Raw genomic sequence first — 136,056 nt, forward strand, 5'->3', positions numbered from 1 at the left:
ACTCAGTTCAGTGTAGGGATAGAGGGAACATACCTTAAAACCATAAAAAAAAAAAAACATACAAAAAAAAACCCCACAGCTAATATCGTCCTCAGTGGGCAACAACTAAGAGCTTTTCCTCTGTGGTCTGGAATGAAACAAGGAAGTCCACTCTCAGCACTGTTATTTAACACAGTACTGTAAGTCCTATCCCCAGCAGAAAACACAAAGAAATAAAAGGCATCCAAATCAGCAAAGAAGAAGGCAAGTTTTCACTATTACAGAAGACATGATACTCTATACAGAAAAGCCAAAAAAACTCTGCCAAAAAAAAAAATTGCTAGAGCTGATAAACAAATTCAGTAAAGTCACAAGACATAAAATCAACACAGAAATCAGTTGCATTTCTACACACCAAGCGAAGCTGCAGAAAGAGAGATCAAGGAATCAATCCCCTTTTCAATTGCACCAAAGATGATAAGATACCTGAGAATAAGCCTTACCAAGGAGGTAGAGGTATACTCTGAAAACTATAGAACACTTGTGAAAGACACTAAGGAAGGCACAAAGAAACATTCCATGCTCATGGATTAGAAGAGCAAATATTGTTAAAATGTCTATGTTACCCAAAGCAATCTACACATTCAATGCAATCCCTATGAAAATACCATCAGCATTTTTCATAGAGCTGTATCAAATGGTACTAAAAATTGTTTGGAGCCACAGAAGACCCTGAACATCCAAGGTAACATTGGAAAAGAAAACCAAAGCTGGAGACATCACGTTTCTGGACTCCCAGCTGCATTACAAAGCTGTAGTTGTTGAGACAGTATGGTACTGCCACAAAAACAGACACATAGATCAGTGGAACAGAATAGAAAACTCCAAAATGGACCCAGAACTATATAGTCAAATAATCTTCAAAAAACAAGGAAAGAATATCCAATGTGGGGGTTGGGGGGAGGCAGAGACAGTCTTTTCAATAAATGGTGTTGGGAAAACTGAACAGCTACACGCAAAAGAACGAAACTGCACTCCTTTCTTATACCATACACAAAAATAAATCCAAAATGGTTGAGAGGCCTATATGTGAGACAGGAAACCATCCAAATCCTAGAGGATAACACAAACAGCAATCTCCTTGACATTGGCTACAGCAACTTCTTGCTAGACACATCTCCAAAGGCAAGGGAAACAAAAGCAAAAAGCAAGTTAAAAAGCTTTTGCACAGCAAAAGAAATAGTCAACAAAACTAAAAGACAACCTATGGAATGGGAGAAGAAACTTGCAAATATCTTATCAGATGAAAGCTAGTTTCCAAAATCTAGAAAGAATTAATCAAAGTTAACTCCCTGAAACCAAAAATGCAGTCAAGAAATGAACAGAAGAGAGTCAATTATCATAAGGTTTCACTTATTTGTGGAGTATAACAAATAGCATGGAGGACATGGGGAATTAGAGAGGAGAAGGGAGTTGGGGGAAATTGGAAGGGGAGGTGAACCATGAGAGACTATGGACTCTGAAAAATAATCTGAGGGGTTTGAAGTGGTGGGGGGGGTGGGAGGTTGGGGTATTATAGAGAGCACGGATTGCATGGAGCACTGGGTGTGGTGAAAAAATAATGAATACTGTTATGCTGAAAATAAGTAAAATATAAATTTAAAAAAGAGAAATGGACAGAGACATGAAAAGACATTTCTCCAAAAAAGACACATAAATTGCTAACAGACAGATGAAAAAAATTATCAAAATCACTGGGCATCAAGGAAATAGAAATCAAAATCACAGTGAGATAGCTCCCCACACTGGTCAGAATGCCTAAAATTTACAACTCAGAAAGCAACAGATATTGGTGAGGATAAGGAGGAAGGGAAACCCTCTTACAATGTTGGTGGAAATACAAATTGGCACAGCCACTCTGGAAAACAGTATGGAAGATCCTCAAAAGATTAAAAAAAAAAAAAATAGGGCTACCCTGAACCAGCAATGACACTACTAGGTGTTTACCCAAAGGATAGAAACATAGTTACTTGAAGGGGTATATGCACCCTAATGTGTATAACAACCATGTCTACAAAAGCCAAACTATGGAAAGAGCACTGATGTTCTTTGATAGAAGGATGGATAAAGAGATGTGGTTTTATATAATTATAAATAAATAATGAATAAATTATATATATACATATATACATATTTCTCACCCATCAAAAAAATGAAATCTTGCCATTTGCAGCAACGTTGGTGGATCTAGAGGGTATTATGCTAAGTGAAATAAGTTAGTCAGAGAATGACAAATACCGTGAGTTCACTCAGGTGTGGAATTTCAGAAACAAAAGAGATGAACATAGGGAAAGGGAAGGAAAATAAAATAACATGAACATTGAGAGGGAGTCAAACCATAATAGATGCTGAACTTTAGGAAACAAAGTGATGGTTGCTGGAGGGGACATCATTAGGGGAAGGGATAATTGGGTGATAGGCATTAAGTATGGAACTTGATGCAATGAGCATCGGGTGTTCTATGCAACTGATGAATCACTAAATTCTACCTATGAAACTAATTTTTTTAAAGTATATGGCTGACAAGATGGTGGAGAAGTAGGAGGAGGCACCGTTTCAACCTGTCTCCTAAAGTGAACTGACTACCTACCAAAGAGATCTGATCACCCATGAAATCAGCCTGAGATTAGAATTATACACTTCTGGATCTCTATGGGGCAGAAGATTCCAGTGGGCAGGTAAAGCGGAGTGGGATCATCGGACTGATATTGGAAGATACACAAAAGGGGGAGGGAGCCACTAGAAGCAACCCATTGGAAAGTAATACCCCAATACAAGAGTGCCCTGTGACTGGGGACCAGCATTAGCTTGGAGTCTGGTTGAAAGCACTCAAAAAGAGCAAAGGATCTTAGGGGAAAATTGAGGGAATCGGGCGGTTAGGGACAGGGACTTAATTAAGCCCGCTGACCCAGGACAGCCACCGTCAGCACTGAGCCAGAGACAGTGCAGTCAAGAACTCAGGTCTTGGTCCCTGAGCTGCTGGGACCCATGAGAGTGCCTGGGTACTGGTGCCAGTGAGGGTGAGGGATCCTCTCCAGGTGGCAGAACCACAGCCTTTTGCACTCTCCATGCATGGGCAGCACAGAGTCTGAGTCGTGCCCTACACCCTTCCCTGAGAGAGGTGCATGCAGGCACCAGCCTGTGCTCTCTTGGAACTGGAGAGCCTGACCACTCCCAGCCCAGGCCAGTGTGAAAATCTCAGTGCACTATCTCTGCTTGGGACCTCCCTGGCAGTGTGGAACTGCCCAGATAGCTGAGGCTAGTATTTCTCATGGTTTTGGGTACAAGTGGGAGTTCCTCTGACCCCAGAGACTATGACTAGGAACATGCTCTGCCAGCAGCAGAGGGGGAATTTATGTGCTCTGGAACACCCAGAGGAGAAGAAACTGAGGCTTCTCTCTGAGAGGGAGGTCTGGGTGCAGTTTGCTTTCTTCTAAACTTCCAAAAATTGTCAAATGCCACCAAGGGAAGAGAAAAGAAACGAACAAACAAAAACCCTGCAGAGAACAAAAGACTAAATAACTGGTTTCCTCAGAGCCCACCCCCTTGATGAGGCAAGGAGGACTTAACTCAGGGAACACTGCCTGAAAAACCATGGGGCAGGCCCCTCCCCCAGAAAGCCTGCCCCTTCATCCCCCAAAAAAGACAAGAGGACAACCACCACTACTTCATAGATGCAACTTTTAGTTTTAATTCATTCCTACTATTCTGGTTAGTTTCATTTTTTCCTTTATATATAACTTTTTAACCTATTTACCATCACAATGAGATGTTCAGTACATCAAATTCTATTATAACCTTTTAACCTGAACTTTTTGATATATATACCTGTGTTTTTCTTTTGATTTTCTATTTTTAATTTGATTTAATTTAATTTAATTTTTTAATATTCATATGGAGATAAGCTTCATGGTAATCCCCTTTCCCCAATCAATGCTACCCCTATAGCATAAACCAGTTTTAGTCCCCCTTTATCTCAGGAAAGTTGAGTCCTTTAACAAAGATATCAAGATATATCCAGGAAGAATCAAAATAAACTTCCTCACCCACACTGAGAATTTATAACCACTCTCCCAACTTTTTCTTCTGTCAGTGTTTCTGGGTATTTGTTTTCGTCCTAGTAGTATATAAATCTTATACTTGGGCTTCTTTTTGACAAGGTTGTATTTTTCTAATTTTGTTGGTCTTTTTGTTTGTCTGTTTTTATTTCTGTACTTCATAAATGTTACCTTGGGGCCCATTTGGGCTAGGCCTTCTGTTTTATTTTATCTTTCTTTTCTTTTTTTTTTTTTTCCTGTCTCTGTATCTCTCTCTCTTTTTCTTTACTTTCTTTTTAGTGGGGACTCTTGATTGCTCAGAAGCATTCCAGGGTGCACCTGTCTACACCACAGTTGACACATTCAGCTACACATCTGTTCAGCCATCTCTCACCAAAATGACTAGAAGGAGGTAAGCCCAAAAGAAGAAAAATTCAGAGATGAGCCTCCTGCATCAGAGCTATTGGATATGGACATAGACAGTATGCCAGAAATGGAATTCAGGCTAACAATTATCCAGGCAATAGCTAGATTGGAAAAAAACCTTGGATAACAATATGGAATTGATTAGGGTGGAAGTGAAAGCCACCAGGGATGATGTTCACAATGTTCTCAGTGAGTTCCAATCTAATCTAAAATCTCGAAAAGCTAGCATAACTGAGGCAGAAGATAGAATCAGTGATCTAGAGGACAAACTGATAGAGAAAAAGGATCAGGAGGAAGCCTGGAACAAGCAGCTTAGAATCCATGAAAACAGAATTAGGGAAAAAAATGACGCCATGAAACATTCCAACATCAGAATTATTGAAATCCCTGAGGGGGAGGAGAAAGAAAAAAGACTAGAAGATATAGTGGAACAAATTCTCCATGAAAATTTTCCCAGTCTGGCTTCATGTACTAGAAGCAGAAAGATCTTCCCCCAAGATCATAGAATCTAGAAAGACCTCGAGACACCTGATAGTGAAAATGATGAATCATAATTGTAGACAGGAGCTCTCAAAAGCAGCTAGGGCAAAGAAATTCCTTACATACAGAGGAAAGCCCTGCTTATCATTATCAGAATAATGTCAGACCTGTCCACAGAAACCTGGCAAGCCAGAAATGGCTGGCAAGACATATTCAGGGCACTAAATGAGAAAAACATGCAGCCAAGAATACTTTATCCAGCAAGACTGACATTCAAAATGGATGGAGAGATAAAGAGCTTCCAAGACCAGCAAGGTTTAAAAGACTATGTGGAAAAAAGACAGACTCTTAAATAAATGTTGCTGGGGAAATTGGACAGCTATATGTAGAAGAATGAAACTTGATCATTCTCTTAATCCATACACAAAGATAAACTTCAAATGGATAGAAGAGCTCAACGTGAGGCAGGAATCCATCAGAATCCTGGAGGAGAACAAAGGCAGTAACCTCTTTGATATCAGCCACATCAACTTCTTTCAAGATATGTCTCCAAAGGCAAAGGAAACAAAGTGAAAATGAACTTTTGGGACTTCATCAAAATCAAAAGCTTCTGCACAGCAAAGGAAACAGTCAACAAACCAAAGATGCAACCCACGCAATGGGAGAAGATATTTGCAAATGACAGTACAGACAAAAGGCTGATATTCAAGATCTATAAAGATCTTCTCAAACTCAACACACACAAAACAGATAATCATGTCAAAAAATGGACAGAAGACATGAACAGACACTTCTGCAATGAAGACATACAGATGGCTATCAGACACATGAGAAAATGTTCATCATCACTAGCCATCAGGGAGATTCAAATTAAAACCACATTGAGATGCCACCTTATACCAGTTAGAATGGCCAAAATTAGCAAGACAGGAAACAACGTGTGTTGGAGAGCATGTGGAGAAAGGGGAACCCTCTTGCACTGTTGGTGGGAATGCAAGTTCGTGCAGCCACTTTAGAGAAAAGTGTGGAGATTCCTCAAGAAATTAAAAATAGAACTTCCCTGTGACCCTGCCATTGCACTACTGGGTATTTACCCCAAAGTACAGATGCAGTGAAAAGAAGGGCCATTGTACCCCAGTGTTCATAGCAGCAATGGCCATGGTTGCCAAACTGTGGAAAGAACCAAGATGCCCTTCAACAGACGAATGGATAAGGAAGATGTGGTCCATATACACTATGGAGTATTATGCCTCCATCAGAAAGGATGAATACCCAACTTCTGTGTCAGCATGGATGGGACTGGAAGAGATGATGCTGAGTGAAATAAGTCAAGCAGAGAGAGTCAATTATCATATGGTTTCCCTTATTTGTGGAGCATAAGAAATAACATGGAGGAAATGGGGAGATGGAGAGGAGAAGGGAGTTGAGGGAAATTGGAAGGGGAGGTGAACCATGAAAGACTATGGACTCTGAAAAACAACCTGAGGGTTTTGAAGGGGAGGAGGATGGGAATTTGGCTGAGCTTGGTGGTGGGTATTATGGAGGGCACGTATTGCATGGAACCCTGGGTATGGTGCATAAACAATGAATTCTGGTACACTGAAAAGAAATTTAAAAAGTTAAAAATTTTAAAAAGTGGAATTTAAGGTACAAAACATGATAAAGATAGGTCAATTAATAATATTGACAATTTATAAAAATTATCAGCTATAAACAACATAAAAGCTAAGCATATTAAAAAATTCTAGCTATATGGGCAGAACGTGCTTACAGATATTTATATAGAATCAATTAAATATAGATGACAATATAATTATTTGACAGATTTGAATAACATATTAAATACATTTGATTATATGTAAAAAAAAAAAAAAAAAAAAAAAGGATATGGCCTAATGCTAAACCTATCAATACCATTAATCCATAATCCCTAACCCCTAAACCTAACTCTAACCCTTACCCCAAACCTAACCTTTTGGAGAGGTCTCTGAATGGTGGGATGTCAGGCACACACCATCACCCTAACCTGTAGCCTAAACCTAACCTAGATCTGAGAAAGTGGGTTCATGAACACATGATTAAAAATAAATAAATAAAGCCAAGAAGCAGCTTATTTATTCTGGAGATGACCACAAATATTTAAGTGTAGGTAATATTTCTAAAAGGTGCAAATAGAGATAGAAACAAAAGGGAACAATTGGAGTATTTATTTAAAGCATATTTAGAGCTCCAAGTCCCATCCTCGCCTCAGCTCAATAGATGGCTGCCATATCTATTGTCATCCCAGGAGATGTCTGGTGTTTTATTCTCTGGAGATGTCTATGAATTATAGAATGGCAGGCACATACTCTCTCCCCACCCCTTACCCTAATCCTAAAATTAGCACTAACCTTAACCCTAACCTGATATTTGAGAAAAAATATAAAGTTGTGGTATACATATATAATGGGCTATTACTCAACTATAATAAAAAATGAAATCTTGACATTTGCAATGACATGGATTGAGCCAGATAATAATATTGTAAGTGAAATAAGTCCATTCGAGAAAAACAAATACCATGTGATTTACTCATATGTGGAATTTAAGAAACAAAATAAATGAGTGAAGGGGGAATAAAAAACGACAAAGAGAGAGGCAAACTAAGAAACAGACTGTTAACTATACAGAACAAACTGATGGCTTGCAGCAGGGAGGTTGATGGAGGACGGGTTGTATAGATGAGCACCAGGTATTGTATGGAATTGTTGAATCACTATATTGTACACATGAAACTAATTTACACTGAATGTTAACTACGTGGAATTTAAGAAAATGAAATTAAAACTTTTCTAAAAAACAGTATTCAGGGGTGCCTGGGTGGCTCAGAGGCTCTGCCTTTAGGCTCAGGTCATGATCTCAGGGTCTTGGGATCGAGCCCCACATCAGACTCTCTGCTCAGTGGGGAGCCTGATTCCCTCCCTCTCTCTGCCTGACTCTCTACCTACTTGTGATCTCTCTCTCTGTCACATAAATAAATAAAATCTTTTTTTTAAAAAAAGCAGTATTCATTGTAGATGGTCAGTGCATCTTGTATGAGTCACTGTATTCAGAACCCATAGAAATGTGTTAAGCAGGTCAGAGAGTGACCTTTGTATATTCACATTAAATGCCATCTTGCACTTACAACAATCAGTTTGTAATACAAATGATTTCTAGTTCTCAAAATTGTATAAATCACTTTTTTAAAAATCAAAATCATAGGTCTAAATGGCCCAACATGCCTTTCTAAAAAATACTCATATTTCTAGGGTCTCAGATCAAGTAAATATTTCTACACTATTCCATAAATCTTGTCAACTATTAAACACTTTGAATTGTAAAAAATAAATAGAGCAACACAAGGTGTAAAGTGAAAATAGAACTAGACTTGAAACGAGAAGCCTTAGTGAGTTCTGGCTCTACTAAGTACTAGGTCCAAGTCATTAAGCTGCAATTTCTTCATCTGCAAAATTGAGATAATACTTTTATTATGAATTTTTAATGAACATTATAATGATATGTGCAATTGTATATATTGTTAAATAAAAAACTGTTTAATGACACTCTGTAGCAGATGTTTGTAAAATGAGGGAATGATTTCTTTATTCACTATAAAAATTAGAGTAGATTTGAAAATAGTTAATCATCTTTTCAAGTTTAAGGTGATGTTATGGTTTACTTTGCATACTATTCTCACTGCCATAATAGAGAGACAACATTCAAGAATAGCTTATGCCAAAACACATGTATTTGTGGAGTTTAGATTGTATTTTACATTCTATTTTATTCTATTAATATAAAAATATGCCATTTATTTCTTGTAATTCATGATACAAAAGCTAGACAAAACTATTAGAAGAAAAGAGGACATCTAATAGTACATTGCTGGTTGCAGGGTAGTTCAATATTTAACATTTTTTTATTGTTTTGGATCATTTTGGCTTAGTTTGCATATCTGCAGTAGCTTCTGACCACTTCAGATTTTTTTCTAGGTTTCATTTTGCCTGGGTCATAATTGATATTTTGTACTCTCTTGGTTTGCTAAACAGTTGCTTGACAGCATGAGGAGGAGAAACTCTCAACAAAGAAAAGTACCAGAGACAATGTACTCTGCCACAAAACTAATGGATATAGATATAAGCAGGATGTCAGAGATAGAATTCAGATTTTTTTTTTGAATTCAGGGTATTTTTAACTTTTTGAGGAACCTCCATACTGTTCAAGAGTGGCTGCACCAGTTTGCATTCCCACCAACAGTGTAAGAGTGTTCCCCTTTATCCACATCCTAGCCAACATCTGTTGTTTCCTGTGTTGTTCCTTTTAGCCATTCTGACAGGTGTGAGGAGATATTGCATTGTGTTTTTTTAAATTATTTTCTTTAATTATTTGACAGAGAGACAGAGTGAGTGCACAAGCAGGGGGAACAGCAGAGGGAGAGGAAGAAGCAGGCTCTCCAGTGAGCAGGGAGCCCTTTGTGGGGCTCGATCCAAGGGCCCTGTGATACTGACTTGAGCCAAATACAGATGTTTAACTGACTGAGCCACCCAGGTGCCCCTCACATTCTAGTTTTCATTTGTATTTCCCTGATAATGAGTGATACTGAGTATCTTTTCATGTGTCTCTTAGCCAATCGGATGTCTTCCTTCGAAAAATGTCTATTCAAGTCTTCTGCACATTTCTTAACTGGATCATTTGTTTTTTTGTTGTTGCTATTGTTGAGTTTGATAAGTTATTTTTTAAGTATTTATTTATTTGTTACTTTGTTTATTTGTTCCTTTATTTATTTATGTGGGAGAGAGTGCATCCAAAGGTATGGGCAGGGGGAGATGGGGAGAGAGAATCTCAAGCAGACTCCGCACTGATCTCCACACCCTGTGTGGGCTCAATGTCACAATCCTGAGACTGTGAACTGACCCAAAATCAAGAGTTGGATGCTTGACTGACTGAGCCACCCAAGTTTGATTAGTTCATCCTAGATTTTGGAAATGAGCCTTTATCTGATAAGATATTTGCAAGTATCTCCTCCCATTCCATAGGTTGTCTTTTAGTTTTGTTGACTATTTCTTTTGCTGTGCAAAAGCTTTTTAACTTGCTTTTTGCTTTTGTTTCCCTTGCCTTTGGAGATGTGTCTAGCAAGAAGTTGCTGTAGCCAATGTCAAGGAGATTGCTGTTTGTGTTATCCTCTAGGATTTGGATGGTTTCCTGTCTCACATATAGGCCTCTCAACCATTTTGGATTTATTTTTGTGTATGGTATAAGAAAGGAGTGCAGTTTCGTTCTTTTGCGTGTAGCTGTTCAGTTTTCCCAACACCATTTATTGAAAAGACTGTCTCTGCCTCCCCCCAACCCCCACATTGGATATTCTTTCCTTGTTTTTTGAAGATTATTTGACTATATAGTTCTGGGTCCATTTTGGAGTTTTCTATTCTGTTCCACTGATCTATGTGTCTGTTTTTGTGGCAGTACCATACTGTCTCAACAACTACAGCTTTGTAATGCAGCTGGGAGTCCAGAAATGTGATGTCTCCAGCTTCGGTTTTCTTTTCCAATGTTACCTTGGATGTTCAGGGTCTTCTGTGGCTCCAAACAATTTTTAGTACCATTTGATACAGCTCTATGAAAAATGCTGATGGTATTTTCATAGGGATTGCATTGAATGTGTAGATTGCTTTGGGTAACATAGACATTTTAACAATATTTGCTCTTCTAATCCATGAGCATGGAATGTTTCTTTGTGCCTTCCTTAGTGTCTTTCACAAGTGTTCTATAGTTTTCAGAGTATACCTCTACCTCCTTGGTAAGGCTTATTCTCAGGTATCTTATCATCTTTGGTGCAATTGAAAAGGGGATTGATTCCTTGATCTCTCTTTCTGCAGCTTCGCTTGGTGTGTAGAAATGCAACTGATTTCTGTGTTGATTTTATGTCTTGTGACTTTACTGAATTTGTTTATCAGCTCTAGCAATTTTTTTTTGGCAGAGTTTTTTTGGCTTTTCTGTATAGAGTATCATGTCTTCTGTAATAGTGAAAACTTGCCTTCTTCTTTGCTGATTTGGATGCCTTTTATTTCTTTGTGTTTTCTGCTGGGGATAGGACTTACAGTACTGTGTTAAATAACAGTGCTGAGAGTGGACTTCCTTGTTTCATTCCAGACCACAGAGGAAAAGCTCTTAGTTGTTGTCCACTGAGGACGATATTAGCTGTGGGGTTTTCATATATGGTCTTTATTATGTTGAGGTTTGTTTCCTCCATCTTACTTTGTTGAGAACAGATCAACATTCCTCATGAATGGAGATTTAAAAATTCTAAACAAGTATTTAACAAGCAAATATAATATATAAAAAGTTCCATCTATTTCCTCAGAAAGTTAAAAATAAAGTTACTCTACAACCTGCAATGGCACTATTAGTATTTATCCAAAGGATACAAAAATACTGATTCAAAGGGTCGTATGCACCCCAATGTTTATCAACAGTATTCATGTTTATCAGTAATATCAACAATAGGCAAAATATGGAAAGAGCCCAAATATCCACCAACTGGTGAATGGATAAAGAAGATGTTATATATACACATATCCATATGTGATATGGATAACTGAATGTTATCCATATATATATGGATATATATGCAATAATGTACATATACTGTATGCATACACACTTATACACACACACACACACACACACACACACACACATACACACACACTCAGCCATCAAAAAGGACAGAATCTTGTAATTTGCAATGACATGGATGGAACAAAAGGCTATTATGCTAGGCAGAATAAGTCAGTCAGAGAAAGACAAGTGCCATATGAGTTAATTCATATGTGGAATTAAATAAACAAAACAGATGAACATAGAGGAAGGAAGGAAAAATAAGATTAAAAACAAGAAAGAGGCAAACCATAAGAAAGTTTTAACTGCAGAAAACAAACTGAGGATTGCTGGAGGAGAAGTAGATGGGGCAATGTGAAATGGATGATGGGCATTAAGGAGAGCACTTTGGAGGAGCACTGGGTTTTATATATAAGTGATGAATCACTAAATTCTACTCCAGAAAGCAACATTACTGTATATGTTAACTAACTAGAATTTAAACAAAATATGATGGAAAAAAATAGTTATATCATGGCTAAGTAGGTTTATCCCAGGAATACAAGATTAGTTTAATATTAAACAATTAATGTAATTCACTGTGTTAACACACTAAAAAAGAAAAACCATATGATAATTTCAAAAGGTACACAAAGATTATTTGATAAAAGCCCACTTCTACTTCCAATACACTTCTCAGTAAACTAGAATGGAAGGGTACTTCCTCAACCTGATAAGGAGAATCTATTGCAGCTAGCATCATACTTAATGATAAAAAACTGAATGTTTTCCCTCTTAAAATCAGGAAACCACCAAGGACCCCCACTCTTATCACTTCAATTAAAAAATCAATTGTATTTATAAACACTAAAAATGTACAACACAAAATAAAAATTAGGCTTAATTATAATATATTCTTCAAAATTGTTTTCCCATAGTGTACATGATTTGTATAATATCCTCTCCTTGAATGTGGGTGTGATTGTCAAAATGATAGTGATGGATTTCACCTCTCATGATTAGTTACATTTATGGCAAAAGGAAATGTACAGATGTAATTAAGATACCAAATCAGATTATCTTGAATTAATCAAAATGAGGATTATCTGGGTGGATGTGACTTAACTGGGCAGAAGGTCTTAAAAATGTTATCAGAGTAAATTTCTCCTGCTGACCTGAAAGATGAAAATTTCCATGAGCTCAAAAGTTTCAAGGGACTGAAGTCTGCCCCAACCTGCATGAACCTGGAAGAGCACAGAAGCTTTAGATGGGAATACAGTCCTGGCTGATCCACATATTGTAGTCATAAGAGCCCTAAGCAGTAGATAAAATCAAGTTATGCCTATTCTCCAGACCCATGGAGACTGAGATAATAACCGGATATTGTTTAAGACACTAAGTTTGGCTGATTTATTTGTAAGCAATAAAAAAGTACAGATACTATTCATAATAGCATCAAAATATGAAATAATTGCAGATAAGACTGACAAAAGATGTGAAAGATCTATACAATGAAAGTTTCAAAACATCACTGAGAGAAATTAGGCCTAAAGAGAGAAAAAAAAAAAAAAAGAGAGAGAGAAAGATGGAAGACTTAATGTTGTGAGACCTCAATCGCTCTCCAAGCTGATCTATTTCAATTCAATCCCAATTATTATCTTAACAGTCCTGTTTGAAGAAATAAACTGGTTATAAATTTTATTCCTTTTTTAAAAATTGTGTTTCAGTTAGCAAACATATAGTACATCATTAGTTTTTGATGTAGTATTCAATGATTCATTAGTTGTGTATAACACCCAGTGTTCATCACCATATGTGCCCTCCATAGTACCTATCATCACCTGCTTACCCTGTTCCCCATCCCGTCCCTTCTGTAGCCTTCATATGGAAATGCAAAAGACCTAGAATAACCAAAACAATTTTGAAAAATAATAATAAAGTTGAAGCAATAACACTTCAAGTATACAAGACCTACTATACAGCTACAACAATCAATATATTATAATGTTGACTTAAAGATTGTCAAATAGCTCAGTAAAACAAAACAGAGAGTCCAGAAATAGACTCCCATATATATATAACATTTTCAACAATGGTGCAATGGAGGTTTAGAAAGAATATTCCTTTCTGCAATTCATGCTGAAACAACTCTATATCCTTATGCAAAACAAACAAAAAGAAAATCTTTGATCTACACTTCATACTATATTAAAAAGTAACTTAAAATGATTCACAGATATAAATGTGAAGCCAAAAGCTATAAAAACAGAAGAAAACACAATAGTGAACTTTTGTGACCTTGGGTTTGGCAAGATTTTTTTCAATTTTTTGTTGTTTTGTTTTGCTTAAATTCAAGTTAATTCACACATAGTGTATTGTTAATTTCAGTGTAGAATTTAGTGATTCATTAGTTACATATAGCACCCAGAGCCCATCACATCAAAGGTCTTCCTTAATGCCCATCAACCAATTATCCTATAGCCCCATCTCCCCTCCAGCAACAAGCAAGATTTTTAAATTATGACACTGAAAATACAATTCATAAAAGTATAAATTGATTAATTAGACTTTACCAATTTTAAAAAACATCTGCTCTTCAAGGGACAATGAAGAGAACTTAAAGATAAAGCACAGACTAGGAGGAACTTTTTAAAATAATATATATGACAATGAACTTGCATCAGAATTAAAAAAATATATCAAAATTCAACAATAAGGAAATAATGCAATTCTTAAAATCAAAGCATTCAAACAGACACACCAAAGAAGATAGAGAAATGGCAAATAAGCACATGAAAAGATCATCAATATCATTAGTCATTAGGGAAATGCAATAAATCCACAATGAGATACCATTACATATCTGTTAAAATTATTAAATTGCTAAAATTAAGCATATTGACCATGCCAATTTTTTTCTAGGTTATGGAAGAATTAGGACTGTAATATATTGCTGGTGGAATGAGAAATGATACAACTACTTTGGAAAACTATTTAGTATTTAAATGTATAAGTACCCATTTAACTAGCTACTTAATATCTTTTTAAAAATTTTTAAAATTTCTTTTCAGTGTTCCAGAATTCATTGTTAATGCACCACACCCAGTGCTCCATTCAATACATACCCTCCATAATAACCACCATCAGGCTCATCCAACCTCCCACCAACCCCCCCTCCAAAACCCTCAGTTTGTTTCTCAGAGTGCACAGTCTCTCACGGTTCATCTCCCCCTCCAATTTCCCCCAACTCACCTCTCCTCTCCGTCTCCCAATATCCTCCATGTTATACTCTTTATGCTCCACAAGTAAGTGAAACCATATGATAATTGATTCTCTCTGTTTGACTTATTTCACTCAGCATAATTTCTTCCAGTCCCATCCACGTTGATACAAAAGTTGGGTATCATCCTTTCTGATGGAGGCATAATACTCTATAGTGTATATGGACCATATCTTCTTTATCATTCATCCATTGAAGGGCATCTTGGCTCTTTCCACAGTTTCACAACTGTGTCCATTGCTGCTATGAACATTGGGGTACAGATGGCCCTTCTTTTCACTGCATCTGTACTTTGGGGTAAATACCCAGTAGTGCAATTGTAGGGTTATAGGGAAGCTCTATTTTTAATTTCTTAAGGGATCTTGACACTGTTTTCCATAGTGGCTGCCCTAACTTGCATTCCCACTAACAGTGTAAGAGGGTTCCCCTTTTTCTGCATCTTCTCCAACACATGTTGTTTCCTGTCTTATTAATTTTGGCCATTCTAATTGGTGTAAGGTGGTATCTTACTGTGCTTTTTTTTTTAAATTTTTAATTTTTTAATTTATTTTCAGGGTACCAGAATTCATTGTTTATGCACTACACCCAGTGCTCCATGCAAAACATGCCCTCTCTAATACCCACCACCAGGCTCACCCAACCTCCCACCCCCAGCCCCTTCAGAACCCTCAGATTGTTTTTCAGAGTCCATAGTCTCTTATAGTTCGTCTCCCTCTCCAATTTATCCCAACTCAATGTGGTTTTGATTTGAATCTCCCTGATGACTAATGATAATGAACATTTTTTCATGTGTCTGTTAGCCATTTATATATCCTCTTTGGAGAAGTGTCTGTTCATGTCTTCTGCCCATTTTTTGACATGATTATCTGTTTTGTCTGTGTTTAGTTTGAGGAGTTCTTTCTAGATCTTGGATATCATCCCTTTGTCTTTACTATCATTTGCAAGTATCTTCTCCCATTTCGTGGGTTGCCTCTTTGTTTTGTTGACTGTTTCCTTTGCGGTACAGAAGCTTTTGATCTTGATGCCATTTAATTTCTATGTATTTACTCAAGAGAAAGTAAACATATGTCCATACAACATTTGTACATATTTTGTAATATTTTATACATCTTCATTGTACATATTCATAATATTTTCATAATTATGTTTTATAATATCAAAACACTCCAAATGTTCAGCAACAGGTAAATGGATAAACAAACTATAATATATCTACACAATGGACTACTAGTCATTAGTAAAAAGAATAAATTAATGTAACATACTGTAATATAGATGAAACTTAAAATAATTATGCTGGATGAAAGATGCTAGATGAATAAAAGTATACAATGCATTATATAAAGTTCTAAGAAATAAAAAATGAAGAACACATTTAGCACGCAGATCTTCAATTATAATATCACTTTCAAATAAATTACTGGTCCTAGGACTAGGGCAAGAAATAGACAAGATGAGTCTGGAACATCTTGAAATGGTAGAAAATAAAAAAAAACTAACACACACACACACACACACACACACACACACACACAAACTCCTGATGCCAAAAGCTGCAACTTATGCAACAAAATAAAGCAATATTGAATTATAATCCAAAGTATAAAATAAATGCCCATAAGCCCATACTGATATAAGTAAAATGCCAAGAAATTTTTCTATGCAGAAAAATTCCAAATAAATAATGTATATATTCCACCCTAAAGGAGGAAAAGCATAATACCCTACTCCCTGACTTCCCTTTGAAGAGCTCAGTATGGAAATAGAAGGAAAAAAAAATGAGTGCTCAGTGGAGAAACCTGAAAAGTACTGCTTCAGCAGGGTGATTAGGGTTAATGTCAATAATATTAAGTCTGGTTGACAGTATGTACCATTTAACCAATGTGGGTTTTACTGTTGTGATTTTCCCCCTCAAACCCATAAGCCTAGTCTAATCATGAGGAAAACATAAAATTCTAATAAAAGGACATCCTGCAATAATGCCTACCAGACTCCTTAGGACTGTTCACATTATTAAAAAAAAAAAAAAACAAAAAAAGATAATCTGAGAAACTGTAGCAGCCAAGAGGCACCTAAGGAGACATGGCAACAGTGTCCTGGATAAAATAATGGAAAGAAAATAACATTAGACAGAAACTAAGGAAATCAGAATAAACTATGTATGTATGTATGTTAATATTAATGTATCAATATTAGTTCATTAATTGTAAAAAATATACCATATTAATGTAAGATGTTAATAGGAAAAACTATACAGAAGATATAGAGGAACTTTCTAAATTATCTGCTTAATTTTGCTATAAATCTTACACTGTTCTAAAAAGAAAAGGCTATCAGTTAAAAAAAAAAATAGAGGAGACAGTCCTAAATAATATATGTAGTATAATTTAACTTGTTTAATAAATCAGATATGAATTTTTTTAAAAACCTAATGTATGGTGACAGAAAACAGATTAATGGTTGTCTGGGGACAGATGGTGAATGACAGAGATGGAAGAAGATAGGAAAGAGCAGCAGGAAGGGATTAAAAAGTGGTGTGAAGAAACTTCTGGTGTAAAAGGGTATTTCTGTCATTTTGTTTGTGGTGAAAATGTTTCAAAAGTACATAAATATGTCAAAACTTCACAAAATGTACATTTTAAGTACATGCAGCGTATTGCATGACAACTATACTTTAATAAAGCTTTTCCTCCCAAAGTATAAACAAACAAACTTCCAAATTTGGATTCTCTTCTCCAAAAATAATCTTCAAGAATATTTGGAGACAGCCCTCTTACATCTGAATTTAACCAATAAATTTTGTTCAACTCAAAAATTCATATATTTGAGAATTCCTGTACCAACAATGCAAATCACCCAACATTAAATTTCATGACATAATGATGATTTAGGAAGCACTGGCATCTTTATCATTATTTTCCTACCTCAAGGTTTTAAATCTTATGGAAACAACCTAGTCAAGTTAGCTTGAGGGAATTTTTATAATCAATCAAAACAGAGCCAAATACAGTTTGCCATTTAAAATGAAGCCTAGCGCCAATTTTATGGCTATAGCAATCTGAAAACCAAATTACAAGCCATCAGCAATTTAAAAATCATACCCCTAAGGAGACTGATATTTGGTCACTTGGGTTCAATTCTGACTATGCTACTGTCTAATTTTTGGCTACTCTATGCCTCAATTTTCTCAACTATGAAATGGAAATAATGTATCTACTTTATAGGACTGTTGAAGGATTAAGTAAATTAACACAGGTAAAGGTCTCAGAAGACTATCTGGTAGTGTTCTCCAGATTACGCAAATTCTACGGATTCTATGGCACTAACCATCATGGAAATATATATTAAAACCACAATGAGATATCACTACACACACACCATGAAGGCTATAATAAAAAAGACAAAAAAGTGTTGCCAAGAATGTGGAGAAACTGGAACCGTCATACACTCCTGGTGGGCATATAAAATGTGCAGTCTCTTTGGAAAACAGCCTGGCAGTTCTTCAGAGGGTGAAACCTAGAGTTACCATATAACTCAGAAATTCTACTCCTAGGTATGTCTAAGAGAAATGAAAATATATGTTTGTATGAAAAATTATACATGAATGCTCATTAGAGCAGTATTCATAATAACCTAAAATAATAACAGCCCAAATGTCCAACAACCAGTAAATGGATAAATAAAATGCAATATGGCCACACAATGAAATATTATTTAGAAAGGAATGAAGTACTGATACATGCTACAACATGGCTGAATCTTGAAAGCCCTATGCTAAGTGAAAGAAGCCATCAAAAAAAGAGCAAATACAGTATAAGTCCATTTATATGATATGAAATGCCCAGAATAGGTAAATTCACAGAGAAGGAAAGTGACTGTGGCTAGCTGCTGGTAGATTTAGGGTGGGAGGATTGAGGAGTGACTGTTAAGAGGTATGCAGTGTATTTTGGACGTGGGTCTTGGGGTCAGCAGAGACTGTTAGTTTATGATCCTGTATCTCAAATATATTTCAATACTCTCCCCCTCTCTCTACAATATATTATAAAATAAGAGGTCATCTACTTAAAAAATAAACCTCAAAGGTAATTATTTTTAAGAATAAATATGCTGAAGGGAGAAAATACTTTTCATCATCTCTATTGAGGGACTTACGATGTAGCACAGAATATAAACTGGAGCTAAGGGAAACTTTCCTTAAAGTTCTATTTAATAAAAGTTGGAATAAATTCCTTAGACAAATCAAAGGAGGACACACATTATCTAAACTTCCACTCCCAAATGTCTCTGCCACATTGAAGACTGTTCCAGAGGAGTAGAGCACCTTGGTTGGATTAAAGAAATCTGAAAGCGCTCATTTTCATGGAAGTTATAACAGAGAGTCTCTTTTATATTATTTAGGATCATTCTTGATATATTCATTCAATAACATAGTCAAGTATCTTTCTCGATGTTAAAATCTTTACAAAACTGAAATCCTGAAAGAATCCCTTCGTTTTTCCAGTTAGATTGAGCATGATTCTTAATTCGTAGTACAATATCTTAATATTAATATTTACGAAGTTCCATCCCTCAGCACCTGCCATTCAGGGTGGAATTCAGACTAGCGGGTGGGGATACCAACTCCAGAATTTCAGTTCGGGTGCGTCATCCGTGTAGGGAGGGGCTTTGGGCGGGGCATCCCGAGAGGGAGGAGGCGTCACTAGAAAGCTGTGGGGCCAGTCTACAGCTGTCATTACTCGAGTTAAGCTTTGTATTATTTGTATTCGATGATACGGTGTGTAAGCCGTACACATTCTCAATGCGAACTAGTTTCACTCGGCACTTAAGTGAAATATGTAAGTACAGTTTCCTTCTGAGCTACCAAGAAACGTGAGAGCTCCAGGGATGATTGTCGCCCGCTATTTATTGGGAGCAGGCAGAAACCCGACTATTATTGAGAATGGGCTGTAGCGAGAAGTCCAAGTAGTTCCAGGGTTTTAATGAGAAGGAAAGTGGAACGCTGTCAGGGATTGGGAGCTACGAGACAAGCTCCGCGTGGAAGCCGGAGAAAAAATCCGGAGAGAGAGCCGCGTATATAATTGCTTTCGAAGCCTCCGCCACTCGAGTGCTGGAATTGTGAGTATTCTGCGCCTCGGGTCCTGGGACTGAAGTCGGAGAACTCTCCCAGCTAGGAGGGACAACCTTCTTCTGCTCTCCCCACCTGACTCAGGGACTAAACTGCCGCCCTTCCCCTGACCACCAGATGGAGGGCAAAGGCAGTAGCTGACCAGCGCCGCCCCATTCCGACCCGAGAGGTGGAGATCCCCCACCCCGCCCCAACCGAGAACAGCCAAATTCAATTACAATTTTCTCCTCCCGCTTCTCCTACATTTCCCATACCCCCTCCTCCTTCCCCTAACCCTCCTCCTTCGAGACAGGGGAGGAGAAAAGGGGAGTTCAGGTCATCATGACAGAGCCTAAGGCAAAGGATTCCCAGGCTCCTCACTTGGCGGGCGGCGCGCCCTCCCCAACACGGGTCGGATTGGCTCTGTCGGGACGCCGGGACGCTGGCTCCTTCCAGGCGAGTCAGACCTCGGACGCCTCGCCTGTAGTTTCGGCCATACCTATCTCCTTGGACGGGCTGCTCTTCCCTCCGCCCAGTCAGGGACAGGACCCGGACCGGAAGACTCAGGATCAGCAGCCGCTGTCAGACGTGAAGGCGGCGCATACCAGAGTTGAAGCCGCAAGCGGTGCAGAAGTTGGCAACTCTAGAACCCCAGAAAAAGACAGAGGGCTGCTGGACAGTGTCTTGGACACGCTACTGGAGCCCTCAGGCCCGGGGCAGAGCCACGCCAGCCCTCCTGCCTGTGAGTCCACTAGCCCTTGGTGCCTGTTTAGCTCCGAGCTTTCCGAAGACCCCCGGGTTGCCTCCACCACCCAGGGTGTGTTATCCCCGCTCATGAGCCGGCCAGAGAGCAAGGCTGGCGACAGCTCCGGGACGGCAACTGCCCATAAAGTGCTGCCCAGGGGACTGTCACCGTCCCGGCAGCTGTTGACTCTGACCTCTGGGAGTCATCCTTGGCGGGGGGCCGCAGTGAAACCAGCACCGCAGCCGGCTGTGGTGGACGTAGAGGAGGAGGATGGCTTTGAATCCGAGGGTTCCGTGGGTCCACCTCTGAAAGGCAAATCCCGGCCTGTGGGAGGCACGGCAGCTGCAGGAGGAGCTGCGGCCACCTCTCCTGGGGTGGCCTCAGGAGGAGTCACCCTGATCCCTAAGGAAGATTCCCGCTTCTTGGCGCCTAAGGTCTCGCTGACCGAGCAGGAGGCGCTAGCGGCGCCCGGGGGCTCCCCGCTGGCCACCACGATGATGGATTTTATACACGTGCCCATTCTGCCCCTCAACTCGGCTTTCCTGGCCGCCCGCACCCGGCAGCTGCTGGAAGGAGAGAGCTATGACGGCGGGGCTGCGGCTGTCAGCACCTTTGCCCCGCCGCGGGGCTCGCCCTCGGGTTCGTCCACACAGGTAGCTGCCGGCGACTTCTCCGACTGTGCATACCCACCCGACGCGGAGCCCAAGGATGATGGGTTCCCGCTTTACGGCGACTTCCAGCCGCCTGCCCTGAAGATCAAGGAGGAAGAGGAAGGCACCGAGGCAGCTGCGCGCTCTCAGCGGCAGTACCTAATGACCGGTCCTAATCCCGCCGTCTTCCCGGATTTGCCGCTGGCTCTGCAGCAGCTACCTCCCCGAGCTCCATCCTCCAGACCCGGGGAAGCGGCGGTGACGGCGGCCGCACCCGCCAGTGTCTCTGTCTCCTCGGTGTCCTCGTCGGGGTCGACCCTGGAGTGCATCTTGTATAAAGCCGAGGACACGCCGCCGCAGCAGGGCCCGTTTGCTCCGCCGCCCTGCAAGGCGCCAAGCGCAGGCGCGTGCCTGCTGCCCCGGGACAGTGCCTCCACCTCGGCTTCGGCTATCGCTGCAGGGGTGGCCCCTGCGCTCTACCCGCAGCTCAGCCTCAACGGGCTCCCGCAGCTCGGTTACCAGGCCGCCGTGCTCAAAGAAGGCTTGCCGCAGGTCTACCAGCCTTATCTCAACTACCTGAGGTGAGGGCCCCGGGCGGGGTGTGGGGAGCCCTATGCGTCTCGCGAATAGCGGTCCAGCCAGTTCGTCGCCATCAGCTCCTGGCCCTCAGGGTCCTGCTCACTCGAATGGCCTCAAGAGGATGCGTGGTCGGGGCGGGGCACAGGGTAGTTTGGTTTCCTTTATCTTCTCTCAGCTCCATACTATTTTAGGGACACAATGGGGGCGCATAATATGCCGTTTTTGGAGCGTGCCTCCTCAAAAATATTTTCTAAACTTTTCAAATCTGCGAGATTTCGAGACAAAACTAGCCCTGATTTAAAATGTGCAGCGTCACTCTAGGTGAGCGGTAGCCCAGTGGAGCGGAAAAAGCGCGGCGAGTTGGGGGCTTTATAAAATGGTTATTTTCTTAGGACATTTACTGGGAATGTCTTTCTTGGAGAAGAGACTTTAAGGCACGGATCCTCCGGGAGGGGTGGTACTTGTTACATGGTCGCTTATCCAGAACTGAAAACATAACTTCACGGGTTGGGATATTTAATGGCTCAATTTTCATACGTATCTCAAGGCTAAAGTTATGTGTAATATGTTTACATTATGAATTTAAACACCAATATTGTTTCGGATTCGCTACAACTTTTTTCACATAGGTTTTCAAAAATATTTTGATTTACATACTGGAGTAGTGGAATTTCTAAGAATGTTCGCTTTAGAATCTTATTGCTGTGAATGAGCAAAATAGTGTCAATATCCTGAACAATTCTTTAACTCGTCAAACACATAAACTTGTGTGAGTAAATAATCATTAAGGGTTGTGTTAAAAACTCAAAACAAAAGCATTGCTAAGTACCATTCAACCTTAAAACAAAACCATGTTTATAGTTACCCAGGCTACAGGAAGGAAATAACATTTCATTTGTCAAAGTAAATTTATTATTCTATATAAGAAGTTTTGTAGAAATATTTTTTAAAACAAAACCAATGGACCTTTGCTTTCTTAAACATAAAACTATATATTATTCTTTTATGTTGGTGCTGCTGATGACTGATTAATAATTTGCAAATGTGGTGAATCCAGGAACAGTACAGGAAACTTAATTTGCATGTCTTTCAAGGGTGCATATACACAGTTCTATTTGAAAATTCCCTTTCACTGTGTCAATTCGGTTAAGAAAACTTAAGTAGCTAGTGGTGCACCTAAAAATAAATGGAGTACTTTGTTTTGCATTTCAAGGCCGGATTCAGATGCCAGCCAGAGCCCACAGTACAGCTTCGAGTCATTACCTCAGAAGATTTGTTTAATCTGTGGGGATGAAGCATCAGGCTGTCATTATGGTGTCCTCACCTGTGGGAGCTGTAAGGTCTTCTTTAAAAGGGCAATGGAAGGTAGGCTCCTTTCTCCTGATCCTTTATTATTGGTTTAACTGTAAGCTGAGATTATTATTTTTTAGATTTTATTTACCTCTTACTTCTAAGAAATGGTGATATTTCTATATAACTTAAAATATATAACTATGGTTTTTTTTAAGATTTTATTTATTTATTTGACAGACAGAGATTGCAAGTAGGCAGAGAGGCAGGCAGAGAGAGGGGGGAAGCAGGCTCCCTGCTGAGCAGAGAGCCTGATATGGGGCTGGATCCAAGGACCCTGGGATCATGACCTGAGATGAAGGCAGAGGCTTTAACCCACTGAACCACACAGGCGCCCCTATACGACTATGTTTTAACAATATGCTTTCATTTAATACTCAAAATTGAATGTGATTAGATATTATAATTGCATACTCTTTGGCTAGCACTTTTAATATTAGACTCAAATTGTACTAATCTTGGGGCAATGCTGCTATTGTTCATTACCTATTTAGCTTTAAAGAAACAACTTCACTGTAATTGTATTTTTATATTTCTATTATATGTGATATGTACTACATTTAAAATTTTGATCAAAAGAAAAATTGTAAAAGTCATTGAAATTATGTATATGTACTTATATGTGTGTGCATATATATATGTGATGCAGATACAAATTTTCTACACAATTTTGCCTTTTCTCTACATTCATATGTATGTAATATTTAAATAATGGTAATTCTAAACAAATTTTTAAAATTCTCTTTTTTGTTTGGTATATTTTTATAAGGGGATAGGAATAAACAGTTCAAAGCAAATGAAAAATTTGAGCACAATAACAATCTCTGAAGAAGTATTTTACTATAAGACCTTTATATTTTTAAAATGATCTAAATGACTTATTTATCTAATGATAATTATCTAATGATTTTGAATTGACTTACATAATGTATTTTGGACTTGAACTAAGCTGAAATGAGCTTAGGGTTCCCTCTGGAGTGCAGAGATCACACCTAGATAAGAACCAAAAATCTGATTACCTGCTTTTTTGTTCCGTGTTTGTGAGTTTTGTTCTTGTTTTTGTTTTTTAATTTCAAGAACCTTCTATTTAAAAGTAGGAAAGGAACGCATGAGCAACTTTTACCTTAAGGGAACTTTCAAAGGAGTTTGATGTGTATATTTAATATATACCAAAAGAATATGACCGAAAAGACATTCTAAATTCACTATTCTTGTAGCTGCCTAACAGGTGATTCTTTACAACTATTATACCTTTTTGGTAAAAATGATTCCCAACCAGTTATTAGTAATATTTGTAAACTACTTAAACTAATCATTCTTAAAGAATATCTGTTTTGTATTTATCCAGAACATGATTTTTCCACAAAGGAATATATATATTAAATATGCACATATATATTAAAATATGCATACAAATATATTATATATAATATATTATAACTAATATATTATATAATATATAAATTATATATTATAATATATTATGTATGTGTATAATATAATTTATTACAAATACATATTTGTATTTTGTATTATATTACAAATATATATTTGTATATATAAAAGGGGCTACATGAGAAAATGGGACACAACTGGTAATGGCCCTAACTTTCCTATTGACATTATTTAGTCATAGTTACAAGTAGGCATTCTTTGTGTGGAAGAGTAGATTCTCCAGCACATAATTGGAGTTACTATTTCCATGTAACTTTATGTCTGGATTTTTGAACATTCCTTTTGACATTAATTTGATTCCCTTCATTTTTACAGCCTCCTTAGGGTAGTCTAATTTTTATAAGTGGATGATTCCTGTAGAATCCCCTGCTTGAAATCCAGTCTTTTTTTTTCTAGCCCAGCTCCATCGCTTTATAGGTAAGCATGTCCCAAAGACATAAATTTGAATTTCCAAAGAGCACACAACTAGTCAGTAACTAATTCTTAATCACCATAGGTTAGATACTCTTTCATTGCAATGTTCATAAATCAGAGAGGGTGGGCACACATAAATATTTGATGAATGCTACTTAATTTTCGGAAGTTACTTTAAACTGTGCATATAGAACCAAGAGCACCCTAACTAAAATACAAATGTTTTTATAGTATTAAAATAGTATCCAGAACCACATAAAATGTCTTCCCAAATGTACTCTTGGAAAGCATTTGTAAGACCACTACTGTTGGCATGATTCTGTTTTAGTCTTGAGTAGTAGATATGAAGTACCTTTACTTGGCAATATTTATAAAGGAAGTCAAGGTAGAGGTTTATAAGTCATTCGTGAAATTAAAGCAAGATTACAAAAACTGCGTGAGGAATTCCATTCATTCAGCATTTTTTTTTAATTTAAAAATTTTTAAAGATTTTATTTGACACAGAAAGAGAGAGAGAGAGAGCAAGCACACAGGAGGAGCAGCAGGCAAGGGAGAAGCAGGCTCCTCACTGAGCAAGGAGACTGATGAAGGGCTCCAATGCAGAGCTTGATCCCAGGACCCTGGGGTCATGACCTGAGCCAAAGGCAGCCATTTAACCAACTGTGCCACCCAGGTGTCCCTATTTAGCACTTATTTTATACCTCTTATATTTAGATCTGTGACAAAGATATTCTTCCCTTGATTTCACCTCTCTTTGCCTTAGAAATAAATTGAGGATAACAATAGCTACCCCTCAGGGTGGTTATAAAGATTAAGTGAGTTAATACATGCAAAGTTTTGAAACAAATGCCTAGCATATTGTCAATTTCAATGGTGTCACTTCGGTCAAGGAACTTTTGATAGTGCTGAGCAGGTAATATATATGTAAGGCCTTTTTGCATATAAAATAAAGATTCTCAGTGAATGCTCAGATAGGTAAGCAAATCTGTAAAGTAGTTAGGATTTGTGTGGTTTGTGAATTAGTGTGTTTAGGAAGGGGGAAGTTAATGGAATGTGCGTATTCTATAATGATAGGAGAAGACTTCATGGAAAATATGAATTTCATTTTGTTCCTAAAGGAGAAGTAAGGTTATTGATCTCTGGGTATTGAGGAGGGCCTTTAAGTGTATATGTCCAAGGAGGAGTGAAAAGATTAAGATTTGACTAGGACTTGAAGAATTATATTTGGAAATCATTAAAATTAAAGGTTAGGAAGTTTAATTGCCAGTGTTTGAATGAGTTTGGATAAAAATCAGTGATTTAAGATAATAGAAGTTTCTGGGAATTTTCATGACTAAGAAAGATGAGTAGAAGGACTTTAAGAGTTGGAGAGAAATAAGTGTGAAATCTAAAGTAGGGGTAGTTTAAGGTAGAACTATGTATGGATGCCAATATGTTCAGAAGTTGAAAGTCAATGGTCAAAAATATAGATATTTTGGGAGCACCTGGGTGGCTCAGTGGGTTAAAGCCTCTGTCTTTGGCTCAGGTCATGATCCCAGGGTCCTGTGATGGAGGCCCACATCAGGTTCTCTGCTTGGCAGGAAGCCTGCTTCCCTTCCTCTCTCTCTGCCTGTCTCTCTGCCTACTTGTAATTTCTGTCTGTCAAATAAATAAATAAAATCTTTAAAAATAAAAAATATATATTTATATATAAATACTTTTACCAGGCATAGTAATGGTCATAGCAGGGTGTCTGGGTGACTCAGTCAATTAAGTGTCTGCCTTCAGGATCCTGGGATCAAGCCCCATGCCTAGGTCCCTGCTCAGTGGGAAACCTGTTTCTCCCTCTTTCTCTACCATTCCTTCTGCTTATGCTTGGCCTCTCTCTCTCTCTCTTTCTCAAATAAATAAATATAATCTTTTAAAAAATGATAATCGCATTTTTGAGTACTTTCTACATACCAGTAACTAAGTGTTTTATGGATGTTTTAATTTCTTTAATCCTTATAATCTTTATAATCATTGTATTTTCAATTTACCAATAAGGAAACTAAGATCCAGAGACGTTAAATTGCCTTAATCACAGTTAGGAAGTGGTAGAATGAGGATTCAAACCCAAGTAGTGTGATTCCAGAACCTGTGCAACATTTCTCTCAATTATACTACATTTCTCTTAAGAGGAAATTCTGTTTAAATTTCAAAGAAAAACAATAGTAGGTCGAAAGAAAAAAATGTGAGCCAAAACATCTAGGAGGTAAAAGTGAATCCTAAAGGAAATTGCAAGATGAAGATTGAATAAAGGTGTGTGATATAAATTAATGGATGATACTAACTTCACCTTTAGGACAGCTATGAGAAAAAACAGTCAAGGACCAAGAGCCAGTTTCTTTACTTCTCCTCCAAGTTGAGAGTGAGAGACCATAAAGCCTGTAAATGAGTCACCCAGGAAAACTGGATCTCTTGGTATGAGAGAAGAGAGAAGAGGCAGGAAAGAAAAGGATAGGTGAGGAGAGGGGAAGAGAGGGGAGGGGAGAGGTCAGAAACCACTCAAAAAGTGAGTGTTTAGGGTAGGAAGAGAAGGCCTCTCTTAACCTAAGAAAATGAATTAGCCAAAAGCAATTGGTTGACTAGCCCTGTGTATTACTTTACTAAGACTTGGAATGAACCAGGAAGTGGTCAGGAATTGCCTTAATACCTTTCAAGGAGATGAAGACATAACGACACAACCAGTTCTATAAATGCAGGCCATGACTTTGTAGTAAGAAGCAAAAATTATTTCTCATTGGCTTTTCTGTGCATGTACTGTGACTAGCTTGGTGCTATGAATATATACTAGATATTCAGTAATTTTTTTCTAAATCATCATAACTGATGATGCCAAGCTCTTATTCTTTGGATGCTTTTTACTGTAACACCATTTGTAGTGAATAAATCTGATGGAATATGGGTAGGGAAATATTATAATATAATGGAACATTATTTAGAAGACACTTGTTTAAGTCAGTATTGATGGATTTGTGATTATACTACATTATTAGTTTCATTTTTATTCTAGGTATGTGGAGGTATAATTGACAAATAAAACTGTGAGATATTTAACATGAGGATTTGTTACATACGGTAAAAGGATTCCCCTATCAAGTTAATTAACACGTTCATAGCCTCACTTACTTTTTTTTTTCTTTTTGGCAAGAATATTTAAATTTTACTCTCTTACCAAATTTTAGTCATATAATACACTGTTTTCAACTAGTCACCATGTTATATATTATATCTTCAGACCTATTCATCTTAAAAATTTGTACCCTTTTAGCAACCTCTCACTATTTCCCAGCCCCTGGTGACCATTTTCTACACCAAAGTATTTATTGAAAGCTTTCTGTATGCTAAGCATTATGCTTGGTACTAGTTGAAAAAGCAGTGAAATGGAACTGCAGCCCTAGTGGAGTTTATAATGTAGTGTAGGCAAGGAGCACTCTATCGATTGCATTTAAACAATGAATTATAGATGTGCTAAGTGAATAGTTTAAGCAATGCCTGGAAAACTAGAGAATTGACCCCTTTATCAGAAGCTGGAGATGATAGGAAATACCTTTTAGATTTAGAAAGACACCATCATAAGTAGACCACAGAAGAAACTGGATAGAAATGAAATATTTTATGCATAAAATATTTCTTTCAAAAGTTGAATAGAGTTGGTGTCAGAGACTAAAAATAAACTGATCTGGTAGCATATTCTCCCTGCCATGCCTTCCAGAAGAGAAATAATGAACATTCAAATTCATTTAAATATTATATAATTTTAAGAACAATTTTAGAGTTACAGCAAAATCAAGAGGGATGTATAGAGTTTTCCCATATACTTCTTGCCCAGACGTAGCCTTCCCTATTATTAACATCCTCTATTAGGGTGGTACATTTTTTGTTACAGTTGATGAATGTACTTCAATTATGAACACTAAATAATCACCCCAAATCCATAGTTTTCATTAAGGTTTGCTCTTGGTATTATACATTCTATGGGTTTGAATAAATATACAATAAAATGTATCCATAGTTATGGTATCATACAGAGTAGTTTCACTACCCTAAAAATCCTATGTTCCATTTATTCATTCTTATCTGCCCCCAAAGCCCTGGCAATCAGTAATCTATTTACTCTTTCTGGTGTTTTGCCTTTTCCAGAATGCCATATAGTTTCACTTAGTTATATGCATTTAATTTTCCTCTATGTCTTTTCATGGCTTGATATCTCATTTCCTTTGAGTTCTGAATAATATAGCACTGTCTGTATGTAGCACAGTTTATCCATTCACCTGCTGAAATATATTTTAGTCGCTTCCAAGTTTTTACAGTTATGAAGAAAGCTGCTATAATGATCCATGAGCAGGTTTTTGCAGGGACATACTTTTTTTTTTCCTTTGGGTAAATATCAAGGAGTTTGATTGCTACATTTTATAGATGTTTAATTTTGTAAGAGATCTTCAAACTGTCTTCCAAAGTGACTATGCTATGTTGCATTCCCACCAGCAATGAATGAAAATTCTTGACACTCTGTGTCTTTGCTATCATTTGGTATTGTCTGTGTTCTGGATTTGACCATTCTAATAGGTGTATAGTAACATCTCATTGTTTTAATTTGCATTTCCCTGATGAGATATGATGTGGAGCATATTTCCATATACTTATTTGCCATCCATGTATCTTTGGTGAGAAGCCCATTAAGGTCCTTTACCTGTTTTTTAATATAATGGAACATTATTTGGAAGACACTTGTTTAAATCAGTATTGATGGACTTGTGATTATACTACATTATTAGTTTCATTTTTATCCTAGGTATGTGGAGGACTAGGTTCTTATTCTTGTGTTCTTATATATTCTTTATATATTTATTTATTAGAAATGTCTTTTGCAAATATTTCCTCCCACTCTGTGTCTTTTTAGACAATGTCTTTTGCATAGCAAAAAATTTTACTTTTAATGAAATGCAGTTTCTCAGTTCTTTCATGAATCATGAATTTTTTTTTCTTCTTTATATTTTTAAATATTTTATTTATTTATTTATTTATTTATTTTTATTTTTTATAGACATATATTTTTATCCCCAGGGGTACAGGTCTGTGAATCACCAGGTTTACACACTTCACAGCACTCACCAAAGCACATACCCTCCCCAATGTCCATAATACCACCCCCTTCTCCCAAACCCCCTCCCCCCAACAACCCTCAGTTTGTTTTGTGAGATTAAGAGTCACTTATGGTTTGTCTCCCTCCCAATCCCATCTTGTTTCATTGATTCTTCTCCTACCCACTTAAGCCCCCATGTTGCATCACCACTTCCTCATATCAGGGAGATCATATGATAGTTGTCTTTCTCTGCTTGACTTATTTCACTAAGCATGATACGCTCCAGTTCCATCCATGTTGTCGCAAATGGCAAGATTTCATTTCTTTTGATGGCTACATAGTATTCCATTGTGTATATATACCACATCTTCTTGATCCATTCATCTGTTGATGGACATCTAGGTTCTTTCCATAGTTTGGCTATTGTGGACATTGCTGCTATAAACATTCGGGTGCATGTGCCCCTTTGGATCACTACGTTTGTATCTTTAGGGTAAATACCCAATAGTGCAATTGCTGGGTCATAGGGCAGTTCTATTTTCAACATTTTGAGGAACCTCCATGCTGTTTTCCAGAGTGGCTGCACCAGCTTGCATTCCCACCAACAGTGGAGGAGGGTTCCCCTTTCTCCGCATCCTCGCCAGCATCTGTCATTTCCTGACTTGTTGATTTTAGCCATTCTGACTGGTGTGACGTGATATCGCATTGTGGTTTTGATTTGTATTTCCCTGATGCCGAGTGATATGGAGCACTTTTTCATGTGTCTGTTGGCCATCTGGATGTCTTCTTTGCAGAAATGTCTGTTCATGTCCTCTGCCCATTTCTTGATTGGATTATTTGTTCTTTGGGTGTTGAGTTTGCTAAGTTCTTTATAGATTCTGGACACTAGTCCTTTATCTGATATGTCATTTGCAAATATCTTCTCACATTCTGTCAGTTGTCTTTTGATTTTGTTAACTGTTTCCTTTGCTGTGCAAAAGCTTTTGATCTTGATGAAATCCCAATAGTTCATTTTTGCCCTTGCTTCCCTTGCCTTTGGCGTTGTTCCTAGGAAGATGTTGCTGCGGCTGAGGTTGAAGAGGTTGCTGCCTGTGTTCTCCTCAAGGATTTTGATGGATTCCTTTCGCACATTGAGGTCCTTCATCCATTTTGAGTCTATTTTTGTGTGTGGTGTAAGGAAATGGTCCAATTTCATTTTTCTGCATGTGGCTGTCCAATTTTCCCAGCACCATTTATTGAAGAGGCTGTCTTTTTTCCATTGGACATTCCTTCCTGCTTTGTCGAAGATTAGTTGGCCATAGAGTTGAGGGTCTATTTCTGGGCTCTCTATTCTGTTCCATTGATCTATGTGTCTGTTTTTGTGCCAGTACCATGCTGTCTTGATGATGACAGCTTTGTAATAGAGCTTGAAGTCCGGAATTGTGATGCCACCAACGTTGGCTTTCTTTTTCAATATCCCTTTGGCTATTCGAGGTCTTTTCTGGTTCCATATAAATTTTAGAATTATTTGTTCCATTTCTTTGAAAAAGATGGATGGTACTTTGATAGGAATTGCATTAAATGTGTAGATTGCTTTAGGTAGCATAGACATTTTCACAATATTTATTCTTCCAATCCAGGAGCATGGAACATTTTTCCATTTCTTTGTGTCTTCCTCAATTTCTTTCATGAGTACTTTATAGTTTTCTGAGTATAGATTCTGTGTCTCTTTGGTTAGGTTTATTCCTAGGTATCTTATGGTTTTGGATGCAATTGTAAATGGGATTGACTCCTTAATTTCTCTTTCTTCTGTCTTGCTGTTGGTGTAGAGAAATGCAACTGATTTCTGTGCATTTATTTTATATCCTGACACTTTACTGAATTCCTGTACAAGTTCTAGCAGTTTTGGAGTGGAGTCTTTTGGGTTTTCCACATATAGTATCATATCATCTGCGAAGAGTGATAATTTGACTTCTTGTTTGCCAATTTGGATGCCTTTAATTTCCTTTTGTTGTCTGATTGCTGAGGCTAGGACCTCTAGTACTATGTTGAATAGCAGTGGTGATAATGGACATCCCTGCCGTGTTCCTGACCTTAGCGGAAAAGCTTTCAGTTTTTCTCCATTGAGAATGATATTTGCGGTGGGTTTTTCATAGATGGCTTTGATGATATTGAGGTATGTGCCCTCTATCCCTACACTTTGAAGAGTTTTGATCAGGAAGCGATGTTGTACTTTGTCAAATGCTTTTTCAGCATCTATTGAGAGTATCATATGGTTCTTGTTCTTTCTTTTATTGATGTGTTGTATCACATTGACTGATTTGCGGATGTTGAACCAACCTTGCAGCCCTGGAATAAATCCTACTTGGTCGTGGTGAATAATCCTTTTAATGTACTGTTGAATCCTATTGGCTAGTATTTTGTTGAGTATTTTCGCATCTGTGTTCATCAAGGATATTGGTCTATAGCTCTCTTTTTTGATGGGATCCTTGTCTGGTTTTGGGATCAAGGTGATGCTGGCCTCATAAAATGAGTTTGGAAGTTTTCCTTCCATTTCTATTTTTTTGGAACAGTTTTAGGAGAATAGGAATTAGTTCTTCTTTAAATGTTTGGTAGAATTCCCCCGGGAAGCCGTCTGGCCCTGGGCTTTTGTTTGTTTGGAGTTTTTTAATGACTGTTTCAATCTCCTTACTGGTTATGGGTCTGTTCAGGCTTTCTATTTCTTCATGAATCATGACTTTAATTTTGTATCTAAAGAATCATTAACGAACTCAAGGTAATCTAGATTTGCTCCTATGTTATCTCTTTGGACCTTTATAATTTTGCATCTTATATTTAAGTCTGTGATCCATTTTGAGTTAATGTTTATGAAGAGTGTAAAGTCTGGATTTATCTTTTTTTTTTTTTTTTTAAGATTTTATTTATTTATTTAACAGATAGAGATCACATGTAAGCAGAGAGGAGAAAGCAGACTCCCTGCTAAGCAGAAAGCCTGATATGGGGCTTGATCCCAGGACCCTGAGATCATGACCTGAGATGAAGGCAGAGGCTTTAACCAACTGAGCCACCCAGGCACCCCTGTCTGTGTTTAGATTCACTTTGTTGCATGTGGATGTCCAGTTGTTTCAAGACTATTTGTTGAAGAGATAGTTTTTACTCCATTGTATTCGCTTTGCTACTTTGACTATATTTACATGAGTCTATTTCTAGGGCTTTCTATTCTGTTACATTGATCTATTTGTCTGTTCTTTCACCAAGATTGCACTGTTTTGATTGCTATAAATTTATAGTAAGTCTTGAAGTCAGGTATATCAGTCCTCCAACTCCAATATTGTGTTGAATATTCTGGGGCTTTTATGTCTACATATGAACTTTAAATTGTTTGTCAATAACCAGGAAATAATTTCCTGGGGTTTTAATTGGCATTGTATTGAATCTGTAGATCATATTGGGAAAAACTCGTGTCTTGGCAATATTGAATCTTCCCATCCACAAGCATGGAATATTGCTCCATTTATTTAGTTATTTTATTTCATTAATCAGAGGTTTTTTTAAAGATTTTATTTATTTATTTGACACAGAGAGAGAGAGCACAAGCAGGGGGAGGGGCACGCAGGAGGAGAGGGAGACGCAGGTTCTCTGCAGAGCAGAGAATCTGAAGAGGGACTCATTCCCAGGACTCTGAGATCATAACCTGAGCCAAAGGTGGTTGCTTAACCAACTGAGCCACCCAGGCACACCTCATTAATTACAATTTTGTGATTTTCCTCCTATTGTACATATCTGGTTATATTTATACTTAAGTACTTCATTTTTAGAGTGCTAATATAAATGATAGTGTTTTAAATTTCAAATGCCACTTGTTCATTTTCTTTATTAAATTGATTTATTTATTTTCAGAAAAACAGTATTCATTATTTTTTCACCACAACCAGTGCTCCATGCAGTCCATGCCCTCTATAATACCCACCACCTGGTACCCCGACCTCCAACCCCCCCAACCACTTCAAACCCCTCAGATTGTTTTTCAGAGCCCATAGTCTCTCATGATTCACTTCCCCTTCCAATTTACCCCAACTCCCTTCTCCTCTCTAACACCCCTTGTCCTCCATTATATTTGTTATGCTCCACAAATAAGTGAAACCATATGATAATTGACTCTCTAATGGATGCATTCCTGGAAAACTATAAACTACCAAAACTGAACCAGGAAGAAATCGACAACCTGAATAGACCGATATCTAGAAACGAGATTGAAGCAGTGATCAAAAACCTCCCAAAAAACAAGAGCCCAAGACCTGACGGATTCCCTCGGGAATTCTATCAAACTTTCAAAGAAGAAATAGCACCTATTCTCCTGAAGCTGTTTCAAAAAAAATGAAGCAGAAGGAAAACTTCCTCTTTCTATGAAGCCAGCATTACCCTGATCCCCAAACCAGGCAAAGACCCTACCAAAAAGGAGAATTTCAGACCAATATCACTGATGAATATGGATGCTAAGATTCTCAACAAGATCCTAGCCAACAGGATCCAACATCACATTAAAAAGATTATCCACCATGACCAGGTGGGATTCATCCCTGGGCTCCAGGGATGGTTCAACATTTGCAAATCAATCAATGTGATACAACAAATTAATATGAGAAGAGAGAAGAACCACATGGTCCTCTCAGTTGATGCAGAAAAAGCATTTGACAAAATCCACTTTTTCATTTTTAATATATAAGAAAATGACTGACATTTATATATTAGCTTCATATCCTGCAGCTTTGCTATAATTGCATATTAGCTCCAGGAGTTGTTTTGTTTGGGTTTTCTACATAGAAGATCATGTTACCTACAAAGATAGGTTTATTTCTTCCTTCCCAATGAGAATACCTTTTACTTCTTCTTTTTGTTCTATTGCATTAGTAGGACTTCCACAACAGTGTTGAAAATGAATGGTAAAGGGAGATACTCTTGTCTTGTTCCTGGTCTAATGGAAAAGCTTCTAGTTTCTCACCATTGGGTATGACATCACTTTTAGTTTTTTTGTAGATTATTTTTGTCAAGTCGAGTAAGTTCACTTCTATTTCTAGTTCATGAGTGAGTACTGGATTTTGTCAAATGCTTTTTCTGCAACTACTGATAAGATCATGTGATGTTGCTTTTTTAGCTTGTCAATGTGATACAACACATTAATTTTCAAACATTGAACCAATCTTATGAGCCTAAGATAAATCTCAATTGATCATGTTGTACACTTCTTTTCGACTTTTTTGGATTTGATTTGCAAGATTTTGTTGAGGATTTTTGCATCTATGTTCATGAGAAATCTCAGTAAGTAGTTTTCTGGTACTGTCTTTGGTTTTATATGAGGATAATGCTGGCCTCATAGAATGAATTAGGAAGCATTCCATCTGTTTCTGTTTAAAAGATTGTGGTGAATTGGTATAATTTCTTCCATAAATGATTGGCAGAATTCACCAGTGAACTCATCTGGCCATGGTGCTTAGAATGGCCAGCTGTGTTGGAAAGTTATTAATTGTTGATTCAATTTCATTAACAGATATAGGCCTATTCAGATTGTTTATGTCTTCTTTTTTTTAATTTATTTTTTAATTTATTTTCAGCATAACAGTATTAATATTTTTTTCACCACACCCAGTGCTCCATGCAATCCGTGCCCTCTATAATACCCACCACCTGAAACCCCAAAGTCCCACCCCCCCGCCACTTCAAACCCCTCAGATTGTTTTTCAGAGTCCATAGTCTCTCATGGTTCACCTCCCCTTCCCATTTCCCCAACTCCCTTCTCCTCTCTGACTCCCTATGTCCTCCATGCTATTTGTTATGCTCCACAAATAAGTGAAACCATATGATAATTGACTCTCTCTGCTTGACTTATTGCAGCATAATCTCTTCCAGTCCCGTCCATGTTGCTACAAAAGTTGGGTATTCATCCTTTCTGATGGAGGCATAATACTCCATAGTGTATATGGACCACACCTTCCTTATCCATTTGTCCGTTGAAGGGCTGCTTGGTTCTTTCCAGTTTGGCGATCGTGGCCATTGCTGCTCTAAACATTGGAGTACAGATGGCTCTTCTTTTCACTACATCTCTGTCTTGTGTGAGTTTTGGCGGATTGTTTATCTCAAGGCATTGGTCCATTTCATTTCAGTAATCAGATTTGTGGGCATAGAGTTGTTCATAGTATTCTTTTATTATTTTTAATGTCTATAGGGTCTGCAGTGATATCCCTCTTTCATTTTTGATGTTAGTAATTTGTATTCTCTCTCTTCTTAATTAGCCTGGCTGGAGGCTTATATTGATTTCATCGATCTTTTCAAAGAACCAGCTTTTTTTTTTCTTTATTGACTTCTGCTTTCAATGCCATTGATTTCTGACCTATTTTTTGTTATTTTTCTGTACTTTCAGTACCTTAATTTGCTCTTCTTTTTCTCATTTGCTAAGGTGAAAGCTTTGATGATTATAAATTTTAGATCTTCTTTTAAAAATATACAGTTAATGCTATATTTATAAGTGCCATAAATTTCCCTGTAAGCATTGCTTACACATAACTATATACCACAGACTTTGCTAACTTGTATTCTCATTTTATTTAGTTCAATTTTTTTAATTTTTCAAGATTTTTTTGTTTGACTTAGGTGTTACTTAAAACTATGTTGTAAAATCTCCATCTCTACATGTTTTATTTTCCAGTTGTCTTCCTTTTTTTTTTTTTTTTTTAAGATTTTAATTATTTGACACAGAGAGAGAGAGATCACAAGTAGGCAGAGAGGCAGGCAGAGAGAGCAGGGGAGGCAGGCTCCTTGCTGAGTAGAGAGCCCAATATGGGCCTCGATCCCGGGATGCTGAGATCATGACCTGAGCCGAAGGCAGAGACTTAACCCACTGAGCCAGCCAGGTGCCCCCCAGTTGTCTTTCTGTTTAAAGTTCAATTTCATGTGGTCTAAGAGCAGACATTGTATAATTTCTATTCTTCAAATTTGTTAAAGTGTGTTTTATGATCTAGAATGTGGTTTATCTTGGTGAATGTTCCATGTGGGTCTGCAAATGTGTAATCTGCTGCTATTGAATGTAGTTTATAGATATCCAGTTGAATGATGCCTGGTGGATCTATCCATTTCTGATAGAGAGATGTTGAAGTGTCCAACTATAATAGTGGATTCATCTGTTTTTCCTTGCAGTTCTATTAGCTTTTTTTTTTTTTTTAAGATTTTATTTATTTGACAGAGAGAGATCACAAGTAGGCAGAGAGGCAGGCAGAGAGAGAGAGAGGAGGAAACAGGCTCCCTGCCGAGCAGAGAGCCCGATGTGGGACTCGATCCCAAGACCCTGAGATCATGACCTGAGCCGAAGGAAGCGGCTTAACCCACTGAGCCACCCAGGCGCCCCAGTTCTATTAGCTTTTGCTTCACAATATTTTAATGCTCTGTTTTTAGATCTTACACTTTAACAACTGGTATGACTTCTTGGAGAATCAACTCCTTTACCATTATATAATGCTCCTTTTTACCAAAGAACTTTCCTTGTTTTGAAGCCTGCTCTAATTATACATTCAAATTTTCATGGACCAATTCATGAATTGTTTTCTTTGTCTTTAGAGCTCTATAATGTTTTCTCCGTATTTTGTAGTCCACAGAACTATCAAATAATCTCTCCCACCACAATTTCTTTGATTAAAATTTGGGGTCTTGAGAAGAAAATTTGTCAATAATCTTATTTAGTTTAATTTCTCTCCAGTAGAGTCTACCTTATGGCAGTTTTTCTGTTATCCTAAAAATAAACATGAAGTAATTCACTGGACTGAACTTCTAAACTTTACAAATAATAATAAATGTCCTTATTAATAAATACTTAGATAATTTATCTTTATGCTACAGTTCTCTCGGTTTAATATTTAGCATGAGTGGTAAGCTTGTTTTAAGCACAATTTTGCATTATAACCCACTAAAGTCTCCATTTTACCAAAAAAGGAAGTAGTAGAAAGATTGCATTGGGGATCATCTGCTTAATATTTACTTACTTAGGGTTGTCAAATTCTTAATGCTTCTTCAGAACCTCCATCTTAACATTACTGCAAGAATCTGAAAGAGAAGACATTGGAATCAAGACATACATGCTAAAACTAACAGCTAGTGCTTCTGCGCTTCTGTGCTTCTGTCTTTGAGTTATTATACTTTAATTACTCAAATAACACAATAATACATTCTCCTTTAAAAAGGAAAAACATTACCAATTAAGGCTTAAGTCTTCTTTGATCAATAACTCTAATCTATTCCCTAGCATTCCTCTCTACCTCTATCTTAGTTTTTAATGTGTATGTAAGTGTATATAATGTTTTTTATATGTTCATATATAAAATTTATCTTATATGCAATAATCCATCATTTTTTTCATGCAACAATGACTTGAAGCTCTGTATGTTTATTTATAGTCCTGGCTTATTCTTTATTGAATAATATTTCATAGTATGAAAATCCCCTTATTTATTTATTTATTTCAATTAGCCAACATAGATGTAGAATTCAGTTAATCATTAGTTGCATATAACACCCAGTGCTCATCACAGCACATGCCCTCCTTAATGCCCATCAGCCAGTTACCCCATCCTCCCCACCAACCTCCCTCTAGCAACCCTGTTTGTTTTTTGTAGTTAAGAGTCTCTCATGGTTTGTCTTCCTCACTGACTTCTTCCATTTCAGTTTTCCTTCTCTTTCCCTATGATCCTCTGCCCTATTTCTTATATTCTACATATGAGTGAAACCATATAATACAGCATAATACCTTCCAGTGCCACTCATATTGACATAAATGGTACAATTTCATCCTTTTTGATGGCTGAGTAATATTCCATTGTTCGCATGTGTGTGCACGTGCACTCTCTCTCTGTATACATACATACAGACAGACATACACACACACACACACACACATGTGCATGCCATATTTTCTTTATCCATTCATCTGCTGATAAATATCTGGGCTCTTTCCATAGGTTGGCTATTGTGGACATTGGTGCTCTAAACATTGGGGTGCAGGTGCCCCTTCAGATCACTACATTTGTATATGGGGTAAATACCTAGTAGTACAATTGCTGAGTCATAGGGTGGCTCTATTTTTAACATCTTGAGGAACCTCCATACTGTTTTCCAAAGTGGCTGTACCAGCTTGCAATATGAAAATGCTTTTATTAATGCATCACTGTCAACCCATAACTTGAGCAATTTTTTTTGTGTTTGCCTCCTTGAATACATGCCTTGTTCCTTTTCCCAGAATATAATTATTTTTATCCAGCTCTAAGTGTAAGTGAACTACATGATTAGCTTCCTTCATGCTGCCAAAGTGATTTAAATCATTAACTTAATTAATTAACTTAATTAACTTACTACATTTAAAAATTGCTTGTGCTAGAACTAGAAAGATGAATATGTACATAATCCCCATATTTGACATATCCAAAATCAGGAAGAAGAGAAAATGAAACAGAAAAACTGTTGTGTAGTTAGTAAACATGAGAATACTTCAACTCTAGTTATGGCAGAACCATGGATGACACATCATAGTATTCATCTAGACTACTCTGGAATAATTGCAGTTTGTTCCACTAACATATCCTGATGTTGTGTAAGAGGCTTATTCATTTAAAAACACTTAACTACTCTTGACCATGACCCAGGCACTGTTCTAAGTGCTTTACTATATTAAGTCATTTAATCCTTCTAAGAGTCTTCTGAGATAGACGTACTCTTATTATCTGTATTTCACAGATGAGTAGGTCACTACAAACTATAAGGGTCAAGTTTCAAACCCAGGGCATATAACTGCAACTTCTGTGTTTTGTGTTCCTTGGTACTCTCTCTCCAGAATGTTTCATATTTGAATAAATGTTAATTATTTTATAGTTCTTCAGACAAAAACATGGTATCTTCCAGGAGATTGGTTTTCAAATTGTACTCCTCAACTCAGTCCCGACAAAAACATGGTATCTTCCAGGAGATTGGTTTTCAAATTGTACTCCTCAACTCAGTCCCATTCCTTTTTCAAATCAGAACAGTTCTTCTTTTGTATGTTTGGTTTTTTTTTCTTTCACTTAAAATTTTATTTGAATGAAGGATTCTCTGCCAACATTTTCTTTCAAGTATTACTTCATCATAACAGGAAACTGTTAGGCCTCAAACAAATGTTTATTCAGGTACTTGAGTAAATCCTAAACAGTTCTTTGGTTTTAAATGCTGATACCTTTTTGATATCTGTGCAAAGGTAGGATGAACACTTGGTCAAGATCTCAAATCCAGTTGTTTAACATTTGAACAGAATATGAATGTTATTTTCCAAAATTACATCTGAGTTCTAGAACTCTATCTTTGTCAGCAAAACAAAATAACTCCGTGGACTCTTTTAACAATCACTTCTTTAAAGGACTGATTGAAATAATTGATACTTAAGACAGTGACTCTAACTATTTAATTCCCTGGATTTTAAAATTTATCCTCATTTAGAATTTTAGAAAGAAAGCCTATTGATCTTCCATATCTACCTAATTTGAAAAGGGTAAACACAATATCCTTCTTGTTGTTAGATGGCCCTCATATAATAAATGACATAGTGCATATTTCACATAATTTGCCAGCCTATTGTATTTTCCTTTTTAACTCTTACAGGGTAAAAACGTGAATTTTCATACTGATTTTGTAATGTAAATAACTTGGGCTTTTGGTTCTCAACTGCTGCTACAGCCTTTGGTGTTATATACTTTATATAAAATCTTAAGGAATCTTAATTTTTTGTAGCATAGTACTCAATAGTAATCATTTCTTCAGGAAAAAAATACTTTCAATGTTATTTTCTCTTCTGTGACAAAATGATTTATGAGATTGAATAAACAAGTGGTGAGTATGGACTGGAGTAAATTCCTTTGAAAATGCCATGAATGCAATCACTCCAGAAAAGAACACAAAAGTGTGCTATATAATTACAAGGATTTTTGGACCCTTTTTGTTTATAACAGCTGCTATTACAATTCTTGCTTTAAAAATCATGCGTTCTCAGTAGTCCATCTAACAGGTTATCTTCCCCATAAAAACATTCATTGTTTTTGTCTCTCTAATTAATATGATTTTTTTTAACCCTCAAGATCCAAACCACATTTAGTTTTTATTACCTGTGTTATACTTGGGTTTTCTTACCTCCCTGATGGAATCTAAAATTCTATGAATTTAAGCATTATAGCTTATTTGTCTTTTATAACCTTCTGCAGAACCCAATATAGTAGTAAAAGTTCAGGAAAAATAAATAATAAAAATTGTTTCATAAATATTTATTGTAATTTCCAGGGCTGCTACATTGCAAAACCACAGTGGGCACCATGTTCAATACAGTCTATAAATTCGTTTCTTAAAACATGTCCAAAATTTTTAAGCTAAAATCTTTTGGGCCAGATGTGTTTCATGATTCAGAATTATATAGACATTTTTAAAAAGATGATCTTGAATAAAACTTTATAATGAAACATTAATATTTATACAGCAAAATGTATGAACACAGCCTATAAAATGTGAGTTTGGGCCTGGTTCTGCTGCCAAATGAAGTCAGTTCAAGTGAAGTCTCATTGACAAATAACTACAACAGAACTTTTGTTAGCACGTCTTTTTGTATATTAAAATTGTGAATGAGGAATTGTTAACCTCTGTCCGTTCCTGGCTTTATCTAATCAGTCTGGATTCCTTAATTCATGATGCCGGGTAACCTCAAGCTTTGTCCTTAATTATTCCTCTGAAAATGTCATTCTTTGTTGGTCCCTTTTAACTTCCTAGGGTACTTGAATGTCAAAACTGGTCCCTTTTAACTTCCTAGGATACTTAAAGGTCAAAACCGGCCACTAGACCTCACTAGGGAGCAGAGGCTAGCTCAGACTATGCAGAGCTAGTGTGGAGGGAAATCAGGCACTAGGTTGATGTGTAATAGCAGCCTCCTCAGGAAATTCTTGTTTGAAGAATAAAGCGTATCATCATATTGTATCCTGTCAGTGAGCAGTTTGGTGTGTATTTTTTCAGGTACTTTTCTATACATAGTAATATCAAATGGATGAAGTTATTTTAATCCAAATGACATTATAGCTTGCTTTTTTCACAAAATCCTATATTTTAGATAAATTTTGACATCTTTAATATAAACAGCTTTTTTCAAATGTCACAGAGTATCTTATTGTTGGGATATATCATAATTTATTAATATCTTACTCACAGACATTTGTTTGGGCTATTCTCAGCTTCACAAATAATGTAGTAATAAATACCCACCTAGAGGTATTGCTACACGTTTCTAGAGTTTAGGGTTTGTTTGGGTTTTTTTTTTTTTAAGATTTTATTTATTTGTCTGAGGAACAGAGAGAGACAGAGAGCAAGAGCATAATCAGGGTGAGGGAGAAACAGGCTTGCGCTGAGCAAAGAGCCCCATGCGGGACTTGATTCCAGGACTCTTGGGATCATGACCGTAGCTGAAGCCAAGCACTTAACCAAGTGTTAACCTAACCAAATGTCCCTAGAGTTTAGTTTTTGTTTTTTGTTCTTAGGTTTTTGAGAGGTAGTTTCTAGAAATGGAATTGTTAGGCTAAGTAATGAATGCCTTAAGTAGATAAGACCAAATTGTCCTCCAGTTCTCAAAATTATTCATATTTTATCAACCTGATTGTTAGAATGACTATTATTGTTTTAATCAGTAATAATTATTGTGCATTGAACATTTTTCATACTTCTGTAGACTGTATTTTATGAATTATCTTCATATTTTTTGTTTATTTTTCTTTGTCTTTTTTACTTAGTGGTTTGTAAGAATATTTTACATATTAGTAATGACATTCTTTTGACTTATACATGTGTTACAAATACTTTTTCAATTTGTCCTTTGACTTTTTTGTCTTAAAAAATAAGTTTAGAAATTTGTTTATATAGTAAAATTGCATAAATTTGGTTTTGAATGATAGATTTCATCTCAGTATTAGAAAATTTACCACTCCAAGATTATAAAATTCATACCTCCAAATTCCCATGCTTTCAATATTTTTTTCTTAAAAAACCTTAAATTTTGATGTCCCTGAATTTTTTTTTGTATGAAAACCCAGTAGTCCAAGGGTCATTTATTGAGTACTCCATCTGAAACTAAAAGCTTAATGCCTCTTATTTTTTTTTAAGATTAGAAGTAAGTCCTACTATTTCCAAGAAAGAACACTTTTTTTACTATTACAAGACAAAATAAATAAACTCTTTCAGCACAACAAACAACAATTTTTGGTTAAGTTGTGAGTCTTTGCTTACGAACCTAAAAGGTTGGAATGAAAACAGATAATGAACATTAAACATTCAGCATGGCTGCAGCAATTAAGTTGAAATATAAAATGAAGAAAGCTCTGCAAATGTCATTGCTATCGTTGATTTTTAACACAGGGACCTTAAAATACAGTAGCATCATAATTATATTTTGTAACATAATGACGCATGACAGAGCAAATCTTTTTTTACCATACAGTGTTTTTCTCACTGCACAGTATTTAGTTTCAAATTTAAACTACATATTTTCTCTTATAAAAGAACATGTGTTCCAAATTGTTGATATTTCCTATGATAAGGGTCACAGTGGTATGCTACATTTAGCAGAAGGGACACTTTATCTGCCTTTTCAAGCTAAAGGCAAAGTTTTTGTTAGAAAAATGAAGTAATTCAGTTTTGCAAGACATCCCTTTGTGATGTAAAGAGCATTTTGGAAAACAGATACCTGCAGGTGATTCTGTTGTTATTTGATTTGTTGTGAAGGCATTATAGGTACATTATAGAAAAAAAGAAGTTTCAAAACTACATAAACACTGGAAATAAAATTTTCTAAGTTCTTAAAAAAGTCTTCTAAAGGGTTTCAATGCTTAGATTCTGGATATATTTAATAATAGTGACATTTATGTGACATTTATGACATGCCAGAACCTTGACTTTATGTATTACATGAAGCACAAAAAGGTTAAATCACTTGCATAGACTAATAGAAAATAAATGGCAGAGCTCAGATTGGAGCCTAGAGAAATTTCTGTCTTATCCATTATGTTACATCTTATCCATTATCTACTGTCTCTTTGTGTTAATTATTTGTCATGAAAACTGATTTATATCAGGGAGGGAGGAAATATGCTAATTGAATTTCAGGGGAAAAGAAACTTTGCATAATAGACAGATGGGATTGAAAAATAAATACTCACTAAGTAAGAAGCCCTGCAAATAGTCCATTCATTGTCCATGGTTTCTGGATGACTAACTTCCACCTTCCTTTTAGACGTCCAACACTCTCCCACCCTCACTTTCAACTGATGACCTTGATTCATAATTTTCTGAGAAAACTTTCTGAAAATTCTACCACCACATATACTCATGTAGCATCTAAACCATAGTCAATTTTTTCTCCTGTTACTAGAGATCTGTGTTTCTCTTCAAGGCCAGCCCTCTTCCCTTATATGTCAGGTCCAGTGTTCTGTTGACTCAAGGGCAGGCCCCAGCAATTTTCCCCCTCTCCACTTAAATCATAATTTTCCCCCTCTCTGGTGCATCATTCCCATCAGCATTTAAACTTGCCATTATTTCTCCCATCTTAAAATAAAGCCAAAATACTCCTGTTGGTTTTACTTATTCTTCAGCTGCCTACTATTTCTCTACTTCTTTTGCAGCCACATTTCTCTGATGAGTTTTCTTCCATTCTTCCTTAAATCTACCCAGTCTTTTGTTTCTGTCCCTCATTCCACCAAAACTTCTCTTGTCAAGGTTACCCTATAGTAAAAATCTGATGGGCAGTTCTCAGCCCCAGCTTACTTGCACTTGACAATTGATTGCTGCAGCTTCCTGGAGATACTTTTTTTTCTCTTAGCTTTCAGGACACCACACTTTCTTGATTTTTCCCTACTGGCCCCTGTTCAGTCTCCTCTTCTCCTTTAGCTTTTAATATCAGAGAGCTTAGTTCTAAGTATTTGGACCCTTTCCTTTCTGTTTATCTACTTACTTCCTTGGAGGTATAATTTAGTCTCATGGTTTTAGGTAAATCATCCTGGTCTCTCTCAAATCTCTATCTTCAGGCCAGACTTCTTCCTTGAATTCCAGACATATATCCAAATGCTAACTTAATATCTTCATAAATGACTACTGAACATCTCAACTATCAAGTCCAAAAGTTAGCTCCTATTCTACTGCATTTTAATGACCTATTCAGCTGTTTCTAATGCATAATAAAGTACTGCTTTACTCAGGGGGAGCCAGAGTCTTTAAACTGGGAAGTGATATAGTCAGATTTATTTTTTTGTTGTTGTTGTTGTTTTAATTTTTTCAATTTATTTATTTTAAGAAAAACAGTATTCATTATTTTTTCACCACACCCAGTGCTCCATGCAATCCGTGCCCTCTATAATACCCATCACCTGGTACCCCAACCTCCCACACCCCCCCGCCACTTCAAACCCCTCAGATTGTTTTTCAGAGTCCATAGTCTCTCATGATTCACCTCCCCTTCCAATTTACCCCAACTCCCTTCTTCTCTCTAACACCCCTTGTCCTCCATGCTATTTGTTATGCTCCACAAATAAGTGAAACCATATGATAATTGACTCTCTCTGCTTGACTTATTTCACTCAGCATAATCTCTTCCAGTCCCGTCCGTGTTGTTATTTGTTGCTGATTTGTTTTTAAGAAAGTTAACTCTAAAAGCAATAAAGAAGATGAACAGAAGATGATACTAGGGAGCCAGTTTTAAGATTATTTAAAGTACTATCTAATCTAGATGAGGGGCCTTCAGTCCTTTGCTGAGGAAAAACTATTTTTCATTCCCTAAAGTAGTGAAGTAAAAGTGTAGAAGGCATATAGGTAGTTGCCCCTACCAAGAATGCTCCCTTCTCCAGGGAGAATCCTAAAAAATGTGAGAGGACAGGGAGAGGATGGAAACTCTCTTTTTGTGTTTTTATTATACACCAGGTACCATAGTAGATACATGGTGCTGTATTTATTATCTCATTTAATTCTCAGTTAAGAGTTGCTGAAGGAGTTATTCCCATTTCTTTCTGAAAATATAAGAATTAAGACATCTAGGGAAGATGACTTGCCTAAGGTCATATAGCCAGTTAATAGTGGAGTTGGTAATCAAACATAGTTCTTCCAAGCTCCAAATACTAAACTGCTTTTATTAAATTGCATCATTTAGCACTGTGTTTGAAGTAAAACTTGGTAATAGCAATTGATTAAGAGATTTATCATAAAAGGCTTAAAAATCTGATAATAGTAAGTCATATATTTAAGAGGGATCCTAGGCCTAAATAATAAGTAAGAAAATGTTTATTAACCTATATAATTCTAGTTTTTTACAAGGTCAATTTTGGGTGAAGTCAGAGCGACTCTAGAGAATTATAATAGAATCTTAAGTCATCTGATATGCTAAAACAGAAGTTTGAAAAAAATAATGATGTTGAACGTTCACAAATTCAGGTGTGCAATACTCAAAAGAAAAAATAAAACTAGGGGGTGCCTGGGTGGCTTAGTCATTAAGTGTCTGCCTTCCGCTCAGGTCATGATCCCAGGGTCCTGGAATCGAGCCCAGCATTGGGCTCCCTGCTCTGTGGGAAGCCTGCTTCTCTCCCTCTCCCACTCCCCCTACTATTCACTCTCTTGCTATCTCTCTCTGTCAAATAAATAAAATCTTAAAAAATAATAATAATAATAAACTCTTAGATCTGAGGGAAAGAACCATTTATATGTGCAAAAAGTCATAATCTTACATCAGAGTATCACAATGATTTAAGCAACCTTGTTGACATGTAGCTTTGTAATCTTTTTCATATTTTTGTAGATAAAAACTCTACAAATTTCTCAGTATTATGTGAAATTTTCTTTAAGTAACATAATTGTGTGGGTTTTAAAATTTTGTATAAAATTTCTTCTCTAAATGACTACTGGTTAGCTAAATACATGTTTGCAAGTATCGGGTTAGATACTGCATATAATTTGGTGTTTTAAAACTACAAAGATATGTAGATAATTAGGAGAGAGTTCAGAAGAGATCCAGAGGCATTGTTTTCTTTATAAAGAGATCAATAAGACTAGCCTCAGGACAGAGCAACTGATTCACAGTCAGAAAGAAATTAGAAGGTGGGGTGCCTGGGTGGCTCAGTTGGTTAAGCATCTGCCTTCAGCTCAGGTCATGATCCCAGAGTCCTGGGATCAAGCCCCACATCATGTTCCTTACTCAATAGAAGCCTGCTTTTCCTTCTCCCTCTGTCAGCTGCTCTCCCTGCTTGTGCTCTCTCTCTGTAAAATAAATGGAAAAAAAGAAATTGAAATGAAAAGAAGAAAGAAGAGGAAAAGATTGTAAATGATAACATCAAAGACTTAGAATGTTAAAATAAGAATGTCACCTGTAAAATTCTGTAAACTACTTCATTCTTCCTTCAGAATATATTTAGAATCTGACCTTTTATCACCATGATTATTCTTCTTTGGATTTATTATGGTAGTGTTTTAACTGTTCTTTTCCACATTTGTGCTCCTAGAGTCTATACTCAAAGTAGAACCCAAAATGATGCTGTTAAAATATAAGCCAGATTATATCAGTACTCTGCCCAAAACTCTGCAATGACATTAAACTTCCTTCAGAGAAAAGTCAAAGTTCTTTCAGTGGTCTCCAAGGCCCTCCCTGAGCCTCTCCCTGTTATATTTTACCTTCTTTTCAACTACCATTTCTTCTGGCTCAGTCAGCTCTAACCTTACCATTATAATCAAACCCAAGTTCATATGCCGGATGTGCAGAAAAGCCAATCACTCATCTATGGAATACGGAAAAAGGAAAGGATTTATTCAAGAAGCAGCCAAACAAGGAGATAGAGATCTAGATCAAATCTTTCTCCCTGAAGGGGGAGGATCAGAGATATTTAATGGCAAAGGAAAGGATCTGGGTAGAGAAGAGAGGAACTGTGTGATTTCAAAGTCAGATAAAGATGGAGAGGCAAGGAAGATAGTGGAGTTGTAGGGGACCCTAGTTTTGTCTGGTCCCTGGAATTCAGCTAGATAGCTAGCAAATCATTCTTAATACCTGAGAACTCAACCAGAGATTAAAAGAAAAGCTGAAATTCAACGAATAGAAAAGCAACCGCTTCTTGTAAGCTAATTTCTTATTTTATTAACTCTTTTTTAAAAGTCTTTTAATTTTTATTTTTACATTTACATTTTATATATATATTTCATTTTTGGTCTCCTTTCTTTGTATTCAATTTTGGTTTTCTATTTATATATAAGTGTTTCTTTCTTTACAGTTTTGGGATCTAGTCTCTTCTAACAAATAAACCAAGTACACCTAGGATCTAGTTTAATGTTCTATTCTTTTCACCTGCTTGATTCTATTCTCTTTATTTCTTTTTCTCTTATGGATTCTGTTCTCTTCTAATATGCTTAGTGTATATTTTTCTGGAGTTGTTGTTGCTATTTTTGTTTTTTCTCTCATTCTTGTATTCTCTGGACAGAATAAAATGGAAGAACGCACCCCAAAAAAAGAGAACGGGAGATATTATTAACTGCTAGGGACTTAACAATATGAATATAAGTAATATGTCATAAGTAGAATTCAGAATGATTGTTAAGATACTAGCTGGGCTTAAAATAAAAACATAGAAGACACTAAAAAAATTTTCTAGAGAAGTAAAAGAACTAAAATCTAATCAGTCAAAATAAAAAAGGCTATTACAGAGATGGAATAAAAAATGGAGGCTCTAATTGCTAGGATAAATGAGGCAGAAGAGAGAGTCAGTGATATAGAAGACAAAATGTTGGAGAATGAAGAAACAGAAAAAAAACAGATAAACAACTACTCAATTATGGGGAGGAAATTAAAGAGTTAAGTGATACCATAACACAAAACAATATTAGAATAATTGGGGTCCCAGAGGAAGAGGAAGGGGGGCAGAAGGAGAAAATTATAGCTGAGAAGGTCCCCAGCTAAGAAGCTGAGGAAGGAAACAGGCATTCAAGTCCAGGAGGCACAGAGAACCGCCCTCAAAATCAATAAAAATAGCTCAACAACTTGACAATTAAGAGTGAAGCTTGCAAATTTCAGAGACAATGAGAAAAATCCTGAAAGAAGCTAGGGACAACAGGTCTAAGCACCTACAAGGGTAGAAACATAAGGCTGGCAGCAAACATATCCTCAGAGACCTGGCAGACCAGAAAAGATGGACATGTTACATTTAGGGTGCTAAATGAGAAAAATATGCAACCTAGAATAATTTATCCAGCAAAGCTGTCCTTTAGAATAGAAGGAGAGATATGGAGCACTTTTTCATGTGTCTGTTGGCCATCTGGATGTCTTCTTTGCAGAAATGTCTGTTCATGTCCTCTGCCCATTTCTTGATTGGATTATTTGTTCTTTGGGTGTTGAGTTTGCTAAGTTCTTTATAGATTCTGGACACTAGTCCTTTATCTGATATGTCGTTTGCAAATATCTTCTCCCATTCTGTCAGTTGTCTTTTGATTTTGTTAACTGTTTCCTTTGCTGTGCAAAAGCTTTTGATCTTGATGAAATCCCAATAGTTCATTTTTGCCCTTGCTTCCCTTGCCTTTGGCGTTGTTCCTAGGAAGATGTTGCTGCGGCTGAGGTTGAAGAGGTTGCTGCCTGTGTTCTCCTCAAGGATTTTGATGGATTCCTTTCGCACATTGAGGTCCTTCATCCATTTTGAGTCTATTTTTGTGTGTGGTGTAAGGAAATGGTCCAATTTCATTTTTCTGCATGTGGCTGTCCAATTTTCCCAGCACCATTTATTGAAGAGGCTGTCTTTTTTCCATTGGACATTCCTTCCTGCTTTGTCGAAGATTAGTTGGCCATAGAGTTGAGGGTCTATTTCTGGGCTCTCTATTCTGTTCCATTGATCTATGTGTCTGTTTTTGTGCCAGTACCATGCTGTCTTGATGATGACAGCTTTGTAATAGAGCTTGAAGTCTGGAATTGTGATGCCACCAATGTTGGCTTTCTTTTTCAATATCCCTTTGGCTATTCGAGGTCTTTTCTGGTTCCATATAAATTTTAGAATTATTTGTTCCATTTCTTTGAAAAAGATGGATGGTACTTTGATAGGAATTGCATTAAATGTGTAGATTGCTTTAGGTAGCATAGACATTTTCACAATATTTATTCTTCCAATCCAGGAGCATGGAACATTTTTCCATTTCTTTGTGTCTTCCTCAATTTCTTTCATGAGTACTTTATAGTTTTGTGAGTATAGATTCTGTGTCTCTTTGGTTAGGTTTATTCCTAGGTATCTTATGGTTTTGGATGCAATTGTAAATGGGATTGACTCCTTAATATCTCTTTCTTCTGTCTTGCTGTTGGTGTAGAGAAATGCAACTGATTTCTGTGCATTGATTTTATATCCTGACACTTTACTGAATTCCTGTATAAGTTCTAGCAGTTTTGGAGTGGAGTCTTTTGGGTTTTCCACATATAGTATCATATCATCTGCGAAGAGTGATAATTTGACTTCTTCTTTGCCGATTTGGATACCTTTAATTTCCTTTTGTTGTCTGATTGCTGAGGCTAGGACCTCTAGTACGATGTTGAATAGCAGTGGTGATAATGGACATCCCTGCCGTGTTCCTGACCTTAGCGGAAAAGCTTTCAGTTTTTCTCCATTGAGAATGATATTTGCGGTGGGTTTTTCATAGATGGCTTTGATGATATTGAGTTATGTGCCCTCTATCCCTACACTTTGAAGAGTTTTATCAGGAAGGGATGCTGTACTTTGTCAAATGCTTTTTCAGCATCTATTGAGAGTATCATTTGGTTCTTGGCATCAGGGAAATACAAATCAAAACCACAATGCGATATCACCTCACACCAGTCAGAATGGCTAAAATCAACAAGTCAGGAAATGACAGATGCTGGCGAGGATGCGGAGAAAGGGGAACCCTCCTCCACTGTTGGTGGGAATGCAAGCTGGTGCAGCCACTCTGGAAAACAGCATGGAGGTTCCTCAAAATGTTGAAAATAGAACTGTCCTATGACCCAGCAATTGCACTATTGGGTATTTACCCTAAAGATACAAACGTAGTGATCCAAAGGGTACGTGCACCCGAATGTTTATAGCAGCAATGTCCACAATAGCCAAACTATGGAAAGAACCTAGATGTCCATCAACAGATGAATGGATCAAGAAGATGTGGTATATATACACAATGGAATACTATGTAGCCATCAAAAGAAATGAAATCTTGCCATTTGCGACAACATGGATGGAACTGGAGCGTATCATGCTTAGCGAAATAAGTCAAGCAGAGAAAGACAACTATCATATGATCATGATCTCCCTGATATGAGGAAGTGGTGATGCAACATGGGGGCTTAAGGGGGTAGGAGAAGAATCAATGAAACAAGATGGGATTGGGAGGAAGACAAACCATAAGTGACTCTTAATCTCACAAAACAAACTGAGGGTTGCTGGGGGGAGGCGGTTTGGGAGAAGGGGGTGGAATTATGGACATTGGGGAGGGTATGTGCTTTGGTGAGTGCTGTGAAGTGTGTAAACCTGGTGATTCACAGACCTGTACCCATGGGGATAAAAATATATGTTTATAAAAAATATAAATAAATAAATAAATAAATAAATAATAAAAATTTAAAAAAAAAAGAATAGAAGGAGAGATAAAGAGTACTCAGCACAAATGGAAAATAAAAGAATTTGTGGTCACTAAACCAGTCCTACAGGAAATATTAAAGGGGATCTTATAAGTGAAGAGAGAGCCCAAAAGTATTAAGACCAGAAAGGAACAGAGACAATATACAGAAACAGTGACTTTTCAGGCAATACAACAGCACTAAATTCGTATCTTTTAATAGTTACTCTAAAAGTGAATAGGCTAAATGCTGTAGTCAAAAGACACAGGGTATCAGACTAGATAAAAAAGCAAGACCCATTCATATGCTATCTACAAGATACTCATTATAGATCCACAGAACCCTCCAGATTGAAAAACAGGGATGGAGAACCATTTATAATGCTAATGGACATCCAGAGAAAGCTGGGGTAGCAATTCTTGTATCAAATTCAATTTTAAATCAAAGACATGGGGAAGGACACTATATCATAATAAAAGGGTCTATCCAAAAGAAGATCTGAAAATTTTAAATATTTATGCCCCTAACTTGGGATAGTCAATTATATAAACCAATTAATAATAAAATTAAAGAAATACATTGATAGTAATACAATAATACTAGGAGACTTTAATTCCCACTCACAACAGTGGACAGATCATCTAAGCAGAAGTTCAACCAGGAAACAAGGACTTTGAATGACATATTGGGCCAGATGGACTTCGCAGATAAATTCAGAGCATTCCATCCTAAAGCAACAGAATACACATTCTTCTCCAGTGCACATAGAACATTCTGCAGAATAGATCACATACTGGGCCACAAATCAACTGGTACCAAAATATTGGAATTATACCTTGCATGTTTTCAGACCACAATGTTCTGACACTTGAACTCAATCACAAGAGGATATTCAGAAGAAAGTCAAATATTTGGAGGTTAAAGAGCATCATACTAAAGATTTAATGGGTCAGCCAGGAAACTAAAGAATTAAAAAATTATGTAAACAAATGGATACGCAACTGTTCAGAACCTTTGGGATGCAGCAGAGGCAGTCCTAAGAGGAAGATACATAGCAATACAAGCCTCACTCAAAAAAACTAGAAAATCTCTAGGATTTTGATGGATTCCTGTTTCACACTGATGTCTTTCATCCATTTTGAGTTTATCTTTGTGTGTGGTGTTAAGAGAATGGTCAAGTTTCATTCTTCTGTATATAGCTGTCCAATTTTCCCAGCACCATTTATTGAAGAGACTTTTTTTTTCCATTGGATATTTGTTCTTGATTTGTCAAAGATTAGTTGACCATAGAGTTGAGGGTCCATTTCTGGAGACTCTTTTCTGTACAATTGGTCTATGTGTCTGCTTTTGTGCCAATACCATGCTCTCTTGGTAATCACAGCTTTGTAATAAAGCATGAAATCAGACAACGTCATGCCCCCAACTTTGATTTTCTTTTTCAACATTTTCTTGGTGATTTGGGGTCTCTTCTGGTTCCATACAAATTTTAGGGTTCTTTGTTCCAGCTCTTTGAAAAAATGCCTATGGTATTTTAGTAAGGTTGGCATTGAACATGTAGATTGCTCTGGACAGCACTGACATTTTCACAATGTTTATTCTTTTAATCCATGAGCATGGTATGTTTTTCCATCCTTTTGTGTCTTCCTCAATTTCTTTCATAAGTGTTCTGTAGTTTCTAGGGTATAGATACTTTACCTCTTTGGTTAGGTTTATTCCTAGGGATCTTGTGGTTTTTAGTGTTATTATAAATGGAACTGATTTCCTAATTTCTCTTTCAGTAGTTACATCATTAGTGTATAAGAAAGCAACTGATTTCTGTGCATTGATTTTATATCTTGCCACATTACTGAATTGCTGTATTCTAGTAATTTGGGAGTGCATTCTTTTGGGTCTTCCACATAAAATATCATGTCATCTGCAAAGAGAGAGTTTGACTCCTTCTTTCCAATTTGAATGACTTTATTTCTTTTTGTTGTCTGATTGCCGATGTTGAAAAGTAGTGGTGAGAGTGGGCATCCCTGTCGTGTTTCTGATCTTAAGGGATAATCTGGCTTTTCCCCATTGAGAATGATATTCACTGTGGGATTTTCATGGATTGATTTTATGAAATTGAGGAATGATCCCTCTCTCCCTGCAGTCTAAAGAGTTTTCATCAGGAATGAATGCTGTATTTTGTCAAATAATGATTCTACATCATTTGAGAGGATCATATGGTTCTGGTCTTTTTTTATTATTATTAATATGTTCTATCACATTGATTGATTCGCAAATGTTGAACCACCCTTGCATTCCAGGAATAAATCCCACCTGGTCATGATGCACACATCCTTTTAATGTACTGTTAGATCCTATTAGCTAGGACATTGTTGAGTATCTTGGCATCCAAATGTTTTAGAAAGATTTTCACCAGATTATAGACAATTGAGAAACACTTGGAGCTGTAGAGACAATACAGGAAGTCAAAACAGTAATTGAGGTCAGTAGTCATGAAGTCAAACAAATTGGTGATGTGGAAAGAAAAAGAAGGAGACAGACATGGAGGGCACCACCAAGGAGAAAAAGTAATTGCTTGGCATCCAGTTGGTTATGGGTAATGGGAGAAAAAAAAACAGCCATCGCTATAATATGTTGAGAAGGGATAACTAAAAGAATAGTAATGCCATTAAGAGATATAGAAAAGACAGGAAGAAGAGCTGGGTTGGGTAAAAATAATGAGTTCTATTCTGTACATGTTGAGTTTGAGAAAAAACAATTTGAAAAAACTGACATTCGAAAGAAAGAAAGCTGTGATCACCAAGACAGCATGGTATTGGCACAAAAACAGACATAAAAATCAATGGAATAGAAAAGAGTCTCCAGAAATGAACCCTCAACTCTGTGATTAACTAATCTTTGACAAATCAAGAAAGAATATCCAATGGAAGAAAGAAATCTCTTCAATTGGGAAAATTGGATAGCTATATGCAGAAGAATGAAACTAGACCATTCTCTTAACACCATACACAAAGATAGACTCAAAATGGATGAAAGACCTCTATGTGAGACAGGAATCCATCAAAGTCCTAGAAGAGAACAATGGCAATAACCTTTTCATCAGCCACGGCAACTTCTTTCAAGACATGTCTCCAAAGGCAAGAGAACAAAAGCAAAAATTACCTTTTGGGACTTCATCAAGATAAAAAAGCTTCCACACAACAAAGGAAACATTCAACAAAATGAAGAGGCAACCCACGGAATGAGAGAAGATATTTGCAAATGACATTTCAGAGAAAGGGCTGGTATCCAAGATCTATAAAGAACTTATCAAACTCAACACTCAAGAAACAAATAATCAAGTCAATAAATGGTAAGAAGACATGAACAAACACTTCTCCAATGAGGAAATACAAATAGCTAATAGACGCATGAAAAAATGTTCATCATCACTGGCCATCAGGGAAATTCAAATCGAAACCACATTGGAATACCACCTTACACAAGTTAGAATGTCAAAAAATAAGAAGGCAGGAAACAACAAATGTTGGAGAGGATGTGGTGGAAGGAGGACCCTCTTACACGGTTGGTGGGAATGAAAGTTGGTACAGCCACTTTGGAAAACAGTATGGAGATTCCTCAAGATATTAAAAATAAATCTACCCTATGGCCCAAGAATTACTGTAATGGGTATTTACCCCAAAGATACAGATGTAGTGAAAAGAAGGGGCACATGTACCCTAATGTTCATGGTAACACTGTCCACAATTATCAAACTGTGGAAGGAGCTGAGATACCCTTCCACAGATGAATGGATAAAAAAGATGTGGTTCATATATATACAATGAAATATTCCTCAGCCATCAAAAAGGATGAATACCTACCATTTGCATCAACATGGATGGAACTGAGGGGATTATGCTAGGTGAAATAAGTCAAGCAGAAAAAGACAATTACTACATGGTTTCACTCATATGCAGAACATAAGGAATAGCACAGAGGACATTAGGGGAAGGAAGGGAAAAGTGAAGGGAGGAATATCAGAGGGGAAGACAAAGCATGATAGACTATGGACTTTGGGAAAAAATCTAAGGATTTCAGAGGGGAGGGAGCTGGGAAGATGGGATAGCCCAGTGACAGGTATTAAGGAGGGCATATGTTGCAATGAACACTGAATGTTAACACACAAATAATAAATCATGGACTGTATGGTGACTAACATAAGATAAAAAAAAAAAAAAATTAAGAGGGGTGCCTGGGTGGTTCAGTGAACTAAGCTTCTGCCTTCGGCTCCAGTCATGATCTCAGGGTCCTGGGATTGAGCCCTGTATTGGGCCCTCTGTTCAGTGGGGAGCCTGCTTCCCCCACTCTCTCTGCTACCTGTGATCCTCTCTGTCAAATAAATAAATAAAATCTTTAAAAAAAATCAAGAAAGTTGCAAAAATAGTACAGTGAGTCCCTTGTACCCTTTACCTAGTTTCCATCAATGGTAAGAACATACAACTGTAGTACAACTTCAAAATCAACATATGGACAATGGAAGAAAATTACTAACTAGACCACAGACCTTATTCAGCTTCACCAGGTTTTATATGCATTTGTTTGTGGGTATGTATAGGTCTATGCATGAACTATTTTGAATTCACAGAGAGTTTTCCACTGTGCTTGGTTACTCATGATTTGTCAGATTTTAGTGAGTTAAAAGGTCAGATAACCTGTGCCTAAGTGATATGTCTATGTCTGAGTTCCTTGAGGATAAAAATGGAAGAGCAACAAGAGGAAAATGTGAAAGAGAAAAAGGTTACTTATTTAACCACTGTAACTACAAAGTTTGCCTGTGTTTGAAATATAGAATCTGGAGGCTGTGAAAAAAGAATTAGAAAATCTCAAACGTGCAAGCTAACCTTACATCTAAAGGGGCTGGAGAAAGAAAAGAAAAGAAAGACAAAGCCAGAAGAAGAGAAATAATAAAGATTAGAACAGAAATCAATGAAATAGAAACTGAAAGAACAATATAATCTGATCAATGAAACTAGAAGACACTTCTTTGAAAGAATTAGGAAGATTAATAAACTCCACCTGGACTTGTCAAAAAGAAAAGAGAAAGGACCCAAATTAATAAAATCATGAATGGAAGAGGAGAGATCACAACCAACACTGAAAAAATACAATTATAAGAACATATTGTGAGCAACTATACGACAATAAATAAGGCAATCTGGAAGAAATTGATGCATTCCTAAAAACATATAAACTACCAAAACTGAAAGAGGAAGAAATAGAAAACTTGAACATACCCATAAACAGCAAAGAAATTCCATCAGTAATCAACCACCCCCCAACCAAAAAAAGGAATATGGGCCAGATGGTCTCACAGTGGAATTCTACCAAATATTTAAAGACATTTAATACCTGTTCTTCTGAAGCCATTTCAAAAAATAGAAATGGAAGGAAAATTTCCAAACTAATTCTATGAGGGCAGCATTACCTTGATCTCAAAACCAAAGACCCCACTGAAAAAGGAGAATTATAGACCAATATCCCTGATGAACATGTATACTAAAATTCTCACCAGAAGAATACACACCAACAGTACATTAAAAGGATTATTCACCATGATCAAGTGGGATTTATTCTTGGGCTGCAAGGGAGTTTCAACATCCACAAATCAATCAAAGTGATAAATCACTTTAATAAAAGAAAGGACAAGAACCATATGATCCTCTCAATCAATGCAGAAAAAGCATTTGACAAAAGACAGCATCCTTTCTTGATTAAAACTCTCCACAGTATAGGGATAGAGGAAACATACCTCAATATCATAGACTCCATATATGAAAAGGCCACAGTGAATATCATTCACGACAGGGAAAAATAGTGCTTTTCCCCTATGGTCAGGACCATGAAAGTTTGTCCATTATCACCACTGTTGTTCAACATAGTACTAGAAGTCCTTGCATCAGCAATCAGACAACAAAATGAATGAAAAAGCACCTGTGTCAGCAAAAAACAAGTCAAACTGTCACTCTTCACAGATTAATGATAATGATGTGGAAAACCCAAGAGACTCCATCCCAAAATTGCTGGAACTTATGTAGAAGTACGGCAATGTGGCAGAATATAAAATCAATGCACCAAAATATGTTGCATTTATATACACTAACAGTGAGACAGAAGAAAGAGAAATTAAGGAGTCTATCCCATTTATAGTAACACCAAAACAATAAAATACCTAGGAACAAACCCAACCAAAGAGTTAAAGTATCTGTACTCTGAAAACTATAGAACACTCATGGAAGAAATTAAGGAAGACACAAAGAGATAGAAAAACATCTCATGCTCATGGATTAGAAGAAAAAAAAATCATATCTATGCTACCCAGAACAATCTACACATTCAGTGCAATCCCTATTAAAATACCACTGACATTTTTTATAGAGCTGGAATAAATACTCCTAAAATTTGTATGGAACCAGAAAAGACCCCAAATAGCCAAAGTAATGTTGAAAATGAAAACCAAAGATGGTGGTATCACCTTTCCTGACTTCAAGCTATATTACAAAGCTGTAATCATCAAGACAGTATGGTACTGGCACAGAAATAGATGCATAGATCAATGCAACAGAATAGATAGCCCAGAAACAGACCCTCAACTCTATGGTCAACTATTCTCTGGCAAAACAGGAAAGAATATCCAGTGAAAAAAGTCTCTTCAACAAACGCTGTTGGGAAAATTGGGCAACTAACTACCTGCAGAAGAATGGAACTCAACCATTCTCTTACACCATACACAAAGACAAACTCAAAATGGATGAAGGACCTCAATGTGAGAAAGAAATCCACCAAAATCCAAGAGAAGAACAGAGACAACAACCCCTTTGACCTTGCCCGCAGCAACTTTTTCCTAAATACATCTCCAAAAGCAAGAAAAACAAAAACAAAAATGAACTATTGGGACCTCACCAAGATAAATCTTACGCACAGCAAAAGAAACAGTCAGCAAAATTAAAAGGGAACCTATAGAATGGGAAGATGCAAATATCTTATCACATATAAGGCTATTATCCAAAATCTTTCTAGAACTCATCAAATTCAACATCCAACAAACAAGCAAACAAACAAACAAACAAAAATCCAGTCAAGAAATATGCAGAAGACATGAACAGACATTTCTCCAAAGAAAACTGACAAGTGGCCAACAGATAGATGACAAAATGCTCTACATCACTCAGCATCAGAGAAATATAAATCAAAACCATAATAAGATACCACCTCACACCAGTCAGAATATTCTCACTTATGTTTTAGGGTTTAGGAATATGACAAACTTCTACTTCTATACATATTTGCCTGATACTTGAGAGAAATTGGATTCTTGGGCAGGGGATGCAGGGCTCTAGTTCAGGATGAAGCTTAGAAGTATCCTTATATAAAAGATGTGAGGTACCATGCCATTCTCTGCCTTTGCTGCCTGCCAGTGTTATGTAACCCACAAGCAACCCCTTTCAGGAGCTCATGTCTGACGCCCAATGCCCATAACTGTTCTTCAGGAACATACTCTGTGCCTTCTTTGTTCTCAGCTGAAGACTATGTCTATTTAATCTTTAGGTACTTTGGAAAAATTAAATATCTATATAGTGTCTATTTTTTTTATAAGGATTACATGAAATAAGCCAGTTAAATTCCTAACATATTGACCCATAGTGTACTTAATATTTTTTCCTCCTGGGGCACCTTGGTGGCTCAGTGGGCTAAACATCCAACCTTTTTCTCTGCTCAGGTCTTGATCTCGTGATCATGACTTTAAGCACCCTGCATTGGGCTCCATGGTGGATGTGGAAACTACTTTTTAAAAAATTGTTTTCTTCTTTACCTCCTCCCCACCCACATTTTCCTTCACTTTAATAAGACAAAATCAAACAAACAAACAAAAATAACCTTGGATCTTATATGAAGATACTTTAAAACTTAATGCTTCATTATTGTCCAGCTACCTTTCACACTGTCAGTCTTTGTTCCCGTCTGTCTTTTTTCCAGTTTTACATAACAATCCCCAGACTGGCTAATGTGGAAAAGTAGTCCAAGCCTTAGTCTCATTCTGCTTGTGTCTTCAGAAGAATTTAACTTCTAGAAAACATTTATACAATTTCAAAGAGTAGTATAATGAATATCTATACACAACCATATGAAAGTAAACTGTAGGCATACTCTCTTACTTCTCAAAATTTCAGAGCATATCTCCTAAGGACAAGAACATTCTGCAAAATAACCCTGGTATCACATCAGAAAATTTAATAATGATACAGTAATATTATATAATATATACTCAGTATTGATATTTCCCCATTTGTTCCCAAAATGTCCTATATAGGTTGTTTTTTCATGAAAGCTCTATCAAGAACTATGTATTACCTTTGGTTAAGTCTTTTTCCACTCCTTTAATCTAAAAAGATCTTCCCACCTCTTTTTGTCTTTTAGGACATTGACACTTTTGAGGAGTCCAGAACAGCTGTTTTGTAGAAATTCCCACAATCTAAATTTGTCTCTTTTGTAGTTGTCGTTGTTTGTTTTTCTCCATACAATTAAATTCAGGTTAAACATTTTGGAAGGAGTCATGTGCAGGCCAGTAGTTCTCAAACACTCTGGTCTTATGACCCCTTTCCTATACATGCTTAAAAATTATTGAAAGCCCAAAGAATTTTTGTTTACGTGGATTATATCTCTCTGCATTTATCATATTGTAAATTTAAAATGGTAAGCTTTGGAAACTTTTTATTAAGTCATTTAAAAAATAGCAAAATCATTTGATGTTAATTTTCCAGACCAAAAACTTTAGTGAAAAGTGTGACATTGTTTTACATTTTTACAAGTCATTTTAATGTCTACTTTAATGGAATGCAGCTGTGTTTCATATCTGTGCCTACAGTCAGCCTGTTGCAATATGTTGTTTTGGTTGAAGCATATGAAGAAAATGTGGCATCACACAGATATGTGGTTGAAAAATAGAGGAGTATTTTAACTGTCTTTTCAGTCTTGACAAGTCAACATTTTCTTAGGGATTGCAAAAGGATGATTTTCTATTTCTTTTATTTCTTCCGATTTTATCAGCTGTAAGTCTTTTTTATAGTTCTTTCTCTCTTCCAAAAGGTAATTTAGTAATCTTAAAATACTGGAAGGCATAGTAGATGTTTATTTCCCCTTGATTATCAATTTTCAAAGTAATGAGTTTGTGCCTTAGCATCATCCTGTCATTTCCAGTGAGTATGATTTTTTTTTCTTTCTCTTCTTCTTTCCTTTCTTCCATATCATTATGTACTAATGGTTGCTTATGTAGTCAGTATGTTTTAATCACTTGAAATAAATTTTTTGATGTTTAAATTGTCTTTGGTCAGTGTGGCTTTGACACTGTTTCATTAACCCTCAGTAACATCAAAATAATTCACAACAAAGTATCACAGATTCAACTTGTACATTTTCTGCCACAGTCCTAGATCAACCATTCCTCCAAAGAGCTCTGGTTCCTTTCAGATGAAAATGATATTAGACAAAGCAATCTGGATCCCAGTGTTTATTGCTGCTGTGGTTGCATTTGCTTCTAGGCATTTTAAGTGGACCAACCTGAAAAACACATCTTTTTTAAGAAATGGGACAATCATGATTTACACCAGAGTTTCTCAACATTGGCACTGCTGACATTTGGGCCCATTAATTCTTTGTTTGGGGGATTTTCCTGTGCACTGTAGGAAGTTTAATAGCATCCCTGGCCTCAGTAGCATCTACTACTCAGTTGTATGAACCAAAATTGTCCTCAGATAATTCCAGAGCTCGTGTAGGGGAAGACAAAAATGTCTTGTTGAGAAGCACTGGTTTACAATTTTATTTATAACAACATTAAAATAATTGTTATGGTTTTTATCTATATGCTTATGTATTTGTATGTATGTTTTCACACACACATTTTCACAGTGCCAACAAAGCATGACCTCTAACAACAGCAGCTCTATGGGCTGCTTGTTCTATGGGCTTCTTGTTCCATCTTCTCTATGAAACTTTGGTCCATTTCCATAATCATTAATTTTAAAAAAAATTCTCACTTCAGTGATCAAAATGTACAGGCCGGCATGATAGTCAAAATTTCAAACTCTCACCTGATTTAGCATTTGTCCTTTGCTAGAGCTCAGTACTGCTGGGGGCCTGAAGCTACAGAGAACCAACAAGATCACCTTCTTCTTTGTTTACCATGCTCACATTTCTAAGATTCCTTAACAGCTGATTTTGACCTTTTCTATGTAGAGGCATAGGAAAGAGAAGGGTTAAAAGGAGAGGCACAGTTGTACTTGGCAGGCACATATATGACTGTCACTGGAGTTTTCTGTGTTTGGTAGATGATTATAGCTGGCCATTTCTCCAGCAAGATACTTGGTGAAATTCTTGGGCTATTTCACTGGAAAGCTCCAACTGTAATCCCATAATGTAGGTAATACCTCTCTTCTCTCTGGAAACATGTTACCTCTCCTCTCTTCTTACTTCTGTTCTGTTTCTGGACTTCAAATGGTTGGTCCTACATAAACTCCTCTCCCTCTGTTGGATCAGAGTATCCTCTAATCTGTTCTCTCAGGTGTAACTATTTTTAATAAGAAATTAAAAAGCTTTTTATTGGCATAAATAATTTTAGGAAAGTATTCAAAGAGAGGTATAAAGCTTAATGAATTATCATTGAATAAATGAAACTAGGATATCATCATCCAGGTCAAATGATTTGCAAATCATTAGCTTTCCAGAAGTCTTCTTGCACCACTTCCAGTCACTCCCTATAGGTAACTACCATCTAACTTTTAACATTATAGATGGTTTTAACTGTCTGGGGATTTTAATGCAATCATATAATATTTTATTTGTCTATTATTTTACATATTATATTTATGGATCCATCCATATTTTTGCATAGGCTATTTATTCTTATTGCTGTATAGTAATGCATTGAAAAAATGAAAAAAATTGTTTATGTATTATTCTTCAGATGATCATTGGAGTTTTCAGTTTGGGATTATTATAAACAGTGCTTCTATACATACTGTGGTACATCTCTCTCTCTCTCTCTCTCTTTTTTTTTTTTTTTTTTGCACATATGTATACCTGTCCTTACAGTTCAGTTTTGCATTTGGCTCTCCCTAAGAGTTTTACTGGTCCTAGACAACTATTTGTTTCTTGGCACAGGTTCATACATCACGTGGTAGAGAAAATCACTCTTTCAAAGGCCAAGATATTTGTATATTTTGTTTTTAGTCATGGGTGGCTCTTCTCCCCACCCAAAATTTGAGGGCAGATTCCTGGCTTCATCAGCATAGTTTGGGTAGTGTTCTCTAACCCAAAACAGCCTTTTGAGATTCTCCATTTTATGTAGGTTTCAGTTACTACACTCTTCTCCCAGTGGGGCTGTGGCCACAAATCCCAGACCCTTGTGGGTGTCAAACCCTAGTTCTTGGCTTCTAGGTCCTATATCTGATCTGAAACTTTTTATGACCACAGTCCATTCCCGTTTACCCACTCTTTTTTCTTTCTTAATTTCTGGCTTATTAAGATTGCCCCCCCTCCTTTTCTGTTCTAGATTGTAATTAAACAACATACTTTTGTTTTTCTTCAACATTTGTGTTTGTGGTGGAAGCAGTGCCTCCATAAGTATGGGCTCAGTTGCCTCAAGGCCTTACTTCATGAATCATACCATACCAACTTTCTTGTCTTTGTTCTTTATCTGTTAAACATATATATTCATTTATCTCACTATTTTACTACATGTTCCCTCACTTTATTACATGTTTTCCCCTCCTTTTTAAAGAAAGGCATAAAAATGTTGTGACCACTTATGCTTATGAGGCCACATAAATAATATAGAATTCTTATTTTAAAGGTAAATCTCTTTGTAGCTAATAAAGACTTCATTTCAAACAAAATGGAATTTTTGTCATGTATCTAAAATTTTATAAGTCATTAGGCACATAAAATGACCTACTCACATTTTAATAGTGCTTTTTTTCACAGAATATGATTCTCTTAATAATAGTAGAAATTGAAGTTATATTAATATATTAAATGCAGAGAGCAGTTGGAAATAATATATAAGTATAGCCAGCCATTCAGTAATCCCTTTTTTCAGATCATTAAAATTGGAGGGGGAGAAGAACTATGAGAGACTGTGGACTCAGAAGCAAACTGAGGGTTTTTGAGGGGGCAGGTTGGGAAAGCCTGGTGGTGGGTATTAAGGAGGATGTGCATTGCATGGAGCACTGAGTGTGGTGCATAAACAATGAATCTTGGAACACTGAAAAAATAAAATAAAAATTAAAAAATATAAATATTTCAGAAATAATAAGGACTTCTGTCTTTGCAAAGGTAGATGTTAAGAATAAGCTTGCTGGGGCACCTGCGTGGCTCAGTCATTAAGCATTTGCTTTTGACTCAGGTCATGATCCCAGGACCCTGGGTTTGACCCCATATCAGGCTCCTTGATCAATGGGAGTCCTGTTTCTCCCTCTCTCATTCCCCCTTCTTTTGTTCCCTCTCTTGCTCTCTCTCTTTCTGTGTCAAATAAATAAATTAAAAAATAAATAAAAATAAGCTTGTTATAAATGAACAAAGGAAAAAAGAGACAGACTCTTAAATATAAGGAACAAACTAGTGGTTACCAGAGGGAAGGTGGGTTGGGGGGATGGGTGAAAATGGATAAAGGGGATTAAGAGTACACTTACCATGATGAGCACTGAGTGACATATTGAAACATTGAACTACTATATTGTATGTTTGAAACTCATATAACACTATATGAATTATACTGGAATTTAAAAATTATAATGAACAATAAAAGTATAAAAAATAAGCTTGTTAAAGATACTAACTCATGATCTATTAATGTAAAAAGGCAAGAATTTTCTTGAAATAACAGGCATTCTGTATACAAACATTGAAAGGTGCTAAAAATCTGGAGCAACAGATTTTTTTAAAAGTTAGTATATATGATAATAAGTAAAAGATTACTATAGAGTTTATATTGTTGAGTACAACCATAGTTATGGCTTTAAGTGAAAAAATAAATATAATTAAGTACACATATATTCAACAAATATTTATTGGACTCTTAATTTACATAAGAGTTACAAAAGACCTAGTTTTTAACTTCACAAAACCTAAGGAAGTCAAGCAGTATTTACAATACATACATACTGAATATTTAGTTGTTTACACAGAGGAAATGTCTAGGTCTTTCTGCAGTCAGTTAAGACCAGATTTGAAAGATAACCAAGAGTTTGCCAAGCAGATAAATTTAGAAAAAGGAGGAGAGTCATAAAGACATGAGAGATTTGGGAGAAATATAAGGATGTTGGCACAGCTAGAACATAAAATGAAAGAGAATATGTAATTTAAAAGAAAAGATGTAATAGTAATCACCCCTTGCTTTTCCTACCCTAATCTATAAACAATATTTTCCAAGGGGAAAGAGGAAAATGTAGTGCTCTATTACACACCTTTGGCAATATTGCATCAGGTTTCAAAAAGGGCAGATGACATATCCTTTCCCCTGCTTGATTAAGCAAATGTTTAAGGTACTTCTGTGTTCCTTTACCATAAACTTTGGCCAGAAGAGTATATCTGATTTTATTGTTGACTACTATAAAATATTAAAGGAAATTTGACAATCTTCTAAAATCACTTTTCATACTTAAGAAGTATAAGCTAGAGGCGCCTGGGTGGCTCAATGGGTTAAAGCCTCTGCTTTCAGCTCAGGTCATGATTCCAGGATCCTGGGATGGAGCCCCATATCAGGCTCTCTGCTCAGCAGGGAGCCTGCTTCCTCCTCTCTTTCTGCCTGCCTACTTGTGATCTCTGTCTGTCAAATAAATAAATAAAATCTTTAAAAAAAAAAAAGAAGTATAAGCTAAAGATGTTAAAAACTCAGTCTGTGTTACAAGACTTTATTCAAAAATAAAGCATGCAAAAAAGTAAATTTTCCAGTTAATTAAGGTTTATGTGTTTAAGCTGAGATTTTTTTTGTTCAACCCAAATAAATTAGATTGTCCATCTTTATTAAATGGAACATATTTGTGGTTTAATATCATCATGGTTAAATATTAAATTCATTTTCCAGACCTTTTGAAAATCTGTTATTTCTCCTGCACATATGATCCCAGGATCACACATTTGTCCACATTTCTTCTTGTCCTCTCCTTCATTCAATACTTCTCATTGTTTTAATTTTTTCTCTCTTTATCATTATTTTTATCTATTGTATTTTCTAATTTGCAGCCAAAATTAACTGCAGTAAAGTCAATACAATCAGTAATTTTTTTTTTCATGTGTTACTCACCATCATTAGACCCTTTAAAAGTAAGATAGCTCCAGGATATTCCAATAGCATTAAGTGTATAGATTTTATAATGGCCTATCTTAGAAATGCCTTTAATTCTTTAGTCTGTATCTATGTTCTTGATGCTTTAGATGTCAGAAAGAAAAAGTTTTACTACAGTTTGACTATCTTATAGAACTAATACTTACCAACAACATGTAACTAATCTTGAAATGATGGAAAGATTTAAGGGCAATCTGATGCTGACACCATTAAGAAGATGCACAGAAATACTGTGTAAACCCTCAGATTGATTTATAAGGTGCGTTCATCTCATTAAGGCTTATGAAGACACAGGTAAAGTATTAAATAGATTTGGAGCATCACCAATATTCATGTATGCCAAGCAAAAGCCTGGCTGAGACAGTAATCCACTCACTGATGTGCACTTTTTAAAGTTGTCAGTGCATAAAATTTCCAATGGTATTTAGATATCATAGATAACTTTTGTGTGTGTGTGTGTGTTTTGTTTGTTTGTTTGTTTTTTAGGGCAGCATAACTATTTATGTGCTGGAAGAAATGACTGCATTGTTGATAAAATCCGCAGAAAAAACTGCCCAGCATGTCGCCTTAGAAAATGCTGTCAGGCTGGCATGGTCCTTGGAGGTAATGCTTATATTTTCATCATTAATATGTAGAGTATTTATACTCTAAAACCATGGATCAGAAAATTCTAGTTTTCTTATACATCTTTGTTCTTGGTTTACTTTTTCTGTCATGATTATTGGTGTCTGAATTAAGTAACCATTACTATCCCATTAACTATAGATTTTCATTATTTTGAGATCTGTTATGAGAAGTAGTAAGCCTTCATTTACCAATGTTGCTTATAAGTAGATGTTATGAGAAGTTCACCAGTTTCTTAGTAAGTTACATGAGTTGGATCTAGCCTCTGACATTGATTATCTGTGTGGCTCTGATAAGTCACCAACCCATTCTGGGCATCAGTATCCTTATCCATAAAATGGGAGCACTGAAGTTCTTTCCAGCTCAAAAACTGATTCTGTGAATTGATTAAGTACATTGATCTCCATCCCTCCTTCTCCCCAATAATCTCTCCCATCCTACATCCCTACCTCATTCTCTTTAAGTAACTATTTATTGAGCCCTTACTACTTACCGGGTACTATACTAAGTTCTGGGAGTGTATATACATACATACATATATACATGCATAAACACACATATAAATACATAAATAAAACCTACCATCTGCCCAAGAAGAAACCTACCATCTGCTTACATTCTGGGGAAAGAAGCAATAAATACTTATGTCAAATTATGATAAGGGCTATCAAAAATATGATATAGGGTAAGTTAATAGGAAGTATCAGGGAAAGGAATCACTCCTGAATCCTTTATTTTCATTTCATTTAGCCATTTCTTTTTTCCCCTTCTTTTTTTTTTTTTAAGATTTTATGTATTCATTTGAGAGAGAGAGAGCACAAGCAAAGGGAGAGGCAGAGGAAGAGGGAGAAGCACTCTCCCCACTGAGCTGGGACCCCAATGTGGGGCTCCTTCCCAGTTCCTGGAGATCATGATCTGAGCCAAAGGCAGACATTTAACCATCTGAGCCATCCAAGCCCCTTTTTCCCCTTATAAATATATTTACTTTTTGTTCTATCCTCCCTAAGTTTTTATTTTCAAGTATTCTTTTTTATTCCCTTTCTTCAAATTTTTATTTTAATCCCAGTTAGTTAACATACAGTGTAATATTAGTTTCAGGTATAGAATTTAGTGATTCATCACTTACATTCAATACACAGTGTTGATCACAAGTGCCTTCCTTATCCCCCCCATCCATTTCACCCATCCCCCTTACCAACTCCCCTTTAATAAGCTTCAGTTTCTTGGTTTGCATGTATCTCTCCTTTTTTCACCCCTATGTTCATTTGCTTTATTTCTTAAATTCTACGTGTGATTGAAATCATATGGTGTTTCTCTTTCTCTGATTGGCTTATTTTGCTTAGCATAATATACTTTACCTCCATCCACATTGTTGCAAATGGCCAAGAGTTCATTCGATATTATGACTGAGTAAAATTCCATTATATTTACATATCATGTCTTTATCCACTCATCAGTTGATGGACATTTGGGCTTTTTCCATACTTTGGGTGTTGTTCATAATGCTGCTATAAACATTTTGGTGCAGGCACTAGGGTGGCTCAGTCAGTTAAGCATCTACCTTTGGCTCAGGTCATGATCCCGGGATCCTGGCAACAAGCCCCTTGTTGGGCTCCCTGCTCAGCACGGAGTCTGCTTCTCCCTCTCCCTCTGCCCCTCCTCCCTTCTCATTCTCTCCCTCCCTCTCTCTCTCAAATAGATAAATAAATAAAAATCTTTTAAAAATCGATAAATAAATATCAGGGTACATGTATCCCTTCAAATTAAAATGTAATCATATGATGTTTCTCTTTCTTTGATTCTATCCTTTGCATAAATACCTACTGGTGCAATTACTGGATCCTAGGGTCATTCTATTTTTAAGTTTTTGAGGAACCTGCATACTGTTTTTCAGACTACGCATCAGTTTGCATTCCCACCAACAGTGTAAGAAGGTTTCCCTTTCTCTACATACTCGCCAACACCTGTTGTTTCTTGTGTTGTTCATTTTAGCCATTCTGACAGGCATGAGATGGTATCTCATTATAGTTTTGATTTTTATTTCCCTGATGTTGAGTAGTGTTGAGTATTTTTTCACGTGTCTGTTAGCCATCTGTATGTTTTCTTTAGAAAATTGTCTATTGATATCTTCTGCCCATTTCTTAACTGGATTATTTGGTTTTTAGGCATTGAGTTGAATAAGTTCTTTACAGATTTTGGATACTAACCCTTTATCTGTCATTTGCAAATATCTTCTCCATTCCATAATTTGCCTTTTAATTTTGTTCATCGTTTCCTTCAATATGCAGAAGGTTTTTATTTCAATGTAGTCCCAAGAGTTTATTTTTGTTTTTGTTTCCCTTGCCTCAGGAGACATATCTAGTAAGAATTTGCTATGGCTGATGTCAAAGAGGTTACATGTTCTCCTCAGGATTATGATGGTTTCCTGTCTCACATTTAGGTCTTTCATCCATTTTGAATTTATTTTTGTGTATGGTGTAAGTGGTCCAGTTTTGTTCTTTTTCATGATGTTTTCCAGTTCTCTTCCAGGATTTTGATGGTTTCCTGTCTCACTTTTAAGTCTTTTATCCATTTTGGATATGTGTGTGTGTGTGTGTGTGTGTGTGTGTGTGTGTGTGTGGTGTAAGAAAGGGTACAGTTTCATTCTTCTGCATGTTGCGTCCAGTTTTTCCAACACCATTTGTTGAAGAGCAAGCCTTTTTTTTTCCATTGAATATTCTTTCCATTTTATCAAAGATTAATTGAACGTATAGTTGTGGGTTAATTTCTGGGTTTTCTTTTCTTTTTTTTTTTTTTTTTTTTTTTAAAATTTTTTATTCTTTATAAACATATATTTTTATCCCCAGGGGTACAGGTCTGTGAATCACCAGGTTTACACACTTCATAGCACTCACCAAATCACATACCCTCCCCAATGTCCATAATCCCACCCCCTTCTCCCAAACGCCCTCCCCCCGGCAACCCTCAGTTTGTTTTGTGAGATTAAGAGTCACTTATGGTTTGTCTCCCTCCCAATCCCATCTTGTTTCATTTATTCTTCTTCTACCCACTTAAGCCTCCATGTTGCATCACCACTTCCTCATATCAGGGAGATCATATGATAGTTGTCTTTCTCTGCTTGACTTATTTTGCTAAGCATGATACGCTCTAGTTCCATCCATGTTGTTGCAAATGGCAAGATTTCATTTCTTTTGATGGCTGCATAGTATTCCATTGTGTATATATACCACATCTTCTTGATCCATTCATCTGTTGATGGACATCTAGGTTCTTTCCATAGTTTGGCTATTGTGGACATTGCTGCTATAAACATTCGGGTGCATGTGTCCCTTTGGATCACTACATTTGTATCTTTAGGGTAAATACCCAATAGTGCAATTGCTGGGTCATAGGGCAGTTCTATTTTCAACATTTTGAGGAACCTCCATGCTGTTTTCCAGAGTGGCTGCACCAGCTTGCATTCCCACCAACAGTGTAGGAGGGTTCCCCTTTCTCCGCATCCTCGCCAGCATCTGTCATTTCCTGACTTGTTGATTTTAGCCATTCTGACTGGTGTGAGGTGATATCTCATTGTGGTTTTGATTTGTATTTCCCTGATGCCGAGTGATATGGAGCACTTTTTCATGTGTCTGTTCGCCATCTGGATGTCTTCTTTGCAGAAATGTCTGTTCATGTCTTCTGCCCATTTCTTGATTGGATTATTTGTTCTTTGGGTGTTGAGTTTGCTAAGTTCTTTATAGATTCTGGACACTAGTCCTTTATCTGATATGTCGTTTGCAAATATCTTCTCCCATTCTGTCAGTTGTCTTTTGATTTTGTTAACTGTTTCCTTTGCTGTGCAAAAGCTTTTGATCTTGATGAAATCCCAATAGTTCATTTTTGCCCTTGCTTCCCTTGCCTTTGGCGTTGTTCCTAGGAAGATGTTGCTGCGGCTGAGGTTGAAGAGGTTGCTGCCTGTGTTCTCCTCAAGGATTTTGATGGATTCCTTTCGCACATTGAGGTCCTTCATCCATTTTGAGTCTATTTTTGTGTGTGGTGTAAGGAAATGGTCCAATTTCATTTTTCTGCATGTGGCTGTCCAATTTTCCCAGCACCATTTATTGAAGAGGCTGTCTTTTTTCCATTGGACATTCCTTCCTGCTTTGTCGAAGATTAGTTGGCCATAGAGTTGAGGGTCTATTTCTGGGCTCTCTATTCTGTTCCATTGATCTATGTGTCTGTTTTTGTGCCAGTACCATGCTGTCTTGATGATGACAGCTTTGTAATAGAGCTTGAAGTCTGGAATTGTGATGCCACCAATGTTGGCTTTCTTTTTCAATATCCCTTTGGCTATTCGAGGTCTTTTCTGGTTCCATATAAATTTTAGAATTATTTGTTCCATTTCTTTGAAAAAGATGGATGGTACTTTGATAGGAATTGCATTAAATGTGTAGATTGCTTTAGGTAGCATAGACATTTTCACAATATTTATTCTTCCAATCCAGGAGCATGGAACATTTTTCCATTTCTTTGTGTCTTCCTCAATTTCTTTCATGAGTACTTTATAGTTTTCTGAGTATAGATTCTGTGTCTCTTTGGTTAGGTTTATTCCTAGGTATCTTATGGTTTTGGATGCAATTGTAAATGGGATTGACTCCTTAATATCTCTTTCTTCTGTCTTGCTGTTGGTGTAGAGAAATGCAACTGATTTCTGTGCATTGATTTTATATCCTGACACTTTACTGAATTCCTGTATAAGTTCTAGCAGTTTTGGAGTGGAGTCTTTTGGGTTTTCCACATATAGTATCATATCATCTGCGAAGAGTGATAATTTGACTTCTTCTTTGCCGATTTGGATACCTTTAATTTCCTTTTGTTGTCTGATTGCTGAGGCTAGGACCTCTAGTACGATGTTGAATAGCAGTGGTGATAATGGACATCCCTGCCGTGTTCCTGACCTTAGCGGAAAAGCTTTCAGTTTTTCTCCATTGAGAATGATATTTGCGGTGGGTTTTTCATAGATGGCTTTGATGATATTGAGGTATGTGCCCTCTATCCCTACACTTTGAAGAGTTTTGATCAGGAAGGGATGTTGTACTTTGTCAAATGCTTTTTCAGCATCTATTGAGAGTATCATATGGTTCTTGTTCTTTCTTTTATTGATGTTTTGTATCACATTGACTGATTTGCGGATGTTGAACCAACCTTGCAGCCCTGGAATAAATCCCACTTGGTCGTGGTGAATAATCTTTTTAATGTACTGTTGAATCCTATTGGCTAGTATTTTGTTTAGTATTTTCGCATCTGTGTTCATCAAGGATATTGGTCTATAGCTCTCTTTTTTGGTGGGATCCTTGTCTGGTTTTGGGATCAAGGTGATGCTGGCCTCATAAAATGAGTTTGGAAGTTTTCCTTCCATTTCTATTTTTTGGAACAGTTTCAGGAGAATAGGAATTAGTTCTTCTTTAAATGTTTGGTAGAATTCCCCCGGGAAGCCGTCTGGCCCTGGGCTTTTGTTTGTTTGGAGATTTTTAATGACTGTTTCAATCTCCTTACTGGTTATGGGTCTGTTCAGGCTTTCTATTTCTTCCTGGTTCAGTTGTGGTAGTTTATATGTTTCTAGGAATGCATCCATTTCTTCCAGATTGTCAAATTTATTGGCGTAGAGTTGCTCATAGTATGTTCTTATAATACTTTGTATTTCTTTGGTGTTAGTTGTGATCTCTCCTCTTTCATTCATGATTTTATTTATTTGGGTCCTTTCTCTTTTCTTTTTGATAAGTCGGGCCAGGGGTTTATCAATTTTATTAATTCTTTCAAAGAACCAGCTCCTAGTTTCGTTGATTTGTTCTATTGTTTTTTTGGTTTCTATTTCATTGATTTCTGCTCTGATCTTTATGATTTCTCTTCTCCTGCTGGGCTTAGGGTTTCTTTCTTGTTCTTTCTCCAGCTCCTTTAGGTGTAGGGTTAGGTTGTGTACCTGAGACCTTTCTTGTTTCTTGAGAAAGGCTTGTACCGCTATATATTTTCCTCTCAGGACTGCCTTTGTTGTGTCCCACAGATTTTGAACCGTTGTATTTTCATTATCATTTGTTTCCATGATTTTTTTCAATTCTTCTTTAATTTCCCGGTTGACCCATTCATTCTTTAGAAGGATACTGTTTAGTCTCCATGTATTTGGGTTCTTTCCAAACTTCCTTTTGTGGTTGAGTTCTAGCTTTAGAGCATTGTGGTCTGAAAATATGCAGGGAATGATCCCAATCTTTTGATACCGGTTGAGTCCTGATTTAGGACCGAGGATGTGATCTATTCTGGAGAATGTTCCATGTGCACTAGAGAAGAATGTGTATTCTGTTGCTTTGGGATGAAATATTCTGAATATATCTGTGATGTCCATCTGGTCCAGTGTGTCATTTAAGGCCTTTATTTCCTTGCTGATCTTTTGCTTGGATGACCTGTCCATTTCAGTGAGGGGAGTGTTAAAGTCCCCTACTATTATTGTATTGTTGTTGATGTGTTTCTTTGATTTTGTTATTAATTGGTTTATATAGTTGGCTGCTCCCACGTTGGGGGCATAGATATTTAAAATTGTTAAATCTTCTTGTTGGACAGACCCTTTGAGTATGATATAGTGTCCTTCCTCATCTCTTATTACAGTCTTTGGCTTAAAATCTAATTGATCTGATATAAGGATTGCCACTCCTGCTTTCTTCTGATGTCCATTAGCATGGTAAATTCTTTTCCACCCCCTCACTTTAAATCTGGAGGTGTCTTCGGGCTTAAAATGTGTTTCTTGGAGGCAACATATAGATGGGTTTTGTTTTTTTATCCATTCTGATACCCTGTGTCTTTTGACAGGGGCATTTAGCCCATTCACATTCAGGGTAACTATTGAGAGATATGAATTTAGTGCCATTGTATTGCCTGTAAGGTGACTGTTACTGTATATGGTCTCTGTTCCTTTCTGATCTACCACTTGTAGGCTCTCTCTTTGCTTAGAGGACCCCTTTCAATATTTCCTGTAGAGCTGGTTTGGTATTTGCAAATTCTTTCAGTTGTTGTTTGTCCTGGAAGCTTTTAATCTCTCCTTCTATTTTCAATGATAGCCTAACTGGATATAGTATTCTTGGCTGCATGTTTTTCTCGTTTAGTGCTCTGAAAATATCATGCCAGCTCTTTCTGGCCTGCCAGGTCTCTGTGGATAAGTCAGCTGCCAATCTAATATTTTTACCATTGTATGTTACAGACTTCTTTTCCCGGGCTGCTTTCAGGATTTTCTCTTTGTCATTGAGACTTGTAAATTTTACTATTAGGTGACGGGGTGTGGGCCTATTCTTATTGATTTTGAGGGGCATTCTCTGAACCTCCTGAATTTTGATGCTCGTTCCCTTTGCCATATTGGGGAAATTCTCCCCAATAATTCTCTCCAGTATACCTTCTGCTCCCCTCTCACTTTCTTCTTCTTCTGGAATCCCAATTATTCTAATGTTGTTTCGTCTTATGGTGTCACTTATCTCTCGAATTCTCCCCTCGTGGTCCAGTAGCTGTTTGTCCCTCTTTTGCTCAGCTTCTTTATTCTCTGTCATTTGGTCTTCTATATCACTAATTCTTTCTTCTGCCTCATTTATCCTAGCAGTTAGAGCCTCCATTTTTGATTGCACCTCATTAATAGCTTTTTTGATTTCACCTTGGTTAGATTTTAGTTCTTTTATTTCTCCAGAAAGGGCTTTTATATCTCTCGAGAGGGTTTCTCTAATATCTTCCATGCCTTTTTCGAGCCCGGCTAGAACCTTGAGAATTGTCATTCTGAACTCTAGATCTGACATATTACCGATGTCTGTATTGATTAGGTCCCTAGCCTTCGGTACTGCCTCTTGTTCTTTTTTTTGTGTTGAATTTTTACGTCTTGTCATTTTGTCCAGATAAGAGTAAATGAAGGGGCAAGTAAAATACTAAAAGGGTGGCAACAACCCCAGGAAAATATGCTTTAACCAAATTAGAAGAGATCCAAAATCGTGAGTGGGGAGAAAGGGGATAAAAAGAGGTTCAAAAAGGAAGAAAGAAAAAAGAAAAAAAAGAAAGAAAAAAAAAAAGAAAAGAAAAGAAAAGAATATTTAAAAAAAAAAAAAAAGAAAACACCTAAGAAAAATGTAAAATATATATATATATATATATATTAGATAAACTAGTAAAAAATCGTTAAAAAAGAAAAAGGTAACAGTTAAAAAAAAAAAATTTTACCCGAAGGCGAGAAAAAAAAAAAAAAATGAAAAAGAAAAAAATTAAATTAACTGCAAGACTAAAAAAAATCACAGGAAAAAAGCCATGAGTTCCGTGCTTGGCTTTCTCCTCCTCTGGAATTCTGCTGCTCTCCTTGGTATTGAAACCGCACTCCTTGGTAGGTGAACTTGGTCTCGGCTGGATTTCTTGTTGATCTTCTGGGGGAGGGGCCTGGTGTAGTGATTCTCAAGTGTCTTTGCCCCAGGCGGAATTACACCGCCCTTACCCGGGGCCGGGGTGAGTAATCCGCTCGGGTTTGCTTTCAGGAGCTTTTGTTCCCTGAGCGCTTTCCGTAGAGTTCCGGAGGACGGGAATACAAATGGCGGCCTCCTGGTCTCCGGCCCGGAGGAGCCGAGAGCCCAGGGCCCCACTCCTCAGTGCGCCCTCAGAGAACAGCGCCCAGTTACTCCCGTCTGCCTGACCTCCGGCCGCACTCCGAGCTCACCGAGCCTGCGACCGGTTCAAGGTCACCCCGAGCTGTGAGCTCACTGTCGGCTCTGTCTCTGTAGCCGGCTTTCCCGTTCCAATACCCGCAAGCTCTGCGACACTCAGACACCCCCGATCCTTCTGTGACCCTGCGGGACCTGAGGCCACGCTGACCCCGTGTGGGCTTTGCCCCGGGTAGCCTCTGGAGCGATGTCCCTCAGCGGAACAGACTTTTAAAAGTCCTGATTTTGTGCGCGGTTGCTCCGCCGCTTGCCGGGAGCCGGCCCCTCCCCCCGGGGTCTATCTTCCCGTCGCTTTGGATTCACTTCTCTGCCGGTCCTACCTTTCAGAAAGTGGTTGTTTTTCTGTTTCCAGAATTGCTGTTCTCCTTCTCTTCGATCTGCCGATGGATTTTCAGGTGTTTGCAATCTTTAGATAAGCTATCTAGCTGATCTCCGGCTAGCTGAAGCAGTCTCAGCTTGCTACTTCTCCGCCATCTTGACTCCTCCCCCACATTGAAACATTTTTAAAGACTTAATAAAGTATATGGTAGAAGTCAAAAATATTAAAGTTTTAGGATGTCATGACATAGTTATTGCAGGTTGTTCTTAACAGCTTCAGCAACTATATTCTGTTATGCCCGAGTTTTCGCCTCTGAGAGACCACCAAAGAGCCAAGCACCAATGCAATAACACGAGGGTTTATTTGACAAGCTTAAGCTTGGGCCCAAGTATACCCGGTGCAGCGGAGTAGGGACTTGGACCCCGAACCAAATTACAGTCAGAGTTTTTAAAGGCAGAGTAGGGGTGGACTCGGCGGTGGGTGAGGACAAAGGGGATGATGTTAGTCTCTAAGGAATTTTGGAAGCAACGTCTCCAGGACCTTGAGGAGCTAGCTATTGTTGGGAAAAAGATTATTTATTACTAGTAATAAAAAATCTTCTCATGAGACCCTTTAGATGTATATCAGTGGATCATATGCTTGGGAATGGTTGCTGATACTATCTTGGAGGTTTAGAGATAAAGTTTAACATTTCTCCTATCAAGTGTCCTTGTTAGTGAGATTTGGGTTTAGAAGAAATTTAACTTTATTTTCATTTCCTTCTGCTTCAGACTCCTTCAGTTTTATGGTGGGGAGGGCGACATTAGGGCTTGGGAACTGAGTTATTTGCCTCTGGAAATTGGGCCATCGTTAAATCTCTAGGACATTTGTAAACCAAGGGAGACTCCTGTCTTGCAGGATTGTGATCTCTGCAAGTTAACTATTTGTTTTTCTTAGGGCAGCCAGTGGTGGCTGAGGAATGTCTCACATAATTTACTGAGGGGAGGGGAGCAGGTGGAGAAGGGGTGCAAGGTGCCAACTTTTGCTTTGCCAAGATGTCAGGGCTTATGTCAGGGCTAGACTCGAGGTGGGTACAGCCTTGTTTTTCTTGGCCCCTACATGTTCTGATTATAAGAATTGTGTTTGAGTTATTGGGTCTCTTAGTTGCATATAATTCGTATTTTTAAATTAATCACTTCCTTGCCTTCACCAGGTCACAGTGAACTCTTGCATTTTGTTCATTGCCGTACAGCACCGAGTAGGAAAGATAGTTACACACTGAAGGATGGTAATATATCTTCTAATTTAGAAATTCTGCTTCTAACTTCTTTCCTTTGGAAAACATGTTTGTGTTATGATTCACAAAAAATTCTAAAATGAATAGAGCTCTGTATTTTGCATTTGTGGTAAAAATGCTAACTTATTATAAAGGTAATTAGTTCTTAAAAAATAAATAGCTTTCTGTGTAAAAGAATGATTAAATGCATAGTTAATGTTAGCTGACTTTTTCAGGCTGGAATTTTTTACAAGGTTATTTATTTATTTAGTTAGTTAGAGAGGCTTTTCTTCAGATTTTAAAAAGTTATGTTAGAAAGCTAGTTTATCCCCTACCTCCTCCTACCCTTAGATTTACACCCCTGTCTCTTGGCAAAGAGAGTAATTTTCTGGGCTACAAACTATGGGTTGTGTAGTAAAGGTGTGTTCCTTTTTTTTTCTCCTACACTTGAAGACAATAAGCCTCAATTTTTTTTTTTTTTTCTGAAGAATACCAAAATTCCTGAGCAGTACCTTTTGTGGAGGTACAGAAACTTAGTCTATGCCTTTGATTACTATAAAAACTGAAACCATCTGCTCTCTCTTTGGTGCAGGAATTGCTTTGGGTGACAGCTGCCACCTATGCCTTTAGACCTCTCATGGTCTTCCTCTTATGAGCATTTCCTTTTCTACTCAAACCCTGGTCTTTGAATCAACAACCACCATCCCAAGACAGAACCTCACACTCTTTCCTCAGTTCACTGAGTTGAAACCTCTAGCCAATTAATGTCTTCTGTTTACTCCCCAATTGTTCACCCTAAATGCCATTTCACACATGGTAGATAAGGATATTCCTTAGAGCATTCATTCTCATTTCTTTGGTTTTGTTTGTTTGCCTGGGGTTGTTTTTTTTGTGGTGTTTGTTTGTTTGTTTTTTGTTTTGGGGGACTGCTTTTATGGATGCCAGCTAGAACTATTCAGTAGTATCTGATACTGTCTCCTATTTCCACATTCAGTAAAAAGTCAGGATTGAGGAATACAAAGGTTCTTCCCCATTTGTAGTCTGACTTTAGTTGGATGATTTAAAACAATTCTAGTAGAGCTTTTTTCCCTAATTAGTTAATTTAAATTCATATGCCTAATTTAATTTCATATTTTCTATTATATAGCATTTGTATTTGTTTTTCAGCAAAAACACAGATATATTGTTTTCATCTGTGAAGTAGAGGTGGAACCTGAAAAAGGAAAAGCGAGATAAGTCAGTGCTAAAAGGGGTTGTTAGAGATAGTCTCAGTGTACTGATTCCAGCAACATCATCTTTTTGCTAACCCAAAGTAAAAACATATATCTAGACATGATTTCTTATAGCTACTATTAGGATAATTGCCTATAAATCCACAAAAACTACAGCAAAGCTTATTATGGCCCTCATAATATCAAAGGATTTGATTCGCACCATTCCCTGTCTGCTGATCTTTACCACCTATTTTCTCATCCAATTCCCAAAAAGCTTTCTGGCTGTCATAAAACTTACATTTTAATATCCAGTATAATACTCTTCCCTTGCCTCCATGCAGTAAAGCCCAGCATTATCACATGAATACCTGGTGTCATCCACTCAATATAATATTTTTTTGCCCCAAATAAAAGCAAATAACAGAGAGGCCGTGACAAAGTAAACAGCATTCATTTCAGAACATGATCCAGAATTAGTGATCATTATTACTTTATTCACTCCGAAAGATCTACCTATAGTTTATCTATTGTTTTCCCCCCAACTCAGTCTTTCATTCAATTAATAAACTGAATTTTATTTTATTTTTTGAAATAAAATGTTTATAAGTTCTTTCTGTGGGAAATTGTTAATGATAAACTTATTTGCTTCCATTTAAAATATCATTATTTAATCTTCATTTTTGGAGGATGATTTTGGTAATTTAAAAATTTTAGGTTGACTTCTTTTCCTCTACATCTTAAAGATGTTCATCTATTATCTTCTGGCATGTATCATTTTTTCTACAAATTCTCCAATTGATTTAACAGCTTCTTTGAGGCAATATTTTCTCTATATTTATATAAAACATTTTTATACTTAGTTCTCCAAGTTCACTCAATTATAAACTAGTTTCATTTGTTCTACTTGTAAATCATGATTTCTAAATCTGATAATTTATGTCTTTCATAAACACCAGGAGTATTCTTCCCAGTATTCTTCAAATATTACCTCCTTCCACATTGCCTTTTTCTAACTCTGGAATACTTACTAGACATATATTAGTTAGCGCATTCTGTTTTTTCATCCATTCTGTCTTCTACATATTTTATCTTATTTAATATTTTCCATATTGTTATATACCTATGCTATATTCTGTGTCATTTAGTCAGTTATGTCTTCAAGTTTACCATCTTTTCATTTTAGTACTTTTTTTTAGACATTATACTTGTTTTTTTATAAATCTGTCTTATTTTTACTAGTGTTTCCCTTTTTTGTGTTTCCATTCTTTTTTTCATATAACTTCAATAATTTTAAACACAGTTGTTGCAAATATTCGTAGTCAGTAATTCCAAAGTCCCATAACTCCAGATCTAATTATGCCACTGTATCACAATGGTTTAAAAAAATGCCACTATTCTTTATAGAATTTCCCCATGATTGTAGTATAAATGCTCCTTTATCGCAAATTTCAGGCTACTAATGTTTTAAAAACCAACTGTCAGTATTCCTGAATACTTAGTAAGTATTCATAGGCTGTTGTGAGCCAATTCCAGCACCCTGTTTATTATCTCTGGTACTTCTCATTCATTGTGCCTTTTGTAATTTTGGATTATAAACTCATGTTTGGCACAGCTTAATATTTTTTTTAAATCCTATGTGGCCTTAATTAAGGGAGTTTCTCTCCAGAGAATTTTTATTTATTCTTCCAAGCACTTTAAGGATTTAATCAATGAAGGAACACATTTCATATTCATTTTTTTGCCTCCAGGATTCCCATACCATGCAGATAGAATAACTTCAAACTGCCAATCTGGGTGAAGGAGGCCTTTGGTTAAGAATTCAAAGGAGAGGTTTTTGTTTGTTTGTTTGTTTGTTTAAGAATTCAGAGGAGAGTTGTTTTTTTTTTTTTCCATACTGAGCTAGGAGATGAAACAGACGTTCTTTCTTCTCATGTCCCTTTGTCAGTGGATAGAGATAGTCTTCATATTGGACACCTTGATACTTTGCTGACATTTTGAGAAGTTTATCTATGCACTTAAAAGTATCTATGCATTAAAAGAAGTTTATCTCCGCATAGTTATACTTCATTCATCATATTAGGTGTTCTGGAGACTAATAAGCTACCTAATTTTCTACATTGCCAATAAGAGAAATTTACATACAATTTTATGCTAATTTCAATCCAATATATTAAACCTGTTTTAAATATTATCAGTAGTTTAGAAAGAAAATTTTAAAACACTTCTATAGGAGATGGTATAGCATTGTAATAAGAGTAAGAATGTAGAGTCAGAACAAATAGGGTTTTATTTAAATTTTGCCACTAAGCCCAGCAATTACACTACTAGTTATTTATTCAAAAGATATAAAGGTAGTGATTCAAAGGGGCACATGAACCCCAATGTTTATGTCCACATTTTCCAAAGCATGGTAAAAGCCCAAATGTTGTCCATCAACAGATGAATGAATAAAGAGGTGTGTATGTCTATGAAGGAATATTACTCAGCCATCAAAAAGAATGAAATCTTGCCATTTGCAACAATGTGACTGGAACTAGAGATTATTATGCTATGCAAAATAAGTCATTCAGAGAAAGACAAATACCATATGATTTCACTCATATGTAGAATTTAAGAAACAAAACAGATGAACATAGGGGAAGGGAAGAAAAAATAAAACAAGACAAAAAGAGAAAAGCAAACCATAAGAAACTCAACTAAAGGAAATGAGTTGAGGGTTGCTGGAGGGGAGGTAGGTGGAAGGATGGGGTAACTGGGTGATGGGGATTAAGCAGAGCACTTTATGTAATGAGCACTGGGTGTTATGTGCAACTGATGAATCACTAAATTCTGCCTCTGAAAATAATAATATACTGTATGTTAACTAACTTGAATTTAAACTTAAAAAATAATACATAAATTTCCCCACTAATAGCTGTAGGACCTCAGGAACACACTGAAACTTTTACACATCTTTATTTTCTTTTCCATTAAGAACACATAATGAAAGTTATGAGGGCAAATGAAATGATAGCTCTAAAGAATATCCTTTAGATATCCAGGCACACAGGTGTCTGGCCTATAAAAAAGTTTAGCAAATTGTGGCTTCAAATACCTTTTATGTCTTAGAGTCATTTATGCCAATATTATCATTGGCAAAATATTTAACTTTAATGCAAATTATATTCTTATATCTTCTAAAAGTATTTTAATTATTTTTTTGTAGGAACAATTGAAAAATCAAAGCAGGTATCTTGGAATTGACATTAATTTACAGACTCATAAATAGTAGAGGTACTTAATGTAATGGTTACTGAATATTATTATTATATATGTTTATGTTCCCAAACCATATGTTTCCCCTGGAAACATAATCTGAAGGGAAATGTATATATTTTACATGGCAGGAAAATTTGGTAAATAACTGAAAATATTTCAGTTGATTTTTTTTTAACCTTTGTAGAAGAATGTCCTACTTATTTCGATTTTTGGAAGTACTTTGGTAACTGTTTGGGATAGACTCCATGACTACAGGAGTATGGTGAACTTACAAAAGATATTCACCAGTTTGTGGTATGGGGCCCTCAGCTCTCAAATCTGTATACATTGCCTTTGGATTTTTTAGGCATCTAATGTAAATGAAGACAAAATGAGATTCTAATGACTTTCCTTTGTTGATAACCTGGGTCTTTTGCCTGTGTTTCTTAATCATTGAATTTCAGTAATTTCATCAATACTTAGCTCTTTCTTAATCCTTATTTTTTTTCTGAAACAGAATATATATTTTTTGTATTTGAAACTTCAAGTCTTCTTATATATTAGCAAAGTATTCTTTATTACCTTCAGAAATTTTTTGATTTATGTTTTCTTTCCCTTTTTCATGGTCCTCAATAATAATCAGTATCTTGGTTTCAGTCTTCCACACCAACCACCCTTTCTCTACTGACTTTAATTTTTAGTTCTTATACCTCATTTTGTGATTTTTCTTAAAAATCTCAACATCATGTCTCTGGTTACTTCTTTTAACACTGGCAGTTCTCCTTTTTAATTCTTCTAAAAAGGCTTTTTCATCTATAATGGCTTTATTTCTTTAATTTTTTTTTCTTTTTCAGCTCCCATTTCAGATTACTGTGTTTTGTAATTTCTTGCATCTTTAGTTTGATGTTGTATTTCTCTCCTTTGAATTCTTGAAGTTTAGATGTCACTTTATTTTTGAAATATAGGGAAAGTTTTGCCTAGGTCTATTTCCTATCATAATTCTTCCTCCAACTTGTATTCATCTGATTTTTAATTTTTACATTCTCCTTTTATCATTTCTAAAATTAGTTTTGCCTAAATTCTCTATGATATGTCTGCTACTTACTATACATTTAAGTCTATATAATTCTATCCTGGCTTGCTATTTGACTTAGTAATTGTTAATCATTTCCCTTTGGCTTTCTTTTTACTTTGATTATCCCCTAATAATATCAGCTAGAAGACTCAAAATCTTAGCTATTTTGTTTGGTACGGAAGACAGGGAAACAGTACTTGGAGTCATAAATGTAGCTATGGTAGAATAATATCAACAGCTAGAGTTTGCAAGCATATGCAAACCCCAAACATTTTATGAAATTCCTATACCCTCCACCCTAGATTGTCTCTTTTGCTGGAGGGAAATTCCCTTTAGCTTTCTTCTCATTCTTCAGAGAACAGAAGTTATATGTCAAGAGACCTAATTATTATAGACACTTTTGTGGCAAAGATGTTTTTATTGCTGTGCAATTATTGATTTATTCAAAAAAATTTTTATTGTTACTATGTACAAGATACTGTGATATCATCAAAGAGTTTATGTTTTAGTTGAGGACAGAAACAATTTTAAAAAAATAGGATAAAATATTGTAGCCTGCCAGAACATGATAAATGCTAAGAAAAAATAAAACAGAGATGCAGGATAGAAGGTGTTAGGGATTAGTTTACATTTGTCTCTGCTCAGGTGAATATGAACAGTAACTCCAAAAATAATTCCCAGTTTTCCATTACTTTTCTCTATTCTACCTCTTGTCTGGGTTGCCTCTATTTAAACTTAGAAGGCCAAATTGTGGTGGGGGGAGAAGTAGTGTGACCATATGGTCCTCGTTTGGGTGTCCTTTACCATTCTACTATGAAAATGGATGCTGAGGACTTATGTTCTCTGCTTTCCCTGTAACCTTCATATGTCCCAATTAACCACTTTAACATACATTAAAATACTAGACATATTTGGCATATGTTCTTGGGTTCTGTATCCTATCTTATTTGTCCCTATGTCCATTCATACAAATATTTATATAATTCCACCATGTTGGATTATAATAGTAGTATTATAAATTGTAATAAACAGATTGGCATATATTGAAATCACACAATTGCTCTTCCAACAAAATTTTCTTGGCTACTCTAACAATCATTTATTCTTCTCAATGAACAGTAAAACCATCAATCCCAGTTCCAAAAATATTGGATTCTGATTGAAACAGCATAATATTTATGTATTAATTTGAGCAAGAGTGATAGTTTAAGGTTCTCAATCCAGAAATATGTCTCTTCATTAATTCACGTATTTATTTTGTGTCCTATGACAGAATTTTATACTTTTTAAAAATTTTGCTTCTTTTTTAAAGGTTTTATTAATATTTGAGAGAAAGAGAGATAGTATGAATGGGGAAGAAGCAGGTTCCCCAGTGAACAGGGAGCCCAACATGGGGCTCCATCCCAGGACCCTGGAATCATGACCTGAGCAAAAAAGAAGATGCTTAACCAACTGAGTAAGCCAGTTGCCCCCAGAATTTTATAGTTTTAATACAGGTCCTATGTTTTTCTTAAGTTTCTTCTTATTTTATAACTTCCACCTCTGTTATGATAGAATATTACTTTCTGTTTTTGAAATGGTAATTATTAGATCTGATATAGTGTGTTTTTTTATTTCCTAAATTTAGTTATATCTTAATATTTAATTGAAGTATAATTAACATAAATTATATTGATTTCAGGCATGCAACATATTGATTCCACAATTCTATACATTAATCAATGCCCATAACAATAAGTGTAGTTACCATCAGTCACAATACATTATTCTAATATTATTGACAACAATCACTATGCTCTACTTTTCATCTCCGTGACTTTTTTATTTTATAACTAGAAGTTTTTACCTATGAATGACCTTTATGTATTTCACACCTCCCCTCACCCACCCTCTCTCTGGCAACGACCAGTTCTCTATATTTAAGAGCCTGTTTTGAATCCTAAAATTTGTATGGAACCAGAAGAGACCCCAAATTGCTAAGGAAATGTTGAAAAAGAAAAACAAAACTGGGGACATCCCATTGCCTGATTTCAAGCTTTACTACAAAGCTATGATCACCAAGACAGCATGGTACTGGCAGAAAAACAAATACATATACCAGTAGAACAGAATAGAGAGCCCAGATATGGACCCACAACTCTGTGTTCAAATAATCTTTGATAAAGCAGGAAAAAATATCCAGTGGAAAAAAGACAATCTCTTCAATAAATGGTGCTTGGAAAATTAGACAGTTATGTACAGAAGAATGAAACTTGACCACTCTCTTACACCATAAACAAAGATAAACTCTTACACCATACACGAAGGTACTGCCTCAACCTGAGGCAGGAATCTATCAAAATCCTAGAGGTCACTACTGGGTATTTACCCCTAAGATACAGATGTAGTGAAAAGAAGGGCCATCTGTCCCAATGTTTATAGCAGCAATGACCACGGTCACCAAACTGTGGAAAAAACCAAGATGCCCTTCAACAGACGAATGGATAAGGAAGATGTGGTCCATATACACTACGGAGTATTATGCCTCCATCAGAAAGGATGAATACCCAACTTTTGTAGCAACATGGATGGGACTGGAAGAGATCATGCTGAGTGAAATAAGTCGAGCAGAGAGAGTCAATTATCATATGGTTTCATATATTTGTGGAGCATAACAAATAGCATGGAGGACATGGGGAGTTAGGAGAAGGGAGTTGGGGGAAATTGGAAGGGGAGGTGAACCATGAGAGACTATGGACTCTGAAAAACAATCTGAGGGGTCTGAAGGGGGGTGGGAGGTTGGGGGAACCAGGTGGTGGGTATTGGAGAGGGCACGGATTGCATGGAGCACTGGGTGTGGTGCAAAAACAATGAATACTGTTACGCTGAAAAAATTAATTAATTAAAAAAAATCCTAGAGGAGAACATAGGCAGTAACTTCTTTGACATCAGCCACAGCAACTTCTTTCAAGACATGTATCCAAAGGCAAAGGAAACAAAAGTGAAAATGAACTTTTGGGACTTTATCAAGACCAAAAGCTTCTGCAGAGCACAAGAAATAGTCAACAAAATGAAGAGGCAACCCACAGAATGGGAGAAGATATTTGCAAATGATAGTACAGACAAAGGGCTGACTAAGATCTATAAAGAATTCCTTAAACTCAACACTCAAAAGACAGATAATCATGTCAAAAATGGGCAGAAGACATGAACAGACACTTCTCCAAAGAAGACATACAGATGGCTAAGAGACACATGAAAAAATGTTCATCATCATTAGCCATCAGGGAGATTCAAATCAAAACCATATTGAGATATCACCTTACATCAGTTAGAAGGGCCAAACTTAACAAGACAGGAAACAACATGTGTTGGAGAGGATGTGGAGAAAGGGGAATCCTCTTACACTGTTGGTGGGAAAGCAAGTTGGTGCAGCCACTTTGGAAAACAGTGTGGAGATGCCTTAAGAAATTAAAAAAAGAGCTACTCTATGATCCTGCAATTGCACTACTGGGTGTTTACCCCAAAGATACAGATGTAGTGAAAAGAAGGGCCATATATACCCCAATGTTCATAGAAGCAGTGACCACAATCACCAAACTGTGGAAAAAGCCAAGTTGCCCTTTTACAGACAAATGGGTAAAGAAGATATGGTCCATATATACAGTGGCATAGTACACTTCCATCAGAAAGGATGAATACCCAACTTTTGAATCAACATGGATAGGACTGGAAGAGATTATGCTGAGTGAAATAAGTCAAGCAGAGAGTCAGTTATCATATTGTTTCACTTACTTGTGGAGCATAAGGAATAACAAGAGGACATTAGGAGAAGGAAAGAAAAAATGAATTGTGGGAAATCAGAGGGGAGATGAAGCATGAGAGACTGTGGACTCTGAGAAACAAACAGGGTTTTGGAGGGGACTGGGATGGGGGGTTAGGTAAGTTTGGTGGTGGATACTGAGGAGGGCAAGTATTGCATAGAGCACTGGGTGTGGTGCATAAAAAATGAATCATGGAACTTAGAAAAAATAAAACAAATAAAAAAAGGAATCTCTTTTTAGATTCCTATATAAGTGAGGGATGCCTGGGTGGCTCAGTCAGTTAAGCATCTGCCTTCAGCTCAGATCATGATATCCAGGTCCTGGGATCAAGCCCTGCATCTCCCACTGGGTTCCTTGCTCAGCAGGATCTGCCCCTCCCTCTGCTCCTGTATTCTGTGCTCTCTCTTTCTCTTTCCCCCTCTCAAATAAATAAATAAAGTATTTTTTAGAAAAAAAAAAAGCCTCCCATATAAATGAAATCATATTGTATTTATCTTTCTCTGTCTGATTTATTTTACTTGGCTTTACTTTGCTTGGCTTCACTCTTGGTAGCTTTTGTTCCCTGAATGCTTTCCCTTTTCCTTTTGTTCCCTGAATGCTTTTTTTGTCAACCTTCAAATCTCTGACCCAAAGGAGGCTAGAGCTTGGGGCTCCACTCCTAAGTGTGCCATCTGAGAAAAGCAGTCAATCCCTCCCATCTCCCTGGTCTCCAGTGCACTCTGAGCTCACCCAGCCTGTGACTGAGCATTTCTATCTCTGGCACATGGCCCTATTTGGAGTCTCAGAGCCCCACAAATTCCTGCAGAGTATTCCCATGCAGCTCTTCCTGAAGGAGGAAGTAGGGGATCTTTCTGGATCTGCCACTAATGGGGTCCCTGCTTGAAAGTCAGTCATTGGACTGTGCCTCGGATCACAGTTTAAGGTAAACCCGAGCTGAAAGTACACTCCTCAGCCTGTTTCTGTAGCTGGGTTTCCTGCTCCAATACCTGGGAGCTCTGCCACACTTAGACACCCCCAGTCTTTCTCTGAGCCCACGGTCCTGAGACCACATGGGTCCTGAGACCACACTGTCCCCATGAGAGCTCTACCCACCCCCCCTTAGCCTATGAAGCAACATCCCTCAGTGGAGCAGACTTCTAAAAGTTCCAATTTTGTGCTCCACTGCTCTCTTCACTTGCTGGGAGCTGGCCCCTCCCTACCGTAGTCTCTCTCCCCGTGGCTTTAGATTCACTTCTCCATAAGTCCTATCTTCTGGAAAGTGGTTGTTTTTCTGTTCCTAGAATTTCTGCTCTTCTCATCTATCTCCTGTTGAATTTGTAAGTGTTCAGAATGGTTTGATAACTATCTAGCTGAACTCCTGGGACCTGATGATATTTCAGTCTCCTATTCCTCCACCATCTTGCTTCCTCCTCCTGTAATTTTGTCTTGTTCCTTCATTTGGGAGAGATTTTTCTGTCTCTTCATTTTGCCTAACTCCCTGTAGGTCAAGTATGTTTCCTGATATTGAAAGTAGTGACCTTATGAAGAAGATGTCCTGTGATACCCTGTAGCACAATCTTCCCTGGTCAACAGAACCAGGTGCTCCAGGGCTGTCCCTGTGTGTGCTGTGTGTACCTACTATTGTGACTGGTCTTCAATTCTTCTAGCTGGGCCAACTGCAATGAACCAGTTTGCCTGCTGGGTGCACTGGACAGGGTTTGGTCCCAACACTTTTGAGGGTCTTGTCTGAGGCCACTGTGGGCTCACTGCTTGGTGGCACCAGCAGTCAATCAAAAGTCTGCAATTAGTCACTCTGCCATAATTTCAGGTGCATGAAGGTTAAGTCTTACCACCTGCAAGGGCAGCTAAGAGACTGGATGCCAGAACTGTGAACATGCTAATATATGAAGTTCTTTCCCCTCAACCCCCAACCCCTTCCCAGGGCCAGAGATACTTTGGAGGGATATCTGCTGAGGTGGGTGGGATTAAATGGGGTAGGTCCACAGGAGAATGTCATTGCTGAGCATACAATTTTAGCAAGGTAAATAGAGTGTTTATACTAGTTCCCATAAGAATGGGCATTAAACCCACTGATTTTTAAAGCTCTTGAAGTTAAACCATACTAGTACTGAAAGCCCAATGTTATATGGACTCATCTTCCTAGTGCAGGTGCCCAGTTCTGGGAGTGTGTAGTGTGGGGTCTGATCCTCTTTCTTTTCATACTTATGATGTCCCTCCCTTTTGTGGTCAGTCCCACCAAAGGTTCATTTCCCAGCTGAACTGGGAACTTTACACTTTTCAATATGCCCTCCTCTCCATGAATAACTGTGGAAGGTCTATTCTGCCAGTCTTCAGGTCATTTTCAGAGTTAGTTGAATAGATGTAGCTATTATCACAGTACGTCTATGGGACAAAGTGAGCTTGGGATCCTCATACCCCATCATCTTATGCTACTCTGGGCTAGCTCTCAACACATTCCTAAAAGGCTAAAACCCAAAAGAAGATTCAATATTTACTGAAAACTGTGTTTTAAGTAATGTAGTCTATAAAATTAGCTCTTGAGAGGCAGTCCTGTCAAAATATTTTCCAGCTCTGAGCTTAGTCTCTACTGAAAGCCATTTGTCTTCTCATATATATTGTTGCAAAGTTCCATGCTCCTCCATTAGATACTGGTGTAAATATTCACACCACACAAACCCAGGGAATGCTGGTGTAATTAATTCTTTAATCCAAGTCTGAGACCTAACATTTTACTTATTCCATTTCATTTTATTAGATTGATGCTAAAACCTACAATGCTGTACTCTAAGACTTAAGAAAAATAACAATCTGCTGAAAGATTTGGTTGATATTTATTTACATGATCTTTTCTTTCTTTTTTTTTTTTTTATAGGTCGAAAGTTTAAAAAGTTCAATAAAGTCAGAGTTATGAGAGCACTGGATGCTGTTGCTCTCCCACAGTCTGTGGGCATTCCAAATGAAAGCCAAGCCCTAAGCCAAAGAATCTCTTTTTCACCAACTCAAGATATACAGTTGGTCCCTCCCTTGATTAACCTGCTAATGAGCATTGAACCAGAGGTGATCTATGCAGGACATGACAACACCAAACCTGATACCTCCAGTTCTTTGCTGACAAGTCTTAACCAACTAGGCGAGCGGCAACTTCTCTCAGTAGTCAAGTGGTCTAAATCATTGCCAGGTAATAATAATTTATATATAGTAGCAGAGAGTGAAAACTTTCTATTTCTTATACAAGTTGATTGTTAAAGTCTGTACAATAAGCATTGTGTAAACAGCATGTTATATAATCATTTCAGCAGTTCAAAATACTTACCTAGGATCTTTAATAATGTGTTTCTTATCTAGGACCCTACTGTGTGTTATGGAAATACAGAAGTCATAGATGATACTTTGAGTCTTGATGATTCCAAAATTACATGCATGAAACAGTTAAGGAACAGCATAAGTTTATGTGTTCAAGCACAGGTGTAATAGTAGTTCAGAGAAAAAGAAATTCTCCATCTACTTAAAAATGTCGAGTTCATTTTAAGTGCTACTTTAACCAACCTCAAATAGTTAAATAAAAACTGAATGTATCTATTCACATAACATATCAAAAATAGTATTCAGAGTACAGTGGGATATTTAAAGTTAGTTAAGAAGTATAATTTATAAACATATATAAATATATTGGACATAGGGAAATAAACTTCCTTCTAGTCACTATTTTCTCTACACTCAGACAAAGTAGAAAAGAGTAAGAATCTGGCCTGTACAATCAGGAAAGGATTTAAGTCACTTTATTTATAAACTAGTTTTGCTTCCTCAGCACAACTCCATACAATGATGAAGTTTTTACTTGGCTAAGTCTGAGTCTACAGAGCCAGGAGAATACATGGGTATCCATTTTCATAGAGGCATTAATCCCATAATTAAAAATACAGCATTTTTAAAAATTATATTCTCTTCACACCAAAAATATGCTTACATTTTTTAAAATCAGTTGATTTTTCCAGTATCTAATCAAGAATTAAACATATGCAATTTTAGTCTCCAGGTTAATTCAATAGTCTTTTTAAAAGAATTTTTTTCTCAATTTGACTTAATATATTTCTGTTATCATTTTACCTCAAAGGTTTGAAATTCAACAAATGACTTGTTATTCAAAAATCAAGGTTATTTGAAACAGAAAGAAAAATAGATTCCTGTTGAATCTTCTAAAAAATATGTGTTGAGAAAAAATTAATAAAATTCACTATTCTAATGGAGATAAGGTAATTTCATAGAAAAATCCAAATACCCAGGTTCTTATTAGCTTCATTGTTGCTGAAAGCCTTGGGCAGGTAATTTTTTTCTATTAGAAAATTTCTGAGATTTTAAAACTTACTATAAAGTTGTTATCACCTTTATTTTATTTACTTACTTAGTTTCTTATTTATTTATTATGTTATGTTTGTTGCCATGCAGTACTTCATTGTTTTTGATTAATTATAACCTTTAATCTTTATTAAATTGAGATATTACAATAAGGATGAACTTTGTATAAAAATAGGAGTATTTATGTGTTTAACTTTTCTCAGTTTTTATATTATTTAGAAAAGATGGTTTCTTTGATTTTTATTGTTATAGCTTATATTTTTAACATTTTGGAGCTTATTTACTGTTTCAAAAATTCTACTATCAGTTGGCAAAGTTGGAAAATACCCAATTATAGCTTAAAAGGTAATTTATTCACTTTGAGTAAAAGCTAAGTGAACACTTTAAGTTGAAAGATTTACCTATGAAGATTTTTTATCTTCACATTCTCAAAAAGAGTGAGAAGAGATTTTTATATTGAATTTAGCAGCAACTCTTTTAGTGTTGCAAAAATGTTATCTGTGTTTAAGGAATAAAGAATGATGACATCCACCAGTATTATAGGTACCATTTCCATTAACTGTAATGTAACAATAAGGGAAGCTTATTTGATAGTTCAGTTTGATAATTTAGATTAGCAAATAATTGTGTGACCCATGATCTTTTAAAAATACTGCATGAATGATGAAAATGGTCAATGAACCAGAGTGACTATATTGAACTCTTTGAAAGGACTCATGCATGTAAAGTCAAACCTTTCAGTTGACTTTAAAACAGAATACAGTTTTTACTCACTTGATTCACTCAGTAAGTGGCTATTGCATACTTTCTGTGTGCATGACCTAAACAGTAGTGTTAAAAAGCCAGAAATATAGGCTCATGGTGTGAACACATTTTGGTACAACATACCCTAGCTTTTGATCTTCAGCTTTGCACATGAGACAAATTTATTTTATCCATTCATTCACATGTTACTTGGTCTGTAAAAGATAAACTTTCATTATATGAGGCTTATTAATAAATCAGGATGTCAGTTTACTTACTTGTAGTTAAAAAAAAAAAAAAGATGCTGCTAGTAAAGCATGTTGATGGGTCAGTATAATAAGAAAGTGTATTTTGGAAGTCAGATTAAGATCAGATACAAAATAATAATCATAACAAAGGTGATGGTATGCCTGAGGGCTCCAAGGCATGTATCTGCAGGTCTCTGAAAGGATGCTTGTTGCCTGATCAGGGCCTCCTCTTTCTTTCTTTGTTTATGCTCTTATATTATCTTGGACCCACTATGGTAATTGCAGCTTATCTGACATCTCTCTTGTGATATTTTAGAGATATTGTTGCTCCAATATAATGGAGACTTGCAGGATGCTTTAGCCTCACATTTTAGCTTTAGCCAGCACATTTAAAATATTGTCTTAAGATACACTGCGTCTGACATATTGTATCTATTATGTGAATGATTTTACATTGACTTTTAGCTATAAGTTCAGTGAGTAATATTTTCTTATTTGGAGCTTGAAGTGACACAGTATTTGCAAAATTTTTAAAAAATGAACAAGACAAAGATTAGGAGAATGGAGGAGGAGTATCTTAAGCTCACCTCATCCTAGGGGCACACCAAAGTAACAACTACGTCTGTGTATCTCACTCTGAAAATGATGTGAAGGCTGGAAGAACATAGCTTCCTTAGTTAATCACGGAGAGGAGGCAACACTGAAAGGAAAAGAGGGGCAGAGATATGGTTGGGAGCCAAAGCCACAGCAAGACTAACCACAAAAGGGAGAGACATCACAAGCATGGAGAAACTACAAGATCAGACCCACCAGGCACCTCAGCATGAGGGACATGCACTGAGAAGATGAGTAACATCTAGTCTGCCTTAATTTGGCAAGCTTTGAAAATCAGCTGTGCCTAACTCTGGGTACATTAAGAATTAATGGGCTTAGCTCTGAGAGGGTCAAAAGGCCATAGGAAATTGAACTTCTCTTCTTGAAGAGCTAGCACAATAAATAACCCAACCAACCCAGCCTTTAATAGCAGTTTGAATAGTGCCTGGGGTATATGTGAAGAGTAATTTACTAATCTTAGAACATGGGCTAGGGGGGGATTTCTACAGGAGATTTCTTCAGGAACAAAATAGCTGGCAGATACCATCTCTCCTCCCTCCCTCTAGCCTAATTTACTTGGCACTGTGGATATCAGCAGGAACACCATCTATCTTGTTAGCACCATGTGCCCTAAATCATGTTCCACTGCAGACTCACCCCATCCTTCTTGCCCACTTCAGCAAGCATTTGTCAAAAGGAGCTCCTGCCCTGACACACTATGCAAGCATCTCCAGTAGGGACTGATGCCACTCCAAAGTGTTTCCTCACCTGCAGACAGTGGGAAATAACACCATACACCAGCACATGGGCAGTTCCAGCAGCTGAACATTTTAGCTAGCCATGTAGCCTTCCACTGTGACAAACACACTGGATGGAAATAGGTGGTTTGACTGACAGCTCCAGCCACCAAGAAAAGCAAATTCAGGGGACCACATATAGAGAGTACTCTGACAATTGGTGTGCACATAACTGCATTGCACAGAGTGAAGACAGCTAGCCTGACTGCTGACATTGCCCACCAACAAGCCCATGGTTATCTCAGACATACTCCATAAAAGCACAGGCACCAAATCCTGTACTATGAAACCACAGAAGGTAAAGGCGGTCAATGCAGCTTGCTAGACTGAAAGCCCAATCAACTAGTGGCTCAGCCACAACAGTAGTGTTTACACAACCCATATTCAAGAGATGTCCCTGGACTACATTGTTCTGGTGAACAGGGGACACTGACAAACAGATGCTACAAGACCTCTTCATCACAAGACCACTACTCTTAATACTAAGAGATATAGCTGACCATCTTAATACCTATAAACAGAGTTAGACAAAATGAGGCAGAGGAATATATCCCAAATGAAAGAAGACAAATTAACAACAAAATAACTAAATGAAATGGAAATAAGTATTAAGCCTAATAAAGAATTCAGTAATATCATAAAGGTTTTCAGTGGACCTGAAATAAGAGTGGAGGATCTCAGTAAGACCTACAGTAAAGAGAGAATATATAAAAAGAATCAGTCAGAGATGAAGAATTTAATAAATGAAACAACAACAAAAAAATACACTAGAGAGAGTTAATAGCATATTAGGCAATGCAGAAGAACAAATCAGCATCTGGAAGATAGATTAATGGTAAACAAGCTGAACTACAAAGAGGAAAATGACTAATAAAAAATTAAAAATTAAAAAAAATAATAAAAATAAAAATTGGTTACGGGAACTCAGTGACATCATTAATTGTAGTGATATTCCTATTATGGGGAATCCAGAAGAAAAAAAACAGAAAGAAGAGGAAAGAAGACTTATTTGAAGAAATGATAGTAAATTGATCAGTTTGGAGATTAAAGCACAAAAGCAATGGAATCAATTATATCTACAGGAATTAGTCTGGAGATTCACAGAATAAAAGGATGTAAAATATGACAGGGTATACAGAAAATGAGGAAGAGAATAAAAATGTAGGACATGAATGTGTTCAAACTTAAGTCACCATCAAGTTAACAGACACTGCAAGATAAGATGCTATATGTGAAACCAATGGTAACAACAAATTAAAAACCTGTAATAGACACACATACAAAAAAAGAGAAAGGAGCTCAAGCATAATATTAAAAAAAGTCATTAAAGCGTAAAGAAGGGGGTCAGAGGAGAAGAAAGGAACAGAGAACAAAAACAACCTATCAATAATTTCTTTAAATGCAAATGGACTAAATACTTTAATCAAAAGACAGAATGGATAAAAAAAGACTCACCTGTATACTGTCTACAAGAGGTACTTCAGACGTAAAGATACATGCAGACTGAAAGTTAAAGGATTAAAGAACATTTACCATGAAAATGGAAACAACCAAAAAACTAAAGTAGTAAATAAATTTTAATTGACATAAAGGGCGAGATTGACAGCAATACAATAATAATGACATTAACACACTATTTACATCAATGGATCAGTCATCCAGACAGATGATCAAGAAGCAATGGCTTTGAGTAACTCATTAGTCCAGATGGACCTAACAAATATATACATAATATTTCATCCCAAAACAGCAGAATACTCATTCTTTCAAGCACACATTTGACATTTTCTGTGATAAATCACATTAGGCCTCAATACAATTCTCAGTATTTAAGAAGAATGAAATATAATATCATGCATCTTCCCACCAGAACAGTATGAAACTAGAAATCAACTACTAGAAGTTATCTGGAAAGAACACAAATACATGGAAGCTAAACAACATGATACTAAAAAAATGAATGGAAAGAAATCCAAGAGGGGAAAAAAAAAAAAAAAAAACATGGAGAAGGAGTGTCTTGGTGGCTCAGTCAATTGAATGTCTGCCTTCATCTCAGGTCATAATCCCAGGGTCCAGCATCACGCTCCCTACTCATTGGGGAGCCTGCTTCTCCCACTCCCTCTGCCTGCCATTTCCCCCTGCTTGTGCTCTCTCCCAATATATCTCTCTAAACACAGGGTAAAAGAAATTGATAACAACTGTGCAAACTCTTTTGGACACAGCCAAAACATTTCTAAGAGGGAAATTTATAGCAATACAGACCTGCCTAAAGAAACAAGAAAAATCTCATATCTTGCAACTAAAAGATATAACAAAAGAACAAAGCTAAAAGCTATTAAAAGGAAGAAAATAATAAACATTATGGCAGAAATAAATGAAATAGAGACTAAAAAATAATACAGAAGATCAATGATAGCAGGAGTTTGTTCTTTTGAAAATAAGCAAAGCTGATAATCTTGAGCCATATTTACCAAGAAAAAAGAGGACTAAAATAAATAAAATCAGAAATGAAAGAGGACAAATACAACACCACAAAAATGAAAGGACTGTAAAAAAATTATTATGAAAACTTACTAATCAGCATATTGGACAACCTAGAAGAAATGAATAAACTCCAACAAACATATAACTGCAAAACTGAATAAGAAAGAACTAGGAAATTTGAACAGACCAATTACTAGTAAGGAAATTGAATCAGTAATCAGAAAAACTCTCAACAAACAAAAGTTCAGGACAAATTGACTTCACAGGTAAATTCTACCTAGCATTTTAAAAAGCATTAATACATTTTTGTTTTCAAATTGTGCCAAAATTTAAAGGAAAGAAAAATTTCCAAATTCATTCTACAAGACCAGCATTACCTTGATATAGAGAAGCTTTGCACAGTGGCAGTATCGTAGCCAATGAGGTTTATCCAAGCGCAATTATTGCTAATTAAAACCCTTGATATAGAGAAATTTGTTGCATTTCTATACATCAGTAATAAATTAGCAGAAAGAGAAATTAAGAAAACATCCCCATTTACAATGGTGCCAAAAAGAATAAAATATCTGTGAAGAAACATAACCAAGAAAGGTGAAATACCTGTACTCTGAAAATTTAAAAAAATATATCAGTGAAGGAAATTGAAGGTGACATAAACAAATGAAAAGATATTCCATGCTCATGGACTGGGTAAATTAATATTGTTAAAACGTCCAAATCCTTCAAAGCAACCTACAGATTTAATGCCGTCCTTATTAAAATACCAACAGCATTTCCTACAGAACTAGAACAAACAGTCCTAAAATTTGTATGGAACCACAGACAAACCCAAAGAGCCAAAGCAATCTTGAGAAAGAAGAACAAAGCTGAAGGTTTCACAGTCCCATGCTTCAAGAAATAATACAAAGTTGGAACAATCTAAACAATCTAAGCAGTATGGTATTGCCATGGAATCATACGTATAAATCAAAGGAACAGAATAGAAACTGCAAAAGTAAACCCACAACTATATGGTCAATTAACCTTCAACAAAGGAGGAAAAAATATGTAATTGGAAAAAGACAGTCTCTTCAACAAATAGTGTTAGAAAACTGGACAGCAACATGCAAAAGAATGAAATTGGACCACTTTCTAACATCATACACAAAAGTAAACTCAAAATAGATTAGGACCTAAATGTGAGACCTGAAACCATAAAAATCTTAGAAGAGAGCTTAGTAATTTCTCTGACATCAACGATAACAACATCTTTCTTGATATGTGTCCTGAGGCATGGGAAACAAAAGCACAAATAAACTATTGGGAGTACATCAAAATAAAAAGCTTCTGCACAACAGAGGAAACAACCAACAAAATTAAAAGGCAACCTACTGAATGGCAGAAGCTATTTCCAAATGACATATTTGGTAAAGTATTAGTATCCAAAATATATAAAGAACTTATGCAACTCAACACCAAAAACAAACAAGAAAACCAAATAGCCCAATTTAAAAATGGGCAGAAGACGTGAACAGACATTTTTCAAAGAATATATCTGGATGCTAACAGACCCAAGAAAAGATGCTCAACATCAGTCATCACCAGGGAAATACAAACCAAAACCACAGAGATATCACTTCACATGTGTGAGAATAGCTAGAATCAAAAAGACAATAAATACCAAGTGTTGGCAAAGATATGGAGGAAAAGGAACCCTCACACATTATTGGTGAGAATGTACATTGGTGCTATCACTTTGGAAAATCAAGTTGAGTTTCCTCAAAAAGTTAAAAATATAACTATCATATGATCCAGTAATAACACTTCTGGATGTTTACCCAAAGAATACAAAATACAATTTCAAAAGGATATATACACTTTTGTTTATTGTAGCATTATTTACAATAGCTAAATTATGGAAGCAGTCCAAGTGTCCATTGATAGATGAATGGATAAAGAATATATAGTGTGTGTGTGCGTGTGCATACAATGTTTCTCAAACACTATTACAGTGAGTATTGGCAGCCTGGGGCTTTCATCACCCAAGTATTAAGAAGTCACTGATAATAAATTAATGATGGAGAGAGTAATTGAAGGAAACTTAGAGGCATAAGTTATGGGTTGATCAAGAAGGATCCTGAAAGTCAGGGTAGGCTTTGGAAATTAAATTAATAAGTACTTATTTCCAATTCAATTCAATAATTGAACTTATTTCCAATCCAATTCAATAATAAATATAATTTATCCTTTATATCAGTATGTTACAGCAGAATTTACATGACTGAGAGGTTTGAGGGAAATAATTTAAAATTTCTTCCGACTGTTCTCTTTATTTTGTGAAAAAAAAAATCTATGAGAGTCAATGCTTTAACATTTTTAAACATTACATTTTTGAAATATCTTGCTTTTTCATCTCAGTTAGCCAGACTACTTGCAGTCAACAGTATCAGAAAATTAGGACAGTCCTTTGCCTTGTTTTCTGCCTTCGAAGCAAGCCAAAATACCTTTTGTGTCAGGGACAGCCATTGCATATGTGACGAAGGATTTTTTCTTTCATTAAATAAACAATAAATCAAATTTCTTCCCCCAGAAAAGTGATGGGAAAGAAATAAAACTAGCCTATGGGTAAAGTCAAGTTTTGATAATACTGTTATGAAGCCTTTTAAAAATGATTTAAAAATGATTTTTCTAGCAACCTTGTCCACTGAAATTACTATTGCTTATATCAACATATAAGGTTTATATATACTTTTAACCCTTAACATGTCTTGCATGCCTTTGAGGCCACTGACAAAGTACCATTTCTGGCTGATACTCTTAACTTGGCATTTGGCATTTCCCTTCAGATAGATATGTTTCTCTCAATTTACACATTTTGTTTCTTTTGTGGATTTGTTTTTCAATTCACATCATAAGTTTGGCATTTCCTGCATTCCATCTTCTACCCCAGTAGTTTCTAATGCTACACTCACTAGATGAGCCCATTTAGCCTTGTCCTCAACTACCACTATATTCTGGTGACTCCTAAATACACAATATCAACCCAGACCCTCTAATGAACTATGGAACCATGTATTTCAATTATTTATTACGTATTTCCACTGGGTAAATTTCCAGGTCAACGTGACCGTCTACTCCATAAACCTAAAACCTTTTTCTTTATCTGGAATTGGTGCCTTAGATAGACTCTTGGGTGTTATACCGGGCTCACTTTTCTCCTTCTCCTCCTATCCAATTAGTTATCAAATTCTGGCAACTCTACTTATTAAATATATGATTCATTGTATATGCTACTTCCACTGCTATTGCCCTTAGTTGAGGTACTTGTCCCTTTGCCTAGATTTCAGTTTTAGCTTTTTGACTAACCTTATTACCACTTTCACCCTACCACAAACAATCCTCCTCTGCCACCAGTATCATCTTTCTAAAAACAATTATAACCAAGTATATTATTTCCTTTCCTTTTCATAACAAAGTCCAAACTTCTTAACCTTAACATCCAAGATTCTTTTATGATTTGACTCCTGAATTTACAATGTTATTGCCCATTCTTCCTCTTCAAGCAAATCTTAAGTTTCCATTCTCCCAATACTCTTTGCTCAGTATCTGCCTTCTTTTGCCCATATTGTTTCCCTACTTGAATATCCTTCCTTTCTTCCACATTTTCCCCCTGGCTGGTCCCTAACGAGCCTTCAGAGTTCTAATTACCTGTCACTTGCCCTGAGGACTAGTTCCCTGGCCTTCTCAGAATGAATTAAATGCCCCTTGCTCTACCATATCACTTTTGCCTTTGTCAACCACACTATCACTGTGAGTTAAAATTATGTTCTCATTTTCTGTTTTACCAGACTGCAAGTGTTAAAGGCAGAAACATCTTTTTAGTCTTTATGCCTAATTGCAACCAGAATGCTTCATCCAGTAGAGTTGCTTAAAGAGTATTTATAGAAATTTAAATTACAGAATCGATCAAAAAAAAAGTAACTGTGCTATCTTAAATCATTAGCTATCAAGTCCTTATTCATTAAAAAAAAATCATATATATATTGGTGATTGTATGTCAGTGATTGTGCTGTAGCTTTTTTGTGCTCCTCAAACTTCTCTCATACTTTGTGTCAGAAGGTGCTGACATTTGGTTGTAAATTAAACATTTCAGTACGTGACAATTTTTACAACAGCACAACCTATATATTTGATCAAAACTCTGGAAGTAACACAGAAGAACTTAGATTATATATGCCATATGTTACCATACACTTTTTTTTAAGCATTAAGGATTGAACAGCTTGCAACAGGGCTTTTGTCAGAAATTATCAGGTCAAATCACTTAAAAGGAAAGGGTATTTTTCTTTACTACTTGTTAAACATAATTAAGGATCATCCATCACTTTCTTCATGAAGTTTTTTATTTTGATCATCATTGCAAATGTACTGACTTTACCTGATTGTTATCATCAGTGGGAATTTGATCTGAGTGTTCCTGTCTTTGTTTCAGTATAAAGTAATGAATGATGTTACAGTTAATGGGGAAAAAAATAACACTTTTGTACCGGGCATGCTCAAGTCAATTTAACAGTGTACATTTATCACAGATAAGCCCTCTAAAAGGTGGCTATTTTAAAAAGCTATTTTCTGAGTTACTTTTCATTCTGTTAAATGGAAAATATGCTTTCTGCTATAAATATTGGTAATTTCAGAAGTTTTAAGTTATTTTGGCAAAGATTTGCCTTTTATATTATAATCTACTAAAAATATTCATTTTTATTTCTAGTAATCCCAGAATGCAAAAAGAGGAACAAGCAAGCCCCCCAATAAAGGGTAGCATAAAATAGAAGTAAATATATAAATGTAAGTGGAATCTGTTTTTTAAAAAGGACAAGTGAATTAACAGTTATATGATGAAGTAAAAATTTTCAAATTAGAGATTAACATGAAACAAAGGCCTGAAGTGAAAAAAATACAGTAGGTCAAATATTTAAGCACCATGAAACGCTTTCTTTAGAAAGTTATGAATTGACTAAGAAAAGAATAAAGAATGAAAATGTGTTCCTGAAGATGGCAGTGGATAATTTATTAATGTTTTAATATAGCTGACTAATTGAACCTAACTTTCTATGGTCCTGTCATTTTATACATATTTGTTTTTGGAAATATATATGTATTCTCAGTATATATACCAGGGTATATATCAAATATATATTTGGGAAAATAAGATATGTATAAGAATTCTTAGGTGAAACAGATGTTATTAAAATAGCTCTGTGGAAAATAGTTGATGTTCCCACCGAAACACTTAATTTTTGTTCCTTTAATTAAAGATTTCATCTATAATCATTGTTTTAGCTATATTCAAATACAAATAATTTCCAAGTTTATACTTTAATTCATATATCTTTCCATATTTTTAATTCATTTGTCCAGCTACTGTCTAGACATTCTGAAAGTCCCTACAACATATCAAAATTTACAATTTTTTTCCTAGCCTATTTCTTCTCCTCTGTTTTGTCTCAGTTATGCTGTTATCACCAACCATTCCTGCAAAAATATTGAAACATCTATTAGGCTCCTTCTTCCTCCTACCCACATGCAATCAGGTGCCAAATCTCTTTGATTTTACCCTTTAAATATTTTTCTAATGTGCTCCCTCCTCTGTATGCCTACCTGTTGACTTAATTCTGACTTTTATCATCCCTCACTTGGTATTTGGTATTAGCTCCCAACTTTTTCTGTAACTCCAGACTTAACTCCCTTGAATCCATCCTCTACCTGGCTACCAAGAATTCCTCCAAAACACAAATAAGGTTATGTCATTACTCCTTAATAGACATAACTGACTAGAACCCCCATATCCGGATTTATCTTTTTGCTTCTCTCTCCTTTAAGTACATCAGTGCTGGGCTGTGATTCACAAAAAAGGCAAAATGAGAACTGAAAAGAGATGGAGAGAAGATTTTGACCATTTGAGTCAGTGCATTTACCCTTTCCCTACCATTATTCCTCTGCCACTAACACTAAGAAGGGCTGAAAAGAGGTTGTGAAGGTGTGAAAGGCCAGAGGATTCACACACACACACACACACACACACACACACACACCCTCTCTCTCTCCCTCTCTCTCTTTCTCTAAACTCAACCAGATGGGTGTTTATGCAACTAATGTATCATTGAACACTACATCAAAAACTAATGAGGTACTGTATGTTGGTTAATTGAACATAATAAAAATAGCTAACTAACTAAATAAATAAATAAAAGAAGTCCTGGAAAGCAGATTGGATGAAAAGAAATAAAAAGTAGTGACTGTCAATAAAATAAAATGAGACTGGAGTAAGTTTCAAAAAACAAAAGTGACCATTAAACTATGGATCTACCTAAGACATAATTAAAGATGTTAAATAAAAATAAAGCACAATTGAGGGGCGCCTGGTGGCTCAGTGGGTTAAGGCCTCTGCCTCCGGCTCAGGTCATGATCTCAGGGTCCTGGAATCGAGCCCTGCATCGGGCTCTCTGCTCAGTGGGGAACCTGCTTCCTCCTCTGTCTCTCTGCCTGACTACATGTGATCTCTGTCTATCAAATAAATAAATAAAATCTAAAAAAAATAAATAAATAAAGCACAATTGAAAGCAGTGGTTTTATAGAACAAAATCAGATTATTTTTACATCCCAAAGATTTAAGATTCCTCAACAATCTGATTATACTCCCTGGTTGGACATGATCAGCTAGGCAGTTTTTTCTTTTTTCTTTTTAAGTGATTCATAGCTTATGTCATATTATCTATTTCTTAAAGTGACAGTGCTAAATAAAAGGGAGAGATCATCATTTTACAGGTGTAGAGGTTGAGGATCCAAGACATTAAATAAAAGGTTCACAGTTATTCATTTTGGAGTTCTAGATTATAAATAGATATTTCTATAGTTATCAGTTCCCTGCAATGGAATAGAATAGGAAGACAGAACAATTCAAACCTTTTTTTTTTTTCTTTTACTGCTGCCAGACAGTCTGACATTAAAATTAATTAAGGTAGGAGCACCTGGGTGTCTCAGTGGGTTAAAGCCTCTGCTTTCGGCTCAGGTCATGATCCCAGAGTCCTGGGATCGAGCCCCACATCGGGCTCTCTGCTCAGCAGGGAGCCTGCTTCCCTGCCTGCTTCTCTGCCTCTCTGCCTGCCTCTCTGCCTACTTGTGATCTCTGTCTGTCAAATAAATAAAATCTTTTAAAAAAATTAATTAAGGTCAATTCATGTTTTTATTTTCTTCAGGAAAGGAGTTCATTCTAATAATCTATTTTATAAAAATGTCTTTATGTGGTTATCTGCTCAGAGTTTAAAAATAAACAGAAACCTCTCAGAGATTAAGTAGGACCTATCACAGAATGGAGAACCCAGATATGGACCCTCAATTCTATGGTAAACTAATATTTGACAAAGCAGGAAAAAATTATCTTCAATAAATGATGCTGGGAAAATTGGACAGCTATATACAGAAGAGTGAAACTAGATCTTTCTCTTACACCATACACAAAGATAAACTCTAAATGGATGAAAGACCTCAATGTAAGACAGGAATCCATCAGAATCCTAGAGGAGAGCATAGGCAGTACATTTTTTACATCAGCCACAGCAACTTCCTTCAAGGAAAGTTTCTAAAGGCAAGGGAAACAAAAGCAAATAAAGAACTTCTGGAACTTAATCAAGATAAAAATCTTCTGCACAGCAAAGGAAACAGTAAAAAAAACAAAGAGGGAACCCACAGAATGGGAGAAGATATTTGCAAATGACACTAAAGATAAAAGGCTGATATCCAAGATCTATAAAGAACGTCTCAAACTCAACACCCAAAAAACAAATAATCAAGTGAAAAAATGGGCAGAAGACATGAACATACACTTCTCCAAAGAAGACATACAAATGGCTAACACACATGAGAAAATGTTCGTCATCATTAGCCATCAGGGAAATTCAAATCAAAACCACATTGAGATACCACCTTACACCAGTTAGAGTGACCAAAATTAACAGGACAGGAAATAACAAATGTTGGAGAGGATGTAGAGAAAGGGGAACCCTCTTACACTGTTGGTAGGAATGCAGTTGGCACAGCCACTTTGGAAAACAGTGTGGCGATTCCTCAAAAAGTTAAAAATAGAGCTACTCTATGACCCAGCAATTGCACTACTGGGTGTTTACCCCAAAGATACATATGTAGTGAAAAGAAGGGCCACATGCACCTCAATGTTCATAGCAGCAACATCCACAATAGCTAAAATGTGGAAAGCACCGAGATGCCCTTCAGCAGACAAATGGATAAAGATGTGGTCCATATATACAAGGGAATATTACTCAACCACCAGAAAAGATGAATCTAACTTTTGTATCAACATGGACAGGAGGAGATTATGCTAAATGAAACAAGACAAGCAAAGAAAGTCAATTATAATAAGGTTTCATTTATATGTGGAGTATAAGGAGTAGCATGGAGGACATTAGGAGAAGGAAGGGAAAAATGAAGGGGGGGGAATCAGAGGGGGAGATGAACCATGAGAGACTGTGGACTCTGGAAAATAAACTGAGGGTTTTAGATGGGATGGGAGTAAGGGGATGGTTTAGTCCTTGGGAGTTTTTCCTGACCTGCCTCCCAATTCCTGGTGTATTCCCTGTTATCTTTCCGTATCACTATACTTAGGTGGTGATCTTTCCTGTTGACTTGTGAGTTCCTTTTAAGGGCAAGGAAATTATTTCACCCTCTTAACCAGTTTAACACAGTGATTTAGCACACAAGGGATTCTCAGTAAATGAATGTTTTGTGTGTGACTGATGGATGACTGTCAACTAGTGAATTATCAGAAATACTAAATCACAGTGACCAATTTTAATGAGTTCAGAGTTGTTCCTTTTTAATTTCTCAGGCTCTATTATGTATTAATATTTACTCCTTTATAGTATAAAATAAATTGAAATTGAAAACAATATATTACCCAACTTACTCTGTTTTCAAATTTCTATCTATTTTCAACTTTTCAACAAAAGTGATTTGGGGGATCATTTTATTATTTTTATTTGTTTTGTAGGATTTAGAAATTTACATATTGATGACCAGATAACTCTCATCCAATACTCTTGGATGAGCTTAATGGTGTTTGGACTAGGATGGAGATCTTATAAACATGTCAGTGGACAGATGCTATATTTTGCACCCGATTTAATACTAAATGAGTAAGTAGTAACTTGAATTTTGTTTGTATTATCACATAAGTGTATATGTAGGATAATCTTGAAAATTACATTTCAGTAGATGATTACACATTTAGTATCCCAAATAATAGAATTTTCCTAAAATGTTTATCAGAATTTTCTCAGAATATAACTTGACAAAACAAAATTTAAAAATTATATTATTATAACAGTAATTTGATATTTGGAGATTTCCCCTTTTGTTTCAATATATAGTAGTCATCTCAAATCCATTTTTTTAAACTTCAAAAGTGTATCAAGAAATATACTTAAAGATAAAATGAAATTTTCAGTTTACTAAATTAAAATTTTATACCTTGGTACTAATGAAGATAATGATGATAATGATATAAATTAGAAGTATTTTTGCTTGAAATTATTGACTTACCTTCAAAAAGTAAAGATATTCTCTCTCCTCTTGGAGGAAAAAAATCAGACTGGTAAGTTGTTTTAAAAACTGAAAGATAAATATTTCAATTTTCTTAGCTACATTTAAATTACCATAATTAATTTTCTATGTATAACCTTAAACTGACAAGAATCTTTTCATGGAAATATTTATACCATTCTAATGATGAATGCTGACTCAGAATTATATGACATATTGTTACTTTTGTTTTATAGTTAACAGATAATTTTCATATATTTTATTCCATTTTGCCCAATAATCCCTTGAAATAGGTAAGGGATCAGTGCCCTTCATTTTACAGTTCAGGAAACAGGCTCAGAAGAATTGCATATCCTACCAAAGAATCTGAGTGACAGGATTAATTTTAGCTCTTCTGAGTCAAAATCTAGTTTTCTATTCACCATTTGTGTTAGCAGCATGTGACTAATGTGGCTATTGCAGAACAGCTCATGGTAGAGAAAATACCTTTTTAAAAAAATTTCTGCAACCTTCAGAATGTTTGGCCTTGTCAGTTATTTAATTTTTTGTACTGTTCTCTTTGTTACCATACATTTCCCCTAGAATAGTTCATGCTATAACTCTTCTACACTGAACTGAATATACAGAACTATTCTACATTCTTCAGTTTCTGTGAACTGAATCCATTCTCTGATTGGATTACACACAAAACTTTATTTTTTAACAGAAAAAAAAATCAGTAAATATATGATTTCCTGAGTGTTCCTCAACTCCACATATCAATTCCTTAAGTTTTTAAATGTAATAATAAAAGTGAGAAACAACATTAATCTTTGTCAATATGTATTAAATATGGTTTCCTAACTTTAAAATTTTTAACCTCAAAAATTCACTATTGTAAATAGTTTATTTTGTTTAAAATTCAAAATGTTGTTTGTTTACAAAAAGACATTTTATGTAATATTCAAATTACCAAATCTCATTTTCTCTGATAAACTATACAGACTGGCTAAGACACTGTATATGTGTTTCTTTTTTCCTGTTCCTTTTTCTTTTGTGTTGTGTGTGATACAAGACAGAGGATGAAGGAATCATCATTTTATTCGTTATGCCTCACCATGTGGCAAATCCCACAGGAGTTTGTCAAACTTCAAGTTAGCCAAGAAGAGTTCCTGTGTATGAAAGTATTGCTACTTCTTAATACAAGTGAGTACAGCAATTTTTACAAGATGTTTACTTTCTTAATTTTTAATTCATTGGGAAAGTTGTAAATGACAATATGATCATATGGTTATACATGAGGTATGATTCTTAGATTGTGGTTACAAAGGAGAAATACCTAATATACTGTCATAGACATTAATAAAATTACTTCATATTTCTCAGGTTTTACATAATTGTAAAATAGCTCACCAATTAGGCAATTTTTTTCAGATAAAATGTGCTTAAATGACTTTTTCATATTCACCTAATTAGGTATTATGAACTAATTAATACTGCATAAACACAAACTATCTTGCTTCCACCCCCATTCCACAAAAGACTTACTATATAAAATATACAATTTTGTTTGGAACTATTTTATTTTATGTCAAAATAGGCAGTTATAACACATAACCTACAAAGATCAGTAGTATAACACAACAGCAGTTTATTTGTCACTCATATTCACAATGCAGTGAGATAGCTAGAAAACTCAAGTTCCTTACATATAGGGGCTCCACCCTTTCATAGCAGCTTGAAGTCCTCCAGTAGATCTAACAAGAAAGACAAGCAGCAAGTGAGAAAAGACCTGGAAGTGGGGCCTAGAAGTATCATGTCACTTCTACCCACATTTCATGACCTATATTTAACGGTAGGGTGGCTGGGAAATTTACTGTAGTTCTATATGCAGAAGAAATATCATGAAACACATAGCACTGGTCACCAGGAAGATGGGCAAATATACATTTCACTCTTTCTCATATACAAAGAACACAAACATCTCTACCTCAGTGGATCCCCAAGTGTCTGGATGGGAAAATTTTTAAAAACTGCTTTTGCTTTTCACCTTTTTCTGTGCCCTTTCCATGCATAGGTAGGCTCAGCCTTTGAATATCTGAATTGATCCTTTCACTCAGTGATTTGAAAGAGAACCTAAGGGAGCTAAGGTGAGCCAAGGGTTTTTCTCAGTAGTATCTTCTCAGGGACTTCTTTCCAGTAGCACAAATCTCAAATAGTTGAAGGTTGGGAATACACATCAGGGAAAAAAAAGACAAAAAAGCTAAATCCTTAAAAAGGAAGTTTTCTTCATGAAATCTATGTAAAGACAGGGACCAATACAGGATCTAAGTATCATAGCGCTATCCCCATACTTTGGGAACACTATTTGGAGCAGAGACTTTCAGGCCTAATTTGAAAAAAGAGCATAAATTGGGCTAAAGTACTGATATGGAACTAGCCAAGAGAGTCAATTAGAATAAATTCAATATTACAGCAGTTAACTCCTGTCCTTTTCTTGGTAGTAATGAATCCTATAGCAGTTGGGTTAGAGATAATCTTAGATTTCCCAAATTGGTTATTATTATTAACATAACTCTATATTTATAGATAGGCTGCATTATGCTTAAGGGCCAACCCCTCTCCCCAAACCTCAGTAGCTTAACAAAAAAAAAAAAAAAAAAAAAATTAAGTATGTATCTTTCCCACTATATGTTCAAAGCAGATCAACAAGATTGCTATCATTGCTCATTGCTATCACTCAGGTTTCCAGGCACATGGACACTATATCTTGACATTCTTCTCTAATCACTAGGCCACTGGCAAGGAAAGAAATAGTAAGGGAAGGAAATTACATATGTATAACTTTCAGTCACACACCATAGAAAACAAGATTCTTGGTCACTTGCAGCTTCAAGAAAAGGGAAAAACAGCAATATTTGGTGAATAGTACTTATGATTTCTACATTCTAATAAAAATTCTAATGAGATATTTGAGGAGAGACTTGGTAAAGTTTTAAGAAATTCATCTTTAATCTTAAAAAATAAGTAGATAAGTATTACAAAAATTTTGAGGTGAAGACGGAAATTGGAATTTTACCTAATTAATGCAGCGTGAAAGAAGAAAAAATACAGTAGTGTTAATCAAGTCAGACTAGTATATATTAGAACTTAATATGGTGTAAGTGGAAGCATCATGAACCAATGAGTATGGAGCAAATTAATATTGTTAGGAAAAATAAGTTTTATATTTGGGGAAAACTTAGTTTGGATATTTAGCTCAAATTATATCTTACGTATCAGATAATTCATTTAAGTGTACAAACTTAAAATGTTAAAACACACTAAAAGGAATCTAATTGATTTTGAGATTTCAAATAAGAGTTTAGAAATAAATGCAATTGGAAAGTTGACAAAGGAAAAGTTCAATGATTTGATAAATAAGTATTTAAACCTCTAATTTGCTATTAAAAATTAAAATAAAGATCTTCATGAAAATATACCAAGTTGAACACACCATTGTCCCCTCTAAAACTACAGTAAAATATTACTAAAGGGATTTTTTAAGAAATAAGAGAATGAGAGAAATCAATAACAATAAAATTCTGCAAGCCAGCAAGCAGAGCTAGGTTAGCATATCTGAGAAGTTTGGATTTCAAGGCAGAGAAAAGAAACAAACAAACAATAAATACTTTGATTTGCAACGCCAAATCTCTGGCATGTTTCTCAGTTGGCAACAGCAATGATTTTTTGAGATGGCAGTGAAGGTAGAGTTAAAAATACAAAATTCTTTTTAAAGTCCATAACCAGAAATCGTCCAACCATGAAATTGTCCCTCTCCAACTCAGGCAGAGAACTTACATTTAGTTTCTGAAGAAAATATAACAGAGGGTGGCTGGATTGTTGAACTGTAGGCAGGCACTGTTAAGGGCTAGCGGTCCTATAATGACAATAGATTAATTATACATCAAATGTTGAGACACCATCTTCCAGAAACTCCCTTCACTCTAAGAACATTGTTATCCAGGTTTACATCCTCTAGACAGGAGAATGCAAGATTGTTCTCTGCAGAAATTCTTTCGCCAGAAATAAAAAGAACTAATATGTTCATAGCAGGTGTTTCTCTTTGAAACATATCAGCCAGGTTGCCCTGTAGTAAAGCTCACAATCAATAAGCACTAACTATTGAAACAGAACTGTGATGCGGCCTTGTAGTTTTCCACTCCTGAATATAAATAACTAAGGCACCTGAGAGAGTCCTTTAACATCAAAGACAAATCAAAAAGAAAAAAAAAATGCAACTAGGAAGACACAGAAGGTGTAGGGAGATGAAAACCTCAAAAATATTAAAAAGCTATCCCTCTTTAGAAAGATAATAGAACATATTGCACCAAAGAAACAAGTACTGGATACTGTGAGAAAGAAATTACACATTAAAAACAAGGAGAAGTGAGTTGGGGGAAATTGGAGGGGGAGACAAACCATGAGAGACTGTGAACTCTGAGAAACAAACTGAGAGTTTTGGAGGTGAGGGGGGTGAGGGGGTTAAGAGAGCCTGGTGGTGGGTATTGAGGGCACATATTGCATGGAGCATTGGGTGTGGTGCACAATGAATTTTGGAACACTGAAAAAAGAAAAGCAAAGAACTTTTGGAAATTGAAAATTGAAAAGCAGATTATGAATATATATATATATATATATATATATATATATATATATAATGAAAGCAGAATTTAAATGTCAGTACAGGCACTGGTAGACAAAGTTAGGACACCTCTCAAAAGTAGAGCAAAAACCCAAAAATACAGAAAATAAGAAGTGAGGAAGCCCAACATGCAAACAGTTGGAGCACTAGAAAGAGATAACAGGAAAATACATAGGAGAAGAAATCATCAAGGAAATAATTAGTCTTAAAGGTGTTTGGAAAATTTCATGTAAAAGAATGAAGTTAATCGGGGCACCTGGGTGGCTCAGTGGTTTGGGCTGCTGCCTTCGGCTCGGGTCATGATCTCAGGGTCCTGGGATCAAGCCCCGCATCAGGCTCTCTGCTCCGCAGGAAGCCTGCTTCTCTCTCTCTCTTTCTCTGCCTGCCTCTCTGCCTACTTGTGATCTCTGTCTGTCAAATAAATAAATAAAATCTTTAAAAAAAATGAAGTTAATCATCAGAAGTTATTATCAACAGTTATATGCCAATAAGCTAAGCAACCTAGATGAAATGGATGCATTACTGGAAAACTATAAACTCCCAAAATTGAACCAGGAAAAAACTGACAGCCTGAATAGACTGATATCTAGTAACGAGATTGAAGCAGTGATCAAAAACCTCCCAAAAAACAAGAGCCCAGGACCTGATAGATTCCCTGGGGAATTCTACCAAATTTTCAAGAAATAACACCTATTCTCCTGAAGCTGTTTCAAAAAATTGAAGCAGAAGGAAAACTTCCAGACTCTTTCTGAAGCCAGCATTACCCTAAACCCCAAACCAGGCAAAGACCCTACCAAAAAGGAGAATTTCAGACCAATATCACTGATGCATATGGATGCTAAGATTCTCAACAAGATCCTAGCAAATAGGTAGAGAAAGGGAAATTAGAGAATCGATTCCATTTACTATAGCACCAAGAACCATAGGATACCTAGGAATAAACCTAACCAAGGAGGTGAAGGATCTGTACTCGAGGAACTACAGAACACTCATGAAAGAAATTGAAAAAGATACAAAAAGATGGAAAACCATCCCATGCGCTAGGATCAGAAGAATAAACATTGTGAAAATGTTTATACTGCCTAGAGAAATCTATACTTTTAATGCCATTCCAATCAAAATTCCACCAGTATTTTTCAAAGAGCTGGAGCAAATAATCCAGAAATTTGTATAGAATCAGAAGAGACCCCGAATTGCTAAGGAAATGTTGAAAAACAAAAATAAAACTGGGGGCATCACACTACCTGATTTCAAGCTTTACTACAAAGCTGTGATCACCAAGATAGCATGGTATTGGCATAAAAACAGACACATAGAACAGTGGAACAGAGAGCCCACATATGGACCCTCAACTCTATGGTCAAATAATCTTTGACAAAACATGACAAAATATACAGTGGAAAAAAGACAATCTCTTCAATAAATGGTGCTGGGAAAACTGGACAGCTATATGTAGAAGAATGAAACTCGACCATTCTCTTACACCATACACAAAGATAAACTCAAAATGGATAAAAGACTTCAACGTGAGACAGTAATCCATCAGAATCCTAGAGGAGAATGTAGGCAGTAACTTCTTTGACATCAGCCACAGCAACTTCTTTCAAGATATGTCTCCAAAGGCAAAGGAAACAAAAGCGAAGATGAACTTCTGGGACTTCATCAAAATCAATAGCTTCTGCAAAGGAAACAGTCAAGAAAACAAAGAGGCAACCCATGGAATGGGAGAAGATATTTGCAAATGACAGTACAGACAAAAGGTTGATATCCAGGATCTATAAAGAACTCCTCAAACTCAACACACACAAAACAGACAATCATATCAAAAAATGGGCACAAGATATGAACAGACACTTCTCCAATGAAGACATACAAATGGCTATCAGACACATGAAAAAATGTTCATCATCACTAGCCATCAGGGAGATTCAAATTAAAACCACACTGAGATACCACTTTACACCAGTTAGAATGGCTAAAATTAGCAAGACAGGAAACAACATGTGTTGGAAAGGATGTGGAGAAAGGGGAACCCTCTTGCACTGTTGGTGGGAATGCAAGTTGGTGCAGCCTCTTTGGAGAACAGTGTGGAGATTCCTTAAGAAATTAAAAATAGAGCTTCCCTATGACCCTGCCATTGCATTCCTGGGTATTTACCCCAAAGATACAAATGTAGTGAAAAGAAGGGCCATCTGTACCCCAATGGGGTACAGCAGCAATGGCCACAGTCGCCAAACTGCGGAAAGAACCAAGATGCCCTTCAACGGATGAATGTATAAGGAAGGTGTGGTCCAAATACACTGTGGAGTATTATGCCTCCATCAGAAAGGATGAAAACCCAACTTTTGTAGCAACATGGACGGGACTGGAAGAGATTATGCTGAGTGAAAGAAGTCAAGCAGAGAGTCATTTATCATATGGTTTCACTTATTTGTGGGGCATAACAAATAGCATGGAGGACAACGGGAGTTAGAGAGGAGAAGGGAGTTGGGGGAAATTGGAAGGGAGGTGAACCATGAGAGACTATGGACTCTGAAAAACAATCTGAGGGTTTGAAGTGGCAGGGGGGTGGGAGGTTGGGGTACCAGGTGGTGGGTAATATAGAGGGCACGGATTGCCTGGAGCACTGGGTGTGTGAAAAAATAATGAATACTGTTATGCTGAAAATTAAAAAAAAAAATTCAATAAATGCAAAAACATTAAAAAAAAGAAATTAAAAATAGAGCTTCCCTATGACCATGCAATTGCACTACTGGGTATTTACCCCAAAGATACAGATGTAGTGAAAAGAAGGGCCATCTGTTCCCCAATGGGGTACAGCAGCAATGGCCACAGTCGCCAAACTGCGGAAAGAACCAAGATGCCCTTCAACGGATGAATGTATAAGGAAGGTGTGGTCCATATACACTATGGAGTATTATGCCTCCATCAGAAAGGATGTATACCCAACTTTTGTAGCAATATGGACGGGACTGGAAGAGATCATGCTGAGTGAAATAAGTTAAGCAGAGAGATTCAATTATCATATGGTTTCACTTATTTGTGGAGCATAACAAATAGCATAGGGGACAAGAGGAGTTAGAGAGGAGAAGGGAGTTGAGGGAAATTGGAAGGGGAGGTAAACCATGACAGACTATGGACTCTGAAAAACAATCTGAGGGTTTTGAAGGGGCGGAGGGTGGGAGGTTGGGGGAACCAGGTGGTGGGTATTGGAGAGGGCACGGATTGCATGGAGCACTGGGTGTGGTGCAAAAACAATGAATACTCTTATCGCTGAAAATAAATTAAAAAATAATAATAATTAAAAAATAAAAAAAATAAAGGAATTGAGTTGGACTCTTACTAACTTAAAATAGATCAAAGGCTTAAATTTAAGAGTTTAAACTACAAAACTATTAAAATAGAGGGAAGACTTCATGATGTTGAATTTGGCAATGATTTCTTGGATTTGACACAAAAAATGCAGGCAATAAAAGTAAAAAAGATAAATGGATTTCATCAAATTTAAAACCTTAGGGCATTAAAGGTCATGAAAACAGAATAAAAAGTCAACCCACTGTATGGGAGAAAAGAATTGAAAATCATGTATCTGATAAGGAAAAAAGTATTAATATCTAGAATATATAAAGAATTACAGTGACAATTAAAACATTTTTAAATGGACAAGAGCCTGAATAAACATTTCTTCAAAGAACGCATACAAGAAGCCAGTAAGAACGTGAAAAGATCCTCAACATCACTAATCATTGGGGAAATACAAATCAAAACCACAGTGAGATACCATTTCATACACCCATTAGATGATTATTTACTCTCAGTAAAACAAAAAGTGACTCTACTGTGGTAACATTTTACATAACTAAATAATATATACTGAATATTGATCTAGCTAATATTTCCAAAATTTTATTAGGAAGATGAAAAATAGGAAGTTGTTTGTGTATGTGAGCTAATGGTATGGAGGTGATGGTGGATCTGAAAGATGGTAATAGAGCTACAGCCTCAATTTCCACACTGGAAAATCAAAAGTGAAAAATTTAAAAAAATCAAGAATCAACACCACAATGTTGCTATTTAATTCTGTGGAAGAAAAAATTAAAATAAATAGATGAAAAAGTTGAAAGTGTTTATCTCTGAAGCATGAGAAAATTTGGGTTGCCTGGGCACTACTTTTTGCCCTAATAATGTTGCAAAACTGACAATAGTAAACAATAAACAATAAACTTAGAAAAATATTTGAAATAGAACATAGGCCCCTATAAATAAGTGAGTATAAAACAGAAAAAATTAAAAATAACTAATGCTAGACTAGAAAAATATTTCAAATACCAAATGATAAGACAATTAAATAAATTGTACTCCTACAATTTTGTTAAGTGAAATTAAATGTGAGAATTAAAACATTTATTTTAAAGAATTTGGAAAGATATAAGTAAATGTTCTCAATATAATGTTAGAGAATGTCCCAAGATATAAGATTGTAGAACCTGGTGACTTGTAATACTTTATGTACTTTCTATATTTTCTAAAATTTTTCCAATGAATATATGTTATTTTAAAGTTAGCTAAATCAAAAAAATAAAGATCCTTGTGTTTTTTAAAAAATGTATTTTTATGTAAAATAGCATCTGGCTAACTGCCCATGACTCACCATCTCCCAATTTGCTACTAAAATATTTGCAAGAAATCCTAAAACTCACTTGTGGAATCAACAAAAATCTGAGTGAAAATTCTGAGTGAAAATACTGGTTGTAATAATCAATGAAAAAATGAATTAAGGTAAGGAGCTTAAAGCAAATAGAAATATTAGGAGAGTTAGTTCATTATTGATCTGAAATATAGGAAAGAGAGTAGGAGAGGAGGAAAAACTTCAAAATGTTCCAGGAGCATAAGGTGTGAGCCCAATGATTAGATTATAATATCCCCCAAACTTCTCGTTAGTGGTTGATACTAAAAAGTTGTGAGGCAATCTGGGGTTAGGCCTGATTTTCTCTTAAAGAGGATAATCGGTTCAAGTACTGGTTCTAAATACCTAGTTCCTTTTTTTTTTTTTTTTCTTTTTGATTTTTTAAAATTTATTTGACAGAGATCACAAGTGGGCAGAGAGGCAGGCAGCGGGGGTGGGGCGGGGGGAGGCAGGCTCCCTGCCAAGCAGGGAGCCCAACATGAGGCTCCATCCCAGGAACCTGGTATTAGGACCTGAGCTGAAGGCAGAGGCTTTAACCCACTGAGCCACCCAGGAGCCCCCTAAATACCTAGTTCTTAAAAGCCTAATGGGAAATGGTACTTCAGTAACCAGAAGGAAGAATAATTTTATTTTTTAAGGGTTTGATTTTTTTTTTTTTTAATTCCAGCTAACCTAGAGCATAACATTAGTTTCAGGTGAACAGTATAGAGACTCAACACTTCCATATAGCACCAAGTGCTCATCGCAAGTAGACTCCTTAACCCCCATCACCTATTTTACCCATCTTCCCATAAGCATCCCCCCATCCCTGATAACCATTAGTTTGTTCTCTATAGTTGAGTCTGTTCCTTGGTTTGCCTGTTTCTTCCTCCTCCCCCCAAATAATTTTATATTCATGTTTAAGAGTGGGAGAGATGTGAGGATTGGTTGGGAAGTGTGAAAAAGAATAACAGAGGTTTAAAATAGCTGCTATCTGAAGTAATTAGAGAGAAGAGACCATACATACATAAAGCATATTCATACAACGTATATACAACAGTAAAGTTTAAAATGAGTAAAAATCACATATTGCCATAATTGCCCTTGAAAGTTTTTTTTATATTTACTATATGAGCCATTGAAAACTCAGAACCAAAGAATTTACTTTTTGGTTTCCTTGATTCATTATCTGTATACTTATTTTTTCCAAGGGGAGTGGAAACCAAGTTCTGATTGGGGAATAAGGAATAAATACAAGTTTTTTTAAAAAAAGATTTTTTTCTTTTCCTTTGCTAGGCATATGCAGTTGACTTTGCTTAAATTAAGTGCACCTCTTTTAGAAATATTACTAAGGGTCAAGATCATAAATGTAGAGTTATATAAATCTAAGAGATTAAGTGATTTTTTTCTTTCAACTATCTAGATATAGCTGCAGGAAAAGGGAGCTGTTTCATTTAAGTTTGAAGGTTTACTTATAAGATAAATGCAACCAAAGCAAAAGGAAACAAGAAAATTGGGAGTTCTGGTGATAATTTGCTGAAGAAATCAAGCAGAACATCTTAAACAAGTGACAACAGAAGGACCTAAAATACTAAGGATAAAATTGTAGGTAAAATTGACAATGTAGTGGAAATAGGAGAACTAGCAGTAAGAATAAGAAGTTGTGCCTACATTTTTGCTATCAGAATTAAAGATTACAGTGGTAAATATCTGAATTACCAGTAATTGTAGGTAAAATTGACAATGTAGTAGAAATAAGAGAACTAGCAGTAAGAATAAGAAGTTGTGCCTACATTTTGGCTATCAGAATTAAAGATTACAGTGGTAAATATCTGAATTACCAGTTAACATCAAATGGGAATAAGATGCATTCCCATTAAAATAAGCAACAAAAAAGGAGTATTTGCCATTGTTATTATTTAATATTGTTCTGGAAATCCTAAACCCATGCACTGAATCACGAAGCAGAAACAAGAGCTACACCTATTGGGAAGGGAGAAATGAGGATATTTCAAGTACAGTATTGAATACCAAAAAAAAAAAAAAAAAAAAAAAAAAAAAAAAAAAAAACCCAAAAGATTATCAACCAAAACTATTTGATTTGAAAATGGAAATTAAAAGAAATTAATAAAAATAGAGTATAATGAAGTGGCTGGATATGAGAAGTATTGAAATATCAATAGCTATCTCTCAAATGAGCAGGAAGGAATTAAGGAATTTAATGAAGCAATGTTAAAATTACAGCAAAAGATAAATTATCCATGAATAATCTGAATGACAAATATTTCAGATTTATATGAAGACAAACTTGACAGAGAGATCCAGGCATTTTTTTTTTTTAAGATTTTATTTATTTATTTAACAGACAGAGATCACAGGTAGGCAGAGAGGCAGGCAGAGAGACAGGAGGAAGCAGGCTCCCTGCGGAGCAGAGAGTCCAATGTGGGGCTCGATCCCAGGACTCTGAGATCATGACCTGAGCTGAAGACAGAAGCTTTAACCTACTGAGCCACCCAGGTGCCCCTAGGCATTTTTTTTAATTTATTTTTTATTTATTTTCAGCATAACAGTATTCATTATTTATGTACCACACCCAGTGCTCCATGCAATCCGTGCCCTCTATAATACCCACTTGGTATCCCAACCTCCCACCCCCCTGCCAATTTAAACCCCTCAGATTGTTTTTCAGAGTTCATAGTCTCTCATGATTCACCTCCCCTTCCAATTTACCCCAACTCCCTTCTCCTCTCTAACACCACTTGTCCTCCATGGTATTTGTTATGCTCCACAAATAAGTGAAACCATATGATAATTGACTCTCTCTGCTTGACTTCTTTCACTCAGCATAATCTCTTCCAGTCCCGTCCATGTTGCTACAAAACTTGGGTATTCATCCTTTCTGATGGAGGCATAATACTCCATAGTGTATATGGACCACATCTTCCTTATCCATTTGTCCATTGAAGGGCAGGTTCCATGATTTACATATAACACCCCTGCTCCATACAATCCATGCCCTCCTTAATACCCATTTTAAAAAGACCCAGCATACATATAATTTCAAACTAAATCCATTCCTGAGACAGGAATATAGAATGATAGATGCTCTTTTGAACAAATGCTAAGTTAAATAAGTAATCCATTGATACAGCTCTAAAATAGGTAAGCTAAAATATTCTTTAGTTTATCTAGTTATTCTTATATGCTTCAAGAGAACTATAAGTTTGTGTGTCCTAAAGTTATCAATAACACTTTTCCCTATTTAAGAAGTCTGGAGTTCCATTCAAAAGAAACTTTTACACAGCTCAGAAATTGTTTTATTGTAAACTGCTACTGTCATCTTTTTTAAACATAACTGCCACTTGTAGTTATATTCTTACAGTTCCTTTGGAAGGACTAAGAAGTCAAAATCAGTTTGAAGAGATGAGATCAAGCTACATTAGAGAGCTCATCAAGGCTATTGGGTTGAGGCAAAAGGGCGTTGTCTCTAGCTCACAGCGTTTCTACCAACTTACAAAACTTCTTGATAACTTGCATGATGTAAGTATTTTGTTTTCTAGGATAATCTTTTAAATATTAAATCTACATTTTACTTTGTATGGTTTCTTCAAACTCATATTTCTACTTTTGTTTTAAAACAGTATTTGCATCACACTCCTCAGAACTTACATTGTACTTTTTTCATTTTCAATGTAGATCATCCAAATATCCTTTTACTAGTATTTGTATAAATATAGATTAATTTAATGGTTTATAGGAATTGTGATAACATTTTCCTGAGTATGTTCTAAAATATTTTTGCCTTAAGTTACAGAAGATTTTATATAATCAGGAAAAGCAAAGATATGGGTGTGGACAATAAGACTCTCATATAATTTTGGATGGCATTATAAGTTAATAACAGTGCTAATGGACAATTTGACAGTTTACTCACTAGGTCAAATTTGAGACCTTATTTCTGAATATGAACAGATAGCCAAGGATTGTTAGCAATATAGGTAAAGCCTTTATAATGAAAGGAAGAAATCAAATACACAGAAAAAAAGGAATGAAGGAAGAAGCCCCAGAACAGAGAACAGAAAAAAGATTCAAGAAAATTAAGATATTCAGAGAAATAAGAATGATATTGCATCTGTGAAACAAAAATAGAAAACATTTGTAAAGGAATATTTAGAAAGAACACATTTTTGGATAACTAAATACAGAAAAACAGAAATTTAAAATTTAATAGGGCTGAAATATAAATCTCAGATAAACTCAGAAGAAATAACAAAAATGATAAATGAAAAATCAGAAGAGAAAATAAATTTACGAGATTAATTCAAGGAGGTTCATTTCCCAATTAAAAGGAATCTCTAAAACAATATAGAAAATCAAAGAGAGGAAATTATATAAAAAAATAAAATAAAAGTTGCTGCACCAGAAATATTTTAATTTTCTGATGATAATGGCCTGGTATACAAGCACAGCACAATTGAACAAAGGCACATTATTGTAGAATTTTAGAATACCAGAAATAAAGAGACCATCCTAAAATATAGCAGTGAGAAAAGAAACAAGTCACATAAAAATGATCAGGATTCAAAATGATGTTGGACTTCTTAACAACAATACTGGAACCCAGAAAACAATGGAACAATGGCTTCAGAATTTGGGAGGAAAGGAAAATCTTCAAAGAATTTTATTTTATTTTTAGATTTTATTTATTTATTTGACAGACATCATAAATAGGCAGAGAGGCCGGCAGAAAGAGGGGGAAACAGGCTCCCCACTGAGCAGAGAGCATGATATGGGGCTCGATCCCAGGACCCTGGGATCATGACCTGAGATGAAAGCAGAGGCTTTAACCCACTGAGCCACCCAGGTGCCCCGTCTTCAAAGAATTTTATACCCAGCCAAGCCATCAAATGAATATGATGGCAACTTAAAGAGTATTTTCCAATGTGCAAGGTGTCAGAGTGCTTACCTCAAGTACAACCATTCTCAAGGACATCTACAGGATGTTTTAACCATAAAACACTGGACTAAGCCAATGAAGTAGAAGACCCAACCCAGGAGAGATGCAGAGGGATGTTCTAGCATATTAACTGTGCTGGACAATCATTAGTTTAAGTTGGAGCAGTAATACACAGGGTTTCAGAATACCAGGACCAGGAAAAAATGATGGAACTGAGGGATTACCAGTATGTATGAACATATTGAGGTGTGTTTTTACAATTGTGTCAGAGAATTTGACTATAGCTTTGTGATAAAGGAAAGAAAGCAAAACAGAAAAACAAGGGGAGGGCGCCTGGGTGACTCAGTGGGTTAAGCCTCTGCCTTCGGCTCAGGTAATGATCTCGGGGATCGAGTCCTGCATCAGGCTCTCTGCTCAGGAGGGAGTCCGCTTCCCCCCTCTCTCTCTGCCTGCCTCTATGCCTACTTGTGATCTCTCTCTCTCTCTGTCAAATAAATAAATAAATCTTAAAAAAAAAAAAGGAAAGAAAAACAAGTGATTAGCTCTAGCAAGTAAAAATTAAGTCATATATGTGAAAGGAAATATAATCCAGCAGGAAACAATAAAAATCTTTGAAATAAAATTGCTGGGTATTGATTTAGTCAAAAATTGAGATATAGCTATATAGAGAATGAGTAGAGAAAGTGTGCATTGTTGGAAGAGGTGTCTAGTATAAGAGAGCCAAAAATTCAATTTTTGTAATAGAAACTAAATCAATAATATCAAATTTGAAAAACAAAGTTTATTAGAAATACAGAGATAAATATTTAAAGATATGGGCTAAAGAAGTTGAAAATTATTGCATCTGGAGAACTAGAATAAGGAAGGGAAGAATTCTATTAGAAAACTGTTGGATTTTGTTATTGCTGCTGGGTCCTATTAGGCTTTTAAAATTATTTATGTTAATTATTTGACAAAGATTAAAACTAGATTAAAATGAATTATGTTGGGTTCTTTGTGTTGACGGGGGAAGAGTCAATATTTTGTTATGTGAAAAATTCTGTCTATTAACAAATAGGGCTTATTAAATAATTGCATTTTTGAAATTATATATGCCTTATGCATATTATATATATTCCTGGGTATGTTTGTATACATTTATTAAAAGAAAAAAGAACTTAAAAGAAAGTCATCAAAATGTTCATATCGATGATCCTGTGGGATTATGAGTGACTTTCATTTCTTTAAATCTTTACTATCAGAATGTTTCATTGTATGTAGTATTTTACATATTCTAGAGAGTGAAGGGAGTTATTTTGGTGAGAAAAAAATAAGCTGTCTTATTTTATTATATGAATGTATTATTTTTTTTTCTTGTTTCTTATCCATTTGTGAAATCAACAGCTTGTCAAACAGCTTCATCTGTACTGCTTGAATACATTTATCCAGTCCCGGGCACTGAGTGTTGAATTTCCAGAAATGATGTCTGAAGTTATTGCTGCACAGTTACCCAAGATCTTGGCAGGGATGGTGAAGCCTCTGCTCTTTCATAAAAAGTGAATGCCATTTTTATCTTTAAAAATTAAATTTTGTGGTATGTCTGTTTATCTTTTGGTCAGGATTATGAGGTCTTACGTTTTTACAATGTCTTCTTAAAGCCTTACATTTATAACATATATTGTGTAAATTTCAGAGAAAATTGTGAAGTTTTGTTTTCCTTTATGAAGCATAATTATAATTTTAAGGTGTTTTATGTACTTATATATTCACTAACAGTTTACAGGATTGAAAAAGTACTAAAATTGATTGCCAAAGTAAACTTAATCTTGTCCATACTATTTCCTACCATTTAGATGAAGATTTTTAACTTTTGCATCTAATGAATCTACTTTAGAGGAAAAAAATCTTACATGTAAAAATAAAAAGTAATTATGTATGTTCCTTCTAGGTAGCTCCTTTTGTCTCCTTGATTATATTTACAAAAATGAATCTTTGAAATGGTATGCAAAATTTTGTCTAAATAAGCTTTTACACATTTTTGTGAGTAAAAAAAAAAAAAAATCATATCCTTCATTAGATTTTCCAAAGGGTTTTTAATGCAAAAAAATATAGAGAATGAGAGTTTAAAATCCCTGAAATGGATTGAGGGTGTGATATTAGGGGAAAAAACAGCTCACATATTGACTATTTCCCAAACTGGAAATACCCATCTCTAAGGAAGTTATTAAGGAGAGCCATATCATTATGGTAACATTACTAGGAATTTTATAGTTTTTTACTAACCTTTTTTGGGACTTGTCCTTTAATAAGGTATTGTGAATCAAAATAGGAATCCACAGGAGTCTGTAGTCTAATGCCACTCCTTACTATTGGGGGCAGGTAGAAAATCATGTAACCTTACTGATTTTCAATTTCCTCACCTTTACCACTGTTATATTTCCTGCAAAATGTTCATTTTAGTCAGAGCTTCTTATTCTCTTCTTAATAAAAGAAAGAAAGAAAGAAAGAAAGAAAGAATGGGAGGGATGAAGATGGGGAAGAAAGCTAAGGGAGAGAGGAAGGGTAGAGAAAATAAGAAATATATTATTTTCTTTCTTTACTCAATTGGAGATAATGACAAATCACAGGTTGAAAGTTTTTGAGTGTCTTAGATCCAATTCTAAGAGAGATATTTCAAGAAATACTAGGTACAGTCTTAAAATAATACAACCAATTACAATAACTAGAAAACAATTCACACTGTTATATGAACTGAAAATATTGCATTAGAAGATGGACAAGAGTTCTTTTCTGAGATGAGTCACTGGAAATCCATTTATTTTTTTAAAGATCAATCTATATATCTGTATATATAAATACAGATAGATATATTTAAAAAAAAAAAACAAGAAAAACTAAGTTTGTACCCCTGAAAATTTCAATAAAAATAAACACTGTTTTTTCTATATAAAGTAATTTATATCATTTTAGGCATATATCATATATTTATGCCTTACCTGTTATATATAAATAAATATATATAATATTTTTAATAGCTCAGAATAACTAGTAGACCAAATTTTTTTCCAAATTTTTAAAAATATTGCACATTATCTTACAAATAAGACATATTGCCTTGTGCAAATTAGTGGTTATTAATAAGAAAACCAAAATAGCTTCAAAAATAGTATAGAAAGCATTTACTGACTTCTCTAATTTCCTAATACCTTTTGGAGTACCCTTTCCCTTCAACTGATAAATCTTTGCAGTTTACCAAAGTGACATAACATCACTTAATGAATACTAATGTAACCCCCAAAACAAGATAGAGTGATTTCATCTGATCAAAAAATTGGCATGACATTGTTAACCATAACTGTTTCTTACCAGTAAATTCTCCATTTACAAAAGGAATGAGCTATGGTATATCTGTAAATAGTGAATTCATATAAGGCATTTGAAATAGGGATTAAAATAAGCTTCATCCAATGCTCTTTGCTTAGGTCCATTAGATCTATGTGGCAAATATAATAAACAACATCCAAATTTTATAACATTTGGTTATAACATTCAGTAAGAGTTTAAACCAAGTATTCCAAATAGTTTTAACATTAATATAAAAATAGTCTCTTCTTTGATAAGTCTAACTACATGTCTTTTTCTGTGAATACAATACCATAGACTACTGCTATTCAGTTCTTCAAAGTCTTTATACACACAGATTTCATTCTCTTGCCACTCTCCAGTCCGAAGTTAACTTCCTAAAAAGGATCTAGTCTTACCATTTCCTCACTTTAAAATGTTCATTGACTTCCAAACACCTATTATAGTGGTTCTCAGCTATATCTGCACATTAGCATCTCCAAGTGATGTTGTTTCATCAAGATATATTGTTTCATCCTCAGTGATTTTATTTTAATTGTTCCACTTTTACTCTTGCAGGGACACAGTAGTAACTCTGCAATGATGTTAAAGCATCAAATTCTATAACTTTACTCTCTTTATCCTCCACTATCTTACCTTTATCTTATGTTCCAGCCCACACAAGTCTTTTTACTATCAGATTTCTGCCTGAATTTTCCCTCTTTGATACCAATCACATCATATCTCAATCTTGAAAATCCAGCCAAGCCACTATTTTTGTAGTGTTCTTTCCTGCACCTTCCAGATAGTGACTAACTTCCTCCTAAGGTTCACCGGCTATTTTGTGCACCTCTGAATTATAATACTGTCTTGTTCTACATTTCTGATTGTACTAGGAGACTGGGAGCCAGCTTAAGATTGGATAGTAGTATACAAGTTTATCTTGACTGTGAGTTGCATGGCATGTTCTCACTTTTGCTGTCACCATGATTTGTATCACTCTTTTTTTTTTTTTACATCATTCATGTCTGTATGCCTGACTTTATGATGTTCTTTCCCCATGCTCCTTATCTTCATCTCTTAAATTCTCTTCATCTCTTTTAAATTTTCTATTTCTTATTACTTTGTGAGATCTCTCCTCATACTGACTATACCATAGGAGAATATAAGTTGTATTTTATATTTATTAAGAACACATTAGACTCTCTATTCTAAATTTCAAAACTGATTGGAGTATTATTTCCCTTCCTAAGAAAAATGCATAGAGGTTGCCTGGGTGGCTCAGTTGTTAAGTGTCTGCCTTCAGCTCAGGTCATGATCCCAGGGTCCTTGGGACTGAGCCCCCCCTCCCTCAGCCCTCCCTGCTTAGTGGGGAGCCTGCTTCCTCTCCTACTCCCCCTGCTTGTGTTTCCTCTCTCGCTGTGTCTCTCCCTATCAAATAAATAAATAAAATCTTAAAAAAAAAAAAAGAAAAATTCCACAAATACAATTGTTTCTTATAGTTAAGGAGCCCTAACGTCAATATACAACTTTCTTCTCCTTTCTGATTTCATTCAACAGCTATTGAATACCTTTTATGAACACAAGTGAATGTGCTAATAGACCTAGGAGAATTTAGAGCTGAAGGAAGATTGTAACTCAAGAAAGTGACAGTCCAGTAGTAAGTATAAGACAAAATTCCTGGTAAAGAGTAGGTACTCATATACTTGTTGAGCCTACAAATGAAAACAGAGTTTGGATTTCACAGGTGCAAAGCATTATTCATGTATAACTTCACTGAGACAAATAATGCAGTAAAAACTAAGATACTAACTTTACAATAAATATCAAATAATCCCTTAATTTGTGTCAGTAACTCACTTGCATTTAATCTGCATGTATTTCAATATCTTTTTTCCCAAAAAAGTCATCCCAGTAAATATATTTTAAATTTCTCCAGTATACAATAAAGGCAGTCTACCACTGTGGGGATTATGTAACATAAGTAAATGAATGTAGATGTATCCAAAAAAAGAAAAACTTTCACATTTGAGTGATAGAGAACAGTTGATGATGTGATCATTTTATCTGGTTTTTCTTACTTTAAAACAATATTTTGATGACACAAATCCTTTTTTGCCTGTACATATTTAATTTCCCTTTTTTTTAATTTCATTCAACTCTGGAGGAACAGAATGTGGTGGCCAAAAGGTTTGGGTTTTGCTGTTGTGCTTATTGTTGTTTTGCAATCTCCTAATAATAATGTTTCATAGTCTTGATGTTGACCTTGATTCACAGTGTAGATGTCTAAATATCTAAACACAAGGATTTTAAATTTCAGGCTAAACTTTACAAAAAGAGAAAACAAGCTTTTGAAAAAGAACATAACCTCATCAAATGGAAGATATCTTGTTTCTGAATCTTCCTTTACAAATTCCTGCATGCTAATGTCTCCATTCCTATGTAGTCATCATAACCTTTATCTTCATTTTATAGGTCATGTTCTTTCTGGTAGCTCTAAAATGAAATTAATCATAAGAAGACAGGTTATATATCAGAAAATACTTGAAGATTACTGAACTAGATTATTGAGTTAAAAATATTTCCCTTAACAAGGTTTGAATAGCCATTTGGATCTGAATCAATTATACCTCCAATATCAGTTGTTATGTAGCTTTTGTTTTGCTTTTATTAAAAATATGGCACTTCTTAATTAGTCAGTACTATTATTTTTCATATTTAACATTAAAATATTATACAGATCATATGCAAATATGATAGGTAACATGTTTTCTACCAAAACAGTGCCTTTCAAATATCCATGGCATGTCAAAGTATAACTTCTTAATTATCCATTATGGTGATATATTTCCTGATGTGTACTATAGAAGAGCTCACTAGGGCTTATGGCCCTTCTCTGTCATTTACTAACTGAATGCTCAAGCAAGCATTGACAAGCTCAAGAAGTCATTTAACCTTTTTGATTAAATGTGACTTTACCCAATTGTTTGCAATTAATAGAAATGAAAATAAAAAGTATACAAGTGTTCAGAAATAGTAATAGCTATTATAATGTTTTCATTAAGCAATAGTTCTGGCTATGATTTTATCAAATTAATCTGGCATATTCTATAGTGAAAAGAAGGAATCAAGAAAATAGAGTTGCTTTGTTGCTATCTCTATGCACACACAAATATTTGATGGATTTCATCTGAAATTACTAGAAATATTCACTTTCTTCATATGTAGAGATATACTCTTTTGAGTTTGAGGCCTATTTTATCAGAAACCTAAAGAGCCTATCATGGTTATAATATGTCATTATAATATTAAGAATAATGGTACTAGTTTTGTCATTTTTAAAGTTATCTCTAAAACAGAGAGCTTGACTAGAACACAGACACTCCAAAAATCTATGCAATACACTACATCTTCAGACTATCTTTATTATAATAATTTAACAAAAGGGAAGAATGGATCTAGAAATCACTATGAAATTATCAACCCAAAAAATAACATTCCTATCCTTAAGAAGGTTAGATACAAAATGCCCAGAAGAGATCTCACATCTGCCTTGATCTGTTATCTTGCTTTCCTTTTGTGAGATTGCTATTAAATTTCTAGAGGGTTTTTTTTTTAATTAATTTTTTATTTTTTATAAACATATATTTTTATCCCCAGGGGTACAGGTCTGTGAATCACCAGGTTTACACACTTCACAGCACTCACCAAAGCACATACCCTCCCCAATGTCCATAATCCCACCCCCTTCTCCCAAACCCCCTCCCCCCAGCAAACCTCAGTTTGTTTTGTGAGATCTAGAGGTTTTGATATGAATACCTAAGCAGTTTCTCTAATCTATACCTATCTTTACAAAGCAGATTTAAGCAAGAGTATGAATTCTTTTCAATATCTTTATAATCTCAAAAATAAACTTGAAAAAAATTTCAAGTTTAAAGGTAATTCACTTTTGTATTAAAGAATTCAACAATCAGTTCTCCATTGATATAATAAAATGAACAAGCATACAACCCAAGGAAGGGCATAACTTTCTTTTTCCTTAAGTATTCCTTTTAGATAACCATTAGATGTAGAGAATTTCTTCAACTCTTATATTTTATAGGAAATACATAGCCAGATAATCTAGCAAAAGTTTGCCAACTTCTAAGTTGCTTACTCTTACTAGACTAAGTCATATAATGATTTTAATGAAAAGAATATCATTCCACCTCTGTAGTTTCATAGTTTGTGTTTTCTGTATCTCTGTAATATTGTATTTTCCATACTCAAGTTTTGGTGAAAAGGGAATTCACTATCTCTACCTAGCATTTGCCATCTATTTAATGTACCATTATTCCATACTCCTTGCTCTTTATCAAATCAAAAAATTGAATAGCAGTAAAATAAATTACTCACCCTGTATTAGAGAAATTAATCTGGCCTGGATGGTTCTACATCCATAATATGAATCCATAATAGCAACTGGGCCTAGATAATTGCATTCAAGTTGGATCACATCCCTTTTTAAACTCAGGTAAAAGTCCCTACAGACTGTCATTTACCTGGGCCTAATAGAATTGTACTTCCAGGGTTGGGACTGAAAGAATGTAGGCTTAAAAATTTGAAAATAAGAAGTTAAGAGTAGTTTCCTTTAATAATTTGTCCTCATCAGAGAAGATTTGAGAATTGGGGGATTTTAGTGATAAGTAAAAAAGAAGTTCATAATAGCAGTGATTTAATATGTACATTTTCTAAAAAATCCTGTAGCCAAAGAAAAACACAAAGCGATCTGTTCTCCTTGGAATTGATCACATTTCAAGGCAGAGGCTGTGCCCAAACTTCTCTACAGCTTTATGCAGCTGTGCAGTTTGGAAGTCTGTTGCAGAACTGCTGGATTAGTCCCAGAATGTCAAGCTCATGTTCAATTTACTGGCTTTTGTTGCTTTATGTCATGCTGACCTTACTGTGAAACACGCGTTTGTTTGCTCTCTTTCCACTCATGGAAAAATAGGGAAACCATTACTTAGTTTAAGCTCGTTGAAAGCTTTAACTGACAAAGCACTTTCAGAGAAATCTGAATTAGGAAGCTAAGAAAGCATACCCATTCCATTTTATTATTCTCTTTTAAAAAAAGCATACCCTGTGCATTGCTTTAAAGAAAATGTATGCTATGACATCTGAGATGTGACATCAGCACCACGGTGCACATTCAGATAGATATAAGCAAAACTAATTGGTATTATAAATAGTTCTTAAAACCTATTTTTGTAATCTTTTGAAATTTCTCTTAATACATCAAATGCTGATGTATCCAATTTAACAAACAGAAATTATTCTAAATGAAGCCCATTTTAATTGTCAATTATATATAAAATTTAACATCTATTTTTATATGATATTTACTTACTTATGAAGGTTTTTTATATAATTTGCAGAAAGCAGTAGTTTTAAAATTTTTGCCACTGAAGATACCTTTTATTCCCCCTACCTACTAAAGGTTATATTTTAAAGTACCTCCCTACCAAACTGCATTCCAATTAAGAAATAATTATTTTGATTTCTTCATGTTTTATTTTTCAAAGACATATCAGTTTGAGCTGCTGACCAGTATAACAATTGTGTCCACATTGATCTGATACAGTTTTAACTTGGTAGATACAAAACAATTGTAATGGTAAAATAATCAATGGATATCGATCATAACTTTCCTAAACCAGGTTAAGAACTAGAGATTTGAAGTCATAATATATTATACAAAATTAAGTCTTCTTTTTAGGGCTTCAAAATTCATGAACAAGACCAAAAAGTTTATAGAAAATTATTATAAGCATACCATATTCTTATCAAAGCAGATATATGCAGCTTTGCAACATGAAGAAAACAAAACAGAAGTATGTTCTCCATAGGGTAAAAATACTAACCAGATTTATTTAAAGTGGTAAGCTCTGTATTGATATACCTAAGAGTAGAAAGAGATTTTCACATGGCAGTCTTTAGAACTCATCACTTTAACCAATGAAGTATCTTATCACCTGAGTATTCTGCGCATTTTAACTTTTCTGGTATGTGCATATTCACAAGAAAAATCAAAGCAAGGAGTTTTTTAAGAAGCTTTTCATTGTAACTTGGAAAAAATAGAAGAAAAATATAAGGTTTCTTTGAAAGGAGTAAATATGACATATAAAAGAGAAATGGAGAGCTCCTCTAAACAATATCTTAAATATTTTCTCTTATTTAGCGAGTAATCATGCTAATGGTACAAAACATGGGTGATTATGTTACAGGGATAACAATGCTAAATGTTAGAGAAATTATCACTCACTATCCAGGCATATAAAACAGAAATATGCTCATAAGCTTGCTTTTTGCTTTTATAATTCTTCATTTTCTAATGAGGCTACATGGCTTAGGAAAAAAAAAATACTGATCTCTAACTCAATTTAGCTCTCAATTGGATGTCTTGACACTTAAAAAGAAAGCAGTGGGGAGTGGGGGTAGGGGAGAAATGGAGGGAAGAGAGAAAGAAAGGGAAAAGGCTAGGACGAAATTATCCCTTTCAACTCTGAAACTACAGATTTCCTCTTAATAATTTACATCAACATAAAGTATCCAACTCTAAGTTATTTATGTTAATAGAAGTAAAATAGGCCCTGAAACACAAGAACAACAGCAACAAAAACCAGTTTTGGTTTGTTTGTTTTTCTTTTTTCAAAGTTGAAGAGTCTTGCTTTAGGCATCATTTTATTTTTCAACAACTAGTTATAAAGTGTGTGTGCTAGTCACTCTGTCAGATAGTGGAGATAACCAGTGAATACATTAAACAGAGTTCATACCTTCTCTGAGCTCACTGTTGGATGGAGACTAGGAAAAGGTAAATAGTTATAACACTTTATGATAAGTGCAATGATGGAGGAGGTACAGGGAGATATTGGAGCATCTATGGGAGGCACCTCATTTGATTTAAGAGTGGGAGAAGTTATGTTGTAAAAAAGATCTGAGCCATGATCTAAAAGTGGTTCAAGAATTAGCTGAGCATGTAGTCAGAAGATGCCACAGACAGGAAGAGAAGAATATTTCAAACAGGATATAACAGCGTATTTATAGACCTGATGGAGACAGAGAGTGTGAGGCTGGGTTGATGATGAGGCTAAAGAAGAAAACAAGGTCCAGAACACTAGTGGCCTTGTACATGGTACTAAGTTGTGTAGTCTTCATGATGTTGTAAGCAGGAGAGCAGCATAATTCAGATTGGTAAGAAAACTCACTCTTACTGAAATATGGAGAAGAGTTGGAGATGGCTAATCCTGGAGGCAGAGAGAACATTTTTCAGGAAGTTAATGATATTTTGGTGAAAAATGTTTGGTCATAAACATGAAGAGTTGAAGATGATCATGACCTCTTCCTTAATTTTTTGGTTTCATAGAAACATAATTTAGAAGCATTGACAGAACTTGGGAAAGTAAGTGAAATACACCATATAAATTGTCAAACACAAAGTCAAATGTCTATTTATTCTGCTGTGTTGAAATTTCAAATTTTTTATCAAAAGACAATAAAAATTGGAAACTTTGCATACCAAGTTCCAGAATCCTATCTATCCAAACATCTCTGTCACTCTACAAGTACCCCTACCTTTGCCTGTCTACTGAACCTCAAGATTACCTGGTCTATGCACAAAGGTACTGCTAAAACAGCTCAAAAATCAGCAAATAGGAAAGGGAAACTGAGCTATGTTAAACTAATAAAAAATAAACACATCATTTGTATGGATCTTTCTTGAAATGCCATTATCTAGTATAATTACAAAATGGCACCCACAAAAAAGTGCTTTATTCTCTGCAAAGGGTCTTGATGTCTTCTTTATGAAGACTTCTTCATGACTTCTTCACCAAGTGTGGGGAATTAAAGAAGGGAGGCTGGTGAATGATACAATGTGGAGAAAATCTGCAGTGAACAATATATCCATCTCTTAGTTTCAAAGAGCTTGATTTGGATTACCTCATTCAATTTCCATCAAGGGCTGTTCTTTCTTTTGACTGTCACTAACCAATAGTAGCAAGAAATAAGCTTTTTATATTAAAACAGTGGTGGTGGGAAGGGATTTTTTTTTTTTTTCTCTTGGTCTTAACTGGCATCACTAGTCCCTTGCCGTGTCTAGTCATAGATCCCATTGCTGTTACTTCATATTCAAGTCTATGGCTCATAGATTCATCTGTTTTCTCTTCCCAGTACTGCAGATACTGGGACTTATCTGACTTGATATCTTTTGTTTCTTGCTGGTTCCACATATCCTTCTTAGGTTCAGCTACTTTACCAGTGGCCTCTGTATGCAGTTACCTTGCACCTTCAGAAGAGCCATGGCCCACTACTATCTACTCAGTTATCACCCAACTGGAACAATGCTGACTCCAGGCTTCTCTGAGATGCTTGTAGACTATATCCATGCACAAAACTTATTATTTTCTTGGACTTTCCCCTTATTTGTGTGGATGTTGCTTATCCCAACTCCTTCAAAACTAACACACTGTCATCTGACCTCTTTGACTTCTTCATTTTTCTGAATAACAGAGGCTTCTCACTTCACCTTGCTATCTCTGCCAGAGGCTTCCCATGGGTCTTCAATTGAGTTTTCTTCATCTATTTCTAGTATTTCTCTGAGTCTACCTCTTAAGGATACTTTTGAGATTAGAAGACCCCTTTTTCTCAGGTAGAAAAACCCAATTCTCCAGCCTTGCTCTTGATTTCAAAGAACAGTTGTGGAAATCAGAAGCTCAACACTGGCTTTTTATTAAAGAACATAATGCCATAATGTAATCTGCTGTAATGATCCTAATTGTTGGAGCAAATTGGCTGCTTCCAACTGACCAGGAAACAGGTCAGATAAAAAAAGAAAAACAAAACAAAAAAAGATGAATATACTTCAGTAAATATAACTTTGGATATGTTTTGGAAATTCATATGAGATTTCCATCAAGAGAGTGAGACTCTTCCTCCATCTGGGTATGTCTAAGAGTTCTGACACTGGCTGGAGACAAATGCATAACTATAAATTTATGTGATGTTGGACTTATAAAAACATCATCACACACTTATTTTCAATCTAATACTTTAGAATCCACCTGAAAATTTTAGTAGACTTTCTAGATTTTTATATTTTGTTATGCTGAAATCGATGAAATATTCAGTTATCCACTCTGTTCCTTGTTAGTAAAACTAGTGTAATATTTGGCAAGAGATGCAGGAAATCATCATTTCCCCCTCTCATGGCTCACATAACTTTTGGTTCTCCCCTATTTTGAATAAATAGTAGAGTACTATGTACATACACCAGACTTATACTTTTAAGGATATTTAGCTTCTAATACTTCTTGTGTCCAGTTTCACAGACTTAGCTCCTCATTTCTTTTTTTTTTTTTTTTTTAAAGATTTTATTTATTTATTTGACAGAGAGAAATCACAAGTAGATGGAGAGGCAGGCAGAGAGAGAGAGAGGGAAACAGGCTCCCTGCTGAGCAGAGAGCCGGATGCGGGACTCGATCCCAGGACCCTGAGATCATGACCTGAGCCGAAGGCAGCGGCTTAACCCACTGAGCCACCCAGGCGCCCTTAGCTCCTCATTTCTGAGTGGGGAGGCAACTATTTCAAAGTACATTGGAAGTTCATCTGAAGTGTTTGTTGAGAAAAGGAGACTCTCATCTATGTGTCTAGCACTGGTTCCACAGTGCTAGAGGTGACAAATGCATGGCTATAAAAATTACGTGATAGTGGGCACCTAACATCATCATCATCATATATTTGTTGTCAATCTAATTTCTGTTTTTGAAATAAATGTGCATTTTGAAGTAAATATTTTATGATTCACATGAGGAACACTTCTTAAGTGTTTACATTAAATTGGCTGGTGATTTGAAATGAATCATCTTCAAATGTTTCCTTAAAAACAACTTACAACTAATTTTTATTATTCTATGCTCTGTGATAACGAATAACTCATGTCCATATATCTCTTTTTTTCCCCATATATCTCTTTACCAATGAATTAGAATGCCCAAAACCTCAATACAATTATATAAAGCTATGTACAGGGTACATTCTTCTCTACTGGGTCACCTTAAATTTATAATCATTTCAGTTATGCATATGGCATAAGAGGAGATATTAATATGGATGGTTTGGCATATATAGATCCATGACTGTGTGTACATTTTAATGAAGCAAGGAGTGATTGTCACACAATTAAAATAAATCAACCAGTTGTTCATTAAGACAAAATATATACTTAGCTATTGTCTAATGGGACTGGTAATGCACTATTTTGGTTATTCACTTTGATAAAGTAAAAAGTTTGTTATTTTTATGCAAACATTAATGATGTTCATTTGAAATTTGATGCACTTAACATTAAACTAAAAAAGCATGTAACCTAATTGTTAGTAACAAAGTATTTCAGATTAGTATCGTGCACTGGTTTCACTATTAGGAATATAATTTAATATATTGGAAATATGCAAATATACTTATTTAGTGAATAAAATAAGTGCCTGGTGGGTATAAGGAATTGTGATAGGCCTTTGGAGACACAAAGATAAAAGCTGAACAGATTTCTTGCTTTTAAGTTCCAGGTTATAGAAGCCTGATATTATTTGAAACCTAAACATACTTCTCTTGATTCAATTAGCTACATTTGAAATGTAGCTGAAACTAGAAAGTTTGATTAGATTACTTGGCCAGGAAAAAGTTCCTTTAACACTAAATATATCATTTTTATTTTTGTTTACATGCTGTTTTCAGTTTTTAAATTAAATGTGTTTCCATATTCAGATTTATAAACGTAAATGGGAAGCTTCATATTTGTCTATAAAAATTTGCTGGCTTGTAAATATCTGATTTTTATAACTGGTGTTTTTAAATTTTACATTTAACTATTTAATGAATGAAGAAAAAACATAGTAAATGGCCATGGGTGTCAGTGCAATAGGAGACTCTATTCCCCAGTGTCAGAGTTACTATAACAAACTAAAGAGTACATATATCACTCTACCTACTTTTTAAAATGATAACTTATTTAAATGGCAGGATGTTAATTTTACTTAATCAGATGACCATGATTAATGATTAACATGCATTCAGCAAATACTACCATTTATTTTAGTTGTCATTTATTTGAGTAGCTACAATACACCAGGCCTTGTTATAGGGAGGATCCTTACGTATATTATCTCTAGCTCTTACTGTACTCTTTGTACTGTGCTCTTTGTAAGCTAAATATTATGAGTTCCATTTTATAGAAGAGGAAATCGAGGTTCAAAAACTATTTCTTATACCATTGCTCTTGCAAAAAGAAGTTTCTGTCATATTTAAAAAATTATATTATTTTTCCTGGCATACATATTAAATTTTCTGTAATGGTTTTTATTTGAGAAATGAAGAAACTTAATAAATGTGCTGCCTGTTTAAACCTCCTCAAGATGAATCATTTTTACATTTTTAAAAAAGATTTTGTTTTAATGCCAGTATAGTTAACAGAGAGTGTTATATTAGTTTCATGTGCACAATATAGTGATTAAACACTGTATATCACTCACTGATCATCATGATAAATGTTCTCCTTAATCCCCATCATTTATTTAATCCCATTCCCCCCCCACACCTCCCTTCTAATGTCAGTTTGTTCTCCGAAGTTAAAAGCCTGTTTCTTGGTTTGCCTCTCTTTCTTTTTTCCCCTATGCTCCTTTGTTTTATTTCTTAAAATCCACATATGAGCGAAATCATATTGTATTTTCTTTCTATGATTGACCAATTTCTCTTAGCATGATACTCTCTAGCTCCACTCACGTTGCTACAAATGGCAAGAATTCATTCTCTTTTATGTCTGAATAATATTTCATTGTATACCATCTCTTCTTTATCCATACATCAGTCGATGGATACTTGGTCTTTTCCCACAGTTTGGCTATTGTAGATTATGATACTATAAACACCTCACACCTGTCAGAATGGCTAAAATCAATATTACAAGAAACAACAGGCGTTTGGGAGGATGTGGAGTAAGGGGAACCCTCCTGCACTGTTGGTGAGAATGCAAACTGGTGCATCCCCTCTGGAAAACAGTATGGACATTCCTCAAAATAATTAAAAATAGAACTACCCTATGATTTAGTTATCAGACTACTAGGTATTTACCCAAAGAATACAAAAATGCAAATTAATTGTAGTTTTGATGTGCATTTTCCTTATGAGTGATATTGAGCATTTACAAATACCTTCTTCCCTTCCATAGGTTGTCTTTTAGCTTTGTTAGTTGTTTCCTTTGCTGTAGGGAAGCTTTTTATTTTGAGGTAGTCCCAATACTTTATATTTGCTTTTGGTTTCCATACCTCAGGAGACATATCTAGAAAGATATTACATACAGTTGGTATCAGAGAAATTACTGCCTATGCTCTCTTCTAGGATTTTTGTGGTTTCGGATCTCACATTTAGGTCTTTAATCCATTTTGAATTTATTTTTCTGACAGTGTAAGAAAGTGGTCCAGTTTCTTTCTTTTCATGATGCAAAACAACACCATTGTCTCTTTTTCCCATTGAATACTCTTTCCTGTTTTGTTGAAGATTAATTGACTATATAATTGTGTATTTATTTCTGGATTTTTCTGTTCTGTGCCATTGATCTATGTGGCTATTTTTGCGCCAGGACTATGTTTTTGATTACTATAGCTTTGTAATATAAGCTGAAATCTTGTTTTCCTTTTTTTTTTTTTTTTTTCCTTTTTCCCCTTTTCAACACTGTTTTGGCTGTATGGAATCTTTTGTGGTTCCATACAAATTTTATGATTGTTCTAGTTCTGTGAAAATATTTTTGGTATTTTGATAGAGAATGCATTAAATATATAGATTGCTTTGGGTAATGGAGGTGTTACGCCCCAATAATGGGCCCATGATTAAAGGAGTGAGACTGATACAAAGCGAAGGTCAAGCAAAGATTTATTTCGCGCCCAGCATCAAGAATCTAACCCAACATTCGGGCGGCACCTCTTATAAGAGAGGGCAACCCTTTGTTTCACAGACTAACTTTTAAGGGCAAAGGCCATACGATCCGGCCTGGCCA

General features: G+C 35.8%; 1 protein-coding gene across 1 annotated transcript; it reads left to right on the forward strand.

The window, feature by feature from the left end:
- Positions 1 to 19,940: 19,940 nt before the first annotated feature.
- On the forward strand, positions 19,941 to 121,222 carry PGR (progesterone receptor). Its single transcript, XM_059185765.1, has 8 exons — positions 19,941 to 21,960; positions 23,172 to 23,323; positions 66,800 to 66,916; positions 89,421 to 89,726; positions 104,815 to 104,959; positions 106,420 to 106,550; positions 118,077 to 118,234; positions 121,035 to 121,222. The coding sequence occupies exons 1-8, from the start codon at positions 20,327 to 20,329 to the stop codon at positions 121,188 to 121,190; spliced, it is 2,799 nt and encodes a 932-aa protein (XP_059041748.1). The 5' UTR covers positions 19,941 to 20,326; the 3' UTR covers positions 121,191 to 121,222.
- Positions 121,223 to 136,056: the final 14,834 nt, after the last annotated feature.

The sequence above is a fragment of the Mustela lutreola genome, chromosome 1 (genome assembly GCF_030435805.1).
Source record: "Mustela lutreola isolate mMusLut2 chromosome 1, mMusLut2.pri, whole genome shotgun sequence".
Taxonomy (NCBI): Eukaryota; Metazoa; Chordata; class Mammalia; order Carnivora; family Mustelidae; genus Mustela; species Mustela lutreola.

Excerpts from the sequence above, each read along its gene's own strand:
- PGR (XM_059185765.1), top strand. The coding sequence starts at position 20,327 with ATGACAGAGCCTAAGGCAAAGGATTCCCAGGCTCCTCACTTGGCGGGC. Across the intron at positions 23,324-66,799 it reads CTTTAAAAGGGCAATGGAAG|GGCAGCATAACTATTTATGT; the intron begins GTAGGCTCCTTT and ends TTTGTTTTTTAG. Across the intron at positions 89,727-104,814 it reads GTGGTCTAAATCATTGCCAG|GATTTAGAAATTTACATATT; the intron begins GTAATAATAATT and ends TTTGTTTTGTAG.